Source organism: Oncorhynchus kisutch, linkage group LG25, assembly GCF_002021735.2.
Source record: "Oncorhynchus kisutch isolate 150728-3 linkage group LG25, Okis_V2, whole genome shotgun sequence".
Classification (NCBI taxonomy): Eukaryota; Metazoa; Chordata; class Actinopteri; order Salmoniformes; family Salmonidae; genus Oncorhynchus; species Oncorhynchus kisutch.
In genome coordinates, this window is record NC_034198.2 from 5,659,457 (window position 1) to 5,761,632 (window position 102,176).

A 102,176-nucleotide genomic window follows, 5' to 3' on the forward strand; every position below is an offset into this window, starting at 1 on the left:
CGTACCTTCTCCGCTGTGCAATCTGGTTTCCGAGCCGGTCATGGGTGCACCTCAGCCACACTCAAGGTACTAAACGACATCATAACCGCCATCGATAAAAGACAGTACTGTGCAGCCGTCTTCATCGACCTCGCCAAGGCTTTCGACTCTGTCAATCACCATATTCTTATCGGCAGACTCAGTAGCCTCGGTTTTTCGGATGACTGCCTTGCCTGGTTCACCAATTACTTTGCAGACAGAGTTCAGTGTGTCAAATCGGAGGGCATGCTGTCCGGTCCTCTGGCAGTCTCTATGGGGGTGCCACAGGGTTCAATTCTCGGGCCGACTCTTTTCTCTGTGTATATCAATGATGTTGCTCTTGCTGCGGGCGATTCCCTGATCCACCTCTACGCAGACGACACCATTCTATATACTTTCGGCCCGTCTTTGGACACTGTGCTATCTAACCTCCAAACAAGCTTCAATGCCATACAACACTCCTTCCGTGGCCTCCAACTGCTCTTAAACGCTAGTAAAACCAAATGCATGCTTTTCAACCGGTCGCTGCCTGCACCTGCATGCCCGACTAGCATCACCACCCTGGATGGTTCCGACCTAGAATATGTGGACGTCTATAAGTACCTAGGTGTCTGGCTAGACTGCAAACTCTCCTTCCAGACTCATATCAAACATCTCCAATCGAAAATCAAATCAAGAGTCGGCTTTCTATTCCGCAACAAAGCCTCCTTCACTCAAGCCGCCAAGCTTACCCTAGTAAAACTGACTATCCTACCGATCCTCGACTTCGGCGATGTCATCTACAAAATGGCTTCCAACACTCTACTCAGCAAACTGGATGCAGTCTATCACAGTGCCATCCGTTTTGTCACTAAAGCACCTTATACTACCCACCACTGCGACTTGTATGCTCTAGTCGGCTGGCCCTCGCTACATATTCGTCGCCAGACCCACTGGCTCCAGGTCATCTACAAGTCTATGCTAGGTAAAGCTCCGCCTTATCTCAGCTCACTGGTCACGATGGCAACACCCATCCGTAGCACGCGCTCCAGCAGGTGTATCTCACTGATCATCCCTAAAGCAAACACCTCATTTGGCCGCCTTTCGTTCCAGTACTCTGCTGCCTGTGACTGGAACGAATTGCAAAAATCGCTGAAGTTGGAGACTTTTATCTCCCTCACCAACTTCAAACATCAGCTATCTGAGCAGCTAACCGATCGCTGCAGCTGTACATAGTCTATTGGTAAATAGCCCACCCTTTTCACCTACCTCATCCCCGTACTGTTTCTATTTATTTACTTTTCTGCTCTTCTGCACACCAATATCTCTACCTGTACATGACCATCTGATCTTTTATCACTCCAGTGTTAATCTGCAAAATTGTAATTATTTGCCTACCTCCTCATGCCTTTTGCACACATTGTATATAGACCCCCCCTTCGTTTTCTACTGTGTTATTGACTTGTTAATTGTTTACTCCATGTGTAACTCTTTGTTGTATGCTCACACTGCTTTGCTTTATCTTGGCCAGGTCGCAGTTGTAAATGAGAACTTGTTCTCAACTAGCCTACCTGGTTAAATAAAGGTGAAATAAAAAAATAAAATAAAAAAACACTTCAGGGGGGTGGAGACAAGCACAATGACAGGTGAAAGACAAAATGAAAAGTAGATTTTTTTGGCACGTTCAAAAATAAAACAGAAATACCTTATTTACATAAGTATTCAGACCCTTTGCTACAAGACAATCTTGTTTCCATTGATCCTCCTTGAGACGTTTCTACAAATTGATTGGACTCTACCTGTGGTCAATTCCATTGATTGGACATGATTTGGAAAGGCACACCTGTCTATACAATGTCCCACAGTTGAAAATGCATTTCAGAGCTAAAACCAAGCCATGAGGTCCAAAGAAATTGTCTGTAGAGCCCCGAGACATGATTATGAGGTTTGGAACCACCAAGACTCTTCCTAGAGCTGGCCACCCAGCCAAACTTAGCAATCGGGGCTTAAGGGCCTTGGTCAGGGAGGTGACCAAGAACCAATGGCCACTGACAGAGCTCCAGAGTTCCTCTTCTGAATGTTCAACTTCCAACAGGACCACGACCCTAAGCACACAGCCAAAACAACGCAGGAGTGTTGAGTGGTCCAGCCAGAGCCTGGACTTGAACCCGATCGAACATCTCTGGAGAGACCTGAAAATAGCTGTGCAGCGCCGCTCTCCATCCAACCTGACAGAGTTTGAGAGGATCGGCAGAGAATATTGGGAGAAACTCCACAAATACAGGTGTGCCAAACTTGTAGCGTCATACCCAAGAAAACGCGAGGTGAGGCAAATTATTTAAGATACTCTTTGAAGATGTAGGGTTACAGGTGCTTTCAGAAAATAGGCAGAGACTACTGTCCTAGCTTCTGTGGGAAGCTGGTTCCACCTTTGGGGTGGCAGGACAGAGAAGAGCTGGGACTAGGCTGAGTGGGAGCTGCCCTCCTGTAGGGGTGGGAGGGTCAAGAGACCAGGGGTGACAGTACTGAGTGCTCTGGTTTGGGTATAGGGTTTGATCATAGCCTGAAGGTAGGGAGGGACAGTTCATCTTGCTGCACCGTATGCAAGCACCATGGTCTTGAAGTGGATGCTAGCGTTGACTGGAAGCATGCAGAGGAGTGGGGTGACATGGGAGAACTTAGGAAGGTTGAAAACCAGGTGGGCTGCAGCGTTCTGATGGCACAAGCAGGGGGCCCAGCCAACAGAGTTGCAGTAGTCCAGACGGATGACAAGCACCTGAGTCTGCAGATCCTGAGACACACAGCCCTGAGAGGGTGGAGAAAAGGATGATGGTTCACATTGTTGAAGGCAGCGGATAGATCTAGGAGGATGAGAACAGAGAAGGTCAGCTTTGGCAGTGCGATGCGCCTCCGTGACACAGAAGAGCGGACACGGTTGAGTGACCCGTCTCAAAGCCTGACTGCTGAGGATCAAGAATATAATTCTGAGATAATGAGAGAGTTGAGAGATAACAACCTCCAAGTGTTTTGGAAAGAAAAGAGATACAGCCAGGTCTGTAGTTTTTACATCAGATGAGTCGAGTGTTGGTCCCCTCTGACTCCAGGCCATTTTGAAGTTAGAGGACGTAGCCAGTGTTCAGGGATGAAGAGGTCAAGTCATAGGGTAGTTGTGTGAGTGGGACCAGTGGACTGAATGAGGAGCGGATATTGACATCCTTTTTCAAAGTGTTTGGCAAAGTCATCCGTAGAGGGGGGGGGGGCTGATTAAAGAGGCAGGAGAAAGTGGAAAAGAGTTTCCTGGGTTTAGAACCTTGACATTTAGAGTGGCTTTAGCAGCAGATAAAGACGAAGGGAAGGTAGAGAGGAGGGAGTGAAAGGATGATGGGTCCTCCGGAAGTTTAGTTTTCCTCCATTTTTATTCATCTGCCTGCAGCCCTGTTCTGTGAGCTCGCAATGAGTTACTCAGCCAGAGAGAAGGAGGGTGGCTTGAGCAGGCCTGGAGGAAAGGGGACAGTGCGAGTCATAGGATGGGGAAAGGGAGGAGAGTAAGGTCGAAGAGGCAGGATCATGAGACAGGGAAAAGGATTTGGCTGAAGGGAGAGATGATAGAGGAGAGAGGGAGAAGATCACAATGGCACATGGCCATCTGGGTAGGGGCTGAGTGGTTAGGGTTAGAGGAAGACAAAAGTAAACAAAGTAGTGATCAGAGACCTGGAGAGGGGTTGTAGTGAGGTTAGTAGGCAAACAGCCTCAAATAAAGATGAGGTCAAGCATATTGCCTGCCTTGTGAGTTGCTGGGTTTGGGAAAGGGTGAGTTGGGAAAGAGTTGGGAGGTTGAAGTCGGAAAGTACAAAGCGGTGTGCCATCATCAGGAAGTTACCTCATTGAGGAACTCTCCAAAAGCAACTGGTGGGCGATAGATGACAATGTTAAGCTCGAGTTCAAAAGTGACAGTATGGAATTCAAATGGACAGGTGAGGGGGAGAAAATCTACAGTCAAAAGAAATGAGTAGCCCTGTGCCACCACTGCGATGACCAGATGCTCTTGGACCATGAGAGAAGACAGTCAGATGGAGAGCAGCTTGAGTAGCAGTGTTGTGGTTATCCAGGTCTCCGACAGGGCTTAAAAGTCAAGAGACCGAAGGGCAGCGTAGGCTGAGAACCTCTGCATTCTTGGCCGCAGATCGGCAGTTCCAAACACTGCCAGAGACATGGAATTCTACATGGATGGTGTGTGCAAGGTACACTTAATTAGAAAGATTGCAGCCAAGGGGTGGGGAGTGTCTAAAATCTACAGGGAGAGGAGAGAACAGGTATAGAAAACACACAGTTGCCAAAGCTACAAAAGAGAAAAATGTGATAATCAGAAAATAAACTAGTTAAGCTACTCAAGTCAGAGTGGTCTGGAGCCTTCCTCTCGTTCCTTCCTGGAACAACTTGGCAGAACCGGCATATGTTCAGCTATTGTCTTAGTTTTTCTGACAAGACTGACACGACTGCTGCTTAAAGCTGCTGCTGAGCAACAGGGGAGACTGAAGTACTAACACTAATTGCTAATTGCCTAGCAGAGGGAAAGAGCACGCCTTCCAGTACTAATTACTGATTTCCTAGGAGAGGAAAAACCACTCCCCCTCCGATACCACCACTGATTACCAAAACAAGTCACAAATTGCCTTGCCCCTTGATCCTGGTTGATGTGTCAACAACTACCTGCAAAATACGAGCAGTCAGAAGTTACCACACCAAGTAGGCTACTGGGAAGACAGGCAGCACTTAAAATACTGTAGATGGCCTTAACTAGCAAACAATACAGTAGTGGACAACAGCTAAAGAAAAGTATCCTTTTTATCACTCCTGGAGATAACAGGTGTCCTATAGAATTATGCCAAATGTATTTCTCTGAGCAATTGTATTAGTAGGAAGTCATCACAAATGTTATAGAATATAGTTCAGTCTTTGTATTATTTATATTCTATTTTATACAGTCATAAGTTCATCTTTATCAAGGGATCCGATCATTCAGGACCACACTGTACATTCTCAAGTTGAATTGTATGTTCACCTCATTTAGAAAAGATTCTCAACCAAAAAGTCTATCTGATTTGGATATTTCCCAGTGTAAAGTTACACTCTTTTTGATATATTAGGCCTTCCTTTGAGAGCCTAGTTACAACCTAATGCAGTGGTCTGAAACACCTGGTTTACAAGCCACATCAAGGGGGCTTGCAAAGTGAATCCAGCCTGAGTGAGAATAGCCAACACTCACAACGTACATTAAAACAACCTAATTATTGAGAGAACCTAAATCACATAAACTGGAGCAGCCATCTCAGTAATAGGTCCAAAAAGTCCAACTACTAACAGATTGGATTAGTTTAGCAAAATGTATGTATTTTATGTTTATGTAGGATACGATTAATTAACCAGTCAATGTACAGGTATTGAAACAAACAATTCTGAAAATCAACCTGCAATAGAGCATGCTGGGAAATGTAATAATGATGGGCGTGGTTTTGACGCTTTTTGAGCACTTCGAGGATAGTTTGTTGAGTAAACAAACTTTAACACATTAGCTCAAACTCTTGTCCTTTTGAAGTCCACTCAACTCACAGAATAATGCTGATTAAGCGATTGGTTAAATTGGCTTTTTTTACAGTGTGCTACAAAGAACCCTTTCCTAAGGTTCTATAAAAACACAAATAAGATTCTCTATAATCAATATAGCACCAGAAATGGTTCGGCCATCATTAAAACCCTTTTCTGGTACTACAAATAACTATTTTTTAATTGTTCTTTATAGAACCTTTACAGTGCTGTAAATAACACTTTCTGGAGGTTCTCTAAAGAACCATTCCCAATCCCAAAGGTTCTACAAATAACATTTTGAAGAAGCATACAAAGTTCTTTATTCTGGTTAGTCGTATTATATTAGGTGTGTTCAAGTTGTAAGGCCACTGATGAACTACAGACAACTTATTTGACATAAAGCCTGACATGACTCTTCAACACAACACTGTTACTGGCCGTAATCATTGCAACACAATAAATCAACTGGAATGACACTCACTCGTGGTTGCACAAAAAAAAGCTGTGCACAAACAACGCCCCAAACTATTCCAATGAGCCGCACCCTCGCATTTTTTTTTCTGAACTGCAAAGAACCATTGAATGGCTCCAAGGTTTTTTTGAGTCGTTGTGGTCCTACATTCAGTAGAACCATCACCCGTACCAAAGAACCCTTGATGAAGAGTGTGTGTAGAGCAAGGGTCTTCAACCTTTTGTTGCCCAAGTACCCACCCAGGCAAGCTGACAACCTAGGGACCCCAATCATATATTAGCAAAATATGTTTTTTTTCTTCCGTCATCTGGTTAATGATAATGGCAAGGACAAGTAATCAACATTTTTAAATAGATTTGGTGGATAGTTTTACCAGATCTATTTTTAACTAGGATTATTTTCATTATTTTGATCTCCCAACATTATACAGTAACTGGAAGTGTAAACTCTAACATAGCCTATTCGCTAGAAAGGTAACCATTAATTGTCATGCAAATGGTGACAGTTATTATCGTAATTGTCATTTTTGTAGAAATGTTTTTGAGTTTGTAATGCATCTTTGAAAATGATCTATGACACACCTAATGAAAACAAGACCATTTTGGTGACACCCCTGTCTCAACAAAACAAATGGTTTTGACCGTTTAGAATGTTTGGAAATGTAGCTTCTCCTCCCAACCGTGCCATTCTGCTCATAAAATTATTACACCTTTAATAACTTTACCCACAAATGAAAAACTGCTATTGGGTAAACTACGCTGAACAAAAATATTAACACAACATGCAACAATTTCAAAGATTTTACTGAGTTACAGCTCATGTAAGGAAATCAGTCAATGTAAATAAATGAATTAGACCCTAATCTATGGATTTCACATGACTGGTAATACAGATATGCATCTGTTGGTCACAGATACCTTTTTTTTAAAAGGTAGGGGCGTAGATCAGAAAACCAGTCAGTATCTGGTGTGATCACCATCTGCATCATGCAGCGCAACACATCGCCTTCGCATAGAGTTGATCATTTCTGGGATCTTTTGTTTCAGCTCTTGAAACATGGGACCAACACTTTACACGTTGCATTGATATATTTGTTCAGTCTGTATCTACTTGAATACAACGTTGAATCCACCCTTCTCGTAAAATGAATGTATTAAAACGATGATGACGAATATTATACAATAAAGCCCTCTGTTCCTTTTACAATAAGTGGGTGCATAAGATTTCACTGCTGTGCCAGGCCAGTATATTGTGTGTCAATCACACAGATAATATGCTTGTTTTACATACTATCATCATGAAAAGGAAGCCAGCTAAATATTTGACGGTTTCTTCGAGCTACCTATGGAACAGTCAGTCACCTTGTGACCCAGGCCAGGGCTTCAAGAAAGCAGTGGAGTCATTGTTCAATGTAGGTCTCAGACTCACATCATCTGCTACACACAGAATGAAATAGGACAATGTGTTGTTATAAAATGATATCGTATATGCATAGGTCCATGGTCTACACAGACTCCCATTATCTCTGGATACATCACTGTATGTAAGCATACAATATCCAGATGCCTTGGACACACACCTTGGTAGCACACACAAGGCTCAAAATACAGTATATATACTGTATGTGAGACTGTAAATGTAGTCATTTAGTCACATAAGTCACTGTATGTACATCAGCAGCTCTGCACGAAGACTGCAGCCAACAGTACGGCCATCTACTTTGCTGTTAAGTGTTACTTCCTGAAGTCAGTCATCACTGAGGTCAGAATAAGGACTTGAGCCACACTTAACCCTTACAAAAAAAATGATGTCAAATTTACAGTTTCACATGTGAAATAGCATTTTCACAAGTGAAATAGCTGTTTTCACATGTTGCACTTAAATTTCACACCCTAAACCATATTTTCGCTTGCATTACATTTAGAGTTCACATGTTACAGTAGTTTTATTTGGAATTGTTAGTTAGATTACTTGTTGGTTATTACTGCATTGTCGGAACTAGAAGCACAAGCATTTCGCTACACTCGCATTAACATCTGCTAACCATGTGTATGTGACAAATAAAATTTGATTTGATTTGATTTGATTTGATTTGTTAACACCACCTTTTCACATATGAGGAGAATAAATGTTTTCACCTCACATGTGAATTGTATTTTAACATAGGAAATTTGCGGTTTCACATGTGAAAATCTGATATGCAGTTCACACGTGACATTCTATCAGTTAGGAAAATCACATTTGCAGTTTCATATATGAAAACTTCCACATGATTGTTTTTCACATGTGAAAATGCAATTCCACATGTGAAAGTGAGATTTTAACGTGTAAGTTGTTCACATATAAAAATGCTAATTGTATTTTTTTTACATGTGATTGTTTTCCACATGTGAACTTACAATTCCACATGGGAAAGTGAAAAACTCCACATGTGAAAATCTCATATTTTCAGTCTCCTGTGGGGGAAAAAGCATTGTCGTGCCCACTTCACAACTTTCTTGGTATGTTTGGACCATGATAGTTTGTTGGTGATTTGGCCACCAGGGAACTTGAAGCTCTCAACTTGCTACTCTACAGCCCCGTCGATGTGAATGGGGGTGTGTTCATCCCTACTGGAGTCCACGTTCATCTCTTTTGTCTTGATCACGTTGAGGGAGAGGTTGTTGTCCTGGCACCACACTGACAGGTCTCTGACCTCCTCCCTATTTGCTGTATCATCCTTGACGGTGATCAGGCACTATGGTGTTGAATGCTGAGCTGTAGTCAATGAACAGCATTCTCACATAGGTGTTCCTTTTGTCCAGGTGGGAAAGGGCAGTGTGGAGTGCGATTGAGATTGCGTCATCTGGTAATCTGTTGGGGCGGTATATGAATTGGAGTGAGTCTAGGGTTTTCAGGATGATGGTGTTGATGTGAGCCACGATCAGCCTTTCAAAGCACTTCATGGCTACAGACGTGAGTGCTACGGAGCGGTAGTCATTTAGGCAGGTTACCTTTGCTTTCTTGGGCACAGGGACTATGGTGGTCTGCTTGAAACATGTAGGTATTACAGACTGGGTCAGGGAGAGGTTGAAAATGTCAGTGAAGACACTTGCCAGTTGGTCCGCGCATGATCTGAGTAGACGTCCTGGTAATCTGTCTGACCCGGCAGCCTTGTGAATGTTGACTGTTTAAAGGTCTTGCTCACATAGGCTACGGAGAGCATTATCATACAGTCGTCTGGAACAGCTGGTTCTCTCATAAATGCTTCAGTGTTGCCTGCCTCGAAGCAAGCATAAAATGCATTTTTAGCTCGTCTGGTAGGCTCGTGTCACTGGGCAGCTAGCGGCTGGGTTTCCCTTTGTAGTCCATAATGGTTTGTAAGCCTGCCACATCCGACAAGCATCAGAGCCGGTGTAGTAGGATTCAATCTTAGTCCTGTATTGACGCTTTACCTGTTTCATAGTTCATCTGAGGGCATAGCGGGATTTCTTATAAGCGTCCGGATTAGTGTCCCGCTCCTTCAAAGCTGCAGCTCTAGCCTTTAGCTTGGTGCGGATGTTGCCTGTAATCCATGGCTTCTGGTTGGGTTATGTACGTATGGTCACTGTGGGGATGACGTCATCGATGCACTTATTGATGAAGCCGGTGACTGAAGTGGTATACTCCTAAATGCCATTGGATGAATCCCAGAACATTTTCCAGTCTGTGCTAGCAAAACAGTCCTGTAGCGTAGCATCCGCATCATCTGAACACTTCCGTATTGAGTGAGTCACTGATACTTCCTGCTTTAGTTTTTGCTTGCACGCAGGAATCAGGAGGATAGAATTATGGTCAGATTTTCAAAATGGAAGGCGACGGATAGCTTTGTACACATCTCTGTGTGTGGAGTAAAGGTGCTCTAGAGTTTTTTCCCTCAGGTTGCACATGTGACATGCTGGTAGAAATGAGGTTAAATGGATTTAAGTTTGCCTGCATTAATGTCCCCGGCCACTAGGAGTGCCGCTTCTGGATGAGCATTTTCTTGTTTGCTTATGGCCGCATACAGCTTGTTGAGTGCGGTCTTAGTGCCCGCGTCGGCTTGAGGTGCTAAATAGATGGCCTACGAAAAATATAGATGAAAGCTCTATTGGTAGATATTGTGGTCTACAGCTTACCTCGAGACTACCTTAACATCAGATGTTATTGACAAATAGACACACACCCCCACCCCTTGTTTTACTGGGCGTAGCTGTTCTGTCCTGCTAATGCCCACAAAACCCAGTCAACTGTATATTATTCATGTCGTTGTTCAGCCACGACTCGGTGAAACATAATATATTACAGTTTATAATGTCCTGTTGGTAGGATAGTCTCGAACGGGGCTCATCCAGTTATCTTGGTATATATTCTACAAGTGTCTGGAATTCTATTTTACGGATGCAACAAACAAAATTCACGAGAAATTCCATCATTTGGTGCTTTGTTGATGGTGATGGAAAAACACTGTCTCGGGTGCCGCTCCAGAATCTTCCATAAGTGTTCAATTGGGTTGAGATCTGGTGACTGAGTCCCCTCTTTCAAAGTCACTGAGATCTCTTTTTCTAGCCATTGTAGCCAAATTCATGGGCAACTAGACATTTTATACATGACCCATAGCATGATGGGACTCCAGCCACCCTAGTCATGGACTGTTCTCTCTGCTACCGCACGGCAAGCGGTACCGGAGCGCCAGGTCTAGGTCCAAAAGGCTTCTTAACAGCTTCTATCCCCAAGCCATAAGACTCCTGAACAGCTAATTAAAGGGCTACCCAGACCCCTCTTTTACACTGCTGCTACTCTCTGTTTATTTTCTATGCATAGTCACTTTAACTCTACCTACATGCACATATTAACTCAATTAATTCAACTAACCGGTGCCCCCACACATTGACTCTGTACCGGTACCCCCTGTATATAGCCTCCACATTGACTCTGTACCGGTATCTCCTGTATATAGCCTCCACATTGACTCTGTACTGGTACCCCCTGTATATGGCCTCCACATTGACTCTGTACCGGTACCCCCTGTATATAGCCTCCACATTGACTCTGTACCGGTACCCCTTGTATATAGCCTCCACATTGACTCTGTACCGGTACCCCCTGTATATAGCCTCCACATTGACTCTGTACCGGTACCCCCTGTATATAGCCTCCACATTGACTCTGTACCGGTACCCCCTGTATATAGCCTCCACACTGACTCTGTACCGGTACCCCCTGTATATAGCCTCCACATTGACTCTATACCGGTACCCCCTGTATATAGCCTCCACATTGACTCTGTACCGGTACCCCCTGTATATAGCCTCCACATTGACTCTGTACCGGTACCCCCTGTATATAGCCTCCACATTGACTCTGTACCGGTACCCCCTGTATATAGCCTCCACATTGACTCTGTACCGGTACCCCCTGTATATAGCCTCCACATTGACTCTGTACCGGTACCCCCTGTATATAGCCTCCACATTGACTCTGTACCGGTGCCCCCTGTATATAGCCTCCACACTGACTCTGTACCGTAATACCCTGTATATAGCCTCCACATTGACTCTGTACCGGTACCCCCTGTATATAGCCTCCACAATGACTCTGTACCGGTACCCCCTGTATATAGCCTCCACATTGACTCTGTACCGTAATACCCTGTATATAGCCTCCACATTGACTCTGTACCGGTACCTCCTGTATATAGTCTCCACATTGACTCTGTACCGGTACCCCCTGTATATAGCCTCCACACTGACTCTGTACCGTAATACCCTGTATATAGCCTCCACATTGACTCTGTACCGGTACCCCCTGTATATAGCCTCCACATTGACTCTGTACCGGTACCCCCTGTATATAGCCTCCACATTGACTCTGTACCGGTACCCCCTGTATATAGCCTCCACATTGACTCTGTACCGTTACCCCCTGTATATAGCCTCCACATTGACTCTGTACCAGTACCCCCTGTATATAGTCTCCACATTGACTCTGTACCGGTACCCCCTGTATATAGCCTCCACATTGACTCTGTACCGGTACCCCCTGTATATAGCCTCCACACTGACTCTGTACCGGTACCCCCTGTATATAGCCTCCACATTGACTCTATACCGGTACCCCCTGTATATAGCCTCCACACTGACTCTGTACCGGTACCCCCTGTATATAGCCTCCACACTGACTCTGTACCGGTACCCCCTGTATATAGCCTCCACATTGACTCTGTACCGGTACCCCCTGTATATAGCCTCCACACTGACTCTGTACCGGTACCCCCTGTATATAGCCTCCACATTGACTCTGTACCGGTACCCCCTGTATATAGCCTCCACATTGACTCTGTACCGGTGCCCCCTGTATATAGCCTCCACACTGACTCTGTACCGTAATACCCTGTATATAGCCTCCACATTGACTCTGTACCAGTACCCCCTGTATATAGCCTCCACATTGACTCTGTACCGGTACCCCCTGTATATAGCCTCCACATTGACTCTGTACCGGTACCCCCTGTATATAGCCTCCACATTGACTCTGTACCGTATTACCCTGTATATAGCCTCCACATTGACTCTGTACCGGTACCTCCTGTATATAGTCTCCACATTGACTCTGTACCGTAATACCCTGTATATAGCCTCCACATTGACTCTGTACCGGTACCCCCCTGCATATAGCCTCCACATTGACTCGGTACCGGTACCCCCTGTATATAGCCTCCACATTGACTCTGTACCGGTACCCCCTGTATATAGCCTCCACATTGACTCTGTACCGGTACCCCCTGTATACAGCCTCCACATTGACTCGGTACCGGTACCCCTGTATATAGCCTCCACACTGACTCTGTACCGGTACCCCCTGTATATAGCCTCCACATTGACTCTGTACCGGTACCCCCTGTATATAGCCTCCACATTGACTCTGTACCGGTACCCCCTGTATATAGCCTCCACACTGACTCTGTACCGGTACCCCCTGTATATAGCCTCCACATTGACTCTGTACCGGTACCCCCTGTATATAGCCTCCACATTGACTCTGTACCGGTGCCCCCTGTATATAGCCTCTACACTGACTCTGTACCGTAATACCCTGTATATAGCCTCCACATTGACTCTGTACCAGTACCCCCTGTATATAGCCTCCACATTGACTCTGTACCGGTACCCCCTGTATATAGCCTCCACATTGACTCTGTACCGGTACCCCCTGTATATAGCCTCCACATTGACTCTGTACCGTATTACCCTGTATATAGCCTCCACATTGACTCTGTACCGGTACCTCCTGTATATAGTCTCCACATTGACTCTGTACCGTAATACCCTGTATATAGCCTCCACATTGACTCTGTACCGGTACCCCCCTGCATATAGCCTCCACATTGACTCTGTACCGGTACCCCCTGTATATAGCCTCCACATTGACTCTGTACCGGTACCCCCTGTATACAGCCTCCACATTGACTCGGTACCGGTACCCCCTGTATATAGCCTCCACATTGACTCTGTACCGGTACCCCCTGTATATAGCCTCCACATTGACTCTGTACCGGTACCCCCTGTATACAGCCTCCACATTGACTCTGTACTGGTACCCCCTGTATATAGCCTCCACATTGACTCTGTACCGGTACCCCCTGTATATAGCCTCCACATTGACTCTGTACCGGTACCCCCTGTATACAGCCTCCACACTGACTCTGTACCGGTACCCCCTGTATACAGCCTCCACATTGACTCTGTACTGGTACCCCCTGTATATAGCCTCCACATTGACTCTGTACCGGTACCCCCTGTATATAGCCTCCACATTGAATTATTTGTTACTTTTATTTTTTACTTTTCTTAAAACGTCTTAAAGCAATGTTGGTTAAGGGCTTGTAAGTAAGCATTTCACTGTAAGGTCGACACCTGTTGTATTCGGCACATGTGACAAATACATTTGATTTGATTTAGTAATTGCTTAATTAACTTAGAAACCACACCTGTGTGGAATCACCTTCTTTTAATATACTCAATATACTTCTTATCCCCCATTTACTCAAGTGTTTCCTTTATTTTGTCAGTTACGTGTAGTTCTGTGTATGAAGGTCACTGCCTGTTAAATGGGAAATCCTTAGTTGCTACATCCATTTTGGGGTTTATAAATGAATGATATGTACCCATTGATTCTTGCAGAATATAACTTGTAAATGCCTCCTGAGTTTAGTTCGACTATTGTTTGTACCCCATCAGAACCCAAAATGTAAGTTCGTTTAACTCCAATGTGTGTAAACAAAGTAAATGTAAACAACGAGTGTATAGCCTAAAAACATGGTTAAAACTATGTATAGTTTTGATATGATGGTTGGTCAGTCTTTGCATTAATAGCCTGCTCTATGGATTTGACAGTGGTTGCATTTCTCCAGCCACATCCCTCGTCTTTTTACTGAAACTGTGGTGGGGAAAACACGCTGTTAATGTTTCAATTAAGGATTGTCACTTTAAACACCTTTTAGTGGAGTTATAGTGTTACTATATGGTGCAATCCTCTAGTGAGTTACTTCTGTCCTATATCAAGCAAAACTTCTTAGTATTGCAAACAAAAATAATGATATTAAAAGCAAAACATAAACCCAAAAGTATTGATAGCAAAACAAAATATTGCAAAGAAATCATTTTGAAATGCGAGAACAAATTAATGCAAATGGAGCCAAAAAAGAATACTTTTTATAAGACAATTAAATAAAACGCCTCCCTCTTTCCCTTTGTTTATGTTACCCTGGCATTTCCTTTCGCTGCTATTTTTCCAGTTGTAAGTTTTGCCACTTTCATTCCAGCAACATAGCAAATCAAATCAAATCAAATGTATTTATATAGCCCTTCGTACATCAGCTGATATCTCAAAGTGCAGTACAGAAACCCAGCCTAAAACCCCAAACAGCAAGCAATGCAGGTGTAGAAGCACGGTGGCTAGGAAAAACTCCCTAGAAAGGCCAAAAGCTAGGAAGAGACCTAGAGAGGAACCAGGCTATGAGGGGTGGCCAGTCCTCTTCTGGCTGTGCCAGGTGGAGATTATAACAGAACATGGCCAAGATGTTCAAATGTTCATAAATGACCAGCATGGTCAAATAATAATAATCACAGGCAGAACAGTTGAAACTGGAGCAGCAGCACGGCCAGGTGGACTGGGGACAGCAAGGAGTCATCATGCCAGGTAGTCCTGAGGCATGGTCCTAGGGCTCAGGTCCTCCGAGAGAGAGAAAGAAAGAGAGAAAGAGAGAATTAGAGAGAGCATACTTAAATTCACACAGGACACCGGATAGGACAGGAGAAACTCCAGATATAACAAACTGACCCTAGCCCCCCTACACATAAACTACTGCAGCATAAATACTCGAGGCTGAGACAGGAGGGGTCAGGAGACACTGTGGCCCCATCCGATGATACCCCCGGACAGGGCCAAACAGGAAGGATATAACCCCACTCACTTTGCCAATGCACAGCCCCCACACCACTAGAGGGATATCTTCAACCACCAACTTACCATCCTGAGACAAGGCCGAGTATAGCCCACAAAGATCTCTGGTACGGCACAACCCAAGGGTGGGGCGCCAACCCTGCATCCCCACTGCTGAATTGCCTCTGGAGCTAAGCATGGTCGGTTCTGGTCGGCCCCTGGATGGGAGATCAGAAGTAGCTTGAAGTGGTGAAAGAAAATTAAAAAATTCACATTCTTTTTTTCCCATTCGCTTTTTTGGAAGGGGAGGGTGATAATGTCACGGAGTGCCATCTCTGACCTGCAGTATCCCCTGCTAGCACGGCCAAGTTATCATTCCCTAGAGGAGAGTTCAACTACTCAAGACGCTGTCACTCAAAATGTCAATGCTGTTGCACCTACAGGGGCTGCAATGGTCTCTGTCATGTTCATTACGTACCTGTCACGACTTCCACCGAAGTCGGTTCCTCTCCTTGTTCGGGCGGCGTTCGGCGGTCGGAGTCACCGGTCTTCTAGCCATCGCCGATCCTCATTTCATTTTCCATTTGTTTTGTCTTGTTTTCCTTCACACCTGGTTTTCATTTCCCTCATTAATTGTTGTGTATTTAACCCTCTGTTCCCCCCCATGTCTTTGTGAGGAATTGTTTGTTTTAAGTGCTTGTGCACATGTTTACTGGTGCGCGTCGGGTTTTGTACCCATGTTGGTTATTTCTTTATGCCGTTGGTTTTGCAATTAAACTGCTCCGGCTATTACCTAGTTCTGCTCTCCTGCGTCTGACTTCCCTGCCACCAGTCACGCACCCCTAACAGTACCAAATGGAAGAAAAGTGAATAAACAAGAAGGGACCATTCAGAGGGACTATTCAGATGACGAGACTCTGTATAATACACTAAAACAAAGGAGAGAGTAGGAGGGAGAGTTTCATCTAAATGCTGCTCATCTTAATGCTGCTCTGTGTTTTTGTGTTCCATTTGCTATTGTGTCACTGTCACTTGAGAAGAACACTTAAAATAGGAAGCAGCATAAAACCATCCCTTCTTATAATGTCCCATTCTATTTTGACAGGACTATTATTGGTAGTTCAAATATTTGTGTCACTTTTTTAAAAAGAAATGTTGATAAGTTTCTGATTTCAGTCAGTATATTATAATGTTTATTATAGCACTATTAGAACTAGCATTTGTCTGACCTTGATGTTTTGAATGCTTTGCAGGAACAATCAGCAACCACAACAAGGAAAACTAATCACCTTGTTACTGTCAGTTCAAGTCAGGACATCTGATAACCTGATCTTCGTTGAGCCACTAGCAAGTTGATCAGGGTAAGATGGATTACCTGATTTACAAGCCTCTAATTGCCAAGTAGCTCCTTCTTATATACTATGTCAGACAACCTTGTTTATGGGACAAGGTCGTTCATAGATCATAGATCAGGGTACTCAAATACTATTTGAAAAGGTCCAGTCACACAAATTTCCTAGGTGGGAAAGGTTCGGATGGATTCAATTAGCTTTTAGCATCCATTGCTATGTCAACTTAATTTTTTTTAAAGTCAGGACCAGCGGTCCGTATTGACCCCGTTCTGGGTCAGGACCAAGGTCTGCCTACTGAGTATGGATGCCCTAGAACATACAGTCATTCATAGGCCATAGCGACAGAGAAAAACCCCAAAGCATATTACCAATGGTTATTGATGGTGTTATTCTAAGATAACTAATTTCTGGTCTTAGTCAACCCCCCCCCCCCCCTCTCTCTCTCTCTGAAACTACAGTTTCCTTATCTTTCATTCCCGCTCCCTCTTTTTTTTGGTATTCTTCCCCTCATTCATTCCCGCAGGGTTTCTCTGAAATCCCTTGAATTTACACACAGAGTGAAGGGCTTTGGGAGGCGTGTGATGGATCACCCTCCTTCTCCTTCCAGGCCGGTTATATTCTTGTTGTGCTAATACTTATTCATCATCCCTGTAATGCCACATTGCTCTCAGGGGAGATTGTCTAAACACCTATATTTATACCAAACAAGCCTGAAAAAGACACCTTTTTCTTTATGGGTTAGGGTTAGGGTTTATGTTTATGGTGCATTATAATGAAAATGGGTCATAGGCCAGCTCAGGGACTTTTATTTGGAACATCTCAAATGCCCTGGGGTGTCATCTATCATGTATGTGCATAAAAGCCATTGCCTGACTGACTGGAGAATAGCTACACGTGCTCATGTATGGCCCAGTAGTTGAACTTGAATAAACTCCCAAATAATTATCTGTAAACAATATGGTCTGAAACAGAACTTTACATGTAAAAGTAGTACAATGGCGCCGGAGAAGAAGGCTGACATTTTACAGGTCCCCAACCGATTGTGTTTTTTGTTCGTATATTTGCGTTGTTTGTAACTTATTTTTTAACTTATTTTGTACTTAATGTTGCCGCTACCATCTCTTATGACCGAAAATAACTTCTGGACATCGGGACTGCGATTACTCACCACGGACTGGCAGAATCTTTTTTTTCCATTAACGAGTCTGACGAGCCCGACGCGAATGATATACTGCTTTCTTAGGTACAGGCCCAGATCCCCGTGATTTGTGCGAAGAGGAGGCGGAGAAAAAGGGGCCGCCTTCTGAGAATTCGTAGGCGATCGAATAAACCCTCACTTCCTTCCATTCTGTTAGCAAACGTACAATCTTTGGAGAATAAAATCGATGACCTACGTGGAAGATTAAACTACCAACGGGACATTAAAACTGTGATATCTTATGCTTAATGGAGTCGTGGCTGAACGACGACACTATCAACATACATCTGGCTGGTTATACGCTGTACCGGCAGAATAGAACAGCGGCATCTAGTAAGACAAGGGGCGTCAGACTATGTATTTTTGTAAATAACAGCTGGTGCACGATATCTAAGGAAGTCTCGAGCTATTGCTCGCCTGAGGTAAAGTAGCTCATGATAAGCTGTAGACCACACTATCTACCTAGAGAGTTTTCATCTGTATTTTTTGTAGCTGTTTACATACCACCACAGACGGAGGCTGGCGCTAAGACGGCATTGTATTCCATAAGCAAAAAAGAAACCGCTCACCCAGAGGTGGCGCTCCGAGTAGCCGGGGACTTTAATGCAGACAAACTTAAATCTGTTTTACCAAATTTATATCAGCATGTTAAATGTGCAACCAGAGGAAAAAAACTCTGGACCACCTTTACTCCACACACAGAGACGCATACAAAGTTCTCCGTCATCCTCCATTTGGCAAATCTTACCATAATTCTATCCTCGCTTATCAGAAATCTCGCTATGCCCTCCGACAAACCATCAAACAGGCAAAGCTTCAATATAGGACTAAGATCGAGTCATACTACACCGGCTCTGATGTGGCAGGGCCTAGAAACCATTACAGACTACCTAGTGAAGCACAGCCAAGAGCTGAGCTAATTCTATGCTCGCTTCGAGGCAAATAACACTGAAACATGTATGATAGCACCAGCTGTTCCGGAAGACTGTGTGATCACGCTCTCCGCAGCCGATGTGAGTAAGACCTTTAAACAGGTCAACATTCACAAGGCCACAAGGCCAGACGGATTACCAGGATGTGTACTGCGAGCATGCGCTGACCAACTGGCAAGTGTCTTTACTGATATTTTTTTAAACTGCATTGTTGGTTAGGGGCCCGTATGTAAGTATTTCACTGTAAACCTGTTGTATTCAGCGCATGTGACTAATAACATTTGATTTGATTTGAAAAGTCACACTCTCAAGGTAAGGTTGAGCTATGCTGCAACCAGCACTTATTGGCCTCATTGGTCACTCCTAATAATAGAAAAGTAATGGAGAAATAGTAGTTACTCTTGCTAATATGAACATAATGACTTGTGTACTGGCAATTTTAAATGAAAGTATGCTCCAAGCCTTTCTTTAAAAGAGTGTATAAAGTCCAAGTCCTCTGTGTTTCAATCAGTCGTCAATTACAGTGAATAGAGTTATTTATCATTGAGGTAATGATGGCCCCAGAGAAAACAGAGAACAGAGTAGAGTAAATGAAGCAGTAACACCACTGCTCTTTAACTGATCTGTTTATACGTCACAGACAAAACACAGACAACAAACCCTAAATGAAAACAGAGGAACACAGCAAATCACGCAACGTCTATTTTCCACCAGTCCAGCTCTCTTCTGTTCCTGTCTTGTAGAAGAAGGACAAGATGTCATGTTCACAAAACATGCTTTTTTTAACTGTGTTCACTAAGTTGTTGTTTATTATTTTCCTCACATCATTACAAAGCGGCAATCAACTTTTTGTCAAACCTCCCATTAGCTGCCCTTACGGAAAAACGACAGAGATAGTTTATACATGTATCTACAAGCCATCAGACTGCTAAAACCTTGAACTGGACTGACCACCTGCACTGACTCTATAGATCTTAGCACACACCCACACAGATATACACTCATCACACACAAATATATATACTGTATATGCAGTTGAAGTCAGAAGTTTACATGCCCTTTAGCCAAATACATATAAACTCAGTTTTCACAGTTCCTGACATTTAATTGTAGTAAAAACTGTCCTGTCTTAGGTCAGTTAGGATCACCACTATATTTTAAGAATGAGAAATGTCAGAATAATATTAGAGAGAATTATTTATTTTGGCTTTTATTTCTTGTAGGCCTCCTTGCTCGCATACACTTTTTCAGTTCTGCCCACATATTTTCTATAGGATTGAGGTCAGGGCTTTGTGATGGCCACTCCAATACCTTGACTTTGTTGTCCTTAAGACATTTTGTCACAACTTTGGAAGTATGGTTGGGGTCATTGTCCATTTGGAAGATCCATTTATTATATCCACATAATTTTCCTCCCTCATGGCGCCATCTATTTTGTGAAGTGCACCAGTCCCCCCTGCAGCAAAGCACCCCCACAACATGATGCTGCCACCCCCATGCTTCACGGTTGGGATGGTGTTCTTCAGCTTACAAGCCTCCCTCTTTTTCCTCCAAACATAACGATGGTCATTATGGCCAAACAGTTCTATTTTTGTTTCATCACACCAGAGGACATTTCTCCAAAAAGTATGATCTTTGTCCCCATGCGTAGTTTGGCTTTTTTTTATGGCAGTTTTGGAGCAGTGGCTTCTTCCTTGCTGAGCAGCCTTTCAGGTTATGTCGATATAGGACTCGTTTTACTGTGGTTATAGATACTTTTGTACCTGTTTCCTCCAGCATCTTCACAAGGTCCTTTGCTGTTGTTCTGGGATTGATTTGCACTTTCGCACCAAAGTACGTTCATCTCTAGGAGACAGAACGCGTCTCCTTCCTGAGCGGTATGACGGCTGTGTGGTCCCATGGTGTTTATACTTGCGTACTATTGTTTGTACAGATGAGCGTGGTACCTTCAGGCATTTGGAAATTGCTCCCAATGATGAACCAGACTTGTGGAGGTCTACAATTTATTTTCTGAGGTCTTGGCTGATTACTTTTGATTTTCCCATGATGTCAAGCAAAGAGGCACTGAGTTTGAAGGTAGGTATGTAAACTTCTGATCCACTGGAATTGTGATACAGTGAATTATAAATGAAATAATCGTTCTGTAAACAATTGTTGGAAAAATTACGTGTGTCATGCACAAAGTAGATATCCTTACTGACTTACCAAAACTATAGTTTGTTAACCAGAAATGTGTGGAGTGGTTTAAAAATGAGTAAAAATGACTCCAACCTAAGTGTATGTAAACTTCCGACTTCAACTGTATTCGTGCTACACACACACATCACAACTGTTGCTACCAGACTCTTATTGTGATTGCTAAACATTGCACAATTTAAACACTTGCTCCACAATCCCCTGTTCCCCAAAACACGTGTAATTATTGGACCGTAAATTGTGCCTTCCTGTATTGTACTTATGCTAGAAAAAATGAACACAATTGGAATGACCCTGGCTCCAGTTGGTTAGCGTTTTACCTGAGTTGCTTTCACCATGTTGGGTGTTGAAGGTGCTTTTTGTTTTGTTTTATAATAGATTTAGCAACAGGTATCCCAGAATGCACAGCACGGACTGAACTGTCATTTATCTCTCGACCAGAGAGGAGCCAGAACAACACACAAAATAGAGGACAATTAGGAGTCATATTGCAGTCACTGTAGTTTCATCACTATGGTAATTAATCAAAAGCAGGCATAAGAAAAACCAAAACATTAGCAAAAGCAGGCATCAGTTGACCTATGCCTACCTGAAATATAGGATGAGATGTCCTTTTTTGTCTACTCTCTCGTGAATTTAGATGTAGGTCTTCAATGTCACTTAAGTGCGAACTTGAGGCAACACTATTCACTTTCAAATGTGTTTGTCACATCAGAGCACCCAAACCCTCACTGACCTCACTGCGGACCAGTAACTAGTCTGTTATGACCCCTGGTGGGCATGAGAAAAGTTTTGAATGTCAATATTCCACAGCTATACAGATTTTATGCATATGCATTGTTTCCCCTTTGCAGGTTAGCATTTTTTGTCATGAATCATGTCCTGGAGGCAGCTCTGCAGAGTGGTCACTAGCTGCACAGTCAAAAAGTCATAAAATCTGATTTTAAACCTAACCCTGATCTTAATCCTAACCTTAACCCTAATGCCTAACCTTAAATTAAAACCAAAAGCCACATTTTTGTTTTCATTAATTCTTACAATAAAGCCAATTTTGACTTTGCAACTTGCCATCTAGTGGAAATAGCTCAGTTCTGCCTCAAGGACTCATCCCAATAAACATCAACCTTCATCTCCTTTGTCCATCTCCCTATCAACAATCAGCTCATGTTGAAGCATGATATGATTGTGGATGACTGCATGCTCAAATGAATCTTCAAATCCCAGATGTATGGGTCAATAAAGGTTATTCTGTCAATAAAAACAATGATCTGTCAGAGATTCTCGAAGTCAGATGAAAAGCTTATGATAGGCTAAGAACTGTATCTAATGTCCAGCTCAAGCACAACATTTGATACTATTCTAGTAACAATTTTTTTGTTGAAGCGTCTTCCTCCAAGTTCTCGTGTGTCACGTTGCAAAGTAACGACAGCTGTTGCCATGGTATAGAAGACCCTCAGTACTGATAGAGATTTTGAGTACGCCCACTGGTTACAAACTGGACGAATCAATATTATTTCAATGTAATTTGTGACGTGGAATCTATGGAAAATTCATTGTATTTGCAAAAAGTCATCAACATAAACTGTTATTTTGAGGGTGAAATTTCAACCACAGAATTATATCATTATGGTAACCAATTTTCACCATAGACAAGCCTGGTCTAAAATAATTTGAGTTTGTACCTTTAAAACAACATCAAATCTTCAATGTTATTTCAACTATTAAAAAAAAACAATAGGCTGGGCAGTACTTCCTACTGGAGAGTTCATCTATCTACAGCTATCCATTTGGTCTCCCATCCAGGGTTACTTCTGCGGGATCAGTGTCCCTTCCACGGGACGGTTAAGCTAACGTTGGCTAATGCGATTAGCATTAGGTTGTAAGTAACAAGAACATTTCCCAGGACATAGACATATCTGATATTGGCAGAAAGCTTAAATTCTTGTTAATCTAATTTAGATTGTCCAATTTACAGTAGCTATTACAGGGAAAGATTGAGGAGAGTGCACAATTTTAAAGTTATTAATAAACAAATTAGGCATATTTGGGCAGTCTTAATACATCATTTTGAACAGAAATGCAATGGTTTATTGGATCAGTCTAAAATGTTGCACATAGGCTGGAATAATATATTATGGCCTTTCTTTTGCATTTCAAAGATGGTAAAAAAAATTTTTTTAACAGTTTTTGTCTTTGTATTATCTTTTACCAGATCTATTCTGTTGTATTCTCCTACATTCCTTTCACATTTCCACAAACGTCAAAGTGTGTCCTTTCAAATGGTACGAAGAATATGCATATCCTTGCTTCAGGGCCTGAGCTACAGGCTGTTAGATTTGGGTATGTCGTTTTAGGCAGAAATTGGGAAAAAAGGGAACGCTCCTTAATTAACCAAGCCCAGCTTTGCTATTTGTTTGAGAGATCTCGCAATGACTGAATAGATTCACTGTTGCTATCGACGTCATTCCAAAGGGTTTAACGGAGCAAATGAAATGACTGAATAGATTCACTGTTGCTATCGACGTCATTCCAAAGGGTTTAACGGAGCAAATGAAATGACTGAATAGATTCACTGTTGCTATCGACGTCATTCCAAAGGGTTTAACGGAGCAAATGAAATGACTGAATAGATTCACTGTTGCTATCGACGTCATTCCAAAGGGTTTAACGGAGCAAATGAAATGACTGAATAGATTCACTGTTGCTATCGACGTCATTCCAAAGGGTTTAACGGAGCAAATGAAATGACTGAATAGATTCACTGTTGCTATCGACGTCATTCCAAAGGGTTTAACGGAGCAAATGAAATGACTGAATAGATTCACTGTTGCTATCGACGTCATTCCAAAGGGTTTAACGGAGCAAATGAAATGACTGAATAGATTCACTGTTGCTATCGACGTCATTCCAAAGGGTTTAACGGAGCAAATGAAATGTAGCCATACTCTTTCTGTAAGTCATATATCATCAATGATACTATTTAGGCCTATGTAGCATCATCAACAGCTACTATGTTGTTTCAATTCGACCCAGAGTTCATCTGAAAATAGACAGTACATGTAGGCCTAGGGTTTCAAGCTTTGGTTGATGTCAAATTTAAGTTAATAGTGAATATGTTGGATTCACGTCTCCATTTCAACCAAAAATATAAGTTAAAGAATAGGACTAAATCAAATCAAACTTAATTTAAAGAGCATTTATAACCTTGTGGCAAACATTCTTACACAGGGACAATCGAAGTCAATCTTAAATTAATCATTGTTCATTGTCAGCGCGCTGGAGAGGTTCCAACCCACTCAATGCACCATATTACACGTCTGTCAGAAGCTCTCCCGGGGCAGTCCCAACAGTTGTCTTATATAGGCTATACACAGACTAATTATATTTGCATGATTTGGTATTATGAATCAATCATTACCGTTTTGTTTCATTCATGTGACTGACAAATACTGTTTCATAACATGTGACAGAACACCCCACGAGGCTTCTCCTCTCTAAGCTGAGACCTCAGATATCTTTAGTTTTATCAGGAATCAAAGTAAGACCCAAGTGCAGACTGTGAAGTAATTATGTTTAATGTAACAACCAGGGCAGGGAAATGACAGGTCAAGGCAGGCAGTGGTCGATAATTAGAGGCCAAGGTACAGGACGGCAGGCAGGCTCAGGTCAGGCAGAAGTCAGTAATCCAAAGGTGGAGCAAAGGTACAGGCAGGCAGGGACAGGGTCAGGACAGGCAAGGGTTAAACAAAAAAAACAGGAGGACAAGAAAAGCGAAGCTGGAAAAAGCTAGAGCTGAGACACAAACCACTGGCAGGCTCGAACAAACAAGACGAACTGGCACAGACAGACAGAATACACAGGTATAAATACCCAGAGGATAAGTGGGGAAGATGGGCGACACCTGGAGGGGGTGGAGACAAGCACAAGGACAGGTGAAACAGATCAAGGTGTGACAAGTTTGTAATGAATCATAAGAAAAGCACAAACAATATTCCTTTTACAATAAGCACTGCTTATAGCATTTACAACCACTGCCACTAGAACAGTGTTCAGATTATACAAGTTAACCCTGTATCTCTCTCTTTCTTTCTTTCAGTTTCTCTTCCTTGAGGTTTGTGAGGCTTGAGGACCTTTTCTCTACCAACCTCCCCCTGCTGCCCACAGAGTCTGAGGATCTGGTTCAGAGACCGTAAAAAAATCACTAGGGACGACCTGGACAAAACATTAGTAGAGACAGACAGACAGACATGAAGACAGTGAGCTAGTCAGTAGTCAGTCAAGTCAACCAGCTAAACAGACAGTCAGAGCCTGTAAGACAGTCAGGCAGCCAGGTAGACAGACAGGAAGGTTGACATATGGGAAACAGTTAGGCCAAGGTTTGCATAGCTAATTCCAGAGGCTCTTGTTTCCTTCTTGTCCACTGTGTTAAGCCCGTGTCACACCCCTGTCATGTCTTTGTGGAGATTAGCTGACCGTCTTCTCACTTAAGGATTCCATTGCAACCCACTGTGTTTAGAGCAAGGGTCAGGTAAACAAGATTTGTGACAGAAACATAAGCCATTGCAATTTCGCAAAATTGTCTATTTGTAGATTTTTTCCTTTTTTTGTGCCTGCTTGGATACAATTGTTCTCTGAAATCTCAGTCTCCCTTGCCAACCACAGTATAGCCAAAATACATAATGTTCTCGTGTGGCTCTGTTGAAATGCTAAAGCATTGCACCAGTCGTGACACACCCTGATCTGTTTCACCTGTCTTTATGCTTGTCTCCACCTCCCTCCAGGTGTCGCCCATCTCCCCATTATCTCCAGTGTATTTATAGTTGTCTGTTGCCAGTTTACTTTGTACGTCAAGCCTACCAGTGTTTTTCCCCTTACACCTGTCTTTTTCTAGTTCCTGTTGGCTAGTTTTTCCTGTTCTGACCATTTCTGCCTGCCCTGAGCCTGCCTGCCGTTCTGTACCTTATGGCCTCTAATCTGGATTACTGACCTCTGCCTGCCCTTGACCTGTCGTTTTGCCTGCCCCCTGTTCTTGTAATAAACTTTTGTTTATTAATAATTTTGCACACCCAATTTTTCAGTTTTTGAATTGTTAAAAAAGTTTGAAATATCCAATAAATGTCGTTCCACTTCATGATTGTGTCCCACTTGTTGTTGATTCTTCACAAAAAAATACAGTTTTATATCTTTATGTTTGAAGCCTGAAATGTGGCAAAAGGTCGCAAAGTTCAAGGGGGCCGAATACTTCCGCAAGGCACTGTACGTCAGTTTAAGCAATATCAGTTTTTTTTGCATTGGATGTTTCTCATTCACCACATATGCAGATGTGGCACTTCCGCATCACTTCCGACTTTGGTTGACTTACCACTAGCTTTGTCATGAACTGGCCATGGTTATGAACTGGCCATGGTTATAATGCAATGATACATACATGCACAGCCGTGGGCAGTAGGGGTGCTGAGAATTCTCTTCGATTATAATCACAGCCGTATATATCCCCCCCCAAGCAGACACATCGATGGCTCTGAACGAACTTTATTTAACTCTCTGCAAACTGGAAACGATTTATCCGGAGGCTGCATTCATTGTAGCTGGGGATTTTAACAAGGCTAATCTGAAAACAAGACTCCCTAAATTTTATCAGCATATCGATTGCGCAACCAGGGGTGGAAAGACCCTGGATCATTGTTACTCTAACTTCCGCGACGCATATAAGGCCCTGCCCCGCCCCCCTTTCGGAAAAGCTGACCACGACTCCATTTTGTTGATCCCTGCCTACAGACAGAAACTAAAACAAGAAGCTCCCACGCTGAGGTCTGTCCAACGCTGGTCCGACCAAGCTGACTCCACACTCCAAGACTGCTTCCATCACGTGGACTGGGAGATGTTTCGTATTGCGTCAGATAACAACATTGACGAATACGCTGATTCAGTGTGCGAGTTCATTAGAACGTGCGTTGAAGATGTCGTTCTCATAGCAACGATTAAAACATTCCCTAACCAGAAACTGTGGATTGATGGCAGCATTCGTGTGGAACTGAAGGCACGAACCACTGCTTTTAATCAGGGCAAAGTGTCTGGTGACATGACTGAATACAAACAGTGCAGCTATTCCCTCCGCAAGGCTATCAAACAAGCTAAGCGCCAGTACAGAGACAAAGTAGAATCTCAATTCAACGGCTCAGACACAAGAGGCATGTGGCAGGGTCTACAGTCAATCACGGACTACAGGAAGAAACCCAGCCCAGTCACGGACCAGGATGTCTTGCTCCCAGGCAGACTAAATAACTTTTTTGCCCGCTTTGAGGACAATACAGTGCCACTGACACGGCATGCAACGAAAACATGCGGTCTCTCCTTCACTGCAGCCGAAGTGAGTAAGACATTTAGACGTGTTAACCCTCGCAAGGCTGCAGGCCCAGACGGCATCCCCAGCCGCGCCCTCAGAGCATGCGCAGACCAGCTGGCCGGTGTGTTTACGGACATATTCAATCAATCCCTATACCAGTCTGCTGTTCCCACATGCTTCAAGAGGGCCACCATTGTTCCTGTTCCCAAGAAAGCTAAGGTAACTGAGCTAAACGATTACCGCCCCATAGCACTCACATCCGTCATCATGAAGTGCTTTGAGAGACTAGTCAAGGACCATATCACCTCCACCCTACCTGACACCCTTGACCCACTCCAATTTGCTTACCGCCCAAATAGGTCCACAGACGATGCAATCTCAACCACACTGCACACTGCCCTAACCCATCTGGACAAGAGGAATACCTATGTGAGAATGCTGTTCATCGACTACAGCTCGGCATTCAACACCATAGTACCCTCCAAGCTCGTCATCAAGCTCGAGACCCTGGGTCTCGACCCCACCCTGTGCAACTGGGTACTGGACTTCCTGACGGGCCGCCCCCAGGTGGTGAGGGTAGGCAACAACATCTCCTCCCCGCTGATCCTCAACACTGGGGCCCCACAAGGGTGCGTTCTGAGCCCTCTCCTGTACTCCCTGTTCACCCACGACTGCGTGGCCATGCACGCCTCCAACTCAATCATCAAGTTTGCGGACGACACAACAGTGGTAGGCTTGATTACCAATAACGACGAGACGGCCTACAGGGAGGAGGTGAGGGCCCTCGGAGTGTGGTGTCAGGAAAATAACCTCACACTCAACGTCAACAAAACTAAGGAGATGATTGTGGACTTCAGGAAACAGCAGAGGGAACACCCCCCCATCCACATCGATGGAACAGCAGTGGAGAGGGTAGCAAGTTTTAAGTTCCTCGGCATACACATCACAGACAAACTGAATTGGTCCACTCACACAGACAGCATCGTGAGGAAGGCGCAGCAGCGCCTCTTCAACCTCAGGAGGCTGAAGAAATTCGGCTTGTCACCAAAAGCACTCACAAACTTCTACAGATGCACAATCGAGAGCATCCTGGCGGGCTGTATCACCGCCTGGTATGGCAACTGCACCGCCCTCAACCGTAAGGCTCTCCAGAGGGTAGTGAGGTCTGCACAACGCATCACTGGGGGCAAACTACCTGCCCTCCAGGACACCTACACCACCCGATGCTACAGGAAGGCCATAAAGATCATCAAGGACATCAACCACCCGAGCCACTGCCTGTTCACCCCGCTGTCATCCAGAAGGCGAGGTCAGTACAGGTGCATCAAAGCTGGGACCTCTTCTATCTCAAGGCCATCAGACTGTTAAACAGCCACCACTAACATTGAGTGGCTACTGCCAACACACTGTCAATGACACTGACTCTACTCCAGCCACTTTAATCATGGGAATTGATGGGAAATGATGTAAATATATCACTAGCCACTTTAAACAATGCTACCTTATATAATGTTACTTACCCTACATTATTCATCTCATATGCATACGTAGATACTGTACTCTATATCATCGACTGCATCCTTATGTAATACATGTATCACTAGCCACTTTAACTACGCCACTTGGTTTACATACTCATCTCATATGTATATACTGTACTCGATATCATCTACTGTATCTTGCCTATGCTGCTCTGTACCATCACTCAGTCATATATCCTTATGTACATATTCTTTATCCCCTTACACTGTGTATAAGACAGTAGTTTTGGAATTGTTAGTTAGATTACTTGTTGGTTATTACTGCATTGTCGGAACTAGAAGCACAAGTATTTCGCTACACTCACATTAACATCTGCTAACCATGTGTATGTGACAAATAAAATTTGATTTGATTTGATTTGCATGCACACACACACACACACATACACGCACACACGCACACACAGGACTGGCTCTAGCCTTTTGGAAGCCCTAAGCGAGATTTGGTTGGCGGGGGGGGGCACCCCACTTCGAAGATGCATTTAGTTGTGTAAAAAAATAATCTGTGGATTAAGTTTCATCACAAGCATTTACAGTCAGGAAGGCTGCAATTTGGGCAGCATGTGTGCCAAATATAGAACAGCTTGTTACATTGTGTCCATAGATATAATCTAAAAGATTTCGATATTTCTAACCCTGGCACTTTGACTGTTAAACTCATGGGTACACTAGCAATGGCTGCCAATCCGGTTTTGAATGGGAATTGCCATCAATGGATTATATTTATATGGTTGGTTGTGGCTGTCAGTTTGCCTTTCACGAATGTAAAAATAGACCAACCGTATGGGAAGCAAATGCCTACTGCTGAAAAGAGAAGAGTAATTTGTCTGTAAAAAAAAAAGAAACAGCACTGTTTTTCAAAGTAAACTAGTCTATCTGGAGATATTGGCACGAGTGCATCGGCCATCACGTTGAGTAGCCTATGCTTCATCTTCATCATTGGGTGAGCCAGTGTCACTAGAAAGGTTATTTTGTTACCTACTGTAGCCTATATATTATATATATCAGGGTTTCCATTAGGAAAATTCGGCACCAGACAAGTGACTGGGAATTTATGGGACATTTGAGAAATGTACCGATCATCCACATGCATTAGCTGCGTAAACCCATAATGCATCCACTGACGCAGCCAGCAAGTGACCACATTTACATGTCCTTAAAAACAGCATATAACAAATTACAAAGCACTCAAATTGGTGCACTGACAAAAGAAAATGCTGAGCGGCGCACAGCCAGTGCTGAACAGGACTAAGACAAACGTCGACTGGGGCTGCCTGAAACTGAAACTGAATATGAGGGATTGTGATTGACATTACCGAGAAGATTGTTCCATATCCCCCTGCTATCCTGAACATCGCTGTAGATGTTGTACACCGTCTCAGAGACAAGTGAAAAGAGATGAACAGATACAAACAGGTAATCCGGCTGTTTGCGTTGAGGCACGTGAGAGACAAGGTGTAGAGAGCTGCGAAACTGGCGCCGATCTGCAGGGAGAAAGGCATTCGCTTTGCAGAAGATTTGAGCAAATGCAACAGGGAAGCCCGTGTGAAGCTGTGGCTGCAAGACGATGAGGCAAGACACGGTGGAAAAAGCCTTCTTTCCGCAGGGTAGACCTAAGTGACTGACTGATTGCTCTTTTACGAGTTGGCATGCTTATACAGTAGTTGGCGATTGAAGCCATATACTTTTTCAACTGGTGAGTTTATTCATGCAATCATTTATCTGAACACTGCATATACAGTGCATTCGGGAAAATATTCAGACCCCTTGACTTTTTCCACATTTTGCTACATTACAGCCTTATTCTAAAATGGATTAAATAAAAATCCTTATCCATCTACACACAATACCCAATAATAACAAAGCAAAAACAGGTTTTAAAATTTTGCAAATGTATTAAAAATGTTATTAAGGTGCATCATGTTTCCATTGATCATCCTTGAGATTTTTCTACAACTTGATTAGAGTCCACATACGGTAAATTCAATTAATTGGATATGATTTGGAAAGACATTGGCCTGTCTATGTAAGGCCCCACAGTTAACAGTGAATGTCAGATCAAAAACCAGGCCATGAGGTGGAAGGAATTGTCCGTAGAGTACTGAGACAGGATTGTGTCGAGGCACAGACCTGGGGAAGGGTAGAAAAACATCTCTACATCATTGAAAGTGGCCAAGAACACAGTGTCCTCCATTATTCTTAAATGGAAGAAGTTTGGAACCACCAAGACTCTTCCTAGAGCTGTCTGCCCGGCCAAACTGAGAAATCGATCGAGAATAGCCTTGGTCAGGGAGGTGACCAAGAACGCAATGTTCACTCTGACATAGCTCCAGAGTTCATCTGTGGAGATGGAAGAACCTTCCAGAAGGACAACCATATCTGCAGCACTCCACCAATCAGGCCCTTATGGTAGGTTGACCAGACGCAAGCCACTCCTCGCTAAAAGGCACATGACAACCCTCCTGGAGTTTGCCAAAAGTTACCTAAAGGACTCAGACCATGAGAAACAAGATGTTCTGGTCTGATGAAACCAAGATTGAAACCTTTGGTCAGAATGACAAGTGTCACGTCTTGAGGAAACCTGGAACCATCCCTACGGTGAAGCATGGTGGTGGCAGCATCATGCTGTGGGGCTGTTGTTCAGCGGCAGGGACTTGGAGACTGTTCTGTATCGAGGGAAAGATGAATGGTGCAAAGTACAGAAATCCTTGATGAAAACCTGCTCCAGAGCGCTCAGGACCTCAGACCGGGTCGAAGGTTCACCTTCCAAAGGATAATGACCCTAAGCACACAGCCAAGACAATGCAGGAGTGGCTTTGGGACAAGTCTCTGAATGTCCTTGTGTGGCCCAGCCAGAGCCCGCACTTGAACCAGATCGAAAATCTCTAAAGAGACCTGAAAATAGCTGTGCAGCGCTCCCCATCCAACCTGACAGACCTTGAGAGGATCTGCAGCAGAGGCTCCTCAGAGGAGGAAGTGGAGGACCATCCCTCAGTGACATTTTCTAAAAGTACAAAAGTGAAACATTAAAGTTGTCCTTTTTAGATAAAACTATGTCACCAAATAATTGGTTAAAATATACTGTCCAAACTAACTCGGCCACTCAGGAACATTCACTGTCTTCTTAGTAGCAACTCCAATGTAGATTTGGCCTTGTGTTTTAGGTTCTTGTACCACTGAAAGGTTAATTAATCTCCCAGTGTCTGGTGGAAAGCAGACTGGAGTTCAGTTTTTGATTTGTTAAAAAAGTTTGAAATATCCAATAAATGTCGTTCCACTTCATGATTGTGTCCCACTTGTTGTTGATTCTTCACAAAAAAATACAGTTTTATATCTTTATGTTTGAAGCCTGAAATGTGGCAAAAGGTTGAAAAGTTCAAGGGGGCCGAATACTTTTGCAAGGCACTGTATTTGTGTTGTGGAGAAATGACCAGGCAGGAGACGGGAGTACAGTTAGTTTTCGTTTAGTCAAAACCCCTCGTGCCCTACAGTTCGCGGCATTCCAGTGTGCATGTGCATTTCCTATTAGGTGTAGTAACGTAACACTGCCGTAATGCATTACTGCTTAGTAACAGCACAGTAACTAATCTAAACAGATGTAGATCCCAGATACTACACTCCTCCCCCATAGTGTTTAACTCCTAGAGAACAAGGTAAATATGTTAGGTAACTACTAATGCAATATCTGAACAATGCATTCTTAAACATTTTTCAACTACTGGGTTGAAGCAGACTTTTCAGAGCCCAGCACAAATCCAGGGGTTTATTCTGCCCCGAAGATGGAGTTTGTGTCCTAATAACTAACCCAGGTAATGTCCTTTTTCTTTCCTTTTATCTAGGACATATTAAAGTGTTTGTTTTACTGTCCGTTACCTCCTTAACCAGCTCAACTCACAGGTCAAGCTTTTGAGGTGCCCTTCGCTGTCGAATAGGATATCTCCGCTCCTCCTGGGCTTCCTGTGGTGGGCCAGGTTCGGGTGGAAGGTCAGGCTCTGTCTCTCCCGTACGTCCACAGTCAGGAGAATAGTCCTGGGGGTCATTATTGTTCTTGTTCTCTTGGCATGTCTCTGCTGGGGCGTTGGACCGTAGCAGATGATCCACATGAACGTTGACCTGGCGATGACCAATTTGGACTTGGTAAGTCAAAGGTCCTCTGCGTTGCAAGATCACACCTGAGTTCCACAGGCTTTCTTCTGCTGTAGCTGGTGCTTTGCCACAGTGCTTGACAAGTCTGGTTTCAACAATGTCAGGCGGGTACGCGGTTGGCGTTTCAGAAACAGTTCAGCTGGTGTACATTCCGTTACTGTGTGTGGGGTGTTACGGTAAGTAAACAGGAACCGGGGAAGCCTTTGGTGGATGGGCACAGACTGAACCTCGAGTCTAGTCCAGGCCTTCTTAAAGGTTTGCACGGCTCTCTCCGCTGCTCCGTTTGATGCCGGATGGTAAGGTGGTGACAGGATGTGCCTTACTCCGTTGTTCTTGAGAAACATTTCAAAATCGTTTGACGTGAACGGGGGGGCATTGTCCGATACGAGCTCCTTGACTAGTCCAAAGGATGCAAAGAGGTGTCTGAGAAGATTGATGGTCTTCTCAGCTGTGGTCAGTTGAGTAGGGAACACTTCCATCCACTTGGAATGGACATCGACGACAACAAGGAAATGTTGCTTGTCAATTTCGGCATAATCCACATGGATGCGTTCCCAAGGTGTAGCAGCCCAGGACCATGGATGAAGAGGTGCAGCAGCAGGCTTGTTGCGAACAGATTCACAAGGTGAGCAGTGGCCTACATGCTGTTGAATGTCCTGATCCAGTCCAGGCCACCACAGATAACTGCGAGCGAGTGCTTTCATTCGAATGATCCCTGGATGTCCCTCATGCAGGTCAGATAGCAGTCTCCTCTGGAATTTGTGAGGTACCACCACCCTTGATCCCCACAGAACACACCCTTGATCAGTGGACAACTGGTCTTTCTTGTCGATGAATGGACGAAGGTTATCGTCATTTACGAAGGTTGGCCAACCGCCTAATATTAAGTCCAAGACTTTGGAAAGCACTGGGTCTTTCCTTGTTTCCTCTGCTATGTCAGAAGCAGATATGGGCAGTTCATCAATGAGAGAGATCTGGAAGACTGCTCTATCATCTTCACTGTCGGAGTCACTATTGCATGGTAGTCTTGATAGTGCATCGGCATTTGCGTGATCACTGGATCGTCTGTACTCAATCTCGTAGTCGTAGGCTAACAATATCAGAGCCCAACGTTGCATTCGAAGTGCAGCAAGGGTTGGTATAGCTGATTTTGGTCCAAGGATGGCCAACAGAGGCTTGTGATCTGTCAGCAGTTGGAACTTCCTTCCGTAGAGGTATTTGTGAAACTTCTTCACCCCGAATATTATGCTCAGGGCTTCCTTCTCAATTTGAGCATAATTTTTCTCACTTGGTGACAGAGTCCGTGATGCAAATGCAATAGGGTGTTCTTCACCTGACGGTAGAACATGTGAGATGACGGCTCCTACTCCGTATGGAGATGCATCACACGCGAGTCTCAGCTTCATCTCTGTGTTATAGTGGGCAAGCCACTTGCTCTTTAGCAGACGCTGTTTGCAAGTCTTGAATGCTTCTTCGCATTGTGGGGACCAATTCCACTTTGTATCGGCCTGCAGCAGTTGGTGAAGCGGATGCAACAATGTGGACAAGTTTGCCACAAACTTTCCGTAATAGTTCAGGAGCCCCAAAAATTACCTCAGCTCTGAGATATTTGTGGGTGCTGGAGCGTTTACGATTGCTTCCACCTTGCTGTTGGTTGGGTGCAGGCCTTGTGCATCAATCTTGTATCCAAGATACTCCACGGAGTCCTGGAGGAACTCACCCTTGCTGCGTTTCATTCTCACTCCATATTTCTCCAGTCTTGACATCACTTTGTCCAGCACTACAAGGTGCTCTCCAATGGTTGGTGCTGACACGAGGATGTCGTCCATGAAGCACACAACATGGTCTATACCGTCCAAGATCTGATCCATTGTTTGTTGGAATATCGCTGGAGCTGTCGAGATTCCATAGGCCAAGCGATTGAATCTGAATAGCCCTTTGTGTGTATTGATGGTCAGATACTGTTCTGACTCCGGATCCAGCTTCAGTTGCTGATAAGCGAATGCCAGGTCCAGCTTACTGAAAACCTTCCCACCAGCTAGAGTGGCAAACAGATCTTCAGCGTTTGGTAGTGGATATTCCGCTGGTAGTATGCAGCGATTTACTGTGACCTTGTAGTCACCGCACATTCTGACGGTCTTGTCTTTCTTTGGGATTACAACAATCGGAGCGGCCCAGTCGCTCCTCGCTACTTTCGTGATTATGTTATTCTTCTGTAGGCGGTCCAGTTCCTTCTCTACTGCTTCCTTAAGAGCATAGGGAACTGGACGTGGTTTGTGAAAGATAGGCTTGGTTCCTTCTTGCACTCTGACTTTTGCTGTGAAGTCTTGTATTTCACCGTAGCCACCTTTGAAAAGTTCTTTGTGCTTCTCCAGCATGTTAGTGAGTGTAGCCTGACTCACTGGTTTGTCATTTCTGAGACTGAAGATTTCTCCCCAGTTCAACTTGATCTTTTGTAGCCAGTTTCTGCCTAACAAGGCTGATTTTTCTCCTTTAACAATGACAAGCGGTAGCGTCCACTCCTTCCCCTCATACCGGACTGGTACCTGGATCTGCCCTAACACAGGAATAGTGTCACCAGTGTATGAAGAAAGGCGGATGGATGCGGGCCTTAGAGGGCACTCTTTCAGTTTTTCTTTGTAGAGTCTCTCTGGAACCAGAGATACAGACGCTCCGGTGTCCAGCTGCATTTTTACTGGTTTTCCCGCTAACTCCATGTTGAGATAGATTCCATCTTTTAGTTGTTGAGCTGTGTACACTGTGAACAGTTCCACTACTGTTTCAGTTGTACCTTCCTCTTCTTGTGCTGCGTCTGACACTTTGTGCGCTCTTGTTGTGCGTTTTGAGGCTTTACACACTCTCTGTAAATGTCCAACCTTTCCACAATTGTGGCACTTTTCATTATGGAATCGACATTCACTGTGCTGATGATTATCTCCCCCACATCTGTAGCAACTTGGCTTAGACCTTTGAGATGTGGGCTGCTTTGTTCTTGTGTAACCTTGAGGACGGGACTGAAAAAAGTGTGACCTTTGTGAGCTTTTTCCACCACGTGCATCACTAACCTTGTGAACACCTTTCTGACGTTCTGCATGTCCCGATAGCTCAATAGTATCCCTGTGGGCAAGCTCGAGTCCAAGTGCTATATCACAGGCTTTCTTAAAGGTCAGGTCCTTCTCTGACAGGAGCCTTCTGTGATATGCTTCACCTGTGAGACCACATACAAACTTGTCTCGGAGAGCATCATCAAGAAATCGTGCAAACTCACATGTACTTGCCAGCCTTTTCAAAGCAAGGATGTAGTCAGCCACGGTTTCCCCTTGACTCTGGTGACGTTGGTAAAATCTGAAACGTTCTGCAATGAGAATTGGCTTAGGCTTGAAATACCTTGAAAGAGTTTCAGTCAGTTCTTCGTAGTTCAACTCCATTGCTTTCATTGGTTCAATGAGACCTTTCAGCAATCCATACTCAGTTGGACCCAAAACACTGAGAAATACGTCTGCTTTCTTTCCATCTTTGATTTCATTTGCAGCCAGCCAACGCTCAAAACGCTCCAAATAGGAATCAAAATCCTCTTTTGTAGCCTCAAACTCTGGTAAACGACCAATGGTTGCCATTTTCACAGTTAATTGCTCAGTTTCCTTATATTCCTTAATTTTCTGAATTGATCTAATTCTTCACTTCAGAAGTTTCTGCAATTACTTCATTCACTGCACTCATTTGTATTAATGTACACACCGTGTTACGTTCCTTCTTCCTTTTTTCTTGCCAATATTTCTCCACTGAGATCGCCTAATTTCAATGGGTTCAATGAGACGGTTTATTTTATTTAACCACCAGAGGGCAGTGTCGCTATTCTGGACTCCAATAGTCCTGCTACTTGGCAGCTCCTGAATACTGTACTAGCAGTGCTAGCAGTGGTTAGCCTTCTCTACTGGCGAAAGAAAATAAATATAACTGACGAATTACATAATTATTTTGAGTTTCATGACTCACGCAACATTCTTCCCTTCAAGCAATGTCCGTTTATGTAGTTTAATCCCATCCTCGTCGCCACTGTAATATTTGTGTTGTGGAGAAATGACCAGGCAGGAGACGGGAGTACAGTTAGTTTTCGTTTAGTCAAAACCCCTCGTGCCCTACAGTTCGCGGCATTCCAGTGCGCATGTGCATTTCCTATTAGGTGTAGTAACGTTAACACTGCCGTAATGCATTACTGCTTAGTAACAGCACAGTAACTAATATAAACAGATGTAGATCCCAGATACTACAGGTACTCAGTAATGTGATGTATTGGATTTGCCCCAAACATATCACTTTGTATTCAGGACAAAAACATAATCCCTTTGACACATATTTTGCAATATTACTTTAGTGCATTGTTGCAAACTGGGTGCGTGCTTTTGAATATTTATATTCTGTACAGGCTACTTTTTTTCACTCTGTCAATTAGGTTAGTATTGTGGAGTAACTACAATGTTGTGGAGCCATCCTCATTTTTCTCCTACCACAGCCATTAAACTGTAACTTTTTTAAAATCAACATTGGCCTCATGGTGAAATCCGTAAGGGATTTCCTTCCTCTCCGGAAAACTAGGTTAGGAAGGACGCCTGTATCTTTGTAGTGACTGGGTGTATTGATACACCATCTAAAGTGTAATTAATAACTTCACCATGCTCAAATGGATATTCAATGTCTGCTTATTTTTTACCCGCCTACAGATAGGTGCCCTTGTTTGCAAGGCATTGGAAAACCTCCCTGGTCTTTGTGGTTGAATCGGTGTTTGAAATTGACTACTCGACTGAGGGACCTTACAGATAAGTGTGTGGGGTAGAGATGAGGTAGTCATTCAAAAATCATGTTAAAGACTATTATTGCATACAGAGTCCATGCAACTTTTAACTTGTTCAGCAAATCTTTACTGCTTGCCATTAACAAAGGGGTTGAATACTTATAGACTCAAGACATTTCAGCTTTTCATTTTGAATTAATTTGTAAAAAATGTCAAACATCATTTGAATTTGACATTATGGGGTATTGTGTTTAGTGACAAAAACATCTCAATTTAATCCATTTTAAATTCATGCTGTAACACAACAAAATGTGGAAAAAGTAAAGGGGCGTGAATACTTTCTGAAGGCACTGTAATCATTACATGACTTTAAAGGATAGGTCATTTGATGCAAACATACAGTAAGTAGGTTATAACTTTTCCATTGTATAAATTACATTATCACAATCGCTTGATTGCTCTACCAGTCTGTACAACAAAGGGAATTAGCCAGAACCAAGCATGACAGACAATGTTGATTTGCAGGTGGAATGATGCCCAATGAGCTTGCAAGGTTAAAGTGGGACGCAAGGTTCGATTGGCACTGCATTGTCCAATGAGGTTGTGGGGTGAAGCCATGCATGTGCACAGCTCATGAACACTACAGAGTTTTTATTTTTTTATTCTCTTTGTGCATGCTACAGAGGCTAGAGAACAATGATGCGATGGTGAAGTACAACATTTTCGGGACCACTTTTGGCTCATGAGCGCTACTTTCAGAACTACTGGCTAAAAAGTCGGAAAAGTACTGAGGAATCTAAGTATTTTTCTACCTGACAGATTTCATCTGTCTTTTTATTTATTTATTGAAAGCATGAATGCAGAGGAGTGGCATTTATCAAAACTCAATTTATTGAAGAATAAATAGTCAAAACAATATCATACTACATCTTTTGGCTGACTATCTTACGGGACAGACAAGACTGACATTTACATAACAGCTTTTGTCAGGAAATGCATGCATACATACACTCGGTAAAGTATACTGTTGCACAGACATGATGGTCCTGCAGTGCGCATTGAAATGTGCTTGGTGAACATTGATGTGCGTGATGAACATTGGATATAAATTACTTTTGTCATCTACAGCTGAGTGGTCATATGAACTCAACTCCTCCTGAGATCAGCCAGTGACGGTCTTCCTGTCCTTGGCAACATGAGTTAATCTAGTCTCAATTGTCTTCGTCATGTGACTGTAAGTAAACCGGCTTGGCCTGCTTCCTCATGCGTTGCTGTGCTTTCAGCTTCCTGCCTTTCTGGGTTGCCAGTCCCATTACAGGCAGGTAGAGCTGCAATTAAAGAACCAAAATAAAACCATTACATTAGACAATAGTGAAATGACACAATAGTTCCTGAAAGAGAAACATTTGTTCTGGTTTAGATGTCTGTCACTTACAGGTCTTGGATAGGGATTCCTGTAATGAAGACCTGCAAATTAGAGTGGAGAAAAATGTCACATTCTCACACCTGATACATTGCTAAATTAAATCATTAAAAACGTCAACCAGGCTGTCGTTGACACTTACCAATTCCTATCCTTGCCTCACATTCGTCTATGCACTTCTTTATTGATGTATGATCTGTCAGCTAAAGGGGATACACAGAACAGATAAAGAAGAATTTGAGCTACACCAGACAACCTTTAGGGCCATCTTTTAGGGATAGGCATGAATAATAGAGTACTCGAACGGCCGTCAAATTTCGATCTTTAACCAAAGATCACATTTTTTTTCAAATATTGTAACATTATTTGGTGGAATGAGCTTTGTGGCTACCTGAACCGGCAAGTTACATTTTGTCTTGAAGACAAAGTGAATTTGCTTCGACTCTAGAGTTCAATTTGTACATGTGCATTTGCGGGGCACAACAAAAAAGAAACCAAGCCATGCATCACACCGTTCATCTCCCAAAATTCACTTTCCCCTCTGTGTCTCAATCACTCAATTGCGTTCTAACCGTTCCCTCCACACACACAAAAGGCTTATTTCTCTCACAAATTTGTTTACATCCCTGTTAATGAGCATTTCTCCTTTGCTAAGATATCCATCCACGTGACAGTTGTGGCATAGAAAGAAGCTGATTAAAAGGCATGATCATTGCACAAGTGCACCTTGTGCTGGGGACAATAAAAGGCCACTAAAATGTGCAGTTTTGACACACAACACAATGCCACAGATGTCTCAAGTTTGTTTTGAGGGAGCATGCAATTGGCATGCTGACTGGAGGAATGTCCACCAGAGCTGTTGCCAGAGAATTTCATGTTAATTTCCATAAGCCAACTCTACAATGTCGTTTTAGAGAGTTTGGTAGTACGTCCAACCGGCCTCACAACTGCAGACCACGTGTAACCACGCCAGCCCAGGACCTCCACATCCGACTTCTTCACCTGTTGGATAGTCTGAGACTAGCAACCCGGACAGCTGATGAAACTGAGGAGTATTTCTGGCTGTAATAAAGCTCTTTTGTGGGGAAAAGTCATTCTGATTGGCTGGGCCTGGCTCCCCAGTGGGTGGGCCTATATCCTCTCAGAACCATGGTTACGTCCCTGCAACTTCTGTGAAGTCCATTTAAATTGACTGATTTCAAATATTAACTGTAACTCGTTGAAATTGTTGCATCGTTGAAATTGTTGCATTTATATTTTTGTTAAGTATACTTATTTTTTTCATCTGTAGCCCAATAAACTGCATGGTTCCCGAGTCATAGTGGGAGGGCCACACACCATATCATCACGTGACTCCAAGTCATATATCAATATTTGCGGATAATGGCCTTTCCACTGCCATTTCTTGCATAACACATTTTACCAACGCAAAAAGATCAATTTCAAATGAACAAATAATCTGTCTGCATTTACAAAACTGTACCGTAACTTCCTGTTTCCATCACAGCGGTTGTGATTTTTTTTATACGTATGACTTCACTCACATAAAAACTGTGGATGCGCTGATCTACATATTTTTTGGTCTATAAATATGCAGGAATATTCTTAGGTATCTAAACCTATTGTCAACCTTTATTTAGGCATTTTAAAAACACTTAATTTCCTTATTACGACAATACTGTCAATTTACGGATATGATTGCGGCTGGCCTGATAAACACACCAGTAAATAGCTAAAGTTACACCGCAAGTCAGATGGCTTGTTGCCGAAAATGGAGCATGTTCAAAATGATAACCAGCTAACGTTAGAAACTATTAGCCAATGCAGCTAACTATCTGATATCTTAGCACAATGTTTATCTAGCCAGCTAGCTAGCACAGTAGCCAATATAGCTAGCTAGCTGACACTACAGATAAAAGGGTTAGTTATCGTAATCTTTGCTAACAGGTCACCAGTGGTGTAAAGTACTTAAGTAAAAATACTTTAAAGTACAACTTAATACGTTTTTGGGGGTATCTGTACTTTACTTTAATATTTTTGACAACTTTTACTTTACTACATTCCTAAAGAAAATAATGTACTTTTTACTCCATACATTTTCCCTGACACCCAAAAGTACTCATTACATTTTGAATGCATAGCAGGACAGGAAAATGGTCCATTCACACACTTATCAAGGGAACATCCCTGGTCATCCCTACTGCCTCTGATCTGGCAGACTCACTGAACACACATGCTGTTCTGGATGACTGTGTGATAATGCTCTCAGTAGCCGATGTGAACAAAAACTTTAAAACAGGTCAACATTCACAAAGACGCTGGGCCAGATGGATTACCAGGACATGTACTCAAAGCATGCGCATGGCCAACTGTCAAGTGTCTTCTCTGACATTTTCAACCTCTCCCTGATCGAGTCTGTAATACCTACATGTTTCAAGCAGACCACCATAGTGCCTGTGCCCTAGGAAGCGAAATGATTACCGCCCAGTGGCACTCATGTCAGTAGTCATGAAGTGCTTTGAAAGGCCGGTCATGGCTTACATCAACAGCATCCTCCCGGACACCGTAGACCCACTCCAATTGGCAAACAGCCCTGACAGAGCCACAGATGATGCAATCTCAATCGCACTCCACACTGCCCTTTCTCACCTGGACAAACGGAACACCTATGTGAGAATGCTGTTCATTGACTACAGCTCAGCATTCAACACCATAGTGTCCACGAAGCTCATCACTAAGCTAACGACTCTGGGACTAAACACCTCCCTCTGCAACTGGATCCTGGACTTCCTGACGGGCCACCCCACGGTGGAAAGAGTAGGCAACAACACGTCACGCTTGCCACGCTGATCCTTAACACTGGGACCCCTCAGGGGTTTTTACTTAGTCCCCTCCTGTATTCCCTGTTCACCCACAACTGCGTGGCCAAACACGACTCCAACACCATCATTAAGTTTTCTGACGACACAACCAGTGGTAGGCCTGATCACCGACAACGATGAGACATCCTATAAGGAGGAGGTCAGATAACTGGCAGTGTGGTGCCAGGACAACAACCTCTGCCGCAATGTGAGCAAGACAAAGGAGCTGATCATGGACTCAAGGAAAAGGAGGGCTGAACAGGCCCCCATTAACATCAACAGTGCTGTAGTGGAGCGGGTTGAGAGTTTCAAGTTCCTTGGTGTCCACATCACCAACAAACTATCATGGTTCAAACATACCAAGACAGTTGTGAAGAGGGCACGACAAAACCTTTTCCCCCTCAGGAGACTGAAAAGATTTGGCATGGGTCCCCAGATCCTCAAAAGGTTCTACAGCTGCACCATCGAGAGCATCCTGACCGGTGCATCACCGCCTGGTATGGCAATTGCTCGGCATCTGACCGTAAGGCGCTACAGAGGGTAGTGCGAACGGCTCAGTACATCACTGGGGCCAAGCTTCCTGCCATCCAGGGCCTGTATAAAATAGGACTTTGATCTCAGGCCCTTCTTATGAACAACATTTTTCCTTTATGAACAAGTCTTATATATTGATATATTCTTTCAACAGCTTATTAGCGTACACCTAATATGTTCCCCCTGTTTGATGATGCTCCTTAAACATTAAGGTTGAACCAAAAGATTACATGTAATAAATATGAAATGAAATAGAAAATTATGTGAAATTGAATGAAACAATGTATGTTGATGCGAATATGTTGTAAAATATTCCATTATGTTTCTATATGATAACAATAGCGTAGTAGATTTAATATGCCATGTACTATTTTTTAACAGTTTCATTAATTAATTTGAATTAACTTAATCATTATGACACACTCCTCACTATTGTCATTGGTTGCACTAATTGCACTGTTTGTCTACATAACCTGGGTCAAGTATTCATGACATTACCCTGAGGAAGGCATAGTGATGCCCAAACAGTGGTAAATACCCAATAAATTGCTGGGAGTTTATACATGGAGTGTGCAACTTTATTTTGATAGTTTATGGTGTCAGAGGAAAACTCATAAAGTTGTCAGAGACTCCAGTCACCCAAGTTATAGACTGTTTTCTCTGCTATCGCACGGCAAGCGGTACCGGAGCTCCAAGTCTAGAACCAAAAGGCTCCTCAACAGCTTCTACCCACAAGCCATAAGACTGCTGAACAATTAATAAAATCGCCACCAGACAATTTACATTGACACCCCTCCATCCTTTTGTACATTGCTGCTACTGGCTGTTTATTATCTATGCATAGTCACTTCACCCCCACATACACGTACAAATTACCTCAACTAACCTGTACCCCCACACACTGACTCAGTACCAATGCCCCCTGTATATAGTCTCGTTATTGTTACTTTTTATTTTAGTCTAATTGGTAAATAAACTCAGCAAAAAAAGAAACATCCCTTTTTCAGGACCCTGTCTTTCAAAGAATTTGTAAAAATCCAAATAACTTCACAGATCTTCATTGGAAAGAGTATAAACACTGTTTCACATGCTTGTTCAATGAACCATAAACAATTAAACAATTAATGAACATTAATTTCACAGTTATGAAAACTTAGGACACTAAAGAGGCCTTTCTACTGACTCTAAAAAACACCAAAAGAAAGATGCCCAGGGTCCCTGCTCATCTGCATGAACGTGCCTTAGGCATGCTGCAAGGAGGCATGAGTGCTGCAGATGTGGCCAGGGCAATAAATTGCAATGTCTGTACTGTGAGACAACGAAGACAGCGCTACAGGGAGACAGGACAGACAGCTAATCATCCTTGCAGTGGCATACCGAGTGTAACACCACCTGCATAGGGTCGGTACATCCGAACATCACACCTGCAGGACACGTACAGGATGGCAGCAATAACTGCCCGAGTTACACCAGGAACGCACAATCCCTCCATCAGTGCTCAGACTGTCCACAATAGGCTGAGAGAGGCTAGGCTGAGAGAGGCTGAACTGAGGGCTTGTAGGCCTGTTGGCAGGTCCTCACCAGACATCACAGGCAACAACGTCGCCCATGGGCACAAACCCACCGTCGTTGAACCAGACAGGACTGGCAAAAAGTGCTCTTCTCTGACGAGTCGCAGTTTTGTCTCACCAGGGGTGATTGTCAGATTCACGTTTACCGTCGAAGGAATGAGCATTACACCGAGGCCTGTACTCTGGAGAGGGATCGATTTGGAGGTGGAGGGTCCGTCATGGTCTGGGGCGGTGTGTCACAGCATTACCGGACTGAGCTTGTTGTCATTTCAGGCAATCTCAACGCTGTGCCTTACAGGGAAGACATCCTCCTCCCTCATGTGGTACCCTTCCTGCAGGCTCATCCTGACATGACCCTCCAGTATGACAATGCCACCAGCCATACTGCGCGTTCTGTGCGTGATTTCCTGCAAGACAGGAATGTCAGTGTTCTGCCATGACCAGCGAAGAGCCCGGATCTCAATCCCATGGAGCACGTCTGGGACCTGTTGGATCGGAGGGTGAGGGCTAGGGCCATTCCCCCCAGAAATGTCCGGGAACTTGCAGGTGCCTTGGTGGAAGAGTGAGGTAACATCTCAAAGCAAGAACTGGCAAATCTGGTGCAGTCCATGAGGAGGAGATGCACTGCAGTTCTTAATGCAGCTGGGGCCACACCAGATATTGACTTTGTTCGGGGACACATTACTCAATTTCTGTTAGTCACATGTCTGTGGAACTTGTTCAGTTTATGTCTCAGTTGTTGAATCTTGTTATGTTCATACAAATATTTACACATGTTAACTTTGCTGAAAATAAATGCAGTTTTACTGCAGTGTTGGAGTGTGCCCCTGGCTATCCATGAATTTAAAAAACAAGAAAATTGAAATTATTTATACTTTCACTTTTGATACTTAAGTATGTTTTAGCAATAACATTTACTTTTGATACTCAAGTACATTTAAAAACAAATACTTTTAGACTTTTACTGAAGTAGTATTTTACTGGGTGACTTTCACTTTTACTTGAGTCATTTTCTATAAAAGTATCATTACTTTTACTCAAGTATGACAATTGGGTACTTTTTCCACCACTGCAAGTCCTATTTATCTGCTTAGCTAGCTAGCTTGCTTAATGCATGCATGTCCGGGCACGTCGACACAAGACTTGTTAGTGAATTAACTAAACTAATATTTGCAACAGGAGTTTGATTTTGGTCACTGTCTCAATTAATCAATTTCTCAACAGTGCACCGTTCTGTTGGAGAATGAGCAAGCTTACTACTACTGCTGATTTTCCCAGCTAGACATTCCTCAGCATTGTGCAGTGCTGCTATGCCAGAGGTGGCTGGCATAGCAGCAGTTTTGCTATGTAAAGGGACTATCGGCATTGCCGATAGAAGGGGATGGACTAGAAAAGGCCTATATCTGATATATGGTCTTGGACAATTATTGGTCGTTCTCCAAAAATGCTTTTTCCATACCGAGTACTTGAAAAAATATATATGCGAACAGTCAAATAATTTCAAATGCCCATCCTTACTATCTGTACCTGTTGGTTCTGTCTGAAGAGGGTCTGGGCCTCCTGAACAATGTACCGTCTCTCGCTCTCAGTCTCTTGTGGGAGTGTGGACTGCCAGCCCCGGGCGATCCGAAATAGCCTCATATACAGTGACAGGACCTGATTACGTGTGGCAGATGTCATTTGGTCTAAAAACAATACAAAGCAGGGAATATGAAGAATATATGCAGGGAGTCAGACTGGGACCCTGTTTGAAATGATATAACCACTGATCAAACATCATTGGATAGGTGAAAACATATATATATATATATGGATGTGAGTTAACTGCTTTGAATTATTACTGAAACAGAAGTAGGTTTACTGCTGGAAAGTGTGGGAAAATAATACATGTACTCGCATGTTTAAATAAACCACTAGGTGGTAATATAACATCGGAAATGTTTTATTTTCATTGTAGCAGGGACTAGAATCACAAGATAGCTATCAGCTTAGTAGAGTCCTTCAACATAGACCATCCCTGGTGACATTGATCGTATGTACACTAGAATTAAATTAACTGATTTTCAGAAAAGTGTATAAGTATATTTAATTTTGATTAGCTCACCGGGGTCTGCATCACGCTGATGAACATGTGCAAACGTGAGCAAGCAGGGTGACTTTTTTTATGGGAGAATGTGCTGCTCGGGTTTCCTTAACCATTATAAGGATGAAGAAAAACTATTTTATCTCGTAAATCTAAATTGTGCTAATGGAAAAATGTCATATTCACTAATAAAAAAAACACTTCCGTGTTTTCTATAAGTAATTCGAGCAGTACATTTGAGCAGACTAATCAACATCCTTCTAAGAAAGCTGTTAAAACAATCAATGTGTTTCTTTTAAGGTTTTTGTATAATATGTCATTTGTTATACCCCCTAGCATATGTTATCATTATCTATTTGTATACTTCTTGTATGTATACTGGTTTTTCTACATTTAAAAAAGAGCTAGCAGAGTGACAAGCCAATATACCTGGCTAATGATGACATGTTTATCTTTAATGTAATTGGAACATATAGGACAGGAATATCTAACGGTGTATGTCAACATTACAATAACATAAATTCCTAATGCTGATTTGCAGAATAGTCGTATTATGAATTACTTGACCTACCTGCTGTGCGCTTTTTAGTCAACATGTCGCATAGAGATGACGATTACACTGACGTAATTTTATTAACGTGTTCGCAGCAATCAGTGGGTTGCAACATCTACTCACTAATATTTGTCATGTGTGTATTCTGAGCTTTAATCTGAATACTTGATGATTTTGAAGTACCATTCCCTAATTTTAGAGCTACAAGGAATAAACCAGTATTGTTATAGAAAAAAATAGAAGAAAAGAAAAAGAAAAAAAAAGAAAAAAAAATCGGTGGGTTGCAAAGTTGCTACGAAACCATTTCATTTTTTATTTAACCTTTATTTACAATGACGGCCAATCCGGACGACGCTGGGCCAATTGTACGCCGCCCTATGGGACTCCCAATCACGGCCGGTTATGATACAGCCTGGAATCGAACCAGGGTCTGTAGTGATGCCTCTATCACAAACATGTAGTGGCTGAGACCGCTGCGCCACTCGGGAGCTCAAAAGTCCAAATGTAATTCGCTTGTCAAAGCCCTTCAAGTTCAAACCAAAAGAGGAAGAAGATTTCACCTAATATTGCATCATGTTGATTCCTGTTCGTTTGAATTTTTGCCAGCCACTTCAAGGTTTAACTAAATCTAAACAGGGGAGCCCATCCTTATCCATGTAGATCAGTGGTTATCATAGCTTTCTAGACGTCTCGCTGGTGGGGTGCTCTGCGGGGAGGAAGTGATGCAGGGAATATTCCCTTAATGTCTACATAAGGGCGAAACACAAAGAAACTGTAAGCCTTTCGTACTGGTTCATCTGAGTTGTTTGATTTAGCAGTCAATTTAAAGTAGAAGTCAGTCGTTTATGGCGGTTGTTTGCAAACCAGGTGCGTTCTTATCAGGCGAAAGTCAACTGAAACGCTCGGTTTTGTTTATGATGCTGACTAGCTAACGTTAGCTGGCTATCTTTTTAGCTATGTGGGGATGTTTGTTTGTGTCGTGTCCTAAGATAGCAAGCTAACGTTTTGTTTTACTAGCTAATGTTATTGGAGTGATGTACGCGATTTTCTAGACAATCATTTCTTTTTAAAAGGTACGTTTGTTGTTCACTATCTAAACAAGTGTTTAGCTTTGGCATGCTAGCTAGATAACGTTATCTGTAAAGTTAGCGCTCTAGCTACATGATGACGTGCTAGTTAGACAGCCACTAGCTAGGGTATGATGATGGCGAAGTATAGCAAGCCAAGGGAATTTAGCTACTGAAGTTGTTAGACAGTCATGTTGATTAGGTCAGCATGTTGTTAGTTGGTCAAACTAAAAGACGCAACTTGCCAACGCTGCGTTCATATGAGTTAACGTTAGCTAGACTAGCTAGTTTAGATTATTTCTGGCAGTGTTATTTTGATAAATGGGTTGCTAACTAAATAGTTACGTAGATAGCTATGTTAACTAGATATTCCCCTCAGTATTGAAATGGTAGATGTGTTCTATTCAGCTAGCTAAAACAATAATCTCCATTTGCCATAATGTTCACCCCATTCGATAATTGAAAGCACTGCAAGCTTTTACCTGTGCATGTCCACGGGGAACTAGATCGGAGGTTCCATTCCTCATGAATAGTTTCAATAGCTAAATGTGATCAGGGGCGGTTCTCTTGTAGCTAAGTGTTTAATCATCAAATCATGACTATTGCTAGGTGGCTTATGAATCTTGAGACAGCTGGAAGCTATCATGAATTTCTCATGAGTCACAGAATATTTCAAATGTATATAATTAAAAGCTCTCACAAAGGAGAAGGTTTAGGCATATTTGTTGCTATAGTTTGCTGTGGGAATACCCTGCTACGTAGTAACTGACTGCTTTCTCGATCTCAAATGACAAATTCACAGCAAGTAAACAAACTGAATCTACATGTGGGAGAACAACACCCCTGTATGACATTATGCTTATGGTGACAAGATGGTGTGTGTCATTCAGCATTGCGGTCACTACAATGGAGCAGAAAAAGATGACACCTTCATCTAGAGTGGTCAATGCATTCTGAGGAAGTGTCTGTAAGTATTTATCAGCACCAACCCTTTTCTTGCTCTATCTCTGAACTACTCTGGTAGGGTATTGTGTAGGCTAGTAGTATGTATGAGCCAGACCACTCCTAATTGTTTTATATTGTGGTTTCTATGGTTAAAAACATCTTGTTGTTAAGTATTTTAGTCTGTTTCTATGATAATCCATGCTATATAAGGCTCCTCTCTATAAGTGTTAAATACTTATACAGCCCTCCAGTTTGATTTGGACCCCCCCTCCTCTCCATGGTACAGTACCAGCTTCTATGGTACCAGGGCCAGGCTTCAAAAAGCTGCCAGGCCCTCCACCCTTCTTCGTTGGTGGTGATGTAGCCAACTGTATGATCTTCATATGTTTTTCTAACTAGCATTTAGTGGTCGTTTTCTCTAGTAATTATCACCTCAGTGTTGTGGCTTTTGACCCTTTGTGACTAGCAGCTTTGTTGATCCAGTGATTCATTGTCACTGTTATTGTTGACTCTGTGTGACTGTGTTGGACTCCTCCTCTGTCTCAGGGCCCAAGGGCATGTTGAGACGTCTCACCAGGCTAGAGCAGAGGCGTCTAGGTGGGGCAGGCAGGGCCTGAAGGAGGGGAGGACAGACCGTGAGAACCAAAGCGAGCGACATGGGCCAGTGTGTCACCAAGTGTAAGAACCCATCGTCCTCGCTTGGGAGCAAGAGTGGCGACAAGGAGCCTGGGTCCAAGTCCCACCATAAGAAATGCGGGGGTGGGGGAGGAGGACACAAGGAGGATCCCAGCTCCCTGAGCAGCAAGGCCTCCAGTGAGCTCATGTTCAATGGCACCAAGAATGCCTTGGAGGTTACCGTGGAGACCACGATGATCCCCACATCGGCCATGATGGGGGACCTGAGGAATGAGGAGCACTCGGTGGCAGATAGGGAGGGGCCGTCCTTGCTGCGCATCGAGGAGCTTTTCTGCTGCTACAAGGACCCGCAGGAGGAGTCTATCTTGGAGGAGGGCATGGAGAGGTTCTGCAACGACCTGTACGTGGACCCCGCCGAGTTCCGTGTGCTGGTCCTCGCTTGGAAGTTTCAGGCTGCCACCATGTGCAAGTTTACAAGGTGAGAGATGGGTTGTGAATGGGAAGGGGTAGGCATAAGACAAAGAAAACGCTACATCAATGTGTTGTTGCTGATATTCAGAGAATATCTTCTGAGAAGATTCTTCGAGTCAAGTATTGGTCCAAAAGAGACCATATTAGCTCATAATGTCTGATGCTAAACTCTGATCAAATTCAAAAATGTCTACGGCTGCCATGCACTGTCTGTTTTAGGCTAGTGTCCTGTTACTGTGCAGTGTTTCAATTAACATGGTTCTGGCTGGCCACCCCACTCCACCCCCCCCCACTCGTTTCAGCAGCTCTGTAGCTCACACTTTATAGTTGACAGGTAGGGGGCACAAATAGAATCAGTCTCTGGCTCTGACACTGCACTCTGTAATAAGTGGCTGAGATGAGTATGGAGTGGACATTGTGTCTTTCTGATGGTCTATTCCTCAGATGATTTTGTCTCATCAATTGTCATGTAATGTTGTACCTAGTCTGAAAATTGGACCTATTACGATAATTTTACATAAAACAAAATGTTCCCATCTGAGCTACCTAAACTTTGAAAGTTTTACTGTTGCTTTGCTGTTCAGACCAGGTCTGATTTAATGTCTGCAGTATAAAATGGGGTGGGGGAAAAAGGCATATCAGAGGACATATCTGGCCAGGGTGTCATGTGCTGAAGCGACAGAAGCACAATATGGCAGGGTGACAGGATGTGGTCAAGTTTATCTCAGGGGCATCTTGCCCTTTCTCTCCCTGTGCTGTAAAGTGTCTGGGCCTGCTGCACGTTATCATACTGACAAAGAGTTGAGAGACCAAGACGGCACAGTTATTTCCTTGCTTACTTTACCTGACTTGTTTATGTTGAGGCCTAGGTGATGTTTTATCAGTTTGATGGTAAGAGTTTCTCAACTGAGCTTATTGGCTTGAAATTGCCCCAGGTTGTCACGGACAGGTTTTTCTCCATAAGGCTTATTTAAGGCTTATTGCCTGGTTCAAAGGTTGACATTATGTTGCAGCAAAGTTAAAGTTTTATTTTTAAGTTTAAAAATATTAATATTTAGATTTTTATATTATTTAGTTATAGTTTTAGTGTTGGACAGAAATCATGTGTGGAGGCTCGGAACCATTTGTCAGAGTTGTTTGTTATTGTGTTTTTTGGGATGTTACAGTAGGAAATTAGGATAAACGGATAAAAAAGACTCCTTATAGAACAGCGAGGACTGTGAAGAGACAGACACACACTCTACACACACGTACACATGGATTTTGTATTCTAGATATGTGGTAGTAGGGTAGTGGCCTGAGGGTATATAACTGCCTTTATGTTGCTAGACCCCAGGAAAGGCAGCAGCTAATTGGGATCTTTAATAAATACAAATACCACAGAGAAGGCAGTAATATTAAAGGTGATCGGTCAGGTCATAGGTTAGGTTGAAATTATAAAGTAAATCTCAATGTGACTTGGATTCAAAAGGAATAGCGCCAAGACTGGTGCAAAAAATATGGTGGAAGCAAACTCTCCCCATGCTTACACCAATCCAATGCTTTTAAACTTTGGTAGTACATGTAAGAAGAATCAAGTTAGCTCAATTCTTTCCCACCCTGTTAGCAAGTGATAGTGACGCACTAAGTAAACCTATTTGAAACAACACCATCTTCTGGCAGCATTTATCAGCCAGATTCTGTAGCTTGAATCTCTTGAAAACCCTGTTAGATTTTTTTGCCAAAGTTTACAATAAAACTAAACAAAAAGTTTACAATAAAACTGAACAATTCATGATGATTTTATTTAGTTTAAGTCAAATATAGTTTCAGTGTTGTTAATTATTTTATTTAAGTTGTCTAAATAGTTTTTTCATGATTAATTTTCTTTTTTATAATAACCTTGTGTTGTGGTCTATAACGCAGCCCTGTTTTCCTCCACCTGTCTATAGGAAGGAGTTTGTAGACGGATGCAGGGCGATCAAGGCAGACAGTCTCGAGGGCATCTGCTCCCGGTTCCCCTTCATGCTGCTGGAGGCGCAGGGCGAGGAGAACTTCAAGGAGCTGTACCGCTTCACCTTCCAGTTCGGCCTGGACGCTGATGAAGGCCAGCGCTCGCTGCAGCGTGACATCGCCATTGCGCTGTGGCGCTTGGTCTTCACGCAGGACACGCCAGCCATCCTCGAGCACTGGCTGGAGTTCCTGGGCGAGAACCCGTCAGGTGTGCGAGGCATCTCGCGGGACACCTGGAACATGTTCCTCAACTTCACGCAGGCCATCGGGCCGGACCTGAGCAACTACAGCGAGGACGAGGCCTGGCCAAGCCTCTTTGACACCTTTGTAGAGTGGGAGATGGAGCGCAGGAGAAAAGAAGAGCTGTTAAAGAGGGCAGAGGAGGAGGACAGGGGATGCACTGAGACAGATGAGAGCTCTCCCTCCAGTACAGACAGACTTGAAACAGAGGGCGGACGGGGCTCACAGACCTGGGGGGGGCAATGACTATAGAATTCTGGGAAGGGAGGTTGGGGTGGGTGGAGTCTGACCTAAGTGAACTGTACATCTGTGAATCATTGGATGACAAATTGGTATTACTGTTATTCCTCTCTCTCCTTTTCTGTTGGGGTGGGCTGGGATTTGCTTCCACCCTGCTTTATTTCTGGTTAATGAAAGGGCTCAAATAACTATTGTTTTAGCACTTCTATTTAAGTTATTTGTTTTATTTGTCTTTAATATGTGTTTTAGGTCATTTGGACTTGTGGTCCATTTGAATCTTTCCCCACCCTCCCTAAACTCACAAAACAAGATCAGTATATAAGGTTGCTTTAAAAGCCAGGTGCCAGAAAGCCATACCCCAAGTCTCACATTTTTACAGCTTACATTGACCTGGAAACACTGGTGATTTAACCTCTCACCCAAAGACGCAGGCCTATTAAAATCTCATATTACATTAAGGGAAATCTAGTTGTCTGCAAATAACACCTTATTACCAGAGCCTGAGCTTTACCTTTTGGGGTCAGTGAAATCAACTTGATATTAAATCATGTTTTTATTTTATTGTTATTGGAACAATATTTGAGTGTGGATGAATTGGGTTGCGTTTTGAAATGTGGACTATTTAAAGGGTTATTCTTGGCCTATCTATTGCCTGTAGTTGTGATGGCCAACCATGATTTGTTCAAAGATTTGTGGTCGTACTCAAGCGTGCGTAATGTCCTAAGACTGAGTAATGTCCAAAAGTAAACATTTATTTGACAGTGACAATACCAATTACTTCCTAATTTTTTAAATTTTATTTATCTAAATTAAAAAGTGTTTAGTGCATTCGGAAAGTATTCAGACCCCATCACTTTTTCCACATTTTGTTACATTTTGCCTTATTCTAAAATGAATTAAGTTAATTTATTTCCTCATAATGACAAAGCGAAAAACGTTGTAGAAATTTTAGCAATTTGATTACAAATAAACAAATGCCTTATTTACATAAGTATTCAGACCCTTTGCTATGAGACTCGAAATTGAGCTCCGGTGCATCCTGTTCCATTGATCATCTTTGAGATGTTTCTACAACTTGATTGGAGTCCACCTGTGGTAAATTCAATTGCTTGGACATGATTTGGAAAGGCACACACCTGTCTATGTAACATCCCACAGTTGACAGTGCATGTCAGAGCATGTCATGAGGTCGAAGGAATTTTCCATAGAGCCCCGAGACAGGTTTGTGTCAAGATCTGTGTCACATATCTGGGGAAGGTTACCAAAAAATGTATCCTGCATTGAAGGTCCCCAAGAACACAGTGGCCTCCTCCATTCTTAAATGGAAGATGTTTGGAACCACCAAGTCTCTTCCTACCGCTGGCCGCTCGGCCAAACTGAGCAATCGGAAAAAGGGCCTTGATCAGGGAAGTGACCAAGAACCCGATGGTCACTCTGACAGAGCTCCAGAGTTCCTCTGTGGAGATGGTTGTCCTTCTGCAGCACTCCACCAATCAGGCCTTTATGGTAGAGTGGCCAGACGGAAGCCACTCCTTGGTAAAAAGCACATGACAGCCCGCTTGCAGTTTGACAAAAGGTACTTAAAGGACTCTGACCATGAGATACAAGATTCTCTGAATGCCAAGAGTCAGGTCTGGAGGAAACCTGGCACCATCCCTACGTTGAAACATGGTGGTGGCAGCACCTGGACTTGAAAACGATCGAACATCTCTGGAGAGACCTGAAAATAGCAGTGTGCGGCAACACTCCCCATCCAACCTGACAGCGCATGAGAGGATCTGCAGTGAAGGTGCTCTAACAAAGTACAGAGTAAAGGGTCTGAATACTTATGTACATTTTATACTTACGTTTTATTTTGATGAACTAGCAAACATTTCTGGTTTTGCCTTGTCATTCTGGGGTATTGTGTGTAGATTGAGGGGGGGACAATTGAATTAAATTCAGAATCTGGTTTTGCCTTGTCATTCTGGGGTATTGTGTGTAGATTGAGGGGGGGACAATTGAATTAAATTCAGAATCTGGTTTTGCCTTGTCATTCTGGGGTATTGTGTGTAGATTGAGGGGGGGACAATTGAATTAAATTCAGAATCTGGTTTTGCCTTGTCATTCTGGGGTATTGTGTGTAGATTGAGGGGGGGACAATTGAATTAAATTCAGAATAAGGCTGTAATGTAACAAAATGTGGAATAAGTGAAGGTCTGAACTTTCTGAATGCACTGTACCAATAAGTCCTTTCAAATGTCAAGTTGATTTCTTCGAAAACGATCCCACTCTTTTATGCTCTCTTCTGCTCTTTGAGTGCTCTAGACTGCAACAGTGTCTTAGCTTATTCTAACTAACAACCAGGGCTTGGTTCCATGTTGGTCCCTAGCCCCAGTCCCTTTTAGTGTTCACAGATCCCAAATGACTGGACACATCTAAGCGATATGGTTTTGGCCTGTGGACTTATGCCTATAGCTTTCACATCTAGTTCTTTCAGATCTGTGAACACCCTAGGGTAGGTAGGTGTTATGGGTTGGCCCTGGTCTTGTGCAAACAGAAGGTGGCTGTACCTGGGCTACATTCAGGACTGGGGCATTACACAAAGCTTTTGTCTCGTTTACCTTTCCAAGTTCTCAACAATCTTATACCATTGGACAGCTATTCACTCTAGTTTTGTGAACATGTCAAGAATGTGTGTTGGCTGCTAGTGACTGTTGTGTTAAGTGCACAAAACACAATAGTCCTCCTAGTCGCCATGCTTGTAATGCTCTCATTCTTTTATGTCTGCACTCGGTTCTAAACCATTCACAACTGTTGAATGAAATTGGACATAGCCCAGGCCTTTTGGTGACAGTGGATCGTTAACCAGGTGTATTGGCTCATTGAGTATCTGTAACTAGGTCAGGTGGTGCCCTTCTTGTGAGGTTTACAATTACAATGGTTTCATTTCAGATCCCTTTGCCCTTTTTATATAAAATGCATTGATTTATAAAAAATAAAACAGTGTTCAACTTTTGACAGTCGTCCACAAAATGCATTTGGGGAGTTTAATTATGTTTTTGTGGTGTCATTTTCCCGCTCTGATTCAGGGTTGCAGTATGGCTTTTGAGGATATTTGGACACAACTGGGCATCTAATCTGCCCTGGTTCTTACTTTTCAAGCTAAATATTAGCTGTTTAAATTAGAAATTTCATTTTATTGAGAAATGTATTTAAAAAATTGTAGCTCTGATATGGCCAGAATATAATTTATTATAGTTAGTAAGGGTAGGCAAAGTATACTTCCCCGCTGTTGTAGGCCTGGGCTGTTTAGACTGGCAGTGTACACAAAACATGGTGCTCTTCCTCATGGGTGTGTCCAACACAAAGGGGCTTTCGCTATTGGTGGATGTTTCCCCTGGTAACTAGCATCAGCTGTTACCAACAGACAGGACACATGAGAATCGGACTTAATCTGGATATCGATAAACTGCGCTATAATACCCGTGAATAGAGATGATATGGATTGTGAATATTTAAACATAAAACGAAAATGTATCTTTCGTCTAAAAACAGCAAGTTGATGGAAAATGGTGAGAAGCCTAGCCATTCGTTAGTGTAGCTGGCTAGTTTAGCCACACAGCTACAGCGTCCGACTTGCTAGAAATCCAACAGAAATACAACTGAATATCTATACTGATTCATTCACCGAGTGCGCTAACTTCAACGTCTGGAGTGCATTGTTGAAACTTAACTATGTGAAATGTAAAAGACTGATATTGTAACAATGGCGGAAATGAGTTATTCGCTATGCGGGTAAAAGAGAATCCGGCTGCGGCAACGCTCAGATCCAGCAGCGCCAACATCTGCAGACGGACGGTCCTCATAAAAAAGTTTATCTCGGACCATTTCTATTTTTCTTGCTTCAGAGCTGAATTCGAACCTCATGGAATGACGTCATCCTCTCATGGAATTGGGGCTATGTGAAAAACAGTGTCTGAGATATACAATGGGTAAAGAGGTAAGCTAAATAATATTCTTTCTCATTCAAATAATTGGAGAACACTGAGTAGCTGAGGTCATGTGAATGGACGTCCACTACAAAAAGGGATGGCTTTGCGTCTCCCTGCCATGAAGCCTGATATATGTGCCCACTCCTCACGCTCAAGTGGAGGACCCTGTTGCATCTCTGCCATGGTGTTTTGTAAAGGAGGTGCACAATCCTGACAATTAAAAGGACCAATAAAACAATTTTAGTCTTGTAAATGTCTTGTCTGACTCTTATCCACATCATTTGAAAAAAAATGTATATAACCTTTTATTTAACTAAACAAGTCAGTTAAGAACAAATTCTTATTTACATTGACGGCCTGGCAAAAGGCATCCTGCAGGGACTGGGGTTAAAAAATATATATAAATATTGGACAAAACACACCTAATGAAAAGTGAGACCTAAGACGACAACATAGCAAGGCCGCAACGCATGACAACACAACATGGTGCAAACATTATTGGGCAAGAAGGTAGAGACAACAATACATCTCCTAAAGCAGCCACAACAGTCAGTGTCCATGATTGCTTCTTTGAATAAAGAGATTGAGATAAAACTGTCCAGTTTGAGTGTTTGTTGCAGCTTGTTCCAGTCGCGAACTGAAGGACGAGAGACCCATGGATGTGTGTGCTTTGGGGATCTTTAACAGATTGTGACTGGCAGAACAGGTGTTGTATGTGGAGGATGAGGGCTGCAGTAGATATCTCAGATAGGGGAGAGTGAGGCCTAAGAGGGTTTTATGAATAAGCATTAACCAGTGGGTCTTGCAGCTGGGAATATGGAGTTGACTAGTTTACGGAGGAGTATAGATTGCAGTGATGTGTCCTATAAGGAGCATTGTTGGCAAATCTGTTGGCCGACTGGTAAAGAACATCTAGCCGCTCGAGAGCACCCTTACCTGCCGATCTATAATTTATGTCTCCGTAATCTAGCATGGGTAAGATGGTCATCTGAATCAGGGTTAGTTTGGCAGCTGGGGTGAAAAGAGGAGCGATTACGATAAATCTAGACTTGGTTTCCTCTAACTTTAGCCTTCAGCTTTGACATGTGCTGGGAGAAGGACCGTGTATCTGTAACCGATGTGAAATGGCTAGCTAGTTAGCGGTGGTGCGTGCTAATAGCGTTTCAATTGGTGACGCGCTGAGACCTTGAAGTAGTTGTTTCCCTGGTGCGATGGGTAATGATGCTTCGTGGGTGTTAGTTGTTGTGTGCAGAGGGTCCCTGGTTCGAGCCCAGGTAGGGGCGAGGAGAGGGACAGAAGCTATACTGTTACATTGGTGCCGTGACCCGGATCACTGGTTGCTGTGGAAAAGGAGGAGGTCAAAAGGAGGGTGAGTGTTGTTTTTTTCTGGTTGAAATGTTATTGATTATTATGACTAAAAACAACCTGAGGATTGATTATAAACATCGTTTGACATGTTTCTACTAACCTTACTGATACTTTTAAGATTTTTCGTCTGTCTGTTGTGACTGCCTTTGAGCCTGTGGATTACTGAACAGAACACACAAACAAAACGGAGGTTTTTGGATTTAAAGAGGGACTTTATCGAACAAAACAAACATTTATTGAGTAAATGGGAGTCTTGTGAGTGCAACCATATGAAGATCATCAAAGGTAAGTGATTCATTTTATCGCTATTTCTGACTTGTGTAACTCCTCTACTTGGCTGGTTACGGTTTGTAATGATTTGTCTGCTGGGCGCTGTTCTCAGATAATCTCATGGTATGCTTTCGCCGTAAAGCCTTCTTGAAATCTGAAACCGTGGTTGGATTAACAAGAAGTTAATCTTTAAACCGATGTATAATACTTGTATGTTTTATGAAGTTTATAATGAGTTTCTGTTTTTGAATTTGGCGCTCTGCAATTTCACTGGATGTTGGCCAGGTGGGACGGTAGCGTCCCACACCCCCTAGAGAGGTTAACACAAAATCCGGGGAGGGGCCAGCTGAGTATAAGTCTGTATCATCTGCATATAAATGAATGAGAGAGCTTCCTACTGCCTGAGCTATGTTGTTGATGTAAATTGAGAAGAGCGTGTGGCCTAAGATCGAGCCTTGGGGTACTCCCTTGGTGACAGGCAGTGGCTGAGACAGCAGATGTTCTGACTTTATACACTGCAGTCTTTGAGAGAGGTAGTTAGCAAACCATGCCAAAGACCCCTCAAAGACACCAGTACTCCTTAGCCGACCCACAATAATGGAATGGTCTACCGTATCAAAAGCTTTGGCCAAGTCTAAAAATAGCAGCACAACATTGCTTAGAATCAAGAGCAATGGTGACATCATTGAGGACCTTTAAGGTTGCAGTGACACATCCATAACCTGAGCGGAAACCAGATTGCACACCAGAGCGAATACTATAGGCATCAAGAAAGCCAGTCAGTTGATTATTGACAAGTTATTCCACCACTTTTGATAAACAGAGCAAAATAGAAATAGGCCTGTAACAGTTAGGATCAGCTTTCCCCCTTTTAAATAAAGGACGAACCATGGCTGGCTTTTAAGCAGTAGGAACCTCCCCAGAAAGGAGAGACAGGTCAAAAAGGCCGGAGGTAGGCTTGGCGATGATAGGAGCAGCACCTTTTTAAAAAGAAAGGGTCTAAACCATCTGACCCAATGAGTTTTTTGGGGGTCAAGTTTCAGGAGCTCCTTTAGGACCTCAGACTTAGTGACTGCCAGCAGAGAGAAACCTTGTAGCAGGCAGGGGAAAAAGAGGGATAAGCATCTGGGATAGTCGCATTAGAAGGGGTGGGAGATGAGGAAATGTTGGCATGGCTGAGTCAAATAGGAATCCTGACTTAATGAAGTGGTGATTAAAGAGCTCAGCCATATGCTTCTTGTCAGTAATAACCACATCATCAACATTAACCTCTCTGCGCACGGAATCCGGTAGTGGGCTGAAATTCCACAACATACGGTGATCGCTACATAAATAGTCATATTAAACATTCATGAAAATACAAGTGTCTCACATGTTTCGAAAGCCTAGAATCTTGCTAATCCAACTGCGTTGTCAGAGTTAAAAAAGGATTTACTGCGAAAGAATACGATGCAATTATCTGAGGATAGAGCCCCATAAAAAAAAAATATATTTCAACCAGCACAGGCTAACAAAATCACAAACTGCATTAAAATAAATCGTTTACCTTTGAAGATCTTCGTCTGTTTGCAATCCCAATGCTAATTGTTACACAATGAATGATATTTTGTTTGATAAAATCTGTTTTTATAGCCTAACATGAAACATTTTGAACCTCTTGTGTCGGGAATTCCGTCTCATTCCATTTCCGACGACACATTCGAGGGTAAATACTCACACAAAACGTCACTTTTCCAGTCATGTTTGGGTTCATTGCAATCAACTGGTTTGTTTGTAACACAACCAAACCTGATGGGCCATTTCGCGGGAAGTATTGACTGAAAGAAACCGATTTGAAGACAACAAGTAATGACATCACTGTGCACCAATGTGACCACTGGTTCATTGATTGACTGTATTTTAACCCAATGACCACTGATCGTCTTGAAATCTAGCTGGGTAGATAGCCAATGAGCTGAGGTAAACGGCAATATGCAATGGTTATGTGTTGGAAGACCAACCCATGTAGTAAACTCCGGCGTAAAGAGAGTCATTCGCTATTGAAGTTTTATTACGGAAGGAGCTACGCATATTACGCACTGCATTCTTTGGTAAATGCGCAGATTCAGCTGTTTATATATCAATCAGTATGGCGACTAAGTCAGGGAAAGCTAAATCGAAGTCTAGATATACAGGTGTACACACAATTTTAGAAGAAATGTATCGGAAAAGTGAGACATTGTTGTAAGACGATTCATTTAGCGATTCCCAAGTGGAGGAATATTTTTTGAACGGAGAGGAAATGTTTTGGACTGGTAAGTTCTTCTCATGCTAATGCCCTTGTTTGAAATCAATCTAAAATATTTTTATTTATTTTTAGAAGCAATATTTAAAAATGTAATGTAAATTAAATGTGAGATGCGTGTGTCTGCCGCCCCACCCCAACCCACATGAAATAGCCTATTTGAGGCTGTTGAGGGGAGGGCAGGCCCACAACAATGGCCAAAGTGAAATGGAGACAGTAGATGCAGCTGGTCTGTTGTAATATAATAATGACAGTAGATCTAGCTGGTCTGTCATAATATAATAGAGACAGTAGATCTAGCTGAAATGTCATAATATAAATGAGACAGTAGATCTAGCAGGTCTATAATACTATATTCAACCTTATGTTCCCTGTACTCATATATATATATCTGTTTATTATACCTGTTGCTACTCACTTTACAGCAGAAAGAGACTGCTATGGCACCTGGCATCAAAAGCACAATAGAGCTTTGGCAAAGTGGGTGGGGTTATATCCTTCCTGTTTGTCCCTGTCTGGGGGTCTCATCAGATGGGGCCACAGTGTCTCCTAACCCCTCCTGTCTCAGCCTCCAGTATTTATGCTGCAGTAGTTTATGTGTCGGGGGGCCAGGGTCAGTTTGTTATATCTGGAGTACTTCTTCTGTCTTATCCGGTGTCCTGTGTGAATTTAAGTATGCTCTCTCTAATTCTCTCTTTCTCTCTCTCTCGGAGGACCTGAGCCCTAGGACCATGCGTCAGGACTACCTGGCATGATGACTCCTTGCTGTCCCCAGTCCACCTGGCCTTGCTGCTGTTTCAGTTTTAACTGTTCTGCCTGTGGCTATGGAACCCTAAATTGTTCATATTTACTCCAGAGGTGCTGTCCTGTTGCATCCTCGACATCCACTGTGATCATTATTATTTGACCCTGCTGGTCATCTATAAACATTTTAACATCTTGGCCATGTTTCTTCCTAGGTTCTGGCCTTTTCTAGGGAATTTTTCCTAGCCACCATGCTTCTACACCTGCATTGCTTACTGTTTGGGGTTTTAGGCAGGGTTTCTGTACAGCACTTTGAGATATCAGCTGATGTAAGAAGGGCTTTATAAGCAAATTTGATTTGATAAATACACCTCTGCTGTCTTAATCGCCCCAGCGATCACTGCCTCATTGCCTGCGTACGTACTGTGTCCGCTGTCAAACGACCACCCCTCATCACTGTCAAATGCTCCTTAAAACACTTAAGCGAGCAGGCCTTTCTAATCGATCTGGCCCGGGTATCCTGGAAGGATATTGACCTCATCGAGTCAGTAGAGGATGCCTAGTTTCTCTTCAAAAGTGCTTTCCTCTCCATCTTAAGTAAGCATGCCCCATTCAAAAAATGTAGAACTAAGAACAGATATGAACAGTTATAGCCCTTGGTTCACCACAGACTTGACTGCCGGGTTCAGCATTAGCATCGAATAGCCCCGGCGATATGCAAAGTCAGGAAGCAATATACTCAGTCAGTTAGGAAAGCTAAGGCTAGCTTTTTCAAACAAATGTGCTTCCTGTAGCACTAATGCCAAAACATTTTGGGACACTGCAAAGTCCATGGAGAATAAGAGCACCTCCTCCCAGCTGCCCACTGCACGGAGGATAGGAAACACTGTCACCACTGATAAACCTACTTTAATCGATCATTTCAATAAGCATTTTTCCACGGCTGGCCATACTTTCCACCTGGCTACCCCTACCCTGGCCAACATCTCAGCACCCCCTGCCTCAACTGGTCACCATAGCAACACCCACCCGTAGCACGCGCTCCAGCAGTATATTGCACTGGTGATCCCCAAAGCCAACACTTCCTTTGGCCGCCTTTCCTTCCAGTTCTCTGCTGCTATTGACTGGAATGAATTGCAAAAATCTCTGAAGCTCTGGAGTCTTATATCTCCCTCTCTAACTTTAAGCATCAGCTGTCAGAGCTGCTTACCAATCACTGTATCTGTACACAGCCAATCTGTAAATAGCACACCCGACTACCTCATCCCCATATTATTACTTACCCTCTTGCTCTTTTGCACCCCAGTATCTCTACTTGCACATCATCATCTGCACATCTATCACTCCAATATTAATGCAACATTTTTATTATTTTTGCCTCTATGGCCTATTTATTGCCTACCTCCCTACTCTTCTACATTTGCACACACTGTACATAGATTTTTCTATTTTTCTTTTCTTTTGTGTTATTGACTGTACGTTTGTTTATGTGTAACTCTGCTGTTGTTTTTTGTCGCACTACTTTGCTTTATCTTGGTCAGGTCGCAGTTGTAAATGAGAACTTGTTCTCAACTGGCCTACCTGGTTAAATAGAGGTGAAATAAAAAAGTAATGAGGCAAATAGCAAAATGGAAAATCATTTAAAAATATATAACGACTTGGGGCTAGCCATTGTAAGTTCAGAGTCACTCGCCCCAACAGTGCGTGTATGCTAGAGGTGAGCGAAAGCTCGGGAAAGGGGGGGATGTGGGGGGGTACCTGTACCAGACAGGGGAGACAGGCCCGGGCAGATCGTGAACAGATCGCCAGGTGTAATCCAAGCAGCACTGCAGCAGACAACGGGACTAGGCGTCACACCCACTTGGGAGAAACTTTTATTTCTGGAGGCAGATTTCTTGTAGAAAATGCCAGTGGATGGTCTTTGAACAGCTGGGGGGGGGGCTTGAAAGACTCCTGCCACTTGTTGGACCCAAAGGCCTCGACACCTCTCACTTCACACCTCAGTGCTAATTGAAGTTGTATCTGGTCTATCCATGCAGGCCTGGCAGCCTTAACTCAGCATTCAGTCCCATAAAGTAAAATAAACTCAGCAAATAAAGAAACGTCACTTTTCAGGACCCTGTCTTTCAAAGATGATTCGTAAAAATCAAAATAACTTCACAGATCTTCATTGTAAAGGGTTTAAACACGGTTTCCCATGCTTGTTCAATGAACCATAAACAATTAATGAACATGCACCTGTGGAACGGTCATTGAGACACTAACATTTTACAGATGGTAGGCAATTAAGGTCACAGTTATGAAAATGTCAAAAACACCAAAAGAAAGATTCCCAGAGTCCCTGCTCATCTGTGTGAACGTGCCTTAGGCATGCTGCAAGGAGGCATGAGCACTGCAGATGTGGCCAGGGCAATAAATTGCAATGTCCGTACTGTGAGACAACTAAGACAGCGCTACAGGGAGACAGGACGGACAGCTGATCGTCCTTGCAGTGGCAGACCACGTGTAACAACACCACCTGCACAGGATTGGTACATCCGAACATCACACCTGCGGGACAGGTACAGGATGGTAACAACAACTGCCAGAGTTACACCAGGAACGCACAATCCCTCCATAAGTGTTCAGACTGTTCTCAATAGGCTGAGAGAGGCTGGACCGAGGGCTTGTAGGCCTGTTGTAAGGCAGGTCCTCACCAGACATCACCGGCAACAACGTCGCCTATGGGCACAAACCCACCGTCGCTGGACCAGACAGGACTGGCAAAAAGTGCTCTTCACTGACGAGTCACGGTTTTGTCTCACCAGGGGTGATGGTCGGATTTGCATTTATCGTCGAAGGAATGAGCGTTACACCGAGGCCTGTACTCTGGAGCGGGATCGATTTGGAGGTGGAGGGTCCATCATGGTTTGGGGCGGTGTGTCACAGCATCATCGGACTGAGCTTGTTGTCATTGCAGGCAATCTCAACTCTGTGCGTTACAGGGAAGACATCCTCCTCCCTCATGTGGTACCCTACCCCCCCCCCCCCAGAAATTTCTGGGATCTTGCAGGTGCCTTGGTGGAAGAGTGGGGTAACATCTCACAGCAAGAACTGGCAAATCTGGTGCAGTCCATGAGGAGGAGATGCACTGCAGTACTTAATGCAGCTGGTGGCCACACCAGATATTCACTGTTAGTTTTGACCCCCCTTTGTTCAGGGACACATTATTCCATTTCTGTTAGTCACATGTCTGTGGAACTTGTTCAGTTTATGTCTCAGTTGGTGAATCTTGTTATGTTCACACAAATATTTACACACGTTAAGTTTGCTGAAAATAAACGCAGTTGACAGTGAGAGGACATTTCTTTTTTTGCGTAGTTTGTATAATTGTAATGTACTTGTCACGCCCTGACCTTGGAGATCCTTTTTATGTCTCTATTTTGGTTTGGTTAGGGTGTGAGTTGGGGTGGGCATTTCTATGTGTTGTATTTCTATGATTTTCTATCTCTATGTTTTGGCCAGGTATGGTTCTCAATCAGGGACAGCTGTCTATCGTTGTCTCTGATTGGGAACCATACTTAGGTGCCTTTTTTCCCACCTGTCTTGGTGGGAAGTTGACTTTCTTTATGGCACTTTGCCTTAAGCTTCACGGTTTTGTAGTGTGTATTGTTTTGTTCAGCGTCTTCTTCTTAATTATAGAACATGTACGCTCACCACGCTGCACCTTGGTCCGCTCCTTTCATCAACCGTGACCGTACTTTGTTTTTATTTTTCCTTTTTAGTCTAGGCTTTCGAAATCTCATGAGACCAAACACTACTCACTCAGTTCCAGGTTGGATGGTGTCCTCAGGTCTCTGCTGTTCGTTTGCTAGAGCACCCTCCGTATAGCTTGGAAAAAGGAAACCTTAGTAGCAGTAATCCCTCTAGTTAATTCTGGCCAATATTAGGTTGTAGGTTTGGAGTTTTGATCTGGAGCAAAGGCCATGCTGTGGAGGATAGCATCCCGCATATGTCCCTGCCGAATTGATTGGATGATTGGATTACGGATGTACATTGTGAAAATAAACAGCCTATGGATTCAATGTTTGGTGCATACAAGTATGCCTACCCATTATCTTAATTTCGATTATGTCTGATGCTAACACTCCATTCAAAATTGTTGAAGTGCATACAAGTTTATTTCTGCAATATTTAGTTTTTCATTGCATCTGGAATTACATAAGGAGTGTGAATTACACTATTTTCAATAGATTGCCTACATGGCCATCGGCCAAAGTCAGTATTGCACCTCCTATAACATAATAATATAGTGCATCTATGCTGCTGTACTTCTGTCTTCTCCCTCTTTAATTGTTTTTCTCCTCTTTTCTTCCTTCACCATTCCTCCTGCTCCTCCAGTGCTCCTGCATATTTTGAAGCCAAGTTGGCTGCTAGACTTATGTAAGAGAGCTAGTGATTTCATTCTCATTTCACAACCTGCATGCGCCTGTGAATTTTCTAGCTAGGCTATATTGAATCTCTTGCTATTGTCAGGACTCAAACCAGAATAATCCTCATAGCCTATCCATGATCTTAATTTCAAAGATGTCTGATGCTAACGCTCCATTCAACATTTTTTGAAGTTATGTCATCATTTGACACTTTGTTTTTGTTTTTCTCATCACATTTTAACTTCAGTAGACTGAGACTATAAAGTTCACTCAATATTTCGTACCAGAACATCCTTTCCGTCTTTCAATGTTATGTCTATGCCAAGGTTATTGCTGCATGTTAGCATTTCTTGTGCATGAGCCTTAGGCCCTATATTTAATTGGTTTATGCTATCTGTTCGTATTGAATGGCATGCTGATGATAAGTATCAAGTTGTCAAGATTTTTACATTTCATCTCAGTCTTGGATTGTTTTTACTCCCATTTGACGCAAGATAATTGCATGGTGTAGGACACTGCACAAGTCTAGGCTATGAAGTAGTCCATCTAGTCTATGAAAATAAGCAGGATGGGGCAACTTCTTGTCGCCCAGGTTCTCAAGTTCAGAACTGCTGCCAGTCAAAACCCATACAGCGCTGTGCGGCGCAGAGCCAGAGCTCTGATGTCATGCATAGCATGTTACTGTACAGCCACTGTGTTCCAATGTAGGTGTTTTATCAGTGCCAAATCTGCCATTTTTGACCCGTACGAGTGTAAAGAGCTATTGGGATCACTGGAGCATGACCTAGTGTATTGTGATACTGTACGTGTTCCTGAAATGGCTGACGCGTGACTTTTCTCTCTGAAACGGCTTCCTGTTGTTGTTTACCTATCTATGAAGGAGAGCCAGAGGTTCCAAGGAGGGTAGCTTGGCTCGGCTGCCGAAGAAGCACTGAATGAATATTTAATCGCCCTTCAGCACAAAAACAGGTGACGTGTAGGGCAAATGCCTTATTAGGAGAGGCAGTTCCAGGTACACTTAGAGGACACAGTAGCTCCACACAGTAGGCTCCGCTCGTTTGACCTGCTTGCATATATAAAATTATGCTCTCTCACATACATAAAAAAAACATGAAAACAGACTTAAAACATGTTTTTTTAATCTAATTTTCAAAGATTCATGAACCACTTATTATGAAAATGTGTTTATTTCATAGTGATGATAACCCTTTGACCTTTAACCCATAGGATCTTAAAGAGACTGAAAATTAAAGAGCCAAAGGAGATTGAGCTAGATTGTCTGGAGCAGGGCTTCTCCATCTATCTGAATGGAGCTAATGCTAACGCTAGCAAGCAGACCAAGAGACCCAACCAGAAGTCTGTCACCTCGCCACCGCCCGCTCTGAGAGCTACACACACGGCTGGTACACAGCATGCATGACTAAGCATAGACTACAAACCATCTTTGCCACAATACTAAATCCTTGTTAGGCTATTGTAGATTATGTCCCTGTTTATAAATACTTTATGACTAAACTAATCTTCGTAGCATCCTTGTGGCATATTACCAGCAGAACACCACCTCACCCCTCAGTTAGCATGATATAATCCTATGCCCTCGGCCGTTGAATAAATGATAGTGACAGTTATAACCGGTGCCCATTTTTCCCCCTCTGTGTGCTATGGTACCATCTGTGCTATGTAACCTCTGCTCTTCATTTGATGGTGGATTTGACTGCTCATGTGCAGTGACTTTGAGCTCTCTGCCTCTGACTCATCACCAGATGCCTCCAGAAGGGGTTCGCAGCTAGCAGAGGAGGAAATCCACAATCTGGAGGTGAACAGCAGGAAGAGGAGTCTCACTGCCCTGGGAAAAGTGCAGAGGAGAGAATGGGGTCCGGTACAGCCATTCCAGTCTACATCATAGAAATATAATCTAGTCATTCTATTTCTAATGGTCTTTACACAGCCTAACCCTAATGTATAGTTGGATAGATCTAGCGAACAAATCAATGATCATAGACATTTCCACACAAATGGAATAGAATGTACTGTTTGTGTTGTGAATAATACTGTTTTCTATTTTCATCTTTGCAGAACTCGATCAATATTCGAACAGAACAAGGACCCTGTTTGCAGATATCTCCAGAGAGACGGTACTCTGAAGACTTTGAGCCCTACGACAGCATAGAGATGGAGGTAAAGTAGGAAGAAAACAATGCCCATCAGGCTCATGCGTGTGTGGGCGTTTACTGTTCTTTCTGCCACATTTCCATGGTGTGTGCCAGTATCTGTATGTGTCAAATGCAGCTGTCAGTCTGGGTTTGCATGATTGCATCTCACTCTGCTCTGTATTCACCCTGTTCCTCTCCAGCGGTCGAGTCCACGCTCTCCTCATAGTCCCCACTCGCGGCGAGAATCATGTAAGGTGTCACGTTCGTTTGGCTCCAGGGCTGATGGCCGAGGAGGTAGCCAGGTGGAGCCTGAACATCAAAGCGAACGTGTCCTACTCAACATTAACGAGGTCAAGGTGAGAGATCAGCTGTTTTTTTTTCTCTCCCTCCTCTGCTTCCTCTTCTCTCTCTCTCCCTCTTTTTCCTCTTTTCTCTCCCTAAGATAGTGTCCAAGACACTGATCCGGGCAATCAAAGTGCAAGAAATACAGCAATCTTCACCATTTACACATCACCAGATTATATGTAGCCGTAAATCATAGATTTCTATTCGGAGTGCGCTGATTTTAGTGTTAATTTACAACATTTTTCATTTCCTTTTATGTCAAGCAAGCACTCCCCTTCAGAGCAATATAAATCATGGCACGTAAAATTTAGAACTGCCCTGTTATAGCTCAGTGTTAACCTTGTTTGTGGTTAGTGTTATATACAATGCAGTGACGTGAGGGTGAGAGCTGAGTAGTGTTCATTTGGTCATGAAAACATTTTGAAACAGAGGAGGAAATGCATGTACTTTTCATTATCATTTCAACTCAATTGAACATACCCCTGGTGTTTTTTGGCGCTCAGGTGCTTCGACGGAGCCTGGAGGTGAGCATGCGGAGGAGCAGCGACAGCCGGGGGTCGGCGGGAGAGGAGTCAGACGAGGAGTGGGTGGAGGAGCAGATTGAGAGGGAGGAGAGCACGGAGAGCCTGGAAGAGCTAGGTCTGCCTCTTTCCTCCTCCAACAAAACATCTACTAACACAAACCATCCGCGAGCCACTGGGCCCAAAGGCTGCCTTCACGACCCTGCAGACCTTATAGTGCTGGACTTTGGGCCCTCTCCTAAAGGTACTCCAACAATATGGATTACGATATCCTGTATTAATGTTATTCAGCCAGGAGTGCATCTTAACCATCAACTATAGTGGCTACCTTTCCTTGTCCCCCCCTTCGTTTGCACTGATCTGAAATTAAAGGATTGGTGAAAGTAATATGGTGGCTGCCTACTGAGGAGTTACCCACCCGATCTTTTATATCATTGCAGCTGAAAGGAAGGAGACAAGTAGAGGACGGCACTTTAGAGATTTTATTGAGCCTGGCATTTGCTTCAGGTTGTCTCTATTCTTTGACCTTTCTTTACCTTTTTTCCATTATGTTGCAGGCCGTAAGATCGAGAGTTTGCTGTCGGCCAAGAGGAAAGACAACCTGGAGACCTACATACCCACCAAGCCTCTGCTGGTGAAGAGCAAAACTCTGGACAGGCCCTCTTCAGAAGAGTGCAGGGATGGCAGAGATCCTCAACGTATGTTCTGCCCTGTATTCATGTCATTCATAAACCTAAGAGGCCTTAGTAGAAAATAGCTGTTGCATAGTAAACAACAGTCAAGTGTACAATGGTCCCTGAACTGTGTTTCAAGAGTATGACTCTTTCTTTCCCTCTCTCTCTCTCTCTCTTAACCCCCCCCCCCCCCCCCCTCTCTCTGACCCCACTCGCTCTCTCAGGGCCGTGGAATCATGTAGAGCGCCCCCTGTCTGCAGCAAGGAAGGCCTCCCAAGAGGAGCGCGACTCGGAGGAGACGGCTTGCAGGGTGCTCCAGGCCCTGCAGAGAGAGAACAGCCCATTGCAGAGCCCCGAGCCCAGGGCCTTCAGCCGCACCCCGGTAGGACAGATAACAACCATAGAAAAAGAATGAGTGAATTTAATGATATTTCTATGGGCACAACCAGAGTGTGCTGTGCTGGGTCAACTAGTGGGTTGTTATCTTCTTGTGACCTGTCTGCTGTAGTGATTCATGTTTTACAGTCTAGCCTATCCCTGTCTCTTATTTTCAAATCTTTTCTACATTTAGTTGAATATAGTTAGGCTATTATCCTCTCTAAGTCTAACTCCATTGTGCTCCTCCATTGTAAATCCACAGGTGATGGGACACCAGATGATGAACGGCTCGCTGCGTGACTACGATGACGACAAAGATGAAAGTGGGGTGACCAGAGCCATGCAGAGAGTCATCCTCATGGGTCCCAGGTAGTGTACTGCAACGTTACACACTGCTGTCACTACAATCTATGCATATAGAGAGGAATAAGGACAGAAATCTAAGTTACTATCTAAGTCTGTACCAGGGGTGTCAAATCCGGGTCTATACTAATCTCCTGATCCGGGTCTATACTAATCTCCTGATCCGGGTCTATACTAATCTCCTGATCCGGGTCTATACTAATCTCATGATCCGGGTCTATACTAATCTCCTGATCCGGGTCTATACTAATCTCATGATCCGGGTCTATACTAATCTCTTCCAACCTTGACTGTCACAAAGGAAAAAAACATTGAATGGCTATGTTCCAATAGTATCCACAAATAGCATACTAAAGAGACTGAAATCGTCTATAAGGTATGCTAGTTTGCGTATCGGGAAGTGGCCAGACATAGTCTTAACTGGTGACAGTTTAGAAAGACACTGGCATTACTAACTCCGTCATGCTTGTGTACTATGCTGGGAAAATAACACCATGTACAGTACAAAACTCGTGGTAATGTCTTGGATGGGCGACGCCAGTGCACCAGTAATTGTATACCTTCGATCGAGGCTCTCTAACGATCAGAAACCTGTAAGTGATAACCTAACCTCTCTGACCTTGAAGCGTGTTTAGTCAACAAAGCTGTAGGAGAGTCTTCAATAACTGTCTTTGACCATGCATCCATTTCCATAGATAATCACCAAGAGCAGGGTCAAAGACCATTGATGTTGTGAAAGAATTGATGAGTAATCGTTTTCTTTCAGGCAACAGCAGAGACTACTAAAGGCATTGGAGAAACTAGAGGCAGGCACAAACTTTGAAATCCCGCAGACAGTGAAGACGGATAATAGCAAACCACCGGTGAGTAACTAGGTGAGACAGACGGTGAGAGAGAGACAGACACACACGAAAACACCAAACACACACATGTATGATGTACTTTATGAAGTGACGGTTGGCTTGACTCGTGAAGTTCTGTCGTTGTCATGGTGGCAGAGGAGGCGGGTCTCGGTGGAGGCACCACCCACCGTGTACGTCACCATGGAGATCCTGAGTAACTGGGGGAACAGGTGCCAGGTGGGGCTGACGGAGATGCAGTTCTTCGGCCCAGGGAACAGGAAGCTGTACGTGTCGCCTCACGACTTGGACATCCGGAACGCCGACTCCCCTGGGAACCTCGGAGTGCTAGTCAATGGGAATGCTAAGGTGAGTTGGAAGTCTCCCCCCCCCAAGCCTTTCTGACAACACAAATTAAACTGAGGAAATGCAGGTACCTTTCTGATTTTCTCTATTTTAGCTGAATGTTATCAGATCTGAACCAGAACTCAAAGTTTGACAAACTGACTTGTTGGAAAGGTGGCATTCAATGACAGTGTCACGTTGAATGTCACTGAGCTCCTCAGTAAGACCAAATTAGAAAACATTTCTAAAAACCTGTTTTCACTTTGTCATTATTGGAGTATTGATAGATTGATTAAATATACAGTACCAGTCAAAGGTTTGGACACACCTTCTCATTCCAGGGTTTTTCCTTCTTTTTTTCTACATTGTAGAATAATAGTGAAGACATCAAAACTATGAAATAAAACAAATGGAATCATGTAGTTACCAAAAAAGTGTTAAACAAATCTAAATGTATTTTCAATTTGAGATTCTTCAAGGTAGCCACCCTTTGCCTTGATGCCAGCTTTGCACACTCTTGGCATTCTCTCAACCAGCTTCATGAGGTAGTCACCTGGAATGCATTTCAATTAACAGGTGTGCCTTGTTAAAAGTTAATTTGTGGAATATGTTTCCTTAATGGGTTTCAGCCAATCCTTTGTGTTGTGACAAGGTAGTGTTTGTATAAAGAAGATGACCCTACTTGGTAAAAGACCAAGTTAATAGTATGGCAAGAACAGCTCAAATATGCAAAGATAAATAACAGTTCATTACTTTAAGACATGAAAGTCAGTCAATCCGGAAAATGTCAAGATCTTTTAAAGTTTCTTCAAGTGCAGTTGCAAAAACCATTAAGCGCTATGATAAAACTGTCTCTCATGAGGACCGCCACAATGAAAGGAAGACCCAGAGTTACCTCTGCTGCAGAGCATTAGAGTTACCAGCCTCAGAAATTGCAGCCCAATAAATACTTCACAGAGTTCAAGTAACAGACACATCTTAACATCAACTGTTCAGAGGAGACTGTATGAATCAGGCCTTCATGGTCAAATTGCTGCAAATAAACCACTACTAAAGGACACCAATAATAAGAAGAAACTTGCATGAGAAACACAAGCACTGGACATTAGACTGGTGGAGTCAAAATTTGAGATTTTTGGTTCCAACAGTCGTGTCTTCGTGAGACGCAGAGGTGAACGGATTATCTCTGCATCTGTGGTTCCCACCGTGAAGCATGGTGGACACTGTCAGTGATTTATTTAGAATTCAAGGCACACTTAACCAGCATGGCTACCACAGCATTCTGCAGCGATATCCCATCTTGTTTGGACTTAGTGAGACAATCATTTGTTTTTCAACAAGACAATGACCCAACACACCTCCAGGCTGTGCAAGGGCTATTTGACCAAGAAGGAGAGTGATGGAGTGCTGCATCAGTTGACCTGGCCTCCACAATCACCCAACCTCAACCCAATTTAGAAGGTTTGGGATGAGTTAGACCGCAGAGGGAAGGAAAAGCAGCCAGAAAGTGCTCCGCATATGTAGAACTCCTTCAAGACTATTGGAAAAGCATTCCAAGTTAAGCTGGTTGAGAGATTGCCAAGAGTACACAACTGTGGCTACTTTGAAGAATCTAAAATATTACTACATGATTCCATATGTGTTATTTCATAGTTCTGATGTCTTCACTATTATTCTACAATGTAGAAAATAGTACAAATAAAGAAAACCCCTTGAATGAGTAGGTGTATTTTTAAATGCAACGTTACACAACGTGGAAAAGGTCAAGGGGTCTGAATACTTTCCGAATGCACTGCATTTATTTTTGGGCGACATGGGTCCCATTTATGTCTGGTGAAAACCAAACAATGTATTCCACAGTAAGAACCTTGTACCAACGGTCAAGCATGGTGGTGGTAGTGTGATGGTTTGGGGATGCTTTGCTGCCTCAGGACCTGGACAACTTGCCTTAATGGAAGGAACGATGAATACTGCTCTGTATCAGAGAATTATACAGGAGAATGTCAGGCCATCCATCTATGAGCTGAAGCGGAAGCTGAGTCATGCAGCAAGACAATGATCCAAAACACACAATCAAGTCTGTATGAAAATGGCTAGAAAAACACAAATAGACATTTTGGAATGGCCTAGTCCAGACCTAATACCAAATGAAATGTTGTGGCAGGACTTCAAACGAGCAGTTCATGCTTGAAATCCCAGAAATGTCACTGAGTTAAATAAGTTCTGCATGGAAGAGTAGGACAAAATTTCTCCACAGCGATGTGAGAGACTGATCAACAACTACAGGAAGTGTATGGTTGGAGTCATTGCAGCTGAACGCGGCCAATTACTTTTTCACACAGGGGCATTGGGTGTTACATACAGTTGCAGTCTGAAGTTTACATACACTTAGGTTGGAGTCATTGAAACTTGTTTTTCAACCACTCCACAAATTTCTTGTTAACAAACTATAGTTTTGGCAAGTCAGTTAGGGCATCTACTTTGTGCATGACACAAGTAATTTTTCCAACAATTGTTTAGACAGATTATTTCACTTATAATTCACTGTATCACAATTCCAGAGGGTCAGAAGTTTACATAAACTAAGTTGACTGTGCCTTTAAACAGCTTGGAAAATTCCTGAAAATTATGTAATGGCTTTAGAAGCTTCTGACAGGCTAATTGACATTATTTCGGTCAATTGGAGGTGTACCTGTGGATGTATTTCAAGGCCTACCTTCAAACTCCGTGACCTCATGGAAAAATCAAAAGATACCAGCCAAGACCTCAGAAAAAAAGAGACCTCCACAAGTCTGGTTAATCCTTGGGAGCAATTTCCAAACGCCTGAAGATGCCACGTTCAACTGTACAAACAATAGTATGTAAGTATAAACACCATGGGACCACACAGCTGTCATACCGCTCAGGAAGGAGACGCGTTCTGTCTCCTAGAGATGAACAAACTTTGGTGCGAAAAGTGCAACTCAATCCCAGAGCAACAGCAAAGGACCTTGTGAAGATTCTGGAGGAAACATGTACAGAAGTATCTATATCCACAGTAAAACGAGTCCAGTATCGAAATAACCTGAAAGGCCGCTAAGCAAGGAAGAAGCCACTGCTCCAAAACCGCCATTAAAAAGCCAGACTGGTTTTCAACTGCACATGGAGACGAAGATTGTACTTTTTGGAGAAATGTCCTCTTGCCTGATGAAATAAAAATAAAAACTGTTTGTCCATAATGACCATCATTATGTTTGGAGGAAAAAGGGGGATGCTTGCAAGCTGAAGAACACCATCCCAACCGTGAAGCATGGGGGTGGCAGCATCATGTTGTGGGGGTGTTTTGCTGCAGGAGCATCTGGTGCACTTCACAAAATAGATGGCATCATGAGGCAAGAAAATGATGTGGATATATTGAAGCAACATCTCAAAAGACATCTGTCAGGAAGTTAAAGCTTCGTCGCAAATGGTCTTCCAAATGGACAATGAAACCCAAGCATACTTCCAAAGTTGTGGCAAAATGGCTTAAGGACTACAAAGTCAAGGTATTGGAGTGGCCATCACAAAGCCCTGACCTCAATCCTATAGAACATTTGTGGGCAGAACTGAAAAAGCGTATGCGAGCAAGGAGGCCTACAAACCTGACTCAGTTGCACCAGCTCTGTCAGGATGAATGGGCCAAAATTCACCCAACTTATTGTGGGAAGCTTGTGGAAGGCTACCCAAAACGTTTGACCTAAGTTAAACAATTTAAAGGCAATGCTATCAAATACTAATTGAGTGTATGTAAACTTCTGACCCACTGGGAATGCGATGAAAAAAATAAAAGCTGAAATAAATTATTCTCTACAATTATTCTGACATTGCACATTCTTAAAATAAAGTGGTGATCCTAACTGACCTAAGATGGGGAATTTTTACTAAGATTAAATATCATTAATGTTGAAAAATTGATTTAAATGTATTTGGCAAAGGTGTATGTAAACTTCTGACTAACTGTAACTTTGTGATGTAATAATTGAAATAAGTATGTAATTGTTGTGTTTGTTCACTCAGTTATCTAATATTCGGTTTTGGTTGAAGATCTGATAACATTTACTGTAGTATCAAACATATGCAAAAATCGAGGAAATTATAAAGGGAGCAAGTTATTTTTCGGGAATTTGGGGGAGGTGTGCGGTCAGGCTGTGCGTCCCCGCGGACAGTGGTCTCAGAACCGTGTAGCTATGTCACAATGGGTTGCCGGACTATCACGGCTCTGTGGCTTTGGTACTCACGGCTCTATGGTACTCTGAGTGTTACCAGATTACAGTATATTGGCTGTCTGGTCATTTTAAAGGCCCAATGCAGCCATTTTGTTTTTATCTCAATACAAAATAATTTATGGGTAACAATTATATACCTTACTGTGATTGTTTTCAATTAAAATGATACAAAATAAATAATAATAGCTTCTTAGCAAGAGCAATTTCTCTAGCAATAATGTTGCTAGGACTGTCTTAGTGGTCTGAGGGGGGAGGGAAAAACTGAAAACTAGCTGTTATTTGCAGAGTGGTTTGGAACTTTCTTTCTTATTGGTCTATTAACTCATTGTAATCAGCCAGGCCAAAATTCCATCCCACCAAAACAGGCTGAAGTTTCAGGCTGTCTTTTCAAACAGCTCTTACACTAAAAGGGAATCATCATCATTTTCAAAATATTACAGTATTTGTCCAACCTCTTACTGTGGAATTATACACTGCTCAAAAAAATAAAGGGAACACTAAAATAACACATCCTAGATCTGAATGAATGAAATATTCATTTTTTCTTTACATAGTTGAATGTGCTGACAACAAAATCACACAAAAATTATCAATGGAAATCAAATGTATCAACCCATGGAGGTCTGGATTTGGAGTCACACTCAAAATTAAAGTGGAAAACCACACTACAGGCTGATCCATAGAATCAATGCCTTCCTCTTGCAGGAACTGCTGACACACTCCAGCCATATGAGGTCTAGCATTGTCTTGCATTTGGAGGAACCCAGGGCCAACCGCACCAGCATATGGTCTCACAAGGGGTCTGAGGATCTCATCTCGGTACCTAATGGCGGTCAGGCTACCTCTGGCGAGCACATGGAGGGCTGTGCGGCCCCCCAAAGAAATGCCACCCCACACCATGACTGACCCATCGCTAAACCGGTCATGCTGGAGGATGTTGCAGGCAGCAGAACGTTCTCCACGGCGTCTCCAGACTGTCACATGTGCTCTGTGTGAACCTGCTTTCATCTGTGAAGAGCACAGGGCGCCAGTGGCGAATTTGCCAATCTTGGTGTTCTCTGGCAAATGCCAAACGTCCTGCACGGTGTTGGGCTGTAAGCACAACCCCCACCTGTGGACGTCAGGCCCTCATACCACCCTCATGGAGTCTGTTTCTGACCTTTTGAGCAGACACATGCACATTTGTGGCCTGCTGGAGGTCATTTTGCAGGGCTCTGGCAGTGCTCCTCCTGCTCCTCCTTGCACAAAGGCGGAGGTAGCGGTTGGGTTGTTGCCCTCCTACGGCCTCCTCCACATCTCCTGATGTACTGACCTGTCTCCTGGTAGCGCCTCCATGCTCTGCACACTATGCTGACAGACACAGCAAACCTTCTTGCCACAGCTCGCATTGATGTGCCATCCTGGATGAGCTGCACTACCTGAGCCACTTGTGTGGGTTGTAGACTCCGTCTCGTGCTACCACTAGAGTGAAAGCACCGCCAGCATTCAAAAGTGTCCAAAACATCAGCCAGGAAGCATAGGAACTGAGAAGTGGTCTGTGGTTATCACCTGCAGAACCACTCCTTTATTGGGGGGGGGTCTTGCTAATTGCCTATAATTTCCACCTGTTGTCTATTCAATTTGCACAACAGCATGTGAAATTTATTGTCAATCAGTGTTGCTTCCTAAGTGGACAGTTTGGTTTCACAGAAGTGTGATTGACTTGGAGTTACATTGTGTTGTATAAGTGTTCCCTTTATTTTTTTGAGCAGTGTATATAAAATACATGAACATTTTGACTGCACGGGCTTTGTAAGTGAATGTATTCATCTATTTCGCTTCATCCGCATTAACATCTGCTAAATATGTGTATATGACCAATAAAAAAATGCAGATTTACATTTTTTACTTAAACTGACTGCTTATCTCTATGTTGTTGTGTGTTGGTTTGACCACCAGACCACAAAGGAGTGCCATATGTGGACCTGTCCTTTCCATCTCCCGGTTCAACTGTACTTCATCATCAGGAACTTGGAGCGCTCTCCGGACTTTGGGATATCCCTGATCAAGATCTGGAACTACAACAGGAGCCTCAGTGTAAGAGCCCATTTTAAGGCCAAACTGGCAGATTGAGTCTGAAATGGCACCCTATTCGTTATTTTGTAGTGCACTGCTTTTGGCTGGAGCCTTTGCAGTAGAGGTTGCCAGTTATAGTAAAAAGGGTTGCATTAAGTAATGATTCAAATGGATTTTGATAGAAATGGTACTTAAGTTGTTAGCACTTACTGTATGTGCAGCCCTTACATATATAAAGCCTCTGATTGGTTCATCACACCAGTCCTAGTTCAGGGTTTACTAAGATAAACACCATCATCTGTTAACAGTTGCTCGTAAATCCAGCTTGCTTCAGCCAGCCCCTGTCATTCTACAGGGTGACCACCATATTGGCAGAAGGCTTTGGGAGGGAGGGTATAGCCTTCAAGCCGTGTCTGTGTGAGCTACCAGTCAGTCCAAATGTGGAACAGTAAGAGATTAGACCTGGGGGATTAGTGAGGGGACGCCCAGGTTACTGCTCTCGCCTCTCGCCCTGCTGCTGTCACAAAAGGGAAGGACGGGAATCACAAAGCCCAGGCAACCAGGGGTCTGTCTGGAACTGTGGATGATATGGGTTGATTTTAGCAGTGTCTCTGTTCATTGAGTCCTATTTCAGGTTCTAGTGGTGTGTTTTAGGATGCGAGGTAAGGCGCTGTTTGATACTGTGGAATCCATGGGGTGGGGATACACTGATTTAATGAGCAGGGATTGAGGAGATTTGATTCTGGTCTTAGCCATTTAGCCATCCACCATGTCTGTCTGTGTGTGTTGGTAAGGAGACTAATTACAATTAGCTTTACAGTTGACTACGTCTGCACGTTTAGCTTAATTGACTCTGTCTACATACCTGTGGGAAAGAATATTGGGGCCTACAACTAGGAAGCTCCTTGGTTAACAGTATGGTATCAGTTTCAGTGTTGATCTATGTCACGTTCACATCAATATTCAAGCTCTTTGACTTTTTCCTTGTTCATTTTTCATTTTCGATGTTGCTTTTCTTATACGGTCTACCGAAATCCATGCATTACCTAAATATTGCCCTGCTTAGAGCCTGAAATAGCTGTGCTGTTCTTTTTTAGGACCTGGACGTTGGTGCCCGGCATGTGAATCTTTACCTCAACAGCACTCTGGTGTTTGAAGGTGAGCTGGACAAGGGCTGTGGCAACCAGATCTTTGATTACAACACCAGCATCGACCTCCAGGCACTCCAAGTCCCAGAATCCTTCTCTCCCAGCCCAGTGGGGTCCGGCCACAGTCTGCGGGGTGCCAGCCCACAGCGCCATGACGAGAGTGGCGCGTGGGTGGAAAGCCGAGGGGAGAATCGAGACCCCAACCACAGACTATCTGAGGGGCTAGCCCAGGTCAGGATAGACATGCAGGATCAAATCGACAATCCCCCCTCCCCCACATCTACAAACTGTCCCCCCCTACAGAGGGACTCCTTTGACATGGACCCTCCGGACCTGGCCCTCCCCCACCCCCCTCTGAAACAGCAGCTGGAGCAGTCGGGTCAACCCACAGAGTGCACAGTCACCACCCAGCCTTCTTCCTCCAGGAGTCCCCAGTGGCTACAGCCCCTGGCCCGGAGCGCCCCCGAGGGCTGCGAGGCCGGAAGGGAGAGACCCCTCTGGCTAGTGCCCCAGCAGTCTGTGGAGCCCAAACCTCCCCTCCCCCAATCCACCTCTACCTCGGTGCTCCCGGAGCTGGGCTGTAACCCGGGGAGGGTGTGTCGGGGGGTGGAGAGGACTGTGAACGAGGGCCAATGGTGTGCAGATTCTCTGGACCTGGGAGGTGACCAGCAGCACCAGGACCGGCCTGTTAGTGGACGTAGGAGCTCAGGCATGAACAACAACACTAGTAGCAGAAAACCAGCAGAGGAGCACCAGCATGGAGCCATTGGACTGACCACAGGTAGGATAATATACTGTGTGTGTGTGTACGTGTGGTCCTAAGACCTGTGTGAGTAATTTCATTTGTACAATACTTTTACGGCTCCTTTATCTACTCTGCATACTGAGCTGTGCAGGCAAGATATGAGAAGTTAATGTGATTTGAGACAGAATCATCTCTAGTGGTAGCCTGTTTGTCTACTTGCCTTTATTATACAACTCAAGAATGTTTTCCCCCCAGGATCTGCCATTGGTTTCCCAATGTTGAGGGTATTGAGAAATCTCGTTGTTCTTGTCAACGGCAGACCAGACATATCTTTTTTTTTTCCTAAATGAGATTATAGAGCAGACAGATTGCTGCATCACAACAAATCTAGGCCTGCATCCTATAATAATCTCTCTTTATCTCCATGACAACAGACAGACCCCCCCCAGACCCTCTAGTAATAGCTTGTTTTTCCCCTATCTGGAAACAAACACAACACACACACACACAGGGCACATGCCAGCTGGTTCTGACCATATCTGTTGTGGACGTGTCAGCTGAAAGTTATCACACCAGCTGTCTGAGTTGGGCTATTCAGTGTGAAAATTACATAATCATTACCATAACAATTGTATCTTCTTCATAACTGGAATATGTACAATTATTTTAGGATTATTGTGGGCCATAACTTTAGTTGGAGAATTCTTACTCGCAAAATTATATAGAGTACCACAATGTATAAAACGGTCAAAAAATAAGCTTGCTTAGCTACACTTGTATTAGGTACTCTGCATGGTCTTTGAGGTAACATGAGAGTGTGTTGATTCCACAGAGGAGCCAAGTTCAGTGTCAGGCAGCATCAGCAAGAGGCAGCATCGTACCCACCGGGCCACGCTCCACAGCCTGCAGGCCCAGGATGACAACCTCATGGAGTCCTGGGACTCCCTCACAAAGTTCAACCAGTGCCAGCGTGGTCGCATCTCCAACATGGGCTTCGAGGGCGACATCTTTGACGAGTTGCTCCAGCGTTCCTCCAGAGCCGGCAGTATCGCCACAATCACCTCCGACCCAGCAGGCCCCCCCTGCAGCCCCTTCCCCTCTTCGTCCCACCTCTCTTCACCCGCCCCTCAAGGGGGCTTCTGCGATGATCCGGTGGATGACCTTTTCGCGGAGCCAGAATTTGAGATTCCGGTCCTCCCACGTGGTCAACGTCTGGTCATTAACATCCTGTCCACATGGGGTGACCGCCACTACGTGGGCCTCAACGGTCTGGAAGTCTTCAGCTCCAGCGGTCAGCCCGTCCGGCCCGCCCACATCCAAGCCGACCCGCCTGATATTAACGTGCTGCCCGCCTACGGCAAAGACCCGCGCGTGGTTGCCAACCTAATCGACGGAATCAACCGCACGCAGGACGACATGCACCTGTGGCTGGCGCCGTTCACCCAGGGGATGAGTCACGTGATCTACCTGGAGTTTGCTGGGCCATGTCAGGTGGCCATGATAAGAGTGTGGAATTACAACAAGTCCAGGATCCACTCGTTCAGGGGGGTGAAGGAGGCTGAGATGCTGCTGGATGGGAGGTGCATCTTCAGGGGAGAGATCGCCAAGGCGTCAGGGACACTGTCTGGAGGTAGGGGGGGATCATGAGTGAGGGATAGCCTCTCTACTTAGACACCCAAATGTATCCCATGTTATAGTTCTACCACAGTTGGCCTATAATAGGTCCTTATTTTACGAACTTCATGTAATTATATTAATTTAGATCGTAGAACTACAGCATTTGTTTGGTGACAAAATACACTGAGTGGACAAACATTAAGAAAGCCTCCGTAATATTGAGTTGCACACCCCCGCTTTTGCACTCAGAACAGCCTCAATTCGTCGGGGCATGGACTCTAACAAGGTTCCACAGGGATGCTGGCATATGTTGACTCCGATGCTTCCCACAGTTGTGTCAATTTGGCTGGATGTCCTTTGGGTGGGGGACCATTCTTAATACACACGGGAAACTGATGAGTGTGAAAAACTCATCAGCGTTGCAGTTCTTGACACAAACCTACTACCATAGCCCGTTCAAAGGCACTCAAATATTTTGTCTTGCCCATTCACCCTCTGAATGGCACACAAACACAATCTATGTCTCAATTGTCTCAAGGCTTAAAAGTCCTTATTTAACCTGTCTCCTCCCATTCATCTACACTGATTGAAGTGGATTTAACAAGTGACATCAATAAGGGATCATGTTTTTCACCTGGATTCACCTGGTCAGTATATGTCATGGAAAGAGCTTGTGTTCTTTATGTTTTATACACTCAGTGTAGGTGTAATGTCATTTGTTGCCCATGCATTAAAACATGTTTGCCTCTAACATCTTGAATTATACCTCCACCCCTCTCCTCTTAGGTCTGGACCAGTTTGGGGACACCATCTTGTTCACCACGGATGATGAGATCCTGGAGGCTATGTCGCGCTACGACGAGACGTTCTGTGGGGAGGCGGAGGGCTTCGAAGAACTGGTGGGGTATGAGGAGGAGCTGCAGAGGCCTCGCACGGCCGACGGAGAGGGGGAGGAACGACCTTTCACCCAGGCTGGCTTCAGACCCGAGGACGACCTCGCTGTGAGTACAACATGACTGACTGGGACTGTACAGTGAAAACATGGAAAGCCTGGATACATTTTTTAAATGTTTTTAACCTTTATTTAACTAGGCAAGTCAGTTAAGAACAAATTATTATTTTCAATGACAGCCTAGGAACCATGGGTTAACTGCCTTGTTCAGGGGCAAAATGACAGATTTTTACCTTGTCAGCTCAGGGATTCGATCTTGCAACCTTTTGGTTACTAGTCCAATGCTCTAACCACTAGGCTACCTGCCCGATTGATACAAGACGTGCAGGTTTTTTTTCCAGCCTAGCACAAACATTTCTGGTTTCTCACTGCCATCTTTCAGTTAAAACTCCATCTGAACCCTACTGATGGTCAGTCTGAGGAGACCCTGGAGCAGATCCCAGGAATGTACAACGGAAAGTGTGAGTACTCTCTTCTAAGTTAGTGTTATTCATGATTAATTCCTCATTTTAAACACAGGACTGTATTTTGCTCTCTGTAAAATGTCGCTAGCTCAGCTTGTTTCACACGGACTCTCTAAGATCTCTCTCTCCTTCTCTCCCCCCTCCCCATCTTCAGGCCTTAGGATAGAGTTGAGCATGACGTGGGGAGACTCCCACTACCTGGGACTGACAGGGTTAGAGGTGGTGGGGAAGGAGGGGGACAGCCTGCATCTGGACCTGACCATGGTGGATGCCTCGCCACGGGACCTCAACGACCTGCCTGAGTACAACCAGGAAGCACGCACCCTCGATAAGTCAGTACTGTGTGTGTGTGTCTGTGTGTGTGCATGCGTGTCTCTGACCTCACACTGCTGACAATGTAGATGGATCTAACTGCGTAACTTCTGACCACAGAATGTACAGGTAAGTGAGGAAATAATGGAAACACTTGAGTAGATAAGGGATAAAGTGTATTAAAATTAATCATAATTAGGGTCATGTATAAAAATGCTGGGCCGGCCATTATTTTGGCTATACCCGCATAGGATGACAATGTCCCCATCCAACAGGGCACGAGTGGTCATTGAATGAAAGTCACCAGATCTTAACCCAATTGAACACTTGTGGGAGATTCTGGAGCGGCACCTGAGACAGTGTTTTCCACCAACAAAACACCAAATGATGGAATTTCTCTTGGAAGAATGGTGTCGCATCCCTCTAATTGTTTTGTTTATTAGGATCACCATTAGCTACACATTTTGTTACATTACAGCCTTATTCTAAAAAATAAAATAAAAATGCTCATCAATCTACACACAATACCTCAAAAAACAGAAAACGTATTTACATAAGTATTCAGACCCTTTGCTATGAGACTAGAAATTGAGCTCAGGTGCATCCTGTTTCCATTGAACATCCTTGAGATGTTTCTACAACTTGATTGGAGTCCACCTGTGGTAAATTCAATTGATTGGACATGATTTGGAAAGACACACACTTGTCAGTAAAAGACACATGACAGCCCAAAGACTCTCAAACTATGAGAAGCAAGATTCTCTGGTCTGATGAAACCAAGATTGAACTCTTTGGCCTGAATGCCAAGCATCATATCTGGAGAAAACCTGGCACCATCCCTACGGTGAAGCATGGTTATGGCAGCATCATGCTGTGGGGATGTTTTTCAGCGGCAGGGACTGGAGGACTAGTCAGGATCGAGGGAAAGATGAACAGAGCGAAGTTCCTTGATGAAAACCTGCTCCAGAGCAGAGCGCTCAGGACCTCAGACTGGGGCGATGGTTCACCTTCCAACAGGACAATGACCCCAAGCACACAGCCAAGACCAAGCAGGACTGGCTTCGGGACAAGTCTCTGAATGTCCTTGAGTGGCCCAGCCCGAGCCCTGACTTGAACCCAATCGAACATCTCAGGAGAGACCTGAAAATAGCTGTGCAGCAACACTCCCCATCCAACCTGACAGAGCTTGAGAGGATCTGCAGAGAAGAATGGTAGAAACTCCCCAAATACAGGTGTGCCAAGCTTGTAGCGTCATACCCAAGAAGATTTGAGGCTGTAATTGCAGCCAAAGGTGCTTCAAGAAAGTACTATTTTATACATTTGCAAAAAAATGTTTTTAACGTTTTTATCATTATGGGCTAATGTGTGTAGATTGAGGGGGGAAAATGAATGAATCAATTTTAGAATAAGGCTGTAACGTAACAAAATGTGAATAAAGTCAAGGGGTCTGAATACTTTTCCAAATGAACTGTATAGCAGTGCTCATCTACCCACCTGTGATAGGCAGTGCACATCTGACTGTCAGATAGTAGGTTGGTAGGCTGCAGTCTCAGTGTGATGTGAGCACTAGCCCAGTCCCACAAGGGTGCTCAATCACCCTCCTATGGTAGGCAGTGCACATCTTAGAAAGTCAGAGAAACAGTTGTGTGGCTGGTGGGCTGCAGCCTTGGTCTTCTCCACATTCAATTATAGCTGTAGATTTGTGTTCCTTTTTCATATCTTTTTCATTATTCATTTTGAATTTTTCGATTTTTAACTTTTGGGGTTCATCTAAGCCAAATGTACCCTCATTTTAGCACACAAAATATGTGAATCATCATTTCCCATCAAAACTTCCCCTCTCCCCTTTCCTAGTCTCTGAACTAAAGTTCCTCCCTCCATTTTGAAATGCCAGACTGGAGGAGGCCCCTGCCCTCCCCTGGACCCTCTCCCCAGGCCCCTCACCGGTCCAGACCGATGAGCAAGTGGCTCCTCTCCTCCTGGCTTTCGTTTTTTTTGGTTGGCAAACAGCTGGAAGAAATAGTGCTGCTCCGTGCTCATCTGGAGCATATTGCCACGCATCAGGTTGATGATAGACAGGCAGCTCTCCCAGAAGATGTCCCTGGAGCTCTCCACCAGGAAGGGTCTCAGTGGGTAGGAGTTCTCGTTGCCCATGTAGGAGCAGGTCAGGTAGAGGCAGGTGATCACCATGGCCTGCAGCTGGTGCTCGGTGGCTGCTTCGGAGGAGACCACCTTGCGGCACAGCATGTAGACAAACACCACATTGGCTGGGGTGAGGATGCTCTGGTTCCCCCAGCCGTGGTTGAGCAGGAAGCGGTCTACACTCTGCAGCCACAGCCCTGGGTCGTTGGGGGACAGATTCTGGAGTCGGTAGCAGTGCCGACACAGGAACTCACCCAGTGCAGCAGTTCACCAGTTGAGGCCTAGACTATCACCCTCTTGGGCATGTCGGTGGCCACGTTGGAGTTGGCAAAGAAGTTTTCTGAGCTCTTGGTGAGGTCTGGGGTACTCTGGTCCTGGGTGGACAGGTTGGTGCAGGACTGAGACTTCTCCAAGTGTTTGTTGTTGATGTGGGTCACGCTGTTCTCATTGTTCCCATTGGGCTGCACCTTCTTGGAACCCTTCTTCCGCTTCATGTTGATGATTGAGCAGCGCTTCAGGTTCTTGCCTTTGGCGTTCCTGCTGTTCTGAAAAGCCGTGTCACGGCCCATCTCCGGCCTCCCTGATAGCTGGGTGAGAGAGACTGGACATTTCTCACGGTGACTGGGTAGCAATCAGGAATTGGATCATGAGACAGTATGAGCAGACTAAGATAATAAAGGACCATGTCACACTTCATAACGTTATCAAGTGATTTAAGAAGGGATGTCAACGTAACTTGTAGCGACGTAAGAAGCTACATTCAGTTTTCCATCAAAATAATAATGATTGTAAGCTAACGTGACGTAATAAAGGAATTTACATATGTCGCAAGATAAACGATCATTTGCCGTTTTTCAAATCGACAGATCATTTTCCATCAATGGATGTCGATTTAGCTTGTTTGACTCCTATCTTTTTGTAAATAAATCCCATGTGCGCATGTGCATAGCTGTAGATAAATCCAACAGGAGAGTTTGAGTAATGAAAGTTGGACAGAGGAGCTCAATCTCCGAGCAAGTCACACTTGGACCAACTTCAAAAAAACAAATGTTATTTTCTGGCAGTAGTCCTTATTCTGTGCCAGATGTTATTAAGTATCAAAACCAGACCACCATTTTCTTGTTTTTTTAATTTATGGATAGCCATGGGCACGCTCCAACACTCAGACATAATTTACAAATGAAGCATGTGTTTAGTGAGTCCGATAGATCAGAGGCAGTAGGGATGACCAGGGATGTTTTTTCATAAGTGTGTTAATTAGACCATTTTCCTGTCCTGCTAAGCATTCAAAATGTAATGAGTAGTTTTGGGTGGCAGGGAAAATGTATGGAGTTAAAAAGTACCTAATTTTCTTTAGGAATGTAGTGAAGTAAAAGTTGTCAAAAATTTAAATGGTAAAGTACAGATACCCCCAAAAACCTAATGAAGTAGTATTTTACACCACTAGACCCAAGGAGCCAAATGTTTCACCGGAAGTATACACCTGAAGCATCCGGTTGGAATTTCCACTAGTCGACTCCTGGGATTTCTCATTGTTGCAGTTCAACTAGGAAGACTACATTTGTGTTCTAGAGGACTGGCATGAGCATAATGCTGCCCATTTGCCTATAAAAAGGCCTATTTTGTTTGAATATAGGTGGTGTTGTGTAAGAACTAGAATATTTCAATGATATTTCTGCTGTGTGCAGCCTTGATGGATCCCATGGGATGATGCGGTGCACTCTACGCTGATGAACCTATTCTTTGCCATGTTATAGCCCTATTCAGACGGGTATTACTAGAGACGCTGGTTTTGTCATTATTATCCAAGCATGTGCATTATTCCAGAGGATGATTCACACAGGATTTGTTTTTCTAAACTGCCCTGAAATTATTTAAATGTTTTATTGAATTGACTCTTGTGACGGAAGCCTGGAGGTTTTTATTGAATTGACTCTTGTGACGGAAGCCTGGAGGTTTTTATTGAATTGACTCTTGTGACGGAAGCCTGGAGGTTTTTATTGAATTGACTCTTGTGACGGAAGCCTGGAGGTTTTTATTGTAGGCGTGAAGTTATTTCAATGTCATATCTAGACGATAATAGACTACACTGATAACTCGTGCTTGGCTGCCAAATGTATAGGTCTCCCCATAATATTTACATTGATGAAGTGTGATCCTAATCATTATTTTAGCGATCCATCCATGGTAGACGTCCTTCCTAATAACAATGCCCCACATCCTGCTGATTTGAGCTGCTGAACCGTATTTGCACTTGACTGTGTTTATGGATGAAAGGGAGAAAGTGAACTTGCCATTTCCAAAAAGTTTAGCAGGGATGCTACTTTGCAATTTATTGCCAAGAACAGGGCACTCCAACCCTGTTCGTGGAGAGCTACCATCCTGTAGGTTTTCACTCCAACCCTAATCTTTCAAAAGCTGGTTGATGAGCTGAATCAGATAAGTTACAACTGGGGTTGGAGCAGAAACCTACAGGACGGTTGGTAGCTCTCCAGGAACAGGGTTGGAGACCCGTGACCTAAGACATCAATAGCTAGCCAGGGTTTCATTAAATAAGCTATAAGGCCAAACGTTTTATTGCACAATAGGCCTAATTAAACAGATGCATTTGGCTATGTTCAACTTCAATTCACTGGCACTATGAATAATAGCTTAGCCATACTCATTGATAGCCTAATATGTAGCCTACTTTCATATATACATTTTGGGGGATTTACGAGGCATTGCTAGATTACCAAGATATAATCTATGTGCACGGTTCTGACTCTCTCTCTCTCGCCTGCTCCCCTTTCTCTGTATCACTCTGTGTGCAACAATAGTGTTAAACATCATTTTTGAATGACTACCTCATCTCTGTACCCCACACATACAATTATCTGTCATGTCCCTCAGTCAAACAAATGAATTTAAAACACATAGACCAGGGTGATTTTACAATGCCTCGCAAAGAAGGGCACCTATTGGTAGATACAGTGGGGCAAAAAAGTATTTAGTCAGCCACCAATTGTGCAAGTTCTCCCACTTAAAAAGATGAGAGGCCTGTAATTTTCATCATAGGTACATACAACTATGACAGACAAAATTAGGAAAATCATCTAGAAAATCACATTGTAGGATTTTTAATGAATTTATTTGCAAATTATGGTGGAAAATAAGTATTTGGTCAATAACAAAAGTTTATCTCAATACTTTGTTATATACCCTTTGTTGGCAATAAGAGGTCAAATGTTTTCTGTAAGTCTTCACAAGGTTTTCACACACTGTTGCTGGTGTTTGGGCCCATTCCTCCATGCAGATCTCCATGCAGTGATGTTTTGGGTCTGTTTCTGGGCAACACGGACTTTCAATTCCCTCCAAAGATTTTCTATGGGGTTGAGATCTGGAGACTGGCTAGGTCACTCAAGGACCTTGAAATGCTTCTTACGAAGCCACTCCTTCGTTGCCCGGGTGGTGTGTTTGCGATCATTGTCATGCTGAAAGACCCAGCCACGTTTCATCTTCAATGCCCTTGCTGATGGAAGGAGGTTTTCACTCAAAATCTCAAGATACATGGCCCCATTTATTCTTTCCTTTACACGGATCAGTCGTCCTGGTCCCTTTGCAGAAAAACAGCCCCAAAGCATGATGTTTCCACCCCCATGCTTCACAGTAGGTATGGTGTTCTTTGGATGCAACTCAGCATTCTTTGTCCTCCAAACATGACGAGTTGAGTTTTTACCAAAAAGTTATATTTTGGTTTCATCTGACCATATGACATTCTCCTAATCTTCTTCTGGATCATCCAAATGCTCTCTAGCAAACTTCAGATGGGCCTGGACATGTACTGGCTTAAGCAGGGGGACACATCTGGCACTGCAGGATGAGTCCCTGGCGGCGTAGTGTGTTACTGATGGTAGGCTTTGTTACTTTGGTCCCAGCTCTCTGCAGGTCATTCACTAGGTCCCCCCGTGTGGTTCTGGGATTTTTGCTCACCGTTCTTGTGATCATTTTGACCCCACGGGGTGAGATCTTGCGTGGAGCCCCAGATCGAGGGAGATTATCAGTGGTCTTGTATGTCTTCCATTTCCTAATAATTGCTCCCACAGTTGATTTCTTCAAACCAAGCTGCTTACTTATTGCAGCCTGGTGCAGGTCTACAATTTTGTTTCTGGTGTCCTTTGACAGCTCTTTGGTCTTGGCCATAGTGGAGTTTGGAGTGTGACTGTTTGAGGTTGTGGACAGGTGTCTTTTATACTGATAACAAGTTCAGACAGGTGCCATTTAATACAGGTAACGAGTGGAGGACAGAGGAGCCTCTTAAAGAAGTTACAGGTCTGTGAGAGCCAGAAATCGTGCTTGTTTGTAGGTGACCAAATACTTATTTTCCATCATAATTTGCAAATAAATTCATAAAAAATCCTACAATGTGATTTTCTGGATTTTTTTTCTCATTTTGTCTGTCATAGTTGAAGTGTACCTATGATGAAAATTACAGGCCTCTCTCATCTTTTTAAGTGGGAGAACTTGCACAATTGGTGGCTGACTAAAGACTTTTTTGCCCCACTGTATGTAAAAATAAACTGACATTGAATATCCCTTTGAGCATGGTGAAGTTATACATTTCTTATTTAATGGTGTATCAATACACCCAGTCACTACAAAGATACAGGCACCCTTCCTAACTCAGTTGCCGGAGAGGAACAGAACCACTTTGGGATTTCACCATGAGGCCAATGACGATTTAAAACAGTTACAGAGTTTAATGGCTGTGATAGGAGAAAACTGAGGATGGATCAACAACATTGTATTCTGTGCTTACAACTTTGTGCCAACAGTTTGGGGAAAGCCCTTTCCTGTTTTCAGCACGACAATGCCCCCGTACAAAGCGAGGTTCATGCAGAAATGGTTTGTCGAGATCGGTGTGGAAGAACTTGACTGGCCTGCACAGAGCCCTAACCTCAACCCCATCGAACACCTTTGGGATGAATTGGAACACCAACTGCAAGCCAGGCCTAATCGCCCAACATCAGTGCCCGACCTTACTAATGCTCTTGTGGCTGAATGGAAACAAGTCCCTGCACCATCAAGTGGAAAGCATTCCCAGAAGAGTGGAGGCTGTCATAGCAGCAACGGGGGGACCAACTCCATATTAATGCTCATGAATTTGAAATAAGCTGTTCATTTTTGGCCATGTAGTGTAAATCTTGTTCTTGGAATTAGAGGTCAACCGATTATGATTTTTCAACGCCGATACCGATTATTGGAGGACCAAAAAACCCGGGTGCCGATTAATCGGACATTTTTTAAAATGTGTATTTATTATTATATTTTACATTTTTTATTTTTGTATATATATTTGTAATAATGGCAATTACAACCATACTGAATGAACACTTTTATTTTAACTTAATATAATAATAAAATCAATTTAGTCTCAAAGAAATAATGAAACATGTTCAATTTGGTTTAAATAATGCTAAAACACAGTGTTGGAGAAGAAAGTAAAAGTGCAATATGTGCCATGTAAAAAAGCTAATGTTTATGTTCCTTGCTCAGAACATATGAAAGCTGGTGGTTCCTTTTAACATGAGTCTTCAATATTCCCAGTTAAGGAGTTTAAGGTTGTAGTTATTATAGGAATTATAGGACTATTTCTCTGTCTACCATTTGTATTTAATATACCTTTGACTATTGGATGTTCTTATAGGCACTATAGTATTGCCAGCCTAATCTCGGGAGTTGATAGGCTTGAAGTCATAAACAGCGCTGTGCTTCAAACATTGCGAAGAGCTGCTGGCAAACACAGGAAAGTGTTGTTTGACTGAATGCTTACCAGCCTGCTGCTGGCTACCACCGCTCAGTCAGATTGCTCTATCAATTATCAAATCATAGACTTAATTATAATGTTATAAACACACAGAAATATGAACATTATGTAATTTAATATGGTCGAATCCAGAAATATGAACATTATGTAATTTAATATGGTCGAATCCAGAAACTATCATTTCGAAAACAAAACATTTATTCTTTCAGTGAAATACGGAACCATTCCGTATTTTATCTAACGAGGTGGCATCCCTAAGTCTAAATATTGCTGTTACTTTGCACAACCTTCAATGTTATGTCATAATTATGTATAATTCTGGCAAATTAATTACGGTCTTTGTTAGGAAGAAATGGTCTTCACACAGTTCGCAACGAGCCAGGCGGCCCAAACTGCTGCATATACCCTGACTCTGCTTGCACAGAACACAAGAGAAGTGACACAATTTCCCTAGTTAATATTGCCTGCTAACATGAATTTCTTTTAACTAAACATGAAGGTTTAAAAATATATACTTGTGTATTGATTTTAAGAAAGGCATTGATGTTTATGGTTAGGTACATTGGTGCAACTACAGTGTTTGTTTTGCGAATGCGCTTGTTAAATCATCACCCGTTTGGCGAAGTAGGCTGTGATTCGATGATAAATTAGGCACCGCATTGATTATATACAATGCAGGACAAGCTAGTTAAACTAGTAATATCATCAACCATGTGTAGTTAACTAGTGATTATGTTAAGATCGATTGTTTTTTATAAGATAAGTTTAATGCTAGCTAGCAACTTACCATGGCTCCTTGCTGCATTCGCTTAACAGGTAGTTAGCCAGCCACGCAGTCTCCTCGTGCAGTGCAATGTAATCGGCCATGCCGATTAATCGGTCGACTTCTACTTGGAACCATGGGGTCTATGGACTTGGGCTGCAGTGGCAGCGTGTCAGTGAGCATAACCAAGTTAAAGAAGGTTATGGTTCCCTATATAGGTCTCTGACAGTTCAGGCCTCATGAGGCTCTGACAATTCAGTCTTCTCAGATAAGTATTAGGGGAAAGGTGGCTTCTGTAACCCCTTTTTGGAGCCGGTTAATACCTGTGTGCTTGGACTGCCGTGTGCCTGCTATTTTGGTACCCTCTAAGCTGGCTTAGGGCGTGATTGTATGTCCCCATAGTATGTTATACTGAGTGACCGACTAAATGGGAACGTACAGTTATGAATAACTACTGTTCCCTGAAGGAAGGAACGAGGTGTAAAATATTTTTGCCCTGCATCGTGGGGTTTTGGGCTTGCTGAAGAGCGGTACTGAATTGAGGAAATTAATGCAAGCCCCGGTATTATAGCAAGGAAGGCGGGGTCTCCGAGGGCTGGCTCTGCATCCATTGACCCGTTGGGCGTGATTTCAGTTCTTACGGTGAGGTGAATGTGATTGGTGTTGACTCTCCCCGTAATATTTTTCTACCTTATTCCCTCCTTCAGGGAACAGTAGTTATATTCATAACTGTAAGTTTTAATTTCCAACATATTCCTGAATCAGTGAGGTGTCTCTCTCTCCTCTGTCTAGACTCATTGATGGCCACAACATCACCACTGAGGACCAGCACATGTGGCTGATTCCATTCTCCTGTGGCCAGCACCACACCCTGACGGTGAACTTTGACAAGGCCCAGACGGTGGCTGGCCTCCGCATCTGGAACTACAACAAGACCCCAGAGGACTCCTACAGGGGGGTGAGAGAGAGTCACTGGGACTGGCTTTAGTAGCCTGGTGGAAGTGTCAATTCAAAATGAAATATCTGGGCCCTGTAGGTTGCTTTTGCATTTGTGAGTCTTGTCATTAAAGGTGCAGTGCATTGTAGTTGTACAAATATATACGCAATTACTATACATATATGGAATTACTATACATTCACATTCTGCCATAGATCCTTAAAGATATTTAAATATTGACTGATAAAAAAAAATTGTTACGGGGTGAATCCCTATTCCTTACGAAAACACATTTGTTAAGATAACCATTTCTTATTAACCCTATTCATGTGTGCTCCAGGTGAAGGTGATCCATGTGTCTCTGGACAATACGCTCATCTCTCCAGCAGAGGGCTTCCTCATCAGGAAGGGACCAGGGAACTGTCACTTTGACTTTGCTCAGGAGATCCTCTTCATCGACTTTCTCCAGACCCCCACCACTGGCCTGGTCAACAGCAAGAGTACTGGAGAGGACTCGGCCTACACACTCAAGTGACTACTTACTTGTAGGCTAGTCTGGTCCCATATCAGTTTTGGGATGTCTTACTAATGACCATACGAGTTGGCAAGATGGGACAAACACATCTGGGAGCAGGCTAATTGTTTTAGCCTCTCATAAAATAGCATTCTGGCTATTATCTCCACTGTGCCAAACACCTAGTCATGTATCAAATGAATGATTCATACAATAATTCATATGCTCTACTACTGTAATGCAATACAATATGGATGTCATTTTAAGGTTTGTGTCTTCGATGGTTTTCAGGGCTGGCTCCAGAAGACAGGAGCAAGCCAGCATGGACTACGAGGCCCCCATCATGCCTTGTGGATGTATCCTTCCTCCTGCTGCACACAAGACATAGTCCCACAGAATATTGTCCCCAACTACATTCAGCCATTGGATTATTTTTTCTTAACCGGATGGTCGGGAGTCCAGAACATAATTATAAATAATTTGTACACAAGAAGCCTAAACAGATATAGTATTTGACAAAAACATATCAAACCCTGATTACATTGGGCTAAGATCACATATTTCTCTCTATTTATGCATGAGAATACTTTAATTTAGAATATTTTCTAAATGAAAATCACTTTCAGCTGATTTACTGGTGATTGTATAGTCTTTTATGTCCAACAACAAAAATGTTATACACATTTTTACAAATCTTGAGAAATCACAGATTTGGCCCGCTGCTTTTACTGACATACATAGACATACAGAAATTCTGCGACCAGTGCATCAAATTTACAAACAAAATATTTCACCTTTTAGTAGATAGAATTGACAATATACAGTATATATGTTGCCTTTCATAAAAGACATACTGTACATATTCAATGTCATTACAACCAGTTTTGCCTGCTTGTGATACTGTGATCACTAAATGACTTGACTGTAAAAGTCCTAAGTGTGTACACGGCTCCACGTCTCTTCCTTAACCCTTGACCCACCAGTCATCTTCCAGCTGCAGCTGCTGACCACCTGGGGTGACCCCTACTACATTGGCATGAACGGCCTGGAGATCTATGACCAAAACGACAAGAAGATACCCCTCAGTGACAACAGTATCCTACCTACAATGTTAACACCACAAACACATACACACACTGAGAACTGCTGCAATCTACACTTACACCCAGTGTCTCACTTGACCTGACTGGCTGAGCTAGCTAGTGTGAGACTTCAAGTCTGGCCTAAGACTGGTCATAAACCCTGGTCCTAGAAATCCACAGGGTGTACCGGCTTTAGTTTTAGCCAAGCATTAAAACACCATATTCAGTCAATCAAGGTTGTGATGATTAGTTGAATCAGGTGTCTTTAGTGCTGGTGTGGAATGAAAGCCTGCTCTCCCTGTACCGGTTGTCAATATCTGGCCAAGTTGCAAAGTCGGAAGCACCACCTAGTTCTACAATCTCTTCTTCTAATCTGTTTTTAAACCTAACCTTAACCACACTAGTTTTTTTTAAAGTATTTTAATGGAATTTCGATATAGCCAATTTTGTAGCTTGTTCATATAGTGGGAATCTCATGTACCATCCCTGGACCAAGTTTGGTGAACTCCCAAACTATAAATGTACCCTGAAATAGTAAAAGGGTGGCTTCCAGTAGAGGAAATGGAAATGGCAGGAGTAAGGACACAGTAGTCAACACAGTTTGGCTGAATCCATTCTTTAAACAATGCTTCTAGATGTCGCTGCGTTCCCAGACAGTGTGAATGTCCTGGACAGTGTGAACGGTGACGTGAGGACTCCAGATAAGCTGGTAGATGGAGTGAACAACTCTCATGATGGCATACACATGTGGCTAGCACCGGTACTCCCCGGACTGGTGAATCGCGTGTATCTCATATTTGACCAGCCAGTGACCGTGTCCATGATCAAACTGTGGAACTACTCCAAGACACCACAGAGGGGGGTAAAGGAGTTTGGGGTAAGTCAGTCTTCTTTTCTCTCTCCTCAGCACAGTAACACAGACCATATTCATCAGAGAGACCCAGATCTTAGGACTTGGGAGCAAAGCAGAATAAGGATAATTTCAGACTATAATGGTCTAATAAAGTACTATTATTAGGAATTCTTCCCTAGAGTTTTATTTCACCTTTATTTACACAGGTAATTCAATTAAGAAGAAAAAATCTTATTTACAATGACGACCTGTCAAACATCAATAAAGAACAATTATATTATAGATTATAAATACACACATCTATACATATCTACAGTGCATTCGGAAAGTATTCAGACCCCTTGACTTTCCACATTTTGTTACGTTACAGCCTTATTCTAAAATAGATTTTTTATTTTTTAAGTCCTCATCAGTCTACACACACAACCCCATAATGAAAATGTTTACAAATGTATCAAAATAATTCAACAGAAATAGCTTATTTACACAATAATACACCATTCAGACCCTTTTCTATGAGACTTGAAATTAAGCTCATATGCATCCTTGAGATGCTTCTACAACTTGATTGGAGTCCACCTGTTATAAATTCAATTGATTGGACATGCTTTAGCAAGGCACACACCTGTCTATATAAGGTCCTGCAGTTGACAGTGAATGTCAGAGCAAAAACCAAGCCACGAGGTCGAAGGAATTGTCCGTAGAGCTCAGAGACAGGATTTTTTCTAGGCACAGATCTGTGGAAGGGTACCAAAATATTTCCGGCCAAACTCAGCAATCGGGGGAGAAGGGCCTTGGTCAGGGAGGTGACAAAGAACCCGATAGTCACTCTGACAGAGCTCCAGAGTTCCTCTGTGGAGATGGGAGACATTTGCTGACGTACAACCATCTCTGCAGCACTCCACCAATCAGGCCTTTATGGTAGTGGCCAGACGGAAGCCACTCGTCAGCTAAAGGCACATGAAATCGCACTTGGAGTTTGCCAAAAGGCACCTAAAGACTCTAAGACCATGAGAAACAAGATTCTCTGGTCTGTTGAAACCAAGTTGAACTCTTTGTTCTGAATGCCAAGCGTCACGTCTGGAGGAAACCTGGCACCATCCCTATGATGAAGTGTGGTGGTGGCAGGATCATGCTGTGGGGATGTTTTTCAGCGGCAGGGACTGGGAGACTAGTCAGCATCGAGGGAAAGATGAACGTCGCAAAGTACAGAAAGATCCTTGATGAAAACCTGCTCCAGAGTGTTTAGGACCTGACTGGGGTGAAGGTTCACCTTCCAACAGGAAAATGACCATAAGCACACAGCCAAGACGACGCAGAAGTGGCTTCGGGACATGTCTCTGAATGTCCTTGAGTGGCTCAGCCAGAGCCCAGACTTGAACCCGATCTAACATCTCTGGAGAGACCTGAAAATAGCTATGCAGTGACGCTCATCCAACCTGACAGAGCTTGAGAGGATCTGCAGAGTAGAATAGGAGAAACTCCCCAAATACATGTGTGCCAACCAAGCAAAAAAAAATGTTTTACCCAAAAGCATGGTCTCCCAACCAGGACCAACCCTGCTTAGCTTCAGAAGCAAGCCAGCAGTGGGATGCAGGGTGGTAAGAAGACTCGAGGCTATAATCCATTCCAAAGGTGCTTCAACAAAGTACTTAATAAAGGGTATGAATACTTATGTAAATGTGATATTTCAGTTTTGTATTTTTTATAAATTAGCAAAACGTTCTAATTTTTGGTATGTCATTATGGGGATTGTGTGTAGATTGATGAAAAAAAAACAATTTAATCAATTTTCTAATAAGGCAGTAACGTAACAAAATGTGGAAAAAGTCACGGGGTCTGAATATTTTCCAAATGCACTCTACATACACATCAATACATATCTACATATACACATCTATATACACATTGCTGTAAACAAGAGTCTGTTCTCTGTTAAACTTTCTGGGCTTAAATAAGGGGTAATAAATGAATGACTACAGTAAGCCTTCCTTGTGTAGCTGCTAGTAGATGACCTCCTGGTGTATAACGGCATCTTGGACAGTGTGAGCCAGGCGGCGCGGGGCATCCTGCCCACCTGTGACCCGGCGGTGCCCTACCACACCATTCTCTTCACCGACAACGCCCACATTGCCCACCGTGAAAGGAACACTGTCATCAGGTAACCCAGCATGGGATTGGCTGCTGCAGCCTGATATAAGCTAATTATTTCCCTGTCCATCGAAATTCACGCATGTGCGGATAGGTTTGGCTGCTTGTCCATCAACATGCACACATGCTTATTGGTTCTTCTGTCTAGCCGCTGTCAACATGAGAATGCAAAATCATTTACCATATCCACATGATGTGAGTTTTTTCAAATGGCAGGAGACCGTGGCTACCATAGTGGGACAAACTCTGTATTTTCAAGGACAGACGTTCCTATCAGTTATAACAGTGTGTAATTGGCACTGAAGTCTACCTCTTTGTGACTCGTGTTCAACGAAGATGTGCTCTCTCTACTCCAGCCCCCGCGGTAGCAGACATCGTGATCTGAAACCGTGAGTAACAGAGTCCCTCATTAGCCTTGTCAGTCAGTTATAAAAAGTTGTGTTCATGTTCCCAAGTCACCCCACCTCCAACCCACAGCTTGGCTTGTGATGCCATGTCCTTCTACAGTAGTTCCAAACAGACCTCCTAGTCCCTTGCCACTCATGTATCTTGTCTCTCCAACTTTCTGTAACTTCATTGTAAGACACAAGACTTGAACCTGTTCGCGTCAAGCTTTGTTGCCGTCAGTCAGTCCGTCCTTAGTTTTTGTGTTATCCGCAGCTCCCATGCTCCAGCCTTTCATATACCTGGCCAGATTATGCAGAGACTCAAGTGAAACTGGTGTGTTATCCCCCCCTTGTGGTGTTTTTCAGCAATTATGTGGAGGACCAAGATGTGAAGATGACCAATGAGAACGAGATAGTCCATCACCACAAGAAGAAACAAACAGCTGATCCAGGTAAGCAATTCAGCCAGAATGTCTTTGTTCAGTATATACTGTATACAAACATATCAAAGGCACAAACGTTTGAATTCCCCCCCTGCCTGCTGAAAACATTAAAAAAACTGAACATTTGAATTTCTGATGTTTTGTCTATTTTTGTGTGTGAAGCAGCCTTCATTTTTTGGACACTAATGAAACAAAACCATATTTGCTTTCTAATCTTGCAGCGCTTCGGCCTAAAACCTGCATGACAGACACTGGGAAGCTCGGGAAAAGGAGGTACTGACAGATGGACTGACAGGCAGATGATCGGACAGACTGACGTTGATGGAGTCCCCCTGGTCAAATGGAGGGAACAGAAAGGAAAGGATGACGGTTTACTGACAATCTGCACTATCCCACTCGGGGGGACTTTTAACACAAAGCCTTGACCAGCTGAAAATAACCATTTCCATTGCCCTCAATCAGTAATTACACTGTAGGGAAGTGTTGCCTAGTGACAGCCCTTGTGTGTAAGTTGGGTCTACTTTAGAAGAGCACAGAGCTTGTACAGAACACATTTTGTTTGTATCCATCTGGCCACAGGATCAGCCTTCCATTTTCTCATTGGCTTGGTTTTCTTGCCACTTGTTCTCTCTAGACTCCTACGTTTCATCAGATTAATAGTACCTGTGTAGTATTACTACATCACATAATACCTGTGTAGTACTACATCAGATGAAGAGTACCGTACCTGTGTAATACTATGTCAGTACTACATCACATGTATAGAACCTTTGTTGTTGCACCTGTTTTGATTGTCCTGTTCACAGTGTCAGGGTGAACCTATATAAGGCTGCTATGTCGGCCATCTTCGTGCCTAGTTCTATTACGGCTCCTATCTGTCGCTGCTTCTCGTGATGTTGTGCTGCATTCTCCTGCTGCCACTGATGCACAGATACTCAAATATGAATTCAGTGGCAACAAGTACACTCTTAGTAGATGGGATCTAGATCCTATATTTATAAATGAGTTGTATTCATGAAAAGCCTAGTGGGCTATAGATTTGATAGCCCCTAGCCTCTAGCCTAGTGGCATAACACATGGAAATGTAGTAATGCACCTGCAATCTGCACCAACACACATGAATGCTATGCAGTAAACCTGTTAAGGTTTTCTCATGTCTGTTTTATCTAGGTGCATTTGGTGGCAGATGGGGTTTTAATACAAAGGGTGGAGAATATGACTGCCTTTTCCATAAAGTAGAATCAAGCAGAATATTGGTCACATTGAAGCAATAGGTCTGATACAGTTGAGCCATGCAAGACCACTCCATTTGCCTAAAGGCCCAATGCAGATGTTTTCTATCAATTTTAAATCATTTCTAGGTAACAATTAATTACCTTACTGTAATAGAATTCCGTTAAAATGGGAAAAAGTCATTTTTTAGCAAATAACTATTTCTCAAGCAAGAATGTTCCTTGGACTGTATGGGAGTGGGTTGAGTAGGGAGGAGGAAACTGAAAACTAGCTGTTATTGGCAGAGTGGTTTGGAACTCTCTTTGTTATTGGTCTATTAAACAATTTACCGCATGGTGATATCACCATGGAAAGCCGAAAATCCCGCCCATGCAGACCTGCTGATTAGAAGGACCTATCAGGAAATAACACCGATCACATTTTTTCAGACTTTTACAGTGTTAGTTTCATCAACTGTTGTATAATATGATAGAAAACACAGGGGAAACAAATTGTGACTGCACTGGGCCTTTAACACAGAAACAGTACACTTGCTTCTTAGATGTATATTTTACAGCACTGAATATATTCATCTATAATATTTTGGATTAATGAATATATTGGTGAACATGTGTATATATACACACACACCCACAGTTATTAGAAAAACTTATTTGAAAAATAAGTGACCTTTTATTGAAGTTGTTTTATGTGAAAATATTTTTGGAGACCCATTTTGTTTTGCGAAAATTGTCAAATATAATTAACACCAAAAGTTTATTGGAGATATATTACCAATATATACATTGTTGTGTGAACATCATGTTGGCTTTTGGTTGAAAAACACCTAAGAATATGTAACCAGAAACAACTTAATATTTAACTTAATATATAGCCTATTTCTTACTTTATACCCTTGTACTGAATATGACAGAGGAGTTGCATTGTTTTTTTGAAATGCTGAAATGCTGTCAGTCTACAGGTATTCACACTGCACCTGAGTGATGATGGCTATTGCTTGATGTGTGACATTCTGTTTTGAAATATTTTATTTTTTAAATCTTGTTCAAATACATGTATATTTCATGTAGGTACATTTTAATATATTAAATAATTGAGAAACCAAGTGACAGAGTTGGTCTTGGTGTCATGATGTCAGACAATACAATTATTCTCTTTTGATAAGGAATGACTATGGTATTGAGTTATACTCTGCTCACATTCTAGAGATGCAGTACTTGGAGAAAAGGTGGTGGAGGACCAACCTGGATTTCTACAACTCATGCAAACATTGCCATGAAGATGAGTTCTTTGGAGATGAACTCAGATTTCCCTGGGAAAGTCCACTCCTCCCTCTGGTCTTCCCATTTCTGAATCTGGGGGCAAACACGTAAAATAAACATTTACTTGACAGACCATAGTAGTGCCTGAAGAAAAAAAGAAGAAAAATGTTGAAGTAGTTATAACAGACCAATTATCTTGCAGGATTTGAATTTGGAATATGTACAATTTCTAGTACTTTGTCAAATACTAATAACTCATTTCGTAATGGGTCAAACTAGGTCAATAATCTCTAAGAGAAATCTGATGTTTGAATATTAACTCTGCTGACTAAAGAGTTTGCCTTTGTATGGCCACGATGGTCTATTTGCTTGACTAAATAAGGCCAAAGTCATGTTTAGCCGAGAATACGGCAAATATTTCTCCACTAGTGCTTACGTACTGTATTGTACCAGCAATAGTTGAAAGTTGGTTGAAAACAACCTCCTCCTCCCCCCCCCCCCCCCCCCCCCCTCTAAATAATGATGTCTTTAACACTTTGAACCCAGTGACCCCTTTAAGAAAAAAATGAAATTCTTGAAATTCGTGTTATCAATACTTCAGAAATCCTTTCCAATTAGCTTCAGTATTTTTAGGAAATGTGGCACAGTGATTTGTAGATCCTCTTATACCAGTCACATGGGTCAGTGTCGACTCCTTGGATTTTTGCCGCCAATGATAATCTATAAATATAGCAACAATGGAGATGTTAGGGGAAAAAAGTGTAAATCTATGGAAAACAAATGTATGTAATACATCTTTAATATGCAATTAAATAAAAGTGAGAATAAAACATGTATTGCTTTTTCAATGTCCACACCATAATTGAACAAAACAGGTGTTTTTCAGTATAGATCAAGTAACAGCCTACACTTGTGCTTACTTTCACTGTCTATCTCCTTTCTCTGCTTTGCCTTTTTGACCGAAGCACATGTAAGTTACAAACAATCAATGCAATGGTAACAGACATATATTAAACGGGGCCTGCTAGGGCACCGTAATGTTAACTGCTAGATTACCGGTATTACCATGACTTTGATAGTCTCGAAAGTGGGAGGTTTTTATTTTGGGGGAAATGATCTGTGGCTAAATCTACCCAGTTTGCTTTCTTGGCTGTCATATGATTCTAAAAAATATATAATCTGGTTACAAATAATTCTGCAATGGTTATCTGTTTGAAATGATAGGCCAAACCCCAATGTAAAGTCCCGTACTGAACGTGCCCTGTTAGATTGTCATGCTGAATCCAGATTTCATATACAGTGCATTCGCAAAGTATTCAGACCCTTTGACTTTTCCCACATCGTTAAATCAATCTCCACACAATACCCCATAATGACAAAGCAAAAACAGGTTAAGACATTTTTGCAAATGTATTAATTTTTAAACAGTTTGCTATGAGACTCTAAATTGAGCTCAGGTGCATCCTGTGTCCCCAAGAACACAGTGGCCTCCATCATTCTTAAATGGAAGACGTTTGGAACCACCAAGACTCTTCCTAGAGTTGGCCGCCCGGCCAAACTGAGCAATCGGGGAAGAAGCGCCCTAGTAAGGAAAGTGACAGAGAACCTGATGGTCACTCTGACAGAGCTCCAGCGGCAGGGACTGGGAGACTAGTCAAGATCAAGGGAAAGATGTGCGGAGCAAAGTACAGAGAGATCCTTGATGAAACCTGCTCCAGAGCGCTCAGAACTTCAGACTGGGACGAAGATTCCCCTTCCAACAGGACAACGACCCTAAGCACA

General features: G+C 43.2%; 3 protein-coding genes and 1 pseudogene across 8 annotated transcripts; 2 read left to right on the plus strand and 2 right to left on the minus strand.

Moving 5' to 3' along the window:
* Positions 1–38,867: 38,867 nt before the first annotated feature.
* lyrm1 (LYR motif containing 1) lies at positions 38,868–48,681 on the minus strand. 2 transcript variants are annotated; one of them, XM_020468115.2, is made up of 5 exons: positions 48,574–48,681; positions 45,916–46,073; positions 39,565–39,625; positions 39,435–39,466; positions 38,868–39,327 (listed from the first exon to the last, which is right to left on the minus strand). In XM_020468115.2, exons 2-5 carry the CDS (start codon positions 46,066–46,068, stop codon positions 39,211–39,213), a joined length of 363 nt encoding a protein of 120 aa, XP_020323704.1. In that variant the 5' UTR covers positions 46,069–46,073; positions 48,574–48,681; the 3' UTR covers positions 38,868–39,210. The 2 variants fall into 2 exon arrangements, with proteins under 2 accessions (XP_020323704.1, XP_020323703.1); XM_020468114.2 differs by lacking the exon at positions 48,574–48,681 and adding an exon at positions 47,043–47,162.
* On the plus strand, positions 47,233–55,613 carry LOC109875692 (DCN1-like protein 3). 5 transcript variants are annotated; one of them, XM_020468107.2, is made up of 4 exons: positions 47,233–48,097; positions 48,894–49,058; positions 49,583–50,150; positions 52,075–55,613. In XM_020468107.2, exons 3-4 carry the CDS (start codon positions 49,693–49,695, stop codon positions 52,619–52,621), a joined length of 1,005 nt encoding a protein of 334 aa, XP_020323696.1. In that variant the 5' UTR covers positions 47,233–48,097; positions 48,894–49,058; positions 49,583–49,692; the 3' UTR covers positions 52,622–55,613. The 5 variants fall into 5 exon arrangements, with proteins under 5 accessions (XP_020323696.1, XP_020323699.1, XP_020323702.1 ...); XM_020468110.2 differs by having other exon boundaries at positions 47,233–47,798; XM_020468113.2 differs by having other exon boundaries at positions 47,233–47,798; positions 48,982–49,058.
* Positions 55,614–66,889: 11,276 nt separating this feature from the next.
* Positions 66,890–100,241, plus strand: LOC109875686 (protein KIAA0556). Its single transcript, XM_031804656.1, has 25 exons — positions 66,890–67,070; positions 67,431–67,546; positions 67,744–67,845; positions 68,021–68,176; positions 68,669–68,930; positions 69,244–69,384; positions 69,585–69,742; positions 70,001–70,107; positions 70,868–70,964; positions 71,100–71,309; positions 77,468–77,605; positions 78,682–79,513; positions 80,310–81,107; positions 81,881–82,095; positions 82,429–82,507; positions 82,665–82,842; positions 92,326–92,491; positions 92,811–93,001; positions 93,276–93,340; positions 93,968–94,078; positions 94,702–94,943; positions 96,920–97,080; positions 97,427–97,459; positions 97,823–97,908; positions 98,121–100,241. The coding sequence occupies exons 3-25, from the start codon at positions 67,840–67,842 to the stop codon at positions 98,177–98,179; spliced, it is 4,491 nt and encodes a 1,496-aa protein (XP_031660516.1). The 5' UTR covers positions 66,890–67,070; positions 67,431–67,546; positions 67,744–67,839; the 3' UTR covers positions 98,180–100,241.
* On the minus strand, positions 84,763–85,533 carry LOC109875681 (cyclin-dependent kinase 5 activator 1-like; annotated as a pseudogene).
* Positions 100,242–102,176: the final 1,935 nt, after the last annotated feature.

Coding starts and splice junctions, on each gene's coding strand:
- lyrm1 (XM_020468114.2), bottom strand. CDS start 47,067: ATGTTGACTAAAAAGCGCACAGCAG. Junction 39,467..39,564: donor TGAGGCAAGGATAGGAATTG/GTAAGTGTCAAC, acceptor TCTAATTTGCAG/GTCTTCATTACAGGAATCCC. Junction 39,328..39,434: donor GGAATCCCTATCCAAGACCT/GTAAGTGACAGA, acceptor CTTTAATTGCAG/CTCTACCTGCCTGTAATGGG.
- LOC109875686 (XM_031804656.1), top strand. Junction 92,492..92,810: donor CAGAGGACTCCTACAGGGGG/GTGAGAGAGAGT, acceptor TGTGTGCTCCAG/GTGAAGGTGATCCATGTGTC. Junction 97,909..98,120: donor GAAACAAACAGCTGATCCAG/GTAAGCAATTCA, acceptor CTAATCTTGCAG/CGCTTCGGCCTAAAACCTGC.
- LOC109875692 (XM_020468107.2), top strand. CDS start 49,693: ATGGGCCAGTGTGTCACCAAGTGTAAGAACCCATCGTCCTCGCTTGGG. Junction 50,151..52,074: donor ACCATGTGCAAGTTTACAAG/GTGAGAGATGGG, acceptor ACCTGTCTATAG/GAAGGAGTTTGTAGACGGAT.